This window comes from Pristiophorus japonicus, chromosome 5, assembly GCF_044704955.1.
Source record: "Pristiophorus japonicus isolate sPriJap1 chromosome 5, sPriJap1.hap1, whole genome shotgun sequence".
Classification (NCBI taxonomy): Eukaryota; Metazoa; Chordata; class Chondrichthyes; family Pristiophoridae; genus Pristiophorus; species Pristiophorus japonicus.
In genome coordinates this window covers 108,473,078-108,586,664 of record NC_091981.1, presented here as the reverse complement: position 1 = coordinate 108,586,664, position 113,587 = coordinate 108,473,078, and the positions used below count along the sequence as shown (strand labels likewise).

Genomic DNA, 113,587 nt, shown 5'->3' with positions numbered 1-113,587 from the left:
GGCGCAGGGGTTTAGGAAAGGAATTCCAGAGCATGGGGCCAAGGCACGACCATTAATTGAGGCAAAAGGGTTCCACAAGAGGCCAGTCAGAGGAATGGACAGTTCCAGAAGGATGGTGAAGGGGGATGGGGAGGGGGTGTAGTGCTGAATGCGGTTAGAGAAATAGAAAAGGGGCAAGGCCATAAAGGGATTTAAATGCAAGGTTGAATATTTTGCAATGGAGTGGTTATGATCTGAAATGTATAGCTTGAAAGTGTGGTGCAAGCAGATGCAATAATAACTTTCAAAAGTGAATTGGAGAAATATTTGAAGGGGAAAAATTTGCAAGGCTTTGGGTAAAGAGCAGGGGATTTGGACGAATTTTAAGGAAGTAGTGGTAGGACATTTGGAAAATAATAATGCAATTAAGCAGAGTCAGCATGGTTTTATGAAAGACACATCACAGGCATGATGGACCAAATCATCTCTTTCTGTGCTGTATCATTCTGATTCTAAGATTTTAGATATGAGGTGTTGGAGGACCAGGAGCCAATGTATGTCAGTGAGGTGAAGAGCAAGTAGGACTTGATGCGGGATAGGATACAGGCACAGTTGTGGATGAATTGAAGATTCCTGAGGCTGGCAGGAAAGTATTGAAATAGTCGATTCTGGAGGTGACAATGGTACAATGAAAGTTTCATTGGCAGGTGGGCTGAGATGAGCAATGTTACAGAGGGGAAAGTAGGCAGTCTTTGTAATAGCGTGGATATGGGGTCAGAAGTTCAGCTCGGGGTCGTATAGAATAAAGGTTGCAAACAATCTGGTTCAACCGGAGACAGTGGTCAAGGAGGGGGATGGAATCGGTGGTGAAGGTTAAGAGTTTGTGGCAGGGCTGAAGGTGATGACTTCGGGATTTCTAATGTTCAAGTAGAGCAAATTATAGCTCATCCAAAACTGGATGACAAGCAGTCTGACAGCACAGAAAACAGGTTGAGAGGGGTGGTGGAGACAGATCTGTGTCGCATGCAGGAGCTAGCCTCATAGCTATAGCTGATGTTGCAATGAGGCAGCATGTAGATGAGGAGTTAGGATTAGGGACTCAAGTTGATAATGAGTGGGTGGGAAGAGAATCGACTGCTTGAGATGTGGCTGTGCCTAGATAGGTAAGAATGGAACCATGCAAGGACAAGAGAGATGGACAAGAGAGGTGTTGGAGGAGGATGATGTGGTTGACATAGAAAATAGGTGCAGGAGTAGGCCATTCGGCCCTTCGAGCCTGCACCACCATTCAATAAGATTATGGCTGACCATTGGAAAGACTGCAAAAATATCGAGGAGCAAGAGGCAAGGTGATGTATCATGGGCACAATCAGAGAACGTCGTTTGTGACTTTGATTAGAGCCATTTTGATGCTGTGGAGCGGGAAAACCGGATTGGAGTTATTCAAATGAGAAGATGCATGAGAGATGGGCATGGATCTGGAAAGTGAGAAAAGGTTCAGTGTCTTTGAAGAGAAAAGGGAGGTTGGAAAAGGGGCAGTAGTTCACAAGAACAGATGGGTTGATGGTAGGTTTTTTTTTTGAGGAGAGGCTAATGATGGCTATTTTAAAAAGGGAGGGTGTCAGTCCAAGAGGGATCCATTTACAATGTCATCTAGTATGGGGATCAAGAATGGAAGTTGGGCGGCAGCTGTTTAGTAGAATTTCTAGACAATAAAAGATCACGGTCCATCTAGTTTGCCTTCAATCAACCTGGTAGTCACATGATACAATGATAATGGAGTTGTTGGCTAATCATGGTAATCAATCTATATCAATTAGTCCACAGCAGACCCAGACATGAGGCGAGGATACCTCCAGTGATGGAGAGCTTTGGAACTCGAGGTCCAATGTCACCTATTCCTCCCAAACATGCTACACCTGACAGTTTTCATGTCTCAAGTCACTCAAATACTGTGTCGGAAAATACTTTCTCAAATAAATCTATCCAATTTGCATTTGAATGAATTAACGCTATCTGTTTTCATTATCTCCCTAGGGAGTCTGTTCCATAGATTTATCGCTGGCTTACTGAAATAATGGGGGAACTTCTAGCCCTTCAAAACGGGTGGGTTTGAGTCGGGTTGGAAGTAAACATATAAAAAATCTCAAACCCGAACCCACCCACCTCTGGTTTTAACGGAGGCAAGATGGGCAACCCACCAGCTCCCAGGAGGCGGGTCACCATTTAAATATTTTAGTGAGACTGCGCTCCTCGGATTTTTTTTTCCTGTTCCAGCTTTAACGCTCAGGAAACTCGGCAACTAAAGGAAGGTTAGGGCTGCTGTATGGAACAGGCAAGTGCCTTTCCAGCACTGCTGGTGAGTCAGGAGGAGCAGGAGTGCTTACCTCCAGCCCATCAAGTAAACCTGTCAACTTGTCCAGCGATCAAACCCCACCGCAGCCCCCACGATCCGATAGGTTCCCAATTTCCTCCCGCCCGCATGATCTTTTCCTCAACGATCCCATCGATGACACCCCCCCCGGATTTCTCCCTCCTCTGAGCTCCCCGGCTGTGGTCGGAAGCCAGCCAGCTTCTCAATCAAGCCAGGCAACAGATTACAAAAATGGTAATCAGGTCCTGCCGTTAAGTTTGGTAGGACCCGAGGGAAACCTGTACTTGCATGTGTCCCGGCCGCAAAACTGTTCTGCCCCTCCCTTCTATTTCTACATATTTTTTAATTAACCACTCGATGTGCTGTCCGTGTCCTCTGGTTCTCTAGCTATTATACCTTGTCCAGAATAGTAATCATGGCCTACATTATCTAGTCCTTTTAGAATCCTAAAAACAGCAATCATATTACCTCTCAACCCTTTCCCAGTATGGCAAATAAAAATTAAAAAAATAGGTCCTCATAATCCAATCGCACCATCCCCGCAATCATTCTGATCTCTCTCTGCTGTGTTCTTTCAACAGCTGCAATTTGAACTCTTCACATTTGTTATTAGAGGTGACAATAAAGGAGGCAGTGAAAGAGTGATTGGTAGCAGTGAAAGAAGCCCTTCAAGATGATCCTAGAGTAGTGGGTGGTTTTAGAAAAGGAGAGTGAAGCCCAGTAGAACTTAATGTGGTCCAGCCAGATATGGTAATGAATGGTTAAGATAGTTGAGCTTAAGTCTGCACCCTTTGGACTTGAGTGAGCAAAGATGGGAATCGTAACAGGGGCAACAACCACCATGGGAGATAATGAAGGTTTTTCTAGTGAAAAGGACAAAAAAAGGGAATGACCGAAAACCTTAACAGCTGCAGAGATATTGTAATTGAAGAGCTAAGCGCTAGTAAGTCGTGTTTTTGGAACTGTACATGGGGATAGGAGGAGGGGGGGGGGGGGGTGGTTGCGGGGGGTGAGAAGAGGTAGTTGTTTTACTAAAAGCAGATGCAGAATGAAACAGGGTTGGAATAGAGATAGGGGGATATGGGTGGCGAGGGAGACAAGCAAGTAATGAAAGATGGCCTTGCATTTGGTCCAGATCACAAGAACATAAAAGCCACAAAAGATGCGAGGACAATGAATAAGGTTTGGAGAATTTATATGGAAAGATGTTGGGGGAAGTCCAGAACCAGGGGACACAGTCTAAAGCTAAAGGGTAAGCCATATAGGACCAAAATGAGGAGAAACTTTTTCACCCAAAGAGTGTAGAAGGAATAGAAGGCCACAATGCCATTGCAGCCGTTAGGACAGGGCATGTGGTAGAAAGTATAACCAAGTGGGGAATCTTCATAACAAGCAAGGTGCCGCCAGCTGTTTGCTAGGTTTCAGTCAAATCCAGGATGTCAATACAATCATTCACAATAATGTTATGGTGCCAAGGTCCTTATTCATGAGGGAACGGACATTGAAGAAATGCAGAGAGGTGTGGTGTTTGAATTACAAACAATGTCCAAGGGGCAGTCGTGGGTGGGCTGAGTGGGAAGGGATGGAGGTTGGCGAGGTTAATCCCAGCAGGTGTGCTGGATTTAAAGGTCTGAGAGAGAAAATGGGGCAGTTGGAATTGCTGTTCTTAAGGAGCAACAAAAGGTGCCTTGATGCACCATAGGAGTATGTGAGGAGAGGGTTTATTTCAAGGGGATTCAGGTTTGAGATAACAGCAGGAGTCGGAAGGCAGAGAAGTAGTGATGGATTGGGTGGGGGGTGGGGGGTGGGGCTGTGGTGGCCTCAAAGTACTTGAGGAGAGAAATGAAAGGTAGCATTGCTGAAATACAAAAACCATCTTTTGCTTCCATTAGAGCATAACCCAAAAATGACTGACCTTTTGTTTCGGCCCTTCCCAGGCATCAGTTTGTACCATCAGAACAGCATGGCACCATTCCAATTTTCTGGCTCGCTATTGAGGCGAGTGCTTCTGATTGACTCCTAGAGCGCAGGCCTCTGGCCTCGATTAAGTTCATGTCCGTACCCTGCAATTTTGGATTGGGTCTAGATTGGCAGAGTGTATCTCCTGGGATTTCAGGTCAGTCACTTTATCCCATTCTTAAGATGAAATTGTATATAAAATTTCAAATTTGTTTTTTCTTACACTTGTTATTTCATTCTGAATTGGAATTTCCTTACAGCCTAGCCATTTTATGACAACTACCAAATATTCCTATGAACAATTCCAACTGCATCAAACATAATAAAAGTGCAATTTTTTATTAAATAAGTACAAAATATATCATATATATATATATATATACACACACCGTGCATTTCTCAGGTTAAATAAATTCTAATGGCTATAATTGCACATTAAGTACACTGTCCATTTAATGCATTATAGAAAGACGTCTAAAAACTAGACTAAATTAGTTAGCTCAGTCACCCCTTGTAATGGCAATACATTAGCCAAAATAGTGCTGGCAACTTCTCAACATTGAGCAATTATTTTAAAATGTTCATGTCAGCTTCCTCTATGACATCCCTTTATAGCCCAGGCCTCTTTCCTGAATGTGGTTTGGATGAGAGATCATCGACCCAGTGCCCTAGTCAGTGGTCTGCAGAAGCCTGTGCATTCAGTTTGCACGAGAAATGGATTATTTTGGCATATACTTGACTGATATTTCTTTTGTCCCTTTACTTAATGAGGTACAATACTGCTTTTAGCTTGTGATCACTTCACTCCAGAAACACTTTTGGTCTCTATGGACTGGAACAGGTAAAATAGGCAAATGTAATTAAATAGTTGAATGGATTAGTATGTATAGACCAGGCCAAAACAAATCTGCAGCTTAAAGCACCATAAAAAGGTCAGAGGTGTTCCGCTGTAACATCCTCAAAAGTTGCTTTCATCCTAAATAAAGTTCAGTGGAACTCTCAATAAATCAGATTTAAAACATAATTGCATTATAGCTGTGTATAAGGTTATGGAGTGGATTAAAAAAGTGTGTCCTTTGCCTTAATCAACATAAACTCCTTTATCACATCATAAACCATAATAAATCCATACATTATTAGATGGTTTGCACTGACTGGAGCTGCTTTCAGGCAAGTCCTTTATGAATATATGAAGGGCTGCACTGATTTATTGGATACTGGCCAGCTGTTTAAGCACCTTGTTCTTTCGCACGAATCTCAACAATTTAAAATGTGCCAAAAACTAACAGATTCTGAGCTGAGAGGAGAAGTCTTTTTACGTAGCTCAGTCACTTGAGCAGATTTTATGCATTCATAAATTTAAACAAAATAGAATACAATGCAATTATTTTCAGGAGTAACTTACAATGATACCTATTATAAACAGTGATTAGTGGTTCAAATTGCTTGGGATTCATTTTTTAATATTTGAGGCGTTGTTGGCCATTTTGGTTGGGGAATATGGTCACACATTTGGGCTCAAAGATGCTTGGATTTAAAAAACCCTATAAATATGTCACTATCGTTATACAAATGTTTTAAATTATGTAGTAGTCCAATGTACAGAAATGTACATCCAATGTTCATTTGTTCAGTACACACGTATTCAATTTTTGGAATTCAACAGAATGTAGTTCAAATGAAAGCAATGGGCTTGACTGAAACGGACAAACCAACGTGTTGCTGCACATTTCACTTGTGATCTCAGAGGCCCCAAAAAGGTAAAATTTCTTCCTTTTCAGTCGACATTGAGGAACACTGATTTATCGTTATACCACTTCATCAGATTCTAAGTTATATTCTTCATACAAAGCATCCAAGATCTCGATTTGCTTCCCCATGGCTGGAAGATACTGGTTTAAATCTCTCTGCATTCCTTCATAGAACGTCTCCTTCTGTTCATCTCCTTCATTTACAGCAAGTGCTGCCATAAAACCTTCATAAAATGGAGCTGCTCTTAATGCCAACTGTGAATGTGAGAAAAAGTCAATCACACTTACTTCATTGTTTTTTAAATAAATGCACAAAACAAGTGCACTAGATGTATATATATTTTTTAAACTTACTGCGAAGACACCTCGAACAACCCAACCATGGTACTGTCGCAGCGTTCTACCATACGAAGTATCTAAACAAGAGAACAAAAACAACAATTTTGTGCAAAGATAATAAAAATCCAGAATATTTAAAAACGATATATAATTGTAGGAAACAATACCCAATTCAATCTACATCAATAATTTGCCAAACAGGCTGGATAACTATAATTCACAAATATTCTCTCTCTCTTCACACCGAAGAGTTCCAGGAAATTGATCAGAAATGAACAATGCCATTCTCTTTCTAAATCAACAGGAATTCACCACTGCTGGGTTAAGATCAGCACAATGGAAACACAAAACAAATTACAACAAAAAATGCAGAAGCTACCGCTATTCAAAGATAGGCCTAAATTTACCTACAGGGTTAGGGGTCAAAAAGTTCATCTTTATGCAAAGGTCAGGACCTTCAAGAAAATAGACACGTGCGTGTGTGAAGGGGTGCAAACGGCAAAATGCACCTAGAATGCACTATACACGGCACCAGTTTTGTCTAGGTGAAATAAGGCTGAAGTTTCCACGCAAACTCATTAGCAAAAAGCTAGACGTAAAATCTCCAGTTAATTATTGCAATCGTAATCAATTCGTGACTGGAAAATGGCATCCTCCAGAATCAAAGAGGATTGGGATTGCCAGGAAATGAGCCATTCTTCCAATTTTTGAACTAAATTGATCTGCAGGAGAGCAGAGTAGATTAACTGACTGATTTAATGCTCTTGGTCTTGCTCTTTAATTGATTGCTTGTGACGTGGCAGAATTATACTAAGTAGTCATTTGTATATAAAGATCCTAGCTCCTTTTTAAAAATAACATTCTCTGGATGTGGGTAATATTGGTATGGCCACATTTATTGTCCATCCCTAGCTGCCCCAAGGTGGTGATGCGCCTTATCCTTGCACTACTTCAGTCATTGTCCTGATGGTGTCTCCATTCAAGGATAGTGATCCAGTGATGGTGAAGGAAAGGTAATACATGACTCTAGGCATGATAGTGGAAGATTTGGATAGGAACTTGGAGGTGTTGCAAATAAATTACTTCTCTTGTCCAGATGAATGGTTGAGCTTGCAGAGGAGGGAGCTACTGTTGCAGTAACCTTGGTGAGTTGCTGCAGTGCATTCTGTAGATCATACATACTAACGCTATAGTATGCTGGTGATGGAGGGGATTGTATATTGAGTTAAATATCATGGGTGCGAATCAAGCACACTACTCTATCTTGGATGGTGTCAAGCTACTTAGTAACATAGGGCTCAACATTGCCCAACCCCTTTTTTTGGCGCACTGACCTGAAGCACGCCAACTGTGCACGCTGGAAAGGGCACCAGAAAAAAGGGGCCCCATCTTGGCCGCTCTTCGGAGTCCCCGGAGTCATGGCGTGGCGTGGAGGCTGAAGGAGGGGGCGGAGCAACAAGCCAGCGCAGAAAGCACTGCCGGCACCTGCGCGCACGCTCAGTGAGAGCTGCGCACACGCTCCTGCCCTCCCAGTGTGTCATGTGGGCTGTGAGCAGGACCAGATGGTCACAGCCCCTATCCCAGGCCGAAGGGATGCCTGATCTCACCGCACCCTGTCCCCCGGCTAAGTGGACTCCTGCACCAGCCGGCCGGCCTGCCGAGTTCCTGGGCAGGTAAGGACTTTGCTTTTATTTTTTACTTAGTGGCTGTGCTTGAAACTTTTGATTGGCGGGGGGGGTGGGAGGGAGGAGGAGAGTTTTTTTTTGGGGGGGGGGGGGGGGGGGGGGTGGGGGAAGGAGAAAATGAGACTTCCAGACCCACGAGCTGCAATTCCTCAGGTCGCTCGGCGGCATTCCCTCCCCCCCCCGCCCCACAGCTGTGACTTCTCCGGTGCACATCTTCCCTCCCCTATCCCAGGCCAACTGGCCTCACGCACAGACCAGCCCGCTGCCTTTCCTGGGCAGACTTTAAAGATAAGGTAGGATTTACTTCTTTTTTTATTGTATTTTAATGGTTTGAGCTTTTCCTTAATGTTTGCTGCTTGGTTGTTGAGGTCCTCTCCAGTTCCCTTCCCTCCCCTATCCCTGCCCTAATGTCTGCCGAATATGCGCTGCGTTTTCTTAACTGGCTGCAAGGTTTTTCAGAGCTGGCCACATAAGCTGACCTAAGTGGATTTGGAGTATGTTTTGCTAGCCAAAGTGGCATAAATGGCCAAAACTGTCCTAAGTGTCTGGGAACGCCCCCTTTTGAAAAAAAAACTGACCTAAAAAAAAAATCATACCTAACTGACTTTCTCTGGAGCAAATTTTTTGGGGAAAATGACATTTTCTAACTTATGCCAGAAAAACTTACTCCAAAAAAATTGATGCAAGTATGGCCAATATTGGGCCCATAGGAACAGGAGTAGGTCATTCAGCCCCTGGAGCCTGTACCATCATTCAATTAGATCATGGCTGATCTGTATCTCAACTCCATCTACTCATGGTTCTGTAACTCATAATACGCTTGTCTAACAAAATCTATCAATCTCAATTTATAAATTTTATATTGACCTAACCTCAACAGCATTTTGGGTAAAGAGTTTACTAGATTTTTACTACCCTGTGTGTAAAGAAGCGCTTTCTGACATCACCCCTGAATGGCCTAGCTCTAATTTTAAGGTTACACCTCCTTGGTCTGGACTTCCCCACTAAAGGAAATAGTTTTGTTCTATCTTCTCTATAAATTCTTTTAATCACTTTAAACACCTCAATTAGATAACCCCTTAATCTTCTATATTCAAGGGAATACAAGCCTAGTCTATGCAATCTAGCCTCGTAATTTAACCCTTTTAGCCCCGGTACCATTTTGATGAATCTGCGTTACACCCCCTCCAAAGCCACTATGTCCTTCCTGAGGATTACTTACTTGAGTGTTGCTGCATGTGCACTCATCAAGGCGAGTGGGGGGTATTCCATCACACTCCTGACTAGATAGTGGAGAGACATTGAGGAGTCAGAAGGCGAGTTGTACAGTACTCAGCTTCTGTCTTGCTCTTGTCGTCATGTTATTGATATGGCTGTTCCAATTAAGCTTCTGATCGATGCTGACGCCCTAAAATGTCAATACTGGGAGACTTAGCAATGGTGGCAAGAGAATTTAGCTTTTTCTTGTTGGAGGTGGTCATTATTTGGCACTTTTGTGACATGACTGTTATGTGGCACTTTTCTAACCTGGATGTTGTCCCACTGCATAGGCTACTTCATTATCAGAGGATTTGTTTAATGGAGTTGTGCACTGTGGAATCATCAGCGAACAGCCCCATTCCTGACTTTATAACAGAGGGAAGGTACCTCATCAGATCTTCATCAAAATATTGCTAAGTTTTCTTTGGTATTGCCAAATTTCAAATGGCAGTCCCAATATACTGCAAACAATGCAACTGTCCTGGCAATCCAGCTCATTCAACTGTTCCACCCAAACCGGTGTTTAACATATATTTTTGGCTGTAAGGTGTTGTGCAGTTACCAGCAAATCAGTGGAACAAAAACATCACAATTGTGCAAGACAAAGCAGGCCAAGTGTATTGGAGCAAAAACTCACGGCTGCAGCACACCGACAAACACAAAACAAGAACAAGGACAATACTTTATTTCCACTCATCAGATTTTCAAACTTTTCCTCACCCAATGCCTTAGCCTCCAATTCCATGTCATCCTTACTCAGCACTTAAATATTCTGAAGTAGGAGGACTGCTGTTTCACAGCACCAGAGGACTGGAATAGTGCACTTTCTAATTAGTGTTTTGTTACACCCCTTATTGAAGAATGAAGGAACTGTGCCGATCAAAGGGGGGGGAAGGCAACCAGAGGGAAAGATTAAACAGGATAGAAGTGAATTGAAACAGTGAAAAGTTATTTGAATAATTATGCTGGTCATCATTTAGCAATGCCAGAAGAATAGGATCGCTAACAAAAAAAAGTCTTAAAACCCATTTTGAATTTTGTTGACCCTCAAGGGGTTCTCATTTTTCCTGCTTAAATGGGAATTCTTGATTTGACCAGTGTGTCTAAATAATGTGGAAAATAGTAACGCAATTTTTACTCCAAACTATAAATAGTATCTTAGAAGCCAGGAGCTGGTCCATCAGCATAATACACAAATTGCTAAAGTGAGTGTTTGGAATGGAAACAAATCTAGCCAGCTGTAATTATGAACACCAAACCATCACATTAAGTTGGGATCACCTTGATTTGAACAGAGGAAGATTTCGTTTGGGAATTTACAAATCCAGTTTTCTGCAAAAGTTCAGCGTTCTCAGAATATCTGGAAACCCATATGAACCAGTGGGACTGAACCGGATTAGCAGTTTAATGCTGTTTCAATTTAACGGCAGGACCTCATTAGCAATTTTTTACTCTCCCACCTGGCAGCTAGCCAGATTAACTGGAAGCTGCAACTAAGGACCTGTGGGGATGGGTGAAAGAGGTCAGACTGGAAATTGGGAAGGGGGGTGGTCTGAATCGAGGAGGGAAGCTGGGGACTGGGATCACTAGTTTGGGGGGGGGGGGGGGGTCAGCCGATTGCAGAAGGTTTGAGGGGCCACGTGGAGCACTCCTGCTGTACCTCAACCCTCTCCTGCCCTTGGGGGCTTAAAATTTGCCCCAATACGTTGCTACCTGACCTGGCTCTGGTCAATGAATCGGAGCAAGTCGGCACCCTTACTGTAGGCCAACATTTAGGAAACAATCACCACAGTATAATTAGATTCAGTGTAATAAAAGAAAAAATGTCAAGGACAAGGGCACTTGACTAGAAAATAAGCAAACTATAGAGAAATGAAAAGGGACCTTGTCGAGATTATTTCATTTCCGAGTACAGGCAATACAGGTGCAATGTCCCGAATCTGGAACTCCGAAAACCGTAATTGTCCGAAAACTGGACATTTTGCGCATAGCTGATGGAGTCATCTGAAATACGGACATTTTTGAGGCAAAACCCAAAATCCAGAACGGATTTGGTCGGGGATTACGAATTTCAGACAAGAAAATCAAGTCTGAAATCCAGAATCCTTGACCAAATCCGTGCTGGATTTCGAGTTTTGCCGGATTTCGGGCCTCGCTGCTCAAAACCCGGCACGGATTCGGTTGGGGATTCCGGATTTCAGACTATTGATTTTCTTGTCTGAAATCCAGAAAAAAGCTAAAACAGGAACTGACTCAATCCCAAGGATTACGGATTTCGGGCGTTGTACCTATATTAATAAAAATGGCTAGCTAACTCTCTTTGGTTATGTGAAGTGATTTAGTGACTTATATCTCCCTTATCGCAAAGGCAATAGGATTCCTTTAAAGATACAGCTGGTCAAAAGCAGATATCTAAATAGCAAATACAGAACTTCCCCCAAACTGTTAACACATCATACAACAACACATCCTGTGGAATGCTCACTCACTCTATCCAATTTTCGGATGAGCCATTAAACCAAGGCCCCACCTGCCTGCTCAGGTGAACATAAACAATCCCATTGGAACTATTAAAAAAACAGGGGGTTCTCTTGGCCAACATTTATCTCAATACACCACCACTGGTCACTTATCTCATTGTTGTTTGTGGGACCTTGCTGAGGAAAGTTGGTTGCCATGTTTGCTTACATTACAACACTCACACTTCAAAAAGTAGTTAATTGGCTGTAAACTGTTTTAGGGTGTTTCAAGAATGTGAACAGTGCAAGTTCTTTCTTTTTGATCAACCTTTTCCTCTCCCCCTCCCACTATGTTGACTAAGTGCAGAGTATCAGGAAAGCAACTCCATAAAATAGTTAACTCAGACTTACTTAGTGCTTTTTGGATGTCCTTTTCTCCATTGTTCACTTCTTCCAGAAATCCCTTCAGAAATTTCAATCCTCTGTCACATAAGATTTAAGGGGGGAAAAAATGGTGATTTTTACATTGATTAGCAATTATTTCTTGATTTAGTTACAGTAAAGTTTTACAATGCGGTTTTACTTAAATACTTGGGGAGAAAAATGGTTTTGGAGTCTGTTGATAAGGGCAATACTTCAAGTTACTACTAGATGGAATATATATATAAAAAATTATTTTGTATTATATATATCACCTCAACCTACAAAAATGGAAATACTTACAGCTTCAAAAAAAGCTGACATCGTCTCTGAAAGGCCAACAACTCAAATCAATGCATAACTGTAAAATAAGTCTAAGGGCTTACAACCAGGCCACTGCTTTAAGGTAATTGATTAAGTTAAATTTCTTATGGCAATTGGCAAAAGAACCAGAAGCAACATGAGGATTTTTTTAGGCAGCGAGTTACGTTGATCTGACAGGGTGGTGGAAGCAGATTCAATTATAATGTTCAAAAGGCAATTGGATCAATACTCGAAGGGAAAAATTTTGGAGGGCTATTGCGAAAGAGCATGGGAGTGGGACTAATTGGATAGCTCTTTCAAAGAGCCGGCACAAGCACAATGGGTCGAATGGCCACCTGTGCTATATATCTTTTAGTACCTGGGATCCTAGTCCACGATTAAGTTTCCTGTGAAAAATTAACCTCCTGATCGTCATGTACGACATACGAAAGGGGGGGGGATTAAAGGCTTACGGAACCAAGTTATACACCATTATAAGTTAATACAGGTACAACGTCCTGAATCCGGAAACCGGAATTGTCCGAAAACCGGAGGCGGCCAAGATGGCAACACTGGCAGCGAGGGACGAGGAAACCGGTAAAAAAACGCAGCGCCTGGGGGCCGTGAGAATCGGCAGGCGGTGAGGAACGCCAACAGCGATATCCAAAATCCGGCAAAACCCAAAAACTGGCACGGACTCAGTCCTGAGGTTGCCGGATTTCAGACGTTGTACCTGTACTTTCAGGTAAGGAGCTGATGGTGGTGGGGGGGCGGGTGGTGGTTTGGGAGAGCAAAGATAAAAGCTATACAAGTTTCTAAATGACTGCAACACAAGGGATGTGGCATGATCCTGTCTTACAATACACACACCACCACTAGAGGGTGGAATTGGATAAATACTGAACTCAATCTGATTTTCTTTGGGTGTTACAACTAAAAGTTTCACAACTGAAAGTCTTTTTTGCATACATTCACAAAATGTAATTAATTCAAAAATGGAAGATCATTTAAAGTTTGCAGATGTGTGCCCCTTGACTAGAACCAAATCATACATATTATAAAATATATAGGGGTAGAAAATTGGTTTTGGGCGGTAGTGCAAATGGACCACCTGTTCTATAGAACCCAATGGAACTGAATATCGAGCGGATTGTATAACAGGCAGTCGATGCGATGCCGCATGTGTCGCACTACCAGCCAAAACAAATTTCTACCCCAGTGTGTATATAACGTAAGTTTTAAATTCGTCCGAGTGGGATCAGTAGCTAATTAAGGCTACACCTAACCAGTGATATTTGTAGTGCTCCTTTGCCTCCATTATATTGACTAATTAATTATAACCACGATAAACTGTCCAGATTTCTATAAGCTGGCAAATTTTATCATCTAAAACATTTTGTAAATTTTAAAGACACTTTCATTCCCTTGTTGAAAAGGCTTAGGAAAGAAGGAACAAAACAACCTCAAGCTACCAAATGTGGTGGGTCAAAGTGGCACTGAGCTGTGAAGAGCTAAATCCTAAACTCGGTCTCTAACCCAGGCTGAGTTTTCTGATTTGGGGCACCAAATTCCACTCCCAATTACTGTTCAACCTTTGCTAGAGAATACGATTGGACACAGGGTGGGGCAGAAACTGGCTCAGCTCTGATGCCCCTTATGGTCAAAATACTCATGGCCTAGCCTCACTTGGGTGAGATATCGGACGGCAGTCAATGTCTATAGAGCCCAAGCAGGAGGCCTTTCAAAGGAAGAAAATTGGGTGGGTGGAAATGAAGAGGAAATCAACTATTAGCAACTTCTTCAGTGTTAGTTAACATCCTTACCAGCTTTAGAACATTTACATCCTGACCCCTCTTAATCTCAAATTACAGTCAGCTATGGGAGAAACGTAATCTGACAACACACACCAAGACTTCAATAGAAGAAGTAGCTGCAGGCGCATAACCTCGCCCACCCCTATCAGGGCATGTGGTTTTGGAGTGACAAGCTATGATGAGGGTCAGCTCTGGATGGTGTGATTTGTTACAATCAGAAACTTTAAACAAAAAAAAGAATCGAGAGTCCAGTTACTAATTTATATATGCACACACCCCACTGTAGGAAATACAAGCAAAACGATGCACCATACTCCTATTAGCATGTCTTTGCGGCCAATTTACGACATATTACTCAGCCACACAGACCAGAAAGTTCTTTATTTCCAATGTTGTTCTCGGTGGAGTTAACTGATCTTAGCTCAGATATTAACAAGTGGCTGCAGCGTCCTCTAGTGGGGTGGGGAGGAAAAACGAGAGAGTGGAGATAACAGCTACTGTCCAGTGGCCTTAGTTGTAAAATGTGTGCATGTTGAGTTCCAGTGACCGGGCTTACTTGTGATGTCCCCTCAGTCAATTAGACTCGCACTCCCTGACTATGGGGTACGCATAAAGAATGGTCCCTTGGATAAGCTCTAGGAACCACACTCCCAACATGAACCAATGCCTTCAGGAGAGGACTGGTCAGGAAAGAAACTTTGGAAAGAAAAAAAACACATACATACCTCTTCAACCAAAGGAGTGCCTCAGTTGCTGAGTTTCTAACTGTAGCCACATCAGTTTCCAATTCATACAGCACTATCTTCTGAAGGGTAGTAAACCTTATGGAATCAGTGATGTATTTTTGATTTATTTTCTGAAATGAGAATACTTATTTGCAACCATGATCGAAAGAATTGAACTTAAAGCACATAAATCCTAAATATCCAGTTTTATTACAAGTAATCATAGACCAACAGTAAATTAGCGACATCTAGAGCAACAGAATAATGAACCACTTACCTTAATATTACCCACAAAATCTAATTTAACAGGAGCAAAGACTGTTGGACCAAGTTTATCTGTGAGGGGAAAAATGACATAAGTTCAAGATAGAATATTGAAACTGATTAATTTCTATAATCCATCACAATTTGAGATAAAAAGAAAATTTGCGCAATTCATAAGACTCTCGAAGCAGCCCTTCTAACCTGGGTACAATGAGAATTGGAAGATCAAGGGGGTCCCAACGCACACCTGCAAAGGAACATGCCCGAAATGCCTCCTTGGATATAAACGGAGGAAATTTGGACCGACTCCTTTGCAGGTGTAGGTTCCAAACCAGCCATTTCTCGTTTCCCATTGTGCTTAGGCGATCCGGCATGCCTGGCCACAGACACAGGGATCAATGTCAAGATTTTGCTTTGTTCCCTCACAGTACCACCAATCAAACCATCCTCCACCTTAGAGAAAATGAAAAATTCAACACATTGAACATCTGGTCAGCAGAATATATGCTCCTGTGGTTTGACAGATAGCCATTATGCCCCAAGGTAGAAAAAGATATCATGAAGCAGTGAAGCTCATTAGTATAGGATGGTAATCAGGTGGGAGGGCTGGTTCACTGCCTAGCTACAATAGTAGGTCACTCCATGCAATACTTAGTTTCTCAAAAATAAAACATAGTAGTTGTTCTAATAGAAAGAGAAATAATATCCATTACCCAAGCATGCCTTTTGTGAGAATGTGTGGTAATCAGCAGACAGGAAAAAAAACTTCCAACTTCCAATTATTTGTGCAAAAATAAAAAGATGGAGTTGTGGGTTAGCACAACATCCATTCATCTCTGGAACTTGGATTAGAATTAAACCCAGATTGATAGGAGGAATGTCATCTCTCTGCCAGCTACTTGGGGGTTTCAACAGTCTCAATCCAGTTCTCAGTGGGGCCAGAGCCCAAAATAAAACAGAGACATTCAGAGTTGGGGATACAACCCATCGGGAATTTTCCTTTGTTTCATTTCCCACTACAAACTATTTAATAGAATTACATAGATAGAATTACAACTCAAGTCCTTTCTGTCAGTTGACTCAACCTACATGATTCAACGTGTTGCCACATTTTGAGCACTTATATCTACATGGAAACATAGAAACATAGAAAATAGGTGCAGGAGTAGGCCATTTGGCCCTTCGAGCCTGCACCACTATTCAATAAGATCATGGCTGATCATTCACCTCAGTACCCCTTTCCTGCTTTCTCTCCATACCCCTTGATCCCTTTAGCCATAAGGGCCATATCTAACTCCCTCTTGAATATATCCAATGAACTGGCATCAACAACTCTCTGCGGTAGGAAATTCCACAGGTTAACAACTCTCTGAGTGATAAAGTTTCTCATCACAGTTGTAAATGGCTTACCCCTCATCCTTGGACTTTGTCTCCTGGTTCTGGACTTCCCCAACATCGGGAACATTCTTCCTGCATCTAATCTGTCCAGTCCCATCAGAATTTTATGTTTCTATGAGATCCCCTCTCATCCTTGTAAACTCCAGTGAATACAGGCCCAGTCGATTCAGTCTCTCCTCATATGTCAGTCCTACCATCCCGGGAATCAGTTTGGTAAGCCTTTGCTGCACTCCCTCAATAGCAAGAACGTCCTACCTCAGATTAAGAGACCAAAACTGAACACAATATTCCAGGTGAGGCGTCACTAAGGCCCTGTACAACTGCAGTAAGACCTCCCTGCTCCTATTCTCAAATCCCCTAGCTATGAAGGCTAATATACCATTTGCCGCCTTCACCGCCTGCTGTACCTGCATGCCAACTTTCAATGACTGATGTACCATGACACCCAGGTCTCGTTGCACCTCCCCTTTTCCTAATCTGCCGCCATTCAGATAATATTCTGCCTTCATGTTTTTGCCCCCAAAGTGGATAATCTCACATTTATCCACATTATACTGCATCTGCCATGCATTTGCCCACTCACCTAACCTGTCCAAGTCACCCTGCAGCCTCTTAGCATCCTCCTCACAGCTCACACCGCCACCCAGCTTAGTGTCATCTGCAAACTTGGAGATATTACACTCAATTCCTTCATCTAACTCATTGATGTATATTGTAAAGAGCTGGGGTCCCAGCACTGAGCCCTGCGGCATTCCACTAGTCACTGCCTGCCATTCTGAAAAGGACCAGTTTATCTCGACTCTCTGCTTCCTGTCTGCCAACCAGTTCTCTATCCACGTCAATACATGTGCAATGTCTTGTGTGGGACCTTGTCAAAAGCTTTTTGAAAGTCCAAATATACCACATCCACTGGTTCTCCCTTGTCCACTCTACTAGTTACATCCTCAAAAAATTCTGGAAGATTTGTCAAGCATGATTTCCCTTTCATAAATCCATGCTGACTTGGACCAATCATGTCACTGCTTTCCAAATGCGCTGCTATTTCATCTTTAATAATTGATTCCAACATCTTCCCCATTACCGATGTCAGGGTAACCGGTCTATAATTCCCCGTTTTCTCTCTCCCTCCTTTTTTAAAAAGTGGTGTTACATTAGCTACCCTTCAGTCCATAGGAACTGATCCAGAATCGTTACACCATTGGAAAATGATCACCAATGCATCCAATATTTTGAGGGCCACTTCCTAAGTACTCTGGGATGCAGACTATCAGGCCCTAGGGATTTATTGGCCTTCAATCCCATCAATTTCCCTAACACAATTTCCTGACTAAAGGATTTCCTTCAGTTCCTCCTTCTCGCGAGATCCTCTGTCCCCTAGTATTTCCAGCAGGTTATTTATGTCTTCCTTCCTGAAGACAAAATCAAGTATTTGTTCAATTGGTCTGCCATTTCTCTGTTCCCCATTATAAATTCACCTGATTCAGACTGTAAGGGACCTGTTTGGCTTCAGTAATCTCTTTCTCTTCACATATCTATAGAAGCTTTTGCAGTCAGTGTTTATGTTCCCAGCAAGCTTCCTCTCGTACTCTATTTTCCCTCTCCTAATTAAACACTTTGTCCTCCTCTGCTGGATTCTAAATTTCTCCCAGTCCTCAGGTTTGCTGCTTTTTCTGGCCAATTTATATGCCTCTTCCTTGGATTTAACACCATCCCTAATTTCCTTTGTTAGCCACGCTTGAGCCACCTTTCCCGTTTTATTTTTACTCTAGACAGGGATGTACAATTGTTGAATTTTATCCATGTGATACTTAAATGTCTGCCATTGCCTATCCACCGTCAACCCTTTAAGTATCATTCGCCAGTCTATTCTAGCCAATTCACGTATCATATCATCGAAGTTACCTTTCCCCAAGTTCAGGACCCTAGTCTCTGAATTAACTGTGTCACTCTCCATCTTAATAAAGAATTCTACCATATTATGGTCATTCTTCCCCAAGGGGCCTCACACAACAAGATTGTTAATTAGTCCTTTCTCATTACACATCACCCAGTCTCGGATGGCCAGCCTTCTAATTGGTTCCTACACATATTGGCCTAGAAAACCATCCCTAATACACTCCAAGAAATCCTCCTCCATCGTACTGCTACCAGTTTGGTTAGCCCAATCTATATGTAGATAAAAGTTGCCCATGATAACTGCTGTACCTTTATTGCACACATCCCTAATTTCTTGTTTGATGCTGTCCCCAACCTCACTACTACTGTTTGGTGGTCTGTACACAACTCCCACTAGCATTTTCTGCCCTTTGGTATTCCTCAGCTCTACCCATACAGATTCTACATCATCCAAGCTAATGTCCTTCCTTACTATTGTGTTAATTTCCTCTTTAACCAGCAGCACCATCCCACCTCCTTTTCCTTTCTGAATGGTGAATACCCTGGATGTTGAGTTCCCAGCCTTGGTCACCCTGGAGACATGTCTCCATAATCCCAATATCTTATTCGTTAATAGCTGCCTGCGCAGTTAATTCGTCCACCTTATTACAAATACTCCTCGCATTGAGGCACAGAGCCTTCAGGCTTGTCTTTTTAACACACTTTGTCCCTTTAGAATTTTGCTGTAATGTGGCCCTTTTTGATTTTTGCCTTGGTTTTCTCTGCCCTCCACTTTTGCTTTTCTTCTTTCTATCTTTTGCTTCTGCCCCCATTTTACTTCCCTCTGCCTCCCTGCATAGGTTCCCATCCCCCTGCCATATTAGTTTAACCCCTCCCCAACAGCACTAGCAAACACTCCCCCGAGGACATTGGTTCCGGTCCTGCAAAGGTGCAGACCGTCCGGTTTGTACTGGTCCCACCTCCCCCAGAACTGGTTCCAATGTCCCAGGAATTTGAATCCCTCCCTCCTGCACCACTCCTCAAGCCTCATATTCATCTTAGCTATCCTGCTATTTCTACTCTGACTAGCACGTGGCACTGTTAGCAATCCTGAGATTACTACTTTTGAGGTCCTGCTTTTTAATTTAACTCCTAGCTCCCTAAATTCAGCTTGTAGGACCTCATCCCGTTTTTATCTATATCGTTGGTACCTATATGCACCACGACAACTGGCTATTCACCCTCCCCCTCCAAAATGTCCTGCAGTCGCTCAGAGACATCCTTGACCCTTGCACCAGGGAGGCAACATACCATCCTGGAGTCTCGATTGCGACCGCAGAAACGCCCATGTATTCCCCTTACAATAGAATCCCCTATAGCTCTCCCACTCTTTTTCCTGCCCTCCTATGCAGCAGAGCCACCCATGGTGCCATGAACTTAGCTGCTGCTGCCCTCCGCTGATGAGTCATTTCCCCCCCCTCCCCAAAACTGTCCCCAAAACGGTGCATCTGTCTTGCAGGGGGATGACCACAGGGGATCGCTGCACTACCTTCCTTCCACTGCTCTTCCTGCTGGTCACTCATTCTCTCTCTGCCTTTGTAACCTTTGCCTGCGGTGTGACCAACACACTAAATGTGCTATTCACGACATCCTCAGCATCGTGGATGCTCCAGAGTGAAGCCATGTGCAGCTCCAGTGCCGCAATGCGGTCTGTCAGGAGCTGCAGCAGGACACACTTCCTGCACATGTAGTTGTCAAGGACACTGGTAGTGTCCCTTATTTCCCACATAGTACAGGAGGAGCATGGCACAGCGCTGTGCTCAACTGGCATGACTTAACCCTTAAATTACTTAATTTGGCAACAATGACAAAGGTTTCCTACTGATGAGAAAAAGAAAAAAGATAAAGAAAAGAGAAAAGCTACTCCCCAATCAGCCAGCCAATCACTTACTCTCTTGGCTGTGACGTCACACCTTGATTACTTTTTAACCTTTGTTTACTACCCCCTCTGCTGCAGCTGCAGCTAGCTGCTCCCTTTCAGCTGCCACCCTTTGTAGTCCCGCTCACCCGCCGGCCTCCTCTCGCAATGCTGCTCCCTCTCTGCCCTTGGGTGTTTAATAAGTAATACCTGCCAGCACTTGGGTAGACTGAAAAGTGCTGACTCTTAGTATCACATGTTCCTTTCCATTCAAGGCAATATTTCTTAAAAATAACTGACTCGGAGTGGGACTTCCTGCGCACGGCGCGGAAGTCCCACCCAGGTGCGAAATTGCAGTTACCGCCCATCACAGGAAGCGGCGCACAATCTCTCGCGCTCCACTTCCTGTTGGGGAAGGTTCTGGGGGACTACTGGGGCGCGTTGGTCAGCTGCTCCGCGTAGCGCTGACGTGTTTCAACGCCGTTCCCCTTCGGTTAAAGGGGAGGGTCGCTGCTCACTGCTACCAGCACTTCCGCTAACTCCCAAGCAATTTTGTGGGAGCCGATAGCAGCCCCCCCCCGCCGAAAACTGTTTTGTGCCCCGCACCCCTCCCCGGAGGCGCCAATGGGCGTCACTAAACAGGGCAATTTCAATTCCAATGTGTCAACTTAAGTGATGCTATGTTTTTAATGCAGCATATAAGATGCAAATGATGAGATATTATACAACACATTTCTCACCATCTGTGCTTTAGTAACTCAAAGGAGCTTGGTGTAGAGCATAAACACCATCATAGACCAGTTGGGCTGAATGGCTTGTTTCTGTGCTTTAAATTCTATGTAATTCTAGCATCCAGCCTTTTCTTTTTATTCATTCATTGAATGTGGGATTTGCTGCCAAGGCCAACATTTATTGCCTATCTCTAATTGCCCTTGAAAAGGTGCTGCTGAGCTGCCTTCTTGAACCGTTACTGAAGGAACTCCCTCAGTGCTCTTAGGGAGGTAGTTCCAGGATTTTGACCCAAGACGATGAAGGAATGGCGATATATTTCCAAGTCAGGATGGTATGTGTCAGGATGAGAACATGGTGGTGATGGTGTTCCCATGCACCTGCTGCCCTTGTCCTTCTAGGTGGTAGAGGTCGCAGGTTTGGGAGATGCTGCCGAAGAAGCCGTGGCGAGTTGGTGCAGTGCATCTTATAGATGGTACACTCTGCTGCCACAGTGCACCAGTGGTGGAGGGAGTGAATGTTTAAGGTGGTGGATGGGGTGCCATCAAACGGGCTGCTTTATCCTGGATGGTGCCGAGCATAGTGACTGGAGCTGCATTCATCCAAGCATGTGGCAAGTATTCCATCATACTCTTGACTTGTGCCTTGTAGATGGAGGAAAGGCATTGGGGAGTCAGGTGGTGAGTCACTTGCCACATAATACACAGCCTCCGACCACAGTATTTATGTCGCTGGTCCAGTTAAGTTTCTGGCCAATGGTGACCAATAGTGGGGGATTCAGCGATCATAATCTCATTGAACATCAAGGGCAGGTGGTTAGAATCCTTCTTGTTGCCTGGCTAAAGACCACAGGTGGTGGAGTAAAATTTGAAATGGACGTTTTGACTTGAGCAATGGACTGTATTAGTTAAATCTGAGATTGTTAGATTTTTGTTAACCAAAGATATAAAGGGATATGGGGCAAAGCCAGGTATATGGAGTTAGGTCGCAGATCAGCCATGATCTCACTGAATGGCAGAACAGACTCGATAGGCTAAATGGTCTATTCCTGTTCGTACGTTAAAGCAGCAAACTTACAAATTCCAACTTGAGAATTTTGTTCTTGTCTTCAACTCAGACCGCTCGGCATGGAAGGTGCTGCAGCAATTTCCCTCCCCGACCCATCAGAGATGAGCCGCTTAGAGACGTCATAAATAGCCCTGGGACCTCTCTAATTATTTAGATGACCTTGGTTGCAAGAAATGGGGTGGGGTCAGAAGTCCAGAAAAGGAAAGACCTGCCACCAAAAATTTACTGCCATTGCGGCACAATGGAAAATTGGACCTAAAAGTCTCTCTGCTATCAAAATTTGCAAACAGAGCTGTAATTCCTTTTCCATCCTTATTTTAGGCTATTTTTGAATTCCTTGAGCTGCTACATACAATAGCATCCCAAATAAGTAAATAATATCTTATTTCGCATTAACTTTACAATGACATTGGGCACTATACAGCACAAAAAAAGTACACTACGCATTGTGGTCCATGAGAGGTCTATAAAGAGTTCAGGAGGTCTAAGCCCATGTGTCCTATTGGCAGGAAAAAGTGGTGAAATGGCAAGAATCACAAAACATACTTTTCAGCTTCTGGCATAATGTTACTAGGATGCCAAAGGCAACTTTCAGACAGCAGGAGCTACTCCTTATTTTGTTAAGAAATTAACTTAACCAAAGGCATTAAGAATTATAGCAACAATGCTCAACTATTCGACAAGGTCTTTGTTTTGTGTACCTCATATGCACTGCTTTTTAAGAATTCTCAGTAATATAATTCTGCACACTCTTGCTTTGGTGCCAAATTTAAAATGTCAAATCTGATTTGATGGAAACTTTTGAAATCCATACAATCACTTATTGATTCCTTACAATGTAATAGTTTCAATAGGAACATTCTAAAGGGCCTGTTTCTGCACTTCCTTTCACATCAATAGAACCATTGCAAGTATCAATCATCAATTATAACAGTTTTTATTCAGTTTTCTGTAGAATGTATTATTTAACACAATCAAATTAAATTTGCTTTCAAGTGTAGCTTAACATTTAAATACTGAACATTTCTTAAAATTAAGCAAAAGATCAAATTAATTTCTGAAACAAATGCAATAGCCAAATGCTAATTTCACTGACATGTACAAAACAGAATTCCTCAATTAAAATTTGTCCTTTGAAAATTTGTTAAACAAAAAAAATTAAGTGCATGAAAGTACTTTTGCACCAGAGAAATCCAATGTTAGCGGCACATTTCAGTGTATCCATGCACTTGTATCATAACTCGCAGGTACTTGGTAGGGGGACTAAGTTGTAATCTGGTTATAGAGCAACAATATTTTGTTTTCCAAAAAAAGGACACAAATCAAAAAAGGTTAATGATCCACACAAAATATTATTAGCACAATTAGGAGATAAAAATGTATTTGCTGGCAACAGAAAACAAATTCAAAATTAAAAGGTAGGTTAGAATGATTTGCTTGAAACTGTCCAAGTTCCTCCATGACAGAATGTGCAGTGTTAGCTTAAAAATAATAATCTACAAGAATATTACAGGAATGTGCAATTTCCTACCTAATACTGGAACTATTGCATAACAAGATTCCAGAAATGGCAGAGTAGGGATACCATTGTCTTCTTCAAATTCAATATCATTAAATCTGAAAATGAAAATAGACTTACACTGTTGGAAAGTCTCAAAAGATTAGGAAAATAAAATACATGACACATTTTGTATCCAAAGGGAAACTCAAATAAAATCAACAATAAATAGGTGGATATGCTATTTTGGAGAACAGGTGGCAAAATGGATGATTAAACAAAGGAACTTCAATCTTTTAGCCTCAGTTTGGAAAGTCTTTACACAAGCCTGCAATGACATATTCAATTGCACCTTCAAATAGCATTGGAGGAAATATGTGGATGTCAGACAAGCACAGTGTGACAAATCAGAGACTGTTGCAGGCTCAAAAGAGAGGGAGAGGCAGAGGGAGAGACAGAGACAGAGGGGTGGTGGTGCGGTAGTGCGGTAGGGCTGGGTGTCATCAGGTACATGTGGAATCGGACATATTTTCAGATGATATCGCTGAGGGGCAGCATGTAGATGAGATATAGATGGGGTCCAAGGATCGATCCTTCGTGGAGTCCAGAGGTAACGCTGTGGGAGAGGGAAGAGAAGCCATTGCAGGTGATTCTCTGGCTACGATTAGATAGATAAGAATGGAACCAGGTGAAGTCTGTCCCATCTAACTGGACGACGGAGGAGAGACATTGGAGGAGGATGGTGTGGTCAACTGTGTAGAAGGCTGCAGACAGGTCGAGGAGGAATAGTTTACTATGGTCACAGGATGTCATTTGTGACTGTTTTAGGCTACTGATCACTGTGGGCATTTCAATCCATTACAAGGTCACAATATTTTGAAATCACAAAAGGTGAATACAACTACAGTATATGCAAATGAAAACTCAAACTACCCATCAGTAGGTGGAACTTTTAACAGGTTTATTAAATAGAATTCAAATGGTGGACTAGCTGAATTACCACTTATGGAAATAATTAGTTATTAGTTAGGTGCACAGCACTAGTGTCAGAAATAACAGACTAATCCCACCTTCTTCAAAATGAACAGTGCACCTGAATGTCTCCCTACAAACACCACTTTGTTAGGGGATAGAAAAGAAATAAAGAATGAGTAATTATTTACAATTTTTGTTCAAGTTGTTTGTACAACTGATGCCAAAATGATCTGGTTATAAATCAACTGCATGTACTTCTAGCTTATTCAGCTGGATACCCATCAATCTTTAAACAAATCACGCATTAGCGTGACAACAAGCATACCCACGATGGGCTCAATTATGGCAGAGCCCGTTTTTCGGCGCACTTACCGGAGTTAGGCCACTTATATAGGTTCCTAGATGCACCGAAAAAAAATGTTGGAACATTGGTCTCTTCACTGCAGTCGCGCAGCGTGGCCAGTCGTTCTGTGCTGGAAAATGTGCCGGGACATCTGTACATGCGCAGTGGTGATTCGTGATGTCCGCACATGCGCAGTAGCGCTGCAAGTCTGCAACAACAGTCCCAATTGATGTAGGTCTCTGTCAGTTTGAGAGCGTGGCGATGTTCTTCCTCCCTGTGTTGCTGGGCTACTTTAAGTAAAATTCTGCCTCCTTTGTTGGGCTAGGGGCGGGCAGAAGAACTAATAAGTTCTCCTGCCCGCCTCTCGGTGCATTGTCCCGCCCCTAGCCAGGCTGAGTGGCTTCCCGCACCGGCCTGCTGCCTTCCCGGGCCCAGTTTGAAGATGAAGGTAGTACTTAAATTTTTTATTTCGTATTGAATTGTTAGTACTTTTTGTTTGCAAACATTGCTAAGGGTAAGGCTTGGTTGGTTTAAGTGCAGGCTCTCTCTGCTTTCCGCCCCTATCCCAGGCCGAATGGCCTCCGATGTACTTACCTGCGCCGATTTCTTTAACTTTCCACAAGGGTTTTCTGAAGTGGCCACATACGCTGGCCTAAGTAGAAATGGAGTAACTATTAGCTGGCCAAAGTTGCCTAAATGGGCAGAACTGGCGTAGGTGGCTGGTAACGCCCCCTTTTGAGAAAAAAAAACTAACCTAAAAAAAGTCGGAACTAACTGAGTTACACTGGTGCAAATTGATTTGGGAAACTGGGGATTTTTAAAGTCACGCCAGAAAAACAAGGTTACTCCAAAAAAAACGGAGCAACTCCTGGCCAAAATTGAGCCCTTTGTTTTGCACATGACTGTACTCAAGGTACAAGCCCGATTTTTACTTCCTATTATTGGTCAACAATGCCAGAGGAACAATCTTAATCAATCCAACACAGGTAATTAAGCACAGTTATCAGAGCAGGGGGAGGAAAAGTTACTTCCCAGTAACTGAAAGGGCAACTGGAAAGCAAGTTTTATCTTTGGGATTTCTCAAATTGACTTTAAGTGGTTTATTCCTTATGATTTTGAAATACAGTCAAATCCAGTTAGACTGATCAATTTGCCTAAATAGTCACTTGTCACTTACATTTGATTGGTCACCAATTAACTCATCTTACAGGAAAGAAAGACATTGTCATATGTAATTGGTAAAATCAAAATAAATCAAATCCAAGGAGATATCAATGCTACCTGACTGGCTATCTATTTAAAAAGAATCATTTGTATAAGTAAATTGCACTATATAGCAAAATCTAGAATGAGCTTACTTCTGTAGAGATCTCTACGAGCACTCGATTGAAGTTCTGATTAGCTGAAACATGTAGTCATCGTCTGATTGTAACATTTGGTTATTAGAGGCTAACTTTGTTGACAAAAAATTAGATTTTTTTTTCAATGTTTAGTTTGTGGCTATACAACCATAATTTCAGGTCACAACTCTATATGTCAACCTACATCACCACCAGTAATTTCCACAGTGGTTCTCCCAATCCCCTGCAGAAACTGTGTAATCGGCCATCTATGCTGTTTCTCTGGGAATTCCGCTGAAGTTATGGAGAGATTGGGAAAAACCCCACAGATATTCTACTCTTATTTCTACCAAACAAAAGCATGCTATCACTATTTGGACTTTCAGAAAACACTTCAGCGATCGCTTAAGATCGCCAAAGGAAAATAGTTGTGAATCTACAATACCATCATCATAGGCGGTCCCTCGAACGAGGATGCCTTGCTTCCACGAGTTCACAGGTGTTTCGATGAAGGACCCGATGTTCCAGTCCTGAACTCCAATTGAGGGTGTGGAAGATGCCTGTGCGTGAATTTTTTTAACGTGTGGTGACCGTTGCACACCAGCCACCACACGGGCTTGGCAGAGCTAGGTCTTGGTCCAGTGGCAAGGATTAACCAAGACGACTGGAGACCTGCTCTGCTGCACAGACCTAGCGCCACACATATCGTAGTGTGGGCTGACCAGGTACATGTGAGTCACAACACTTCATCATATCCAGATGATTTCAAGCTCTGGTAACAGTTTGTCCCTGTATTCCAAATCACCACTAAATTGTCCCTTACTTAAAAAGCATAACTGGATATAGCACAAATAGGCTAAAGCTCAGTCTTTTGTTTTAAAAAAAGACAAGCATATTGATTACAAAAAAAAACTAACTGATTGAAATCTTATTTTCACAGAAGGAAACATTACTTTAGTAATGTATGGGGATTTTCATACCTTTGATCCATTGCACTGAAGAATGTCTGAATCTCTTCCTTTTCTGCATGAGGTATTGTACTTGTACCACCCAGTTCCTCACTGCCCTCACCGATCTCATCTTCAGCTGCAGAAGACTGAAGTTCAATATTCACACCAGTCTTCTCAGCAGCCGCATCTACTAATTCAGAGTTGTCCATCATCTCTGATTACATAACGAGGAGGGGAGAAAAAAAAACACAGAATTAGACGAGACTTTGTAGACGTCAATTTTTTTTTTTTAAAACTCATTTGGATTAGGCAACATATAAACTACACAGACTCAGCTGAATTAGGTACCAATGTACATTTTTTTAAAGAATATTCTTATAACAAACTTCAGCATGTTTCCCGCAGCAATCACAATTTACCCCAAAACAATCAGAGATCATTTACTTAATTGCTGTACTGTCTTGTAAATGACTGCTTTTAACATACTTGAAAAGAGGTTCAGTGGATATCTTGACGAGACCAAGTTTTGCTTGCAAGTGAAACGTTACTGTTCCAAGGAATGGACTTTATAAACTCTCGGAAGCTGGGAAGGTTATTAAAAAACTGAGCTACAACAGTCTCCGTTCAGATTTAACCCAGTGCATTTGCAGAAAACAGGGACCTGCATTCATGGCAGAAACAGAGCCTGTACTGCAAGGGCAGTTTCAGGGGTGTACAGTGCTGCTAAGTTGCACCAGGCTCGGCATAAGAATTTGCATATTGTGATGGTATGAAGTACAATGCTTGTATTCTTCAATCACACCCGTTGGGAACAAAAAATAATGGAAAAGAATAGAGAATGCAATTGTTTAGAAGGACAGATTACTTAGGTTGGACAGTGTTTCTTTTGTTGGGTTGCTTTGAAATGCATTTTAACACTTTTTGAAAGCTCACTGAGCTTTAAATATTGGTATGGATAATAGTTACTATTTCCATGAAGAGTACTATAAATCCACTTCCCTATAAATGTATGAGCCATTATGTAATAGGTACTGAGCAACAACATAAAAAAATACCATGTACTTGGAGGGGGTGGGGAAAGGTTCTTATGCAAACTACACTGTAAATCTGGATTAACTTTACAAGATGGCACCAGATCACTGCAAGAATGACATCCACAGCAGCTTCTCTGCAAGGGAGTAATTTTAATTTTCAAAAAATTCCAAAACTTAATGCAGTATTACAATCACTTCATAACCAAGTAGCTCAATGAAAGGACACTGGTATGGTGGGGTTCCGTTTCGGGACTCATTCGGCAATGATTATCCACCCGTTCACTTTAATAGGTGAAAAATCGCAGGGTGCTTTCAAGGAAAACCCTGGCTTATTTTTTTTTTAATTTTACAAATCTAAAACAATACCAGCTCTTGATTTTCTTGTCTAGACTAATGCAATAAAACTCTTAATTTTTTGGGAGGATGGGCAAAATAAAACAACTCTATTGACATATTTAGCATCTCTGCAACAACATACCCGTACGCAAGTGACTTCTTACAGCCAAGTATGTTGTTATCGTGTACTCCCTTCCTTAGATTCTTCAGTTGTGGACACACCATTCCAATCAAGACCATACCCAAGTAAACCTACTCCAAAGGTTGTGCCAATATTGGTCTCTAACAACTTTAAGTGCTACTTTTTATTTAAAAACTTACCCTCGGCATTTTCTGTGCCTCCCCTTCTTGAATTCATTTGATGCTGATCGTCATTTTCTGACTGTGACCTTTTCTGAGTCTTAAAGTTGGCCTCTTCTATCGTTGATCCATTCTGGCAGTTATTCAGCTCATTTCTGCCATAAACAGGTTTTATTTTAAAAAATTTTAAAATATCTTATTTCATTGCTTGTACTGGTGCAACATCCCATATCTGGACTTCCGAAAACCGTAATTGTCTGAAAACCGGACATTTCGGCGAGCGGCGAGGAGCGGAGGATCGGCGGGTGGCGAGGTCCAAAATCTGGCAAAACCCGAAATCCGGCACGGATTCGGACCGCCGCGAGGTCCGAAATCCAGCAAAACCCAAAATCCAGTATGGATTCGGTCCCGAGGATTCCAGATTTCAGACTATTCATTTTCTTGTCTGAAATCCGGCAAAACCCAAAAACTGGCATGGACTCTATCCTGAGGATTCAGGATTTCAGATGTCGTACCTGTATAATGATGCTTTCCAGGTTCTGGCAGCAAATTAGGGCGTTGCTGTAACAGTGCCGTTATTCACTAACACCATAATTTCCTGGGACTTTAGTGGTGATGGTAATGGCGTTCGCTGTTATTTCACCATTATTGTGGCGTTACAACCCAGCAAATTCTGGACTGTGCATTGTCAAGCAAGTAGTGACATTTAAATACATCTTAACTTTTGTATTTTTTTTTAAAGTTTTTTTTATGTAAAAGATTCTTCCCCAGAACTTAAGGTAACTGCACCATATGACATTCCCAAGTGAGGAGAGGTAAATAGGTAAATAACCTGTTTCCTAAACCTTATCATTCCAAAAATTAACTTTCGGAAATATTTGAAGGGGAGAAATTATCCCTCCCTATTGGGGAAGAGGAAATTAAAATAAAAGGAAATTACTAGCTTTTACTCAGCAATGCACCACTAACCTGACCAAATCCCTCAGCACATACTTTCCCATTCTTGGTCAATGTATGATGAATACGCCAGCAAATCTAATTTCTTTTAAAATAAATATTCACCATACCACAGTGCCACACATTTCACTTTGTTCCTCTAATAAGGGCAGCAAGATAGTTTGATAGCAGCAACTCGATCAATAACATTTAAAAAACATCTTGGTCATTCATTTTATTGCTGTGAAACATTGCTGGCATAGAAAGCCTGCCACATTTGCTCACATACGTCACTGAAAAAGTAATTCATTACATGGAACTCGGAATGTCACTTAAGGGTGGGGTTTGAACTGAAAGACTGCAAGTCTAACATTGAACATCAGCTGCTACTGATCTATGGCTTACATTGTCCATGGAACCATCCCCGTTAAATTCTTACCTTTCTGTGCAATTGTAACTGGATCGACGATGGTGTTTAATCTACAAAATTTATAAAACAACACAAATTACAATAAAATGTCAACATCTCCAAGTTCATTAAATCAGCAAATGACAAAATATTGCTGATGTGTTTTACAATAACTAGCTTCCTGACCTCAACGTTTCAATTGTTTCTTTCATTGATATGTTACCAATTATCATTTGGGTTTCAACCCAAGTTCGAGTACATCTGGTACAGCAACATTTCGATACTTGAATTTCCCACACTGGGCATCTTTGTAGCCTGATGGAGGCTGCCAAATTTGTGACAATTTCTGCTTTTTGGGGGGGGGAAGGAGGAGGGGATTGGGGGATTTGCGTTAAGATTGTCCAACTCTTCAACTAAGGTCTAAACAGCAGAACATTTCTTCTTAAATAGTTTTCAAAACTATGTGCCTCGGCCTTTTTTTTTAAAATATATATTTTATATTAAAAAAATTTATTTTTATGTAATTTAGGGGAAAAGAAGCTTTCCTATAGAGCCGCTGGGCAACTGCATGACATTCAAACATCTGCACAATGAGAGGCAGTCACCAAAGCTCACTGAAGATTGAAAATGAAAGAATAAATGACTTTCAGGTAATTTTATGAACTGGAGTTACACATTTCAACCTTGGAAATAGCACATGCTGCATTTATTTAAAATACTGCTTCTTTGGAAGTGCAGGTTTGATTTGTGCGAGGGACTAGCCAAGAGCTGTAATGTGAAGCAGGTAAGACTTCAAACAGATGCAAGCTATGCCAATTTAATGCTGCTGCCTTAGTGGATGCCCCACCTCCACTTATATTCTCTCCTACTAACTGGAAGGAATTGACCTCCTGCTGAGATACACTCAATTTTCACCCAGGGACATGGAGGCCAACTGTAGGATATCCATCACTGCCCCCGAGACCAGCCAACAAGCCCAGATTATGAATTGAACCTGGGTAAATTCTATAATAAATATGCACATTGACACAAAATTATATATAAAACAGTTGCCATGCAAATATATTATGTCTCCTAAACTAACAGAGCCTATCCAATGCACATAAAAAAAGCATTACTGTTTATACATATTTTGATAATTCTCTTAAATATTACTACAACTGCTCCTTGTGTTAATGCTGATCAGACTCTTTTCATTGCTGTTGGCTAGGATAGAAACTGAGTAAAGTATTAGTTTGTTGAAACATCTTTCTCAGTAACAAAGGCTCCTTAGTGCAGGGTATGGTAATTTGCACTATCAGCATTTGGGTCTAAGACAATACGGCAAAATGAAAAAAATGTCTTTGCAACACAGAAGCCAATTTTACTTTATGATGGACTGAAGTTTGTATGCACATGTACTGGGCTCGGTATGATTTATTCTAAATATAAATAGTGTTAGAACATCACAACTCCTTAATGTTAACTTGCATACAAGGTCACCTGAGAAAGCTGTATAAACTACTCAAAAACAAATTGAACAGTCTGGCTGGTCTGCTGGAGCCATTATTTTTTTGTATATTTTCTGTGGTTCAAGATTGCACTGCAGAAATAGGTCACATTAGTGAGCCTCAACTTGTAGCTCTCCCTGTACATCATTGCTTGCAACAAGTAGCCAAAGGAGAGGACATGCTGGATGTTTCAGTGCCATTGCCTCTGAATTTCTGAAGACTGCCTTATTACAAGACAAGTTTAAAAAAAAATACACTCATGACTAAGAAAAACTTATCAAACATGAGCCCATTATAGGGATTTCTCTTGGGGGATTCTTTTCGTAGGGCTCAAACACCACTTATGGTTGGTTGGAAACCTCTCCCACTGAACAACCAGGGAGCATTAAATCAGGGATAGAAGTGGGCTCACTTTTTCTCCCTCTGGGTTATTAGCTTTTTCTTTTCAGTTTGTCTGTTTCTATCCCTTCAGTAGCATCCAGGTAGCAAATTAATGCAACAGAAATAAATATATTAAATCATATGTAACTTTAATAAATAAGATGCCCATGCAATACTAAAGTAAATTATCTGTCTAACAAATTGCCATGTGATTTATTAATAAATTGCTCATGATTCCTGCACTCCATCTGAACTTGGCAGAGTAAGTTAAGGTAAACACATATATTTGGCTTGTAGCATCAATTGATTGGATCCCATTACATGTGTCAAAATCACAATAGAATGTAAAAAAAATCTATTTGCTTAAAAATAAACATACTCTGTTTGGTTTTATGACAGCCACATGCGGGGAACCTGGAGGTGTAGGCTGCAATAGTTCAGGCCTAAATGTCGCATTTGCAATTTCCATGCATTCTTCCAATGTCTTCATAAAGGTGTTGCAAGTTGATCTTAGAAGAGTTGCCATATCAATCTTCGTCAAGCGTGCACATGAATAGGAACAAGAAACAGACAGAAGATAAAATTTTGTATTAGCTGGTCCAATGATTGAAAGGGGATGGTCATAGTTGATAAAGCATTGGCTCAGCTTGCCAATTGTGTCTAGCGACCCATGATATAATGACATTAATGGGTTCCTCAAACTCAGTCCCAAAAAACGGAACTGCATGGTACCACACTAAGTGATTCTGGGTTCCTTCCCTCCTCAAAACAGTGACAAGCCCCCTTGAAAATCAGTGCATAAATACATACACAGCAGATTAATTGGTCGATTTTTTGAAATAATTCAGTATGCATTTGATATTATACCACTCCTTTATTTTTGAAATGGTGCATCACCATCAATACAAACTGCCAGGAAACAACTCTTTGCACAGGATTGATTTGATTATATCAGTCAGGGCTTATGTAGACTCAAAAAAATATGGTGAATAGAAGACCAAAGACCAGCCAGCACTATTGTTGTTTTACAATCAACAGGCAAACTGTAAAATTGCTTTTGGGTGGGGGGAGGAGCAGAAGATAAAATAGGAAATAGACCAAAGACAGTGACCTTTGTTCTCCCTGGTTCCACATTTGGAATTTTAAAACTGTTGGTGAGCAGCAACATTTTGTGTAGAATTTCCTCCAGTGAGATTATGAAGTTTTATTCCAACAACACTGTAAATGTGGATGTAGAACTGTGGAAAGCACAAAACATAGGAAAAAGGGAGCACTGAGAGGCACCAGAAATCCTAACATTTAGATTGTGTAGTAAAGCAGGAAAATGCAATTCCCTTTAGAGGGACAGTAACCAATGTAATAAGATGGGATGTGAAAGGTTGCATTTTAAATTGTTCAACAGCAATGATTCTCATTGCCTGCCCCTCATTCAGCAATCTTATGGTGCACGCACCATACAACGTAACTGGGGAAGCAGAGAGAGCCATCTCAAGAGATGGTTTGGCTTGGTGCCTCCAAATGCAATGTTGTGAGGACAGCAATGCTGCTTGCTATTTTTGTCTCATCAGGCTGAGCACTCAGCAATGCAGTTTTCACCACTGCAGGTCTATACATGACTTCCCCATCAATCATGCAGCTAAATATGTCTGCACCATTAGTGTGTCGCCAGTGCTTTAATTCTGTACCCGAGTTCCACAACACTGGAGTCAGGATATTAAAGAACCCCTTCAAGAGACAACGGGGCAGAAATTTACCTCCGCCCGAAACGGGTCGCACCTTCCGCTTTTGAACTGTTTTTCCACCGTGTCAGATGAGGTCTCCTCTTTCGGTAAATTCAGCTTTTTGTCATTTTCTTTTCTCGGCGGACCGAAAGTCGATTATAATGGGGGCGCAAGTGGGGCGGTAAGTACTCTGGTGGGGCGGAAGTGGAGGTTGGACGGAGACTCCGCTGCTGACCGATATCATTATATGTGTGTCACCACGCTCTCCCCTTCACTTAAAGGGGAGAGCCTTCGGCACTTTAAAACTTCGGTCCACTGGGACACCAGGGAGGGTTTCAGCCGGGCCAGCACCCAAGAGGGGGTGCCAGGCTGCCCGTTACAAGCCCGGCCGAACCTGGGGGGACATAATTGCCAGCCCGACCTGGCAGTCGGCCGACAAAAAATAAACGTCGGCCACGGCAGTGCGCCCTCCCCTTGAAAGGCCATCACACTGCCATGGCTCACACAGTGAAAGCAAGGTGAACCGACAAAAAAAGCTATCTGGGGCACCGTGTGGCAGATTAAAGATTTTTGCAGCTAAATTTCGCAGTAGGTGCGATGGACATGCGGGAGATTGGCCTTTGATGACGCATTTAGGATGGTCAGCAGCAGCGGGGCGGAAGTGGGGTCCACCAGAAAAATCAGAGCTAAATTTCGTTGGCGGCGGCCTTTGGACCAGAAATCGGCGGCCACTCAACTCCGCTGCCTTGCTGCCGCTTTCTGGTGGTAAGTGGCCTTTTTGGGGAGCTGAATTTTGGCCCCAATAATTCTGGAACATAAACACAGCTTAAGGCAAGTACAATCTGTGCCTGTATTTCTCTCAAAAGCTACCTCACTATCTTGCAAACGTGTTCAGAATTATATTGGTGCCTTCAGGGCATTAAGTGAAAGGACATACTGTAATAAAATGTTGGGTTGCTGTGCATTTCCAGTATTTTCTGATTTTGTTTCAATATTAAGTCATTACTATGCTTCCTCTCTCTCCAAACTATGGCTTGCTAAGTAACCAATTCTGATTAAGTTACAGGTTGGCCAAATAGGTCACAACGCCAGTTTGCATCAAAACTTCACTCTCGCCCTGCAAACAGGAGCACTATTCTCATTATCAAGAGGTATTGTTAAGCTGGTAGAACCATGTGAGGTTATTGTAGTCACAGTTCTAAAAAATTTAAAATGACGACTTAATGGCTCTGCTCATTCAATTAAATGTTTCTTTCAAACAGGTCACATTTTCTCATTAATGCAAGTGAAGGGGAGGATGCTGTAGGAGGATAAGCAGCTGCAGTTATTAAAGCACCAGACCAAGAAGGAGGAGAAGTAGTGAGGCACTCAAATCTGCCTTGGTTATATTGTGGGGTTGATTCCAAAGCACCAGCAATAGGCAATCCAGTATGGGGAGGAGGAAAATCTGAGGTAGAAGATGCTAAGGAAAATTCAAGGATCCAAGCGAAAGAGCACAAGTCAGTCACAAATAAAGGCAGTAGTTTTATGGTGATTGGATGGATTGGAAAAACCAACAATCCATCAAGATAGTGGCAGTGCATAAAGACAAGAGGGAAATACACATCAGCAATAGCAAGGAAACAAATGAGTATGAAAAATGTGGAGATAGCCAGTTCCTCAGGACCCAATTAGTTAATGGGTAAATGCACCTCATGGTGTAGCACTGATAATCAATAACAGAAAAGTCTCGATTTTGATCTTTTACCTCTGTAGTTAAGAGACCTCAGCCAGTCAGCAGAGGGGCTGGGTTGCATTTGACCTCAGCACCCCTGGCTAAGAAAAAATAAATCAGCTAGAGTTCCTCCTCTTGATTGTTATCCAGTGACTTCTGCTGAAAGTGAACATATGGATGCAACTGAGCAATGGTTCAGTTCTTGACCGCTTGCACAATTCCCCTGCACATGCACAAGTGCACACGATAGAACAGCGTGCCAGCATTCACTGTCTGGACTGACAAATATAGAATGGCCACTTGAGTGATGTACCACTCACAGAATTTTATCCTAATATGGGCTATCATCGTTAGATGAAAAGTGGAAGGAGAAGGAAGAGTTAGTGATGCAAGTATTTAGCCGCTTTGTATCTACAAGCATCCAAAACGTTTAATCATAGGGCCCGAAAACCCACTGACCTTTGATCCCAGCGCAAATGCTTGGAAACAGTGATCTCTAGTGGTAATCCTGCCAAAGATTTTATCATGGACAGGTCACCTCATTATCATAAACTGGGTAGGCATCTGTGCCACTTGGGGACGCATCTCAGGCACCTACTATGGTAGAGAGGTTTCAAAATGTGACTTTGGGTGTCTGCTCAGGGGGAAAGCGGGATGCCAAAGTGCTGTCTGCTACTGGAATCATCAGACAAGGACCTCTAGCCCCCTGAATAAAGCAGCTAGGAAAAACTCTGCACTCACCCTATATCTCCAGGCATCCAGGCTACATCCCAGTCCTGAACGTCAAAGATGAACCCCACTTCCACCTGATCCCGCATAGCATACAGTTCACTGCTCTTCAACTAGTCTGGGGACATCCATGCAAAAAAAAAAACTGAAGCACCATATCAAGTTCGCAGTATTTTGAATTCATGTGACAAATGACTGCTTACGTTTCAGAGACAATTTATACAACCTTGTAATATGAAAGAACATCAGGATTATTATGCAAACATGTGGTTTAACAAAAAGAAACGAGCAGAGAACAGACTGTAAACAGCTCTCATTCCCTTAACCTTCTCCAGAATTGTAGGAAAAACCTGATCTACCCCGTCATTTTCAACAGTATCACCCCAATTTTTTAATTCTCTTTAAATTAATTTGCTTTTTAAAAAGCGTTTCACTGTGAATTTTCCTTAATGCCATGTGTGATCTAGCAACGGATTTTTTTTTTATTTTTTTAAATGAACACACCTACAATAAAATATTTATTCTGCTGTGGAAGTTGGGTTAGTTCCCTCAGCAGTCCACCATTCCACGGAGCAGAAACTGTCCTTTTTTTTTTTAAAAAAAAGATAAATATGTAAATCCTGGCCATCTAAACCTCAAATTCAGCATCACTTGCCAGAAATCAGTATGAATGCCTTCCTTTACAAGTGAAACAAACAAACAACTGTAACTTTTATTGTCTATTGTGCGGAAATGTAAACTGCCCTATTCATAAAGCTCCCATTGTTGACTTAGGCATTCTTCTGCAGTGGTATACACACACACACACATTTTCTTACCCCATAGCCAATGACTTCGTACCAGTCACTTTTAGTTTCTGCCCCTCTGTGGCATGACTACCACTTCAGTTGATGTGCCTGGTGCTTCCACTGACTTCTAGGCTATAAATAACTTCTCACTGTCCTTCAATGTTAGTTTCGGGTACCATGCAAGTACTTTATTTGCCCCTCAGTGACCCACTAGTCATTTCTGGTTGCTCTTATAAGGCCTCCGTAAGTGTTCAACTGTGCAATCTTGGAAGTTCTGACTGTCACTAAAGAACCAAAATGACATTACTTAAACAAAACACACACATTTCCACTTGATCCTCGAGATCTGACCCAGCCTCCACTGAATGAAAGAAAAGATACATGAGTTTCACTCAGTCTACATTTGTAGCAACTATATTGTAAATTGCTAACTAGTTTACTTTATTTCAAAACAATGGTTCAAAATTTCCATTTTCACAAGATTTTACTATTAGTTTACTGGAAATTGTTATATTTTAATAGCCATCTTCAAAACATTTTGTAATTCAGTAACTTCCTGTTCCCAAATAGACTCTTCATTCCCTGAACCATTCAACTATACTGCTAATCACCGGTTTAATGTTGGCCCGGCAACTAAAGCTTCATATTGTCTCATTAACTAATTGGTGTTCAGAGTGATCTTAAATGGAGTGCTTCTAAACTGAGTGTTAAAGTTGGGAATTTGGAGAGTGGGATTTCAGAAAGAGGTTGCGGCCTTTTCCTCCAATACTTGTAGTGCTTTGTGTTACAGGTAAATATTTAATTTAAGTTACCTAGAATTTAAACTAGATCTAGTAATTAATTAAAACTAAAACTACAAAGAAAGTTAAATAAATAAATACATTTTAATGAACTAAATAAATAAAACAAGGTTATAAAGGGATGGTGGTGCAGGTGTGCCGCAACTGCAGCATGTGACAGTTTGTGGAGAACATCGCGATCCCGGACGAACATGTCTACAGTGAGAGAGTATTAATCGACAAATAATCGGAGCGTGTAACAAAGGTAATACAATAATCACGGGGGACTTTAATCTTAATATAGATTGGGCAAATCAAATTGGCAAAGATAGTAAGTGGACAAGTTCATGGAATGCATTCGAGACAATTTCCTAGAACAATACGTCATGGAATCAACTAGAAACAGGCTATTTTAGATCTTGTATTGTGTAATGAGACAGGGTTAACTAGTAATCCCGTAGTAAAGGATCCTCTGGAGAAGAGTGATCATAATATGATACAATTTCACTTTGAGCAAAATAATTCAGTCAGAAACGAGAGTCTTACTTAAATAAAGCCAATTACATAGGTATGAGAGCAAGGTAGATTGGGAAATTAGATTAAAAGGTATGATGATAGCGAAGCAATGGGAAACATTTAAAGAAATATTCCAAAATTCTCAATGAATATACATTCCATTGAGAATTAAAAACTCCACAAGAAAAGTGATCCATCCGTGGCTAACTAAAGAAGTTAATGATAGTAATTAGATTAAGGAGAGACTTATAATCTTGCGAATGGTAGTAAGCCTGAGGATTGGGAGAGCTTTACACCAGCAAAGGATGACCGAAAATATTGATAAAAAGGGAGAAAATAGAGTGAGTGCAAACTAGCAAGAAATATAAAATCAGATTGGAAGAGCTACTACAAGTATGTAAAAAGGAAGAGTGTAGCAAATGTAAGTGTTGGTTCCTTAGAGGCGGAGACAGGTGATATTATAATAGCAAAAATGGAAATGACAGAGATTTTAAATATTTTGTATCTGTCTTCACAGTAGAAGACACAAAAGCATATCAAAAATAGTGGGGAACCAAGGAGCTAATGAAAATGAGAAAAAGTACTTGAGAAACTAATGGGACTAAAAGCCGACAAACCCTCTGGACTGATGGCCTACATCTTAGGGTTCTAAAAGAGGTGGCTGCAGAGATAGTGGATGCATTGGTTGTGATCGTCCAAAATTCCCTAGATTTTACAACGGTCCCAGCAGATTGGAAGGTAGCAAATGTAACCTCACTATTCAATAAGAGAGAGAAAACAGGGAACTACAGGTCAGTTTGCCTGACATCAGTAGTCGGGAAAATGCTGAAATTCATTATTAAGGAGGTGGTAATAGGGCACTTAGAAAATCATACTATGAGTGGGTAGAGTCAACGTGGTTTTATGAAAGGAAAATCATGTTTAACAAATTTATTAGAATTTTTTTGAGGATGTAACTAGCAGGGTAGTTAAGGGGAACCAGTATAGTATATTTGGATTTCCAAAAGGCATTTGATAAGGTGCCACATAAAAGATTTCTATGCAAGATGGGGGTGATAAATTAGTATGGATAGAGGATTGGTTAACAGACAGAAAACAGAGTATGGATATACGGGTCATTTTTGAGTTGGTAGGCTGTAACTAGTGAGGTGCCGCACGGATCAGTGCTTGGGCCTCAACTGTTTACAATCTATATTAATAACTTAAATGAAGGGATTGCGTGCAATATATCCAAGTTTGCTGACAATACAAAGCTAGCTGGGAATGTAAGCTGTGAGAATAGAAAAACAGAATATTTTTTAAATGGTGAGAAACTGTTAAATGTTGGTGTTGAGAGAAATTTCGGTGTCCTCGTACAGGAAACACAAAAAGTTAGTACGCAGGTACAGCAAGCAATTAGGAAGGGAAATGGCATGGTGGCCATTATTGCAAGGGGGTTAGAGTAAAAGAGTAAGGAAGTCTTACAACAATAGTACAGGGCTTTGGTGAGACCACAGCTAGGATACTGTGCACAGTTTTGGTCTCCTTATCGGAGAAAGGACATACATGCCTTAGAGGCAGTACAATGACTGGGATGAGAGGGTTGTCCTATGAGGAGAGATTGAGCCTATACTCTCTGGCATTTAGAAGAATGAGAGGTGATCACATTGAAACATAGAAGATTCTGAGGAGGAATTGACAGGGTAGATGCTAAGAGGTTGTTTCCCCTGGCTGGAGAGTCTAGAACTAGGGGGCATAGTCTCAGGGTAAGGGGTCGGCCATTTAAAACTGAGATGAGGAGGAATTTCTTCACCCAGAGGGCTGTGAATCTTTGGAATTCTCTGCCCCAAAGGGCTGTGCATGCTGATTCGTTGAGCATATTCAAGGCAGAGACAGATAGATTTTTGGACTTTAGGGAAATCGAGGGATATTGAGATCGGTCAGAAAACTGGAGTTGAGGTCGAACATCAGCCATGATCTCAATGAATAATGCTGCAGGCTCGAAGGGCCGTATGGCCTACTCCGGTTCCTAATTCTTAATTCTTTCCATTTCAAGGAGGAATTTTCAAATGGCACTTTGTGCTCTTCTGCAGAAAAGTGAAGCGAGACCCATCCAGTAATTAAACATTGGGCTGGATTTTTGGCTTTTAGCATTTCAGGGCGCAAATTGCGGCGGTGCGCAAAAGTATGTACCTGGAAATAGTTTGCGCCCTCGTCATGTATTTTCGGCTAAAAAGTCACCTGTAGGAGCGCTGGCGTTAAGTGAGCCAATGTACGACTGACTTTGTGCGCCGGAGCCGAAATCTTCGGGATTGAAGGAGGCGGCCATTTTGCGCATGAGCATAGAATTTTTTTTCCCTCCTCTTGTTTTCTTTTCCAGTCGCAAACACAAATGCTGGACACGCCAATTTCCTGCGCGTATACGCATTTAAACCAGCCCACTTCAGCTGAGATGGAGGAGCAGGAGGGAAGACAGCGTGCCAGGCGATTCAACCAGGAGGCTAGTGAGGCCTTAGTCAGTGCAATGGAGAGGAAGTAGGCCTCACTCCATCTTACAGGGGGAGCCAGACCACTCCCTCCTGTCTTCAAGAGAATATGGAGGGACATCGCAGAGGTAGTATCTGCTGCAGACACTGTGCCCAGGATTGGCACGCAGTGACGAAAAAAATTCAATGACCTCACGAGGATCATTAGGATGAGTAGCATTTGTATCAATGCATGCCTCCATTATTTGTAACGTTAATCTCTCAAACTATGTTAAGTGCTTCTTATATCTGGTCCCTCTCAACAGGTAGTGGCGTGCCTTTCACAATGCATAACAAAGATGAACGCTTACATCGGCAACCATTGGCTTTTAATGATCTATGCACATAATTTGTATCATTAACATCGTCCCGCACAATGCACTCCAACTGGTCCTATCACTTTCTGAAAGATCACTTACATCCCCCATGGTAGATGCCTCTACCAGTGAATACATACTGATGAAGCACGTGCAAGATCAAAACACATTGAACGGAGGCCTCTACAACATTCACATAGTGTCACCTATTCCACTGTGGTAGGCATATGTGGCATAGAAGCATAGAGCTTCTTTTTGAACCCTTCCTATTTTTCTATTTGCAGTCAAAGCACGCCCATAAGAGGGAGCAGCTGTGGACAGGCAGGGGTCTGCCTCAAACAATCTGATGTTGTGGTGAGGGTCTCTGTCCTCATCGGAGTCCCAGGTCGGACAGTTGCCAGGGGCGATGCTGAGCCCCCTTCGGGTAGTGAGGGTATGTAAATGGAACGCACGACTAAATACACTGCAAGATATTATGGAGTTGCGGCAGCCCTCAAATGAACCTGTGCTTTGTCACCTTGCCCCCGCTGCTAACCACTCATCTACTGTTTTCTATTTCCAGATGACCTACCGGAGGTGCCCCATCCCTTCAGGCCATGCAGCCGACGATGAGGCACTGGAGGACACTGCTCTGGCGGTGCATCCGAGCCCACGTGCTGCACCCTCTGGATTAAGTACTTCTAGGGATGACACGGACTTCCCAGGCTTTGAGGATTCAGAGGCTCCTGGCCCCAGTGGCGTACAGCAACCCAGTGCCGGGGTGGAATTCCGCAGGCCATCTCTCCAGAGGGTGAATCAGCAAAATAGGTCTGCTCACAGACAGGCAGACCTTGAAGTGGACCTGGTGGAAATGTCCAGGGAGAGTGCAGTGATGAACCGTGACCTTATTGATGCACTGGGACGGATCCCAGCGAGCATTGACAAGCTCACTGCGACTGTTGTGGAGACAGCGTCGCAGATTGTCATTGCGGGTCATGAGTCCAGCGAGGCCATCATTGGCCACACACACAGGCTGGTGGCCTCTAGTCATTGGAGTTCGAGTGTGTGGCACGTGTATTTGATCACACCGCAGACTGGGGCACATCACAGGCATAAGCTTTGCTTGAGCTTGGGCAGGTGATGCAGTATTTCTGCTTCCATACTCGCTGCATTCCCTATTGTCCCAAAGCAGGCCAGCAAGTTGTTCCTCGACATTGTGTTCCGGTTGCTGAGGCCCAGCCCTGTCGGAGAGTGAGTGGCTCCAGGGAAATGGGAGGTGGTTTCATTCCTCAGGATAACAGCATTCTGGATCCCACCACTCAATCGCCAACCATGTATCATAGACGGTTGACACCCATCCACCTGTGACTGGCAACACTGAGGAAGAGGTGCCCTAGTTGAAAGCCAGGCCTTCCAGGCCAGGAGCTGGTTCAGAGCGTCTTCAGACGCTGTCTCCATTGTCTGGCCCTCCAACACAGCAGCCCTCTAACAGCCTTGCTGTATACCCTGAGGCCTCACCGAGGAGGAACAGCAGGCATGGGAGGACGTTGAAGGGGAGGGGGAGGGGTGGCGGGGGTGGGGGTGGGTGGAGTCTGTCCAAGACCCAATAATGGCTGGCAAGTCATTGTGCCTTTAAATTTTGTGCACTGCAGGAAGCAGTTTTTCTTTCCTTTGCATGTTGTGCACTGCAGGATGCAGTCATTTTTATACTTCAGATATTGTTGATTGCTGGGATCAGTTATGTGACCATAAGTGTTTAAGCATTGTGTTATGTAAGGTTTTGTGTGCGTGTGTGTGTGTGTGTGTGTGTGTGTGTGTGTGTGGAGTCGGGGGGGGGGGGGGGGGGGGTATTGAGTGTTCAATGTTGTTATAAAATTATTCTTTGACATTGCTGTCTTGTGTCTCATTTGCGCTGTCTTGTGTCTCATTTGCGCAATCACTTGTAGAATAGCCAGCATGGTGGCATAGTGACAAGGCAATGCTCAAACCTCCCGTTCCCCGCTCAAACAAACCAGTCAATGATGAGCTGGCGACGCAAGGCTCTTGCAGTGGCCACATCTCCATGCTGCCACCCCTGTGGTTCTGGTGGTTGCGGTTTGGGTACCTTGCCAGGCTCCTCTTCCTCGTCCTCCTCCTCCTGCGGTGGTCCTGCAATTCCCATTGGCAATGCCTGTTCCCTCATGATGGCTAAGTTGTGTGAGATGCAGCACACGACAATGAACTCTGAGACCTGCTGAGGAGAGTATTGAAGGCTGCCTCCAGAGAGTGGTCCAGGCATCGGAAGCGCTGCTTCAGTACCCCAATTGTCTGTTCAATGATGTTGCGGGTGGCTGCATGGCTCTCATTATAGCGCTGTTCGGCTTCTGTGGCAGGGTTCCGGAGTGGGGGGGGGGGGGGGGGGGGGGGTCATGAGCCAGGTGGCCAGCCTGTATCCCTTGTCCCCGATCAGCCAACTCTGACCTTATATTTGTCACTAAAATATGTGAGAGACACTGCTCTCACGCAAGATGAAAGGATCATGTGTGCTCACTGAATATCAAGCACTGACTGTGAGGATGCGCTGAGTCGGGTCACAGACCGGCTGAACCTTTAGGGAGTGGTATCCCTTTCGGTTTCGGAAGACCTCTGCATTGTGTGTTGGTGCTCGTAGGGCGACGTGTGTACTATCAATGGCACCCTGAACCTTGGGGAAACCTGCAGATCGTCCAAACCCCACAGCCCTCTCCTTCTGGCTGTCTCTGCTCATTGGGAACCTTATGAAGTCCATTCTGCATGTGTACAGTGTCCTTGTCACTGGCGACGCAGCAATGTGTAGCGTGATGCGAGATGCAGCACATGTCTCCTGGTGCTGCCTGGAAGGAGCTGGAGGCATAGAAGGCCATTGCCACAGTCACCTTCACCTCGATGGGCAGCGCAGTCCTGTTGGCACTGGTAGGCTGTAGGTCTGCATGTAGGAGTTGGCATATTTCTGTCAGCATTTCTTTTCTGAAGCTAATCAGAAACGTGGAGGTATGAGCGATGTTCCCTGTAAACCCATTGGGGGGGGGGGGGGGGGGTAAAGCCTCCTCCACAAACGTCTGCGACCTTTTTAATTACGTTGCAAGCCATGGACAGTAAGCCTCCTTCCAGCTTGAAGCCGTCTGCCAATAGCAACCAGCATAATTTTCTGCTGAACTTGCATGGTCACCAATGAACACTCTTACTGACCTTGAAAGCAAAGGGTTAACTCATATAAAAGTGCCGCTTTAAAAAGTGTACACTAACGCAGCATTCTGCGCGCAACCGTGGCAGTCACTGACAACTGCGATACAAGATTCTCCAGCCCTCCTTTAAATATGGCGCCAATTGCGCCTGCTGCACCCTGGGACCATCTGGTTTTTTTGGTCGGGTCCAGGGGCAGCCGCAAAAATCAGGCATTATGCTCGAAAGTTCCGCTAGCACAGCCTTGCATGACAATTGACGTCATCGTGACGGTCAAAATGGAGGGCGGGACGATAAGTTTGTGCGCCGCTGAAAAACCATTGGTGAACGTTCCGGCTGGGCGCTAAATCCTGGACGTCCCGTTTGAAACCCAAAAACACCATTTACCGCCCCGAGGCACAAATGGACACAAATTAGCAGAAAATCCAGCCCTATGGACTCACTTAAAACATAAATGTATAAAAATGCAGCCCCTAGACCTAGCCAGGCACTTCACCACAGCGAAATAACCTGAAGGCCAACCACCCTGGGTGCTTTTGAACTCCTATTGGCTAACTATAAACACACCGATGGAAGACTCCGCTTACTCTCAAATCACAAAACAGAACAGGTTTCACTCACTAATTTGCTGCTTGTGATTTAGAATTGATGCCAGGAGAAATGTCTTTACACAGTTGTGAGGCTGTGAAATTCATTTCCAGGGTTAATGGTTGAGGCAGAAACGATGTCAGCATTCAAGAATGCTACACGACACCAAGGTGTTTCCCAAAAAATTGCAGCCCACAGGTTAATCATTTTGCTGCGGAATTTATATTAAAATGATAGTAATCCAGAATGGAGCTATTTTATTTACTCTAGAAAGTGTTCTCGAAAAATACTCATGCAATTAATTCTGTAGCTTCATCTTCAATAAATTCAATTTATTAAGGCTATATAAATTGAAAACACCCGAGTCAGAAGGTCATGGATTCAAGTCCCACTCCAGAGACTTGAGCACATAAATCTAGGCTGACCCAGCAATGCAGTACCAAGTGGGTGCTGCACCGTCGGAGGTGCCGTCTTTTGAATGAAACATTAAACTGCCTTCTCAAGAAGATGTGATAGATCCCATGGTACTATTCGAAGAAGAGCAAGCGAGCTCTCCCTGGTATCCTGGCCAATATTAATCTCCAACTAACATCACTAAAACAAGTCATTTGATTCATTGCTGTTTGTGCGACCTGGCTGTGCACAAATTGGCTGCTGCATTTCCTTATATTACAATATTGACTACACTTCAAAAGTACTTCTTTGGCTGTGAAGCGCTTTGGGATGTCCCAAAGTCATGAAAGACACGATATCAATGCAAGTTCTTTCTTTATCAGCTTAAGTGGACAAGGGGAAAAGGGGTCAAAGTGATATGGGAACAGGGTGGGCAAACGTGATTAGAACTATTTGATCACATGGAGGGTAAATGTCAACACGTACCGGTTTGCCCAAATAGCCTGCTACCAATATTCCCACTAAAGTGTAAGCGTGTGGTCGCGCAATAATCTGAAAGGTCCAATGCAGGCTGCTCACCGGCTATTATAGTGTAAATACCGCGCATGTGCAGAAAGTTAAAGGGGCAGCGCATTAAAAGAAACAAGCCATGCAGAACAAAGCGCAGCTTACAGGGAACATTGCCTGCTACCATATTGTAACTTCTGTTTATTTCCAAGGTCTAGGATTAATTTGAGCACCTTTTTCCGTTGTCCAGAATGGCCAGTAGCTCCAATTTATGTTTTATTTTATTCAATCAAGTTCTACTGCTGTGTTTTATTTCCACAGATTTATAGGGCATCTCATCATGCCAATCTGGCAAATTGCCAAGAATAAGTCGCCTTCAATGTACTACACATATTAGAAAGGGATTAGGAGCAGAGAGCACATCTGGTGAGCAATATATACAATGCAATGGCACATAATTAATATATACCTCTAAATCAGTTGGTTTGGACTGATCAGATTGTGTATTCTCTTTTAGGTTATTCACTTGGTGGAGGAGAAGATCACAATATAATCTCAGTTCGGAGACCTTCTTTTTGAGGGATTCAGTGTTTTCGCTTATTTCTTTAAAAAAAAGAAAATTAAAATCAGTTGCTTTCCCTTCAACTTCCTATAAGACATTTAATTTGCATTCTGAAAGCCATAAACATACCCTCATTTTAATTTTTGCAAGAAAAATAGTTTAAACATAAATATAAAATATTGCAGAGATCAATTTAACTTCAATTTTTCTCTGCACCAAAAGATCACAAATCCTGGTACAGTATGGTTTCACAATCATAGCAGTCTTCCAAGTCTTTGCTCAGAAGTGGCTATCCTTTATACAGGAGCCCACGTAGTATTGGCAAATTATTCATCCACAGGGGGATATCAGACCTCAGCTCAGTCCTCTTCTCGCTCACTGTCTATATATGCAAGCTTCATTTGTGTGCAAATAGGAGCATGGTGGTGGTTACTTATGGAGACCAACTGCCTGCTGCCTGGTCTTTTCAAAGACCAGAACTGAACATAGATCTTCTCAATCTAAAACAGCTCAATACCATCATACACTGTGCATTTATCTGCTAAGCCCAGATACAATTGGCAGAACAAATAAAACTTATTGAATGAATCTTCCACTACTGAATAACCAGGGCTCATAATATGTCTAGTACAGATGCTTTTAAAATACGATAAATATCTCCATTTTACAGCAACTAATTTTGAAAAATCCATAATGGGAATGCAAGGGGATATTTTTCACCCCAGTAAAGCTAGATGTTGTTGGGGAGAAAAGAGTCTTGTAATCAGTTTTAAAATATTTATCTCTTTTTGAAAGTTTTTTTTTAAAAACAGCCTTGGTTAGTGTTTTCTCGTTGTGGATGAGTGCCAACTTATTATGAGTCAGTTACCAGAAAAAAAAGCTTTTCTCCAGAGCACAATTTTATTCAAATATCAGCAAAAGTTGTAATATGCTAAGGTGAAGGCCTCATTATAGTGAATGCTCCAAAAATTGTTGTGAAAGAGTTCCTACAAATGAGTGTAATGCAGAGCATGAATTTTGTATGTGAAAATATTGAAAAGTATTTAAATTTCTGTTCTTATCTTCTACATTGAGATAACGTTTGTGAGGTGGTGCAAGTGGAGTGGGGATAAAAGAGCAAGTTGGACATACAGGTAGCACAGTACTTTAGTAGAGTGGAACTCCAAATGAATGTGGCAGGAACTTAGAGAGCAGAATCCCAAAATAGTATTGGCACTAATGTATCAAATAATATTTAGCTGCATTACCCAAAGTTTAAAGGTGTGGGGAGAGAGTGGAGAAAGGGAATAAAATTAAAAACAAACATATCATACTTATAGATGCTCCAGCACTATAGTAGCGCACCAAATATCCAATTTTCCTTACTGTTCAAGCACAATAAAAGTGCAGCTTCTGTGCAAGAAAGTCATTGAATAAACTAAATTGTGTAACTAAAGTTTCGATTCACAAACAAATAAAAGTGTACAAATCCCTCAACAATCTTCTCACCAGCACGACTTGCTGCCAAGAGTGCAGGCAAGGAACCTCCACCAATGTTATTGTTTTCAGTGTTCAGCAGCTTACTTTTCCTTTAAGTTTTTCTCCTCTCACCTTCATGGTGAAGTGCTTGACCTCTGTTCAACAACTTCTCACAGCCATACTGGGGGCAGGGAGCAGGAATTATAAATTGCACCACTAGTGCCAACCCATTTCAGAAAACATCCCTTCAAATTGTTTTGGTGCAAATTACACTTAAGAAATACAAATATGGTAGTGCTGTACTAAGATGCAAAACAACACTTACCCTTCTCTTTCTTAGTCCTGCTGTCTGTCAGGCAAGCCTTGGATGACCCCAAGGCAACAAGCCACCTCTGTCTCTCAGCAGCATTGACGGCTTTCAGGTAGAAGTGTTGTTCCCCTGGGATGATCAGCTCCATTCTTGTGCTGTCACCAGTATGTACTGCAAGTGAAAGAACTGATTATAATACCAGTGAGGGAAGTGAGGGGGGGGGGGGGGGGGGGAGGGCATGGAGAAAAAAGTAAAGCTATAAAAAGGTCACTCGCAGAAGAAATAATTAACAGAAAATCTGCCACTCATACATCAAAGAAAAGGCGAAACCAAACATTTCACTTTGCTTATTATTTCTGCTTCTACAAAGAAAAATCATCCATCTACACAAGGTCTTCTATTTCTGATACACTTCAGTTTGAAAACGCTGTCTCTATATTTCATCTTATTCTTATAGCCAGATCACCTTCCCTGGCATTGTGTGAGATACAGAAGGCTCATTATCAGCCTGGCCACTGTACTTGACCCTGAATAACTTCATATCAATCTGGAAACTAAACAAAAAAAGTACAATACTCTTGTCCTCCGTGAAGCCAATGGTGCTGGACTTCAGCAGCAGTGCTGTACATGAGCTGGCCCTGCTGTCTCTTGCGATACAGAGAACTAGCTAAAGGAGGCTTCTGTCAATGAAGAGAAGTAGACCATTTCAGCAACTTCTGGAATTCATTGCCACAACATAGGAATAGATCCAAAGATGTCGAGCCCAGGTTGTGGGGTCTCCCAATGGGGAAACCATAAAACAATAGAGAGAGAGTCATAGATGAACAATCTCTTTTGCTCCCTGGTAGCTGACTTTAAGAATATTGGCAACAACTTAAATGCAGGGTATGTGCCTAGATTCGGAGATGCAATGGTGCCAGGCCAGGCTAACAGACATGCACAGAGATCAGTGGTGCATTTGCTGACCTATATAGACCTCCTCAGCCGAAGAGATGGATTCAGCAGCAAGAAATACTCACAAAATTCAACTTTCAAACGATTGGAGATATCCTAATGTATGTATTGCTCTGGTGTTTGGAAAGGATCCTGCAATATAAGCAAGATGGATTCCATAAAACCAGTCAGATTGGATGTCGCTATTGAAACAGCTTAGAAATAGAGGTCATAAAGGAGAACTTAAATGTGAGTGAAGACACATAGAAACATAGGAAATAGGTGCAGGAGCTCGACCCTTCGAGCCTGCACCGCCATTCAATATGATCATGGCTGATCATGCAACTTCAGTACCTCACTCCCGTCTTCTCTCCATTCCCCCTAATCCCCTTAGCCATAAGGGCCACATCTAACTCCCTCTTGAATATATCCAACGAACTGGACTCAACAACTTTCTGTAGTTGAGAATTCCACAGGTTCACCACTCTCGATGAAAAAATTTCTCCTCATCTCGGTCCTATATGGCTCACCCCTTATCCTTAGACTGTGACCCCTGGTTCTGGACTTCCCCAACATCAACAACATTCTTCCTGCATCTAACCTGTCCAGTCCCATCATAATTTTATATGTTTCTATGAGATCCCCTCTCATTCTTCTAAATTCCAGTGAGTATAAGCCTAGCCGATCCAGTCTTTCTTCATATGTCAGTCCTGACATCCCGGGAATTAGTCTGGTGAACCTTTACTGCACTCCCTCAACAGCAAGCATGTCCTTCCTCAGATTAGACGACCAAAACTGCACACAATATTCAAGGTGTGGTCTCACCAAGGCCCTGTACAACTGCAGTAAGACCTACCTGCTCCTATACTCAAATCCTCTCACTATGAAGGCCAGCATGCCATTTGCTTTCTTTCCTGCCTGCTGTACCTGCATGCCTATCTTCAATGACTGATGTACCATGGCACCTAGGTCTCGTTGCACCTCCCCTTTTACTAATCTGTCACCATTCAGATAATAATCTGCCTTCCTGTTGTTGCCACCAAACTTTTATCCACATTAAACTGCATCTGCCATGCATTTGCCCATTCACCTAACCTGTCCAAGTCACCCTGCAGCCTCTTAGCATCCTCCTCACAGCTCACATCACCACCCAGCTTAATGACATCTGCAAACTTGGAGATACTCAATTCCTTCGTTATATATAAAAATATATATATTATATAGTGTTTCAACCCATGATTCAGCTGGTGTGTGTTTCAGAAGAAAAATTAGCTTCTTTCACTAGGAGTGAAGGTCAAATACATGAACCACTCAGTCCAGTTGGAAGGCAGGACTGAACAGCATTACAACCAATTACACATTGACTCTCCAACTATTTATGCACGATTTGACACAGAAAAATTTTAAGATGCATTAATGGCTTCTAAGTCATAATTACAGATTTGTTTATTTTGCATCTTCCTGAAAGTAGTTAAATAAAAGGTTGCTAAAATTTAACTTCTAAAAATGGCTTATGTAAAAGTTTTTTCTTTCAAAAAAATGTTGCTGGTGCTTAAAAAAAAATTAGGAGAATGTTCCCTGGCTTTATTTGAACATTATTGTCACTGTACTTGTGGAATTTACATGGTTTGTAAATTAAGTAAAGGAGCAGGACTCAAGTAATGATGAGTTTCAATGGGCTCAAAATTGGCCAGGTGTTGCTCTGTTTTTTTGGAAGCAACTTGATTTTTCTGGAGTATCTTAAAAATCCCCATTTTGCATATTCAATTTGCACCAGTATAAGTGAGCTAGTTAGGATTTTTTTTAGTTTAGTTTTTTTTTCCCCAAAAGAGGGCGTTACCAGTCACCTATGCCCGTTTTGGCCATTTAGGCCACTTTGTACAGCTAATAGTTGCTCCAAACTAACTTAGGCCAGCGTATGTGGCCACTTGTGGCCGCACAGAAAACGCTTGGAGAGTTAAGAAATCAGCGCAGGTAGTTACATCTGAGACCGTCTGGCCAGAAATAAGGGCGGGAAGGGAAGCGGTGAATTCCTTGCAAAGCACTAAACAAACCACAACAACATTCAAAAAGCATAAAAACATTCAAGAAGAAATAATAAAACTAAATCCTACCTTCCTATGAAAACTCGGCCCGGGAAGTCAGCAGGACAGACAGACAGTTCCAGCAAACGTAGTTCTAGCCCGGCGCACGTTGTGAGGCCACTCAGCCTGGGATAGGGGCGGGACGCATCAGGTCCCACGCTGTAGCACGGCTGGGGGCAGGAGCTACTGCGCATGCGCGAAACCTCCAGTGCGCATGCAGAGAGCTGCTGGCACCGTTTTTCGCACAGGGCCCTAGCTCCTCCCCCTAAATCGACAGACACTCTGCGCCAAGCCATGGGAGAGGCCACAGAATGGCCAGGATCCGGAGACAGCTTTTCGGTGCCGTTTTCAGGCCACAAAGTCGGCGCATCTTTGGTGAATGCGGCGAAAAAAAATGGGTGGGTCAATTTTGAGGCCCATGAATTTAATATGGGCAGTGCCTCAAAAAAGCTAACGGTTGGGCTTGAGCCATGACCCTCCACAACTGTAGGGTATACAGGGGTCCCAGGACAACCCTAAGGAAAGATGAAAAAAGTATTAATATATCCCCCTCCCCCCCTCCACAACCCCCAAGGATGATCTTGGGTCTTGGAATTTTGCGCCTATTGTATCCAGGCAAGGGTCGAGAAACTTCCTTGAAATGAAGGGTGGAAATGGATTGAAAATTTTGGGGTCGAGGGGATTTAGGAGGTGGTGAATCATGCCCAATCCCGCAATGCATTCCAGATCTGACTGTAATCTATTTCTCTACTGACACCCACACATATCTTTGTAATCCCATAAACCTACAGACAGTTCCTCCAACGCCAGCAACGATTAGTAATAAAGCTGTCGAAGTGCGACAGCCCTAACACTGATCCCCGCAGGACTCTACTAGTATCGGGTCTCCGCACAAAAACAACATTAAGAACAGTCAGTCTACGAAAATGCAATAAATTCCTTATCCAACCCAAATCTGCCCAGTAATTCCACTGGACTCAATCTTATTAAGTAGCTTATTGTGTGACACCTTGTCAAAGGTTTTTTAAAAATCAAAGTGGTCAATGTCAACTAGTCTACCTACATTCACCAACCTAATTACTTCCTCGGAAAATTCGATCAGGTTGGTAAGATATGATCTCCTTTACCGGAAGTCATGTTGAGAATCTCTAATAACCCCTTCTGTCAAGATCATCTCTGTGATCCCTTCCAGCAACTTGCCTAAAATTATAGTCAAGTTAATTTTCAGGTTCTGCCCAGTTACCCTTTTTAAATATTAGCACCAGATGGGTCTCTCTCCAGTCCATGGAAACAATCCCAGACCCCAGCAAGCTGTTAAATGTATGAGCAAGGGACTCAAAGATCAAAGGTCTCATTTCTTTGAGCACCCTAGGATGAATGCCATCAGTCCAATTTGTTTGGAGATCTCTTGTTCTAGCCATGACTATTTTTGCATTTACTTTGACACTTTCAATTTTAGTATCTGCCCTATGATGTATTATTGGTACTCAACATCGTCTTCTATATTGAAGACTGACAAAAAGTAGCTATTTAAAACTTCTGCTGTATCCTGAGATTCCACTCCAAGGAATCCTTGAATATTCCTATACAATCCTTAATGGCTCGCTGATTCACAAGATCATTGAAAAATACCTTGGTTATCTTCCTGTCCAATAGCCTTTTGGCTGCTCCAAGAGCAGCTTTCATTGGAGAGTAGGATATAATTAACCCAAGGGATGCAGATATAATTAAGCCCATTTTAAGTCACATATTCTGTCCTTATTTTACATTTGCACTATAAATGCCTAAGCTCACATTTGTAATGATAACTGCCTATGTAAACTGATCATACTGTAATTGCACCTTCCTGGGAGTTTTGACATTGCAATGCCTCCATTGACAGGAGAGTGAAATTACAGCATGACGAAAAGAACATAAGAAATAGGAACAGGAGTAGGCCGTACGGCCCCTTGAGCCTGCTCCGCCATTCAATATCATGGCTGATCTGATCATGGACTCAGCTCCACTTCCCCGCCTGCTGCCCATAACCCCTCATCACCTTATCGTTTAAGAAACTGTCTATTTCTGTCTTAAATTTATTAAATATTCCAGCTTCCACAGCTCTCTGAGGCAGTGAATTCCACAGATTTGCAACCCTCTGAGAGAAGAAATTTCTCCTCATCTCAGTTTTAAATAGGTGACCCCATATTCTAAGATCATGCCCTCAAGTTCTAGTCTCCCCCATCAGTGGAAACATCCTCTCTGCATCCACCTTGTCAAGCCCCCTCATAATCTTACACGTTTCGATAAGATCACCTCTCATTCTTCCGAATTCCAATGAGTAGAGGCCCAACCTACTCAACCTTTCCTCATAAGTCAACCCACTCATTCCCGGAATCAACCTAGTGAACCTTCTCTGAACTGCCTCCAAAGCAAGTGTATCATTTCGTAAATATGGAAACCAAAACTGCATGCAGTATTCCAGGTGGGGCCTCACCAAAACCTTGTATAGCTGTAGATAGACTTCCCTGCTTTTATACTCCATCCCCTTTGCAATAAAGACCAAGATACCATTGGCCTTCCTGATCACTTGCTGTACCTGCATACTATCCTTTCGTGTTTCATGCATAAGTACCCCCAGGTCCCACTGTACTGCAGCACTTTGCAATCTTTCTCCATTTAAATAATAACTTGCTCTTTGATTTGATTCTGCCAAAGTGCATGACCTCACACTTTCCAACATTATACTCCATCTGCCAAATTTTTGCACACTCACTTAGCCTGTCTATGTGCTTTTGCAGGTTTTTTTGTGTCCTCCTCACACATTGCTTTTCTTCCCATCTTTGTATCATCAGCAAACTTGGCTAGGCCTCACTCAATCCCTTCTTCCAAGTCATTACTATAGATTGTAAATATTTGGGGTCCCAGCACTGATCCCTGCGGCACACCACTAATTACTACCAGAGAATGAACTATTTGTCCCGACTCTCTGTTAGCCAATCCTCTATCCATACTAATATATTACCCCCAACCCCGTGAACTTTTATCTTGTGCAGTAACCTTTAATGTGGCACCTTGTCAAATGCCTTCTGGTTCCCCTTTATCCACCCTGTTCGTTACATCCTCAAAGAACTCCAGCAAATTTATCAAACATGACTTCCCCTTCATAAATCCATGCTGACTCTGCCTGACCAAATTTTGCTTTTCCAAATGTCCTGCTACTGCTTTGTTAATAATGGACTCCAAAATTTTCCCAACCACAGATAGAGAGTTTGCATTTTAATGATGGGACGTCAGAATTTAGAATTGAGAAAATGGACAGCCTCTGCATTTGGACACAAGTTTTTTTTTAAGTCAATATTCCATGGCATTGCACACAAGAAGCTGCAGGATGTGTTGTTTTAGAAGATTAGGAGAATCATGTGGTGCAATGTGTAATTTAGAGTCAAATAGAAATGATAACAAAATAAATGTAAGCAATTGGGGTATAATTGTACATTAGCTTTTTAAAGAATTGTAGTTGCTTGGGAAATCGATAAAGCAAATGAATGTGAAATATACTGGGCCAGATTTTGCTGTCAAAATAATGGCGACAAAGTAAAGCCGCACTAATAAAAATACAAACACCTGGGCTGACACGAAGAGTGGAACTGAAAATAAACAGGAGAGTGGTACTTAAAGATTGAAACAGGAAACAACAGAGTTATATTTAGAAACAGAAACAGTGGGAGTAACACTAAAAAAAAGTATATAAATATCAAGACTTAAAAACGGAAAGATCAGGAGCCCCTCTTCTCCCTCATCTAAGCAACACTCCTCCCAGCTTTATTTTCCTATTCCTCCTATCCCATTAACCATCATCACAAGTAAACGACTTACGACACCTACCTGGTCCCAATTCCTCCCCCAGCCTGACAACCCTCACTATGCTCCCCATTCCTCTCTCACTGATTGCCCCCATTCGCTAACTCTCTCCTTCTTTGGCTGCTCCCCCCCCCACCTCAAATCACCCCTCTCTGTGACTGTGCTGCAACTAACTCAGCTGCCCCCACCTACCCTACTTGTTCATGGCTATCCCTCACGATGCCCCTTCTGTGCCCACTCGGTTCTTCAAAACCATTCTTTCTTTATGACTAGTCTAACCACTTGCACATCCATTTCCCATCCCCTTGTGTGACTTGACATCCAAAGGACAACACAAATTTTGGGCTCAAGTTTCGGATGAAGTTGCTCCTACTTTTTTGGAGCAACTAGTTTAGAATGGAGCATCTTAGCATCTCGGCATTTAGTTTGCTCCATTTCCAGTGAATTAGAATAGTTCAATTTTAGAACAGATTTTTTTTCCAAAATCCAGCCACTTACGCCTGTTTTGCAAGTTTAGGCAGCGAAAACATACTCCAAATTAACTTAGAATGGAGTGAGTGTAGATTTTTGTACACTTAGAAATCAGGCGTAGGGATCGAGAGATGGGGGGGGAAAGAGGGGGGTTTACAAACATTAAACACTTCACTTTTACAAATAAAGAGCTATCATCAATAATAAATAAATAAATAAATAAATCAACCAATAAAATCAATCCAAAAAAAATTTTTTTTTTTTTAAATTAAAAATCACTCAATAAATAAAAAATTATTTCTACTCACCTACTGCAGCACCGGGAAGAAAGAGAAAGAAAGAGAAAAAAAGAGAAAAAAAAAGAGAGAAAGAGAAAGAGAAAGAGAAAGAGAAAGAGAAAGAGAAAGAGAAAGAGAAAGAGAAAGAGAAAGAGAAAGAGAAAGAGAAAGAGAAAGAGAAAGAGAAAGAGAAAGAAGGGGGTGTGGGAGAGAGAGAGAGAGAGAGAGAGAGGAGAGGGTGTGGAGAGAGAGAGAGAAGAGGGGTGAGGAAGATGAACGGGAACATAGAAACATAGAAACATAGAAAATAGGTGCAGGAGTAGGCCATTCGGCCCTTCGAGCCTGCACCGCCATTCATGAGTTCATGGCTGAACATGCAACTTCAGTACCCAATTCCTGCTTTCTCGCCATACCCCTTGATCCCCCCCGAGTAATAAGGACTACATCTAACCCCTTTTTGAATATATTTAGTGAATTGGCCTCAACAACTTTCTGTGGTAGAGAATTCCACAGGTTCACCACACTCTGGGTGAAGAAGTTTCTTCTCATCTCGGTCCTAAATGGCTTACCCTTATCCTTAGACTGTGACCCCTGGTTCTGGACTTCCCCAACATTGGGAACATTCTTCCTGCATCTAACCTGTCTAAACCCGTCAGAATTTTAAACGTTTCTATGAGATCCCCTCTCATTCTTCTGAACTCCAGTGAATACAAGCCCAGTTGATCCAGTCTTTCTTGATATGTCAGTCCCGCCATCCCAGGAATCAGTCTGGTGAACCTTCATTGTACGTACTCAATAACAAGAATGTCCTTCCTCAAGTTAGGAGACCAAAACTGTACACAATACTCCAGGTGTGGCCTCACCAAGGCCCTAAGAAATAGTGGTATTTCTGAGCTTGCTCCTGCTATTCTATTGCCACAAGTTAATTAAGTCAATTGATCCATCAGATGCCCCAAGGAAGAGAGTCATGTGACAAGCTAATTCAGCTTGCTCTCAATCAATTTCCAGTCGACAATTCTAGCAGAGGTGGGGGAATAGGCCACCGCATATCGCTAAGCAACAGAAAATTATAAACACTTGGCTCCTGTAAGTCAGACTTACAGTTTGAGACTTGGTGTTTGTCATGCAGTGACTGTTGTGTAAGCCTCCAAACCAAGTAATTCAGTGTACATGAGCACTTGGTGAAATCTGAGAGATGTGATAAAGTGCTAGGCTTTGTTTTTAAACCCTTTGAATGGATGAGGATAGAAGCAATTTAGAGTAGTAATGAGGAGGAGCAGTGTCCATGTAAACACTAACCAATACAGTACACAGACTCGTGCCATTGAGGAAAAGGTGAAAGGTTTTTCTTGAAATTGAACACATTTGATATAACAACCCTACTGGACATTTTATAAACAGTCTTTCTGAACTAATTTATATAATTGTCTGCATTACATGCATTAATATTACAAGCTCATTTTTTCCTTCCATATAAAATGGACTTCCTAGCCTGGTGTTGTATTACAACCCAATTCGACAAGAGATCCCAGGTTAGATTTTGCTGTATCAGTTTCTCAGCAGTTGAGTAGTTACAGTTCATCTTGCAGCTGATGTGAGTGGGTTAAATCAGCACTGGTTCCTATTTCTGATTGTTTACTGCTACTGAAAAATAAGTGGTTAAGAACATAACATAAAAAATAGGAGGAGTCGGCCATTCGGCCCCTCAAGGTGCTCCACGATTCAATAAGATCATGGCTGATCTTTTACCTCAACTCCACTTTCCTGCACTATCCCTATATCTGTTGATTCCCTTAATATCAAAAAATTAGGTTATGTGAGAATAGTATCAAGATCATTGCCAAATAGCCTGATGCTCACTGTTCATGCCTACATTTGAGGAATGGCCACCTGCGTGAATAACTAAAGAGCCGGAGGGGGGGGGGAAAGATGAACGGGGGAGGGAGGGGGAGGAGATGATGATGAACAGGGGGCGCGGGAGATGAAGATGAACGGGCCCCACTGAGGACTTCAGGCGGGGCCCGCACGCAGCAGATGCCGGGCTGCCAACACCGACAACTCTTCGGGCGAGGCCCGCCCCCAGCGAGAGGCCGGGCAGCCCCGCTGACGAAGTAAGATGCGTCAGGCCACTTGGCCTGGGATAGGGGCGACGTCCCTTTGGCTTGGGATAGGGTCGTCGCCCGGAGACAGGACGCGCTGGGAAGGCCAGGAGCTACTGCGCACGCAGCTGCCGGCACTGTTTTTGGTGCAGGGCTGTAGCTCCGCCCCCAGCAGCACCTGCTGTGCCGCGCCGACCTGGAAATGGGCCTACAGCTATCGGAGAATCGTGAGGTAAGTGTTCGGCACAATTTTTGGTCTACAAATTAGGCGGGCCTCTCCGATGTGTGCTGTTCTGGTGGGAGTCCGAAACTTGAGCCCAAAGTGCCTGGCAGAAGATGGTTGAGTACGTAAATGCTCAAAGTATCACACGCTCTTGCACAATACTTTGAATGTTTACCATACCTGCAGATTAAACAGCAGGACACACTTAGCATCATGTCATTATTTGACAGGTTTACAGAGTTTTACTCCGAAACACTTCCTCCATGTCAATGTGGTTACAGGGGCCTGTACCTACATCCAAGTACATCCACTCAAGGCTGCACTTAGCCATCATTGTCTGTGCTTCGGAGAATCAGAACGTCACATCTTATTCTCCGCTTGTACTGCAAGGCAATGCTCAACAGTTGTAACCAAACGGACAGCTGGAGGCACCTGGAACTTCTGGGCACTGACCAAGTTTGAGAAGATTAATCTTCAGATGGTAGGCCACCAAGGCTTTGAGGGGGAAAGAGAGAAAAGTAGAAGGCTTTTCCCATACACAAAGTAACATCCTTTTCATGTTCGTCTTACTCAACTCACTCACTCCCTCCCTCCCAGCACCAAAGCATGCAATGAAGCTCATTACCACGTGGCACACTGTCATATAAACTACAACTGAAGGGCTTTAATGATGGCACCATTCAAATACATGTTGCTCTTATACTCCGAATGACTGAGCATCCACAGCTCTCTGGGGTAGAGAATTCCAAAGATTCATAGCCCTCCTCATCTCAGTCTTAAATAGCCGACCTCTTATCCTGAGACAATGACCCCTCGTTCTAGATTCTCCAGTCAGAAGAAAGATCCTCCCAGCATCTACCCAGTCAAACCCCTTGAGAATTTTATGTTTCAATAAGATCACCTTGCATTCTTCTAAACTCTGGGGAACATTGCCCTAGTCTATTGAATCTCTCCTCATAGGACAATCCCCTCATCTCTGTAATCAGTCTGGTAATCCTATGTTGCACTCTCTCTAAGCAGGTATATATATCCTTCCTTAGGTAGAGACCATGGGGCCGAAATTGCCCTGCGCCCCATTTGGGGGCGGTAATCTTCCGGACCCTAGACTTTTACCACCCCCAGCGTACAATTGGACTTCGCGCTCCTCAAACGAGGCAGAGCACTGCCTCAGGTGCTCCGCCTCATTGGAGAGGTGCTCCTAAGGCACCAGCGCGGCGCTGAGTTCAGCGCCCGCTGTAGAGGTCAGCGCTACGCGAAAGCGCTAACACGCTACAACACCCCTCCCTTTCATTAAAGGGGAGGGCCACTGCGCACTCTGCAGGCCCTTTGGTGGCTACCACTGGGCTACCAGGGACGCACTCAACCAGGCCAGCGGCTCGGCACCCAACAGGGAGTGTCGGGCTGCATGATGGCGGCCCGGTCAAGGTGAGGGCCGCCATTGTCGGGCGGACCGAAGAGTTGGCCGACAAAAGAAAATGGTGGCACGAGCGCATATGGTCTCCCCTTTAAGGGTCGCCCCGGGCGAATATCAACGCCCCGCGAAGCTGGTGCGGACATTGGCCGGTGCCAGCCTCGCGACCCGCAGGGCAATTTCCCCTGTGGCCTGCAAAGGGGCCGACGCACATGGCGATGATGTCATCGCCTGTTGCGCCTCGGCCCAGGGCAAAATTTCAGGGGTAATTTCACCCAAGGCTCTACTGCCTCCCGCCCCTGGGCAAAAAGGGCATTGTGCCCTGTTAGCGCCTCCTAGAGGTGCTAATGGGGCGCACAAAAGGGTTAATTTCGGCCCCCAAAACTGTACACAGTATTCCAGGTGTGGTCTCACCAAGGCCTTATATAATTGCAGCAAAACTTCTTTATTCTTATGTTCTAATCCCTTTGTAATAATGGCTAACATACCATTTGCTTTCCTAATTGATTGTTGTACCTGCATGTTAACTTTCTATGATTTGTGTACAGGACACTCAGGTCCCTCTGAACATTAACATTTTCCAGTCTCTCTTCATTTAAAAAATATTCTGCTTTTCTATTTTTCCTACCAGAGTGGAGAACTTCTCAACTTGTCCTGCCACCTTTAAATGATTTGTGGACATACACCCCCAGGTCTCTCTGTTCCTGCACCCAGTTTAAAATTGTACCATTTAGTTTATATTGCCTCTCCTCATTCTTGCTACCAAAATGTATCACTTCACTCTTCTCTGCCTTAAATTTCATCTGCCATGTGTCTGCTCATTTCATTAGTGTGTTACTACCTTTAAGTTTATGTTTACCACATTTCCAAGTTTCAAGTCATCTACAAACTTTGAAATTATGCCCTGTATACCCAAGTCTAGGTCATTAATATATATCAAAAAGAGCAGTGGTCCCAGTATCAACCCCTGGGGAACACCACTATAAAGTTCCTTCCTGTCTGAAAAACAACCATTCACTGCTACTCTCCGTTTTCTGTCCCTTAGTCAATTCCATATCCATGCTGCCACTGTATCTCTAATGCCTTGCGCTTTAATTTTGCTAAAAAGTTTATTACGTGGTAAAAAATCGTATATCGCCATTCTTTCATCAAGTCAGTATGCTGCAATTCCCTACCTAATACTACTGTTGAGGCACCATTGCACAAGGCTGCAGCAGGCCAAGAAGAAAGCCCACCACCACCTTTTCAGGCAATGAATGATGGGAAATAAATGCAGCCTTGCCAACATTTCCCACATCCTGAGAACAATCTTTTAAAAAAAAAAAGAAGAGGTCCAACCCATTCTCAAGAGGCTTTTGCAAACACACAGTAGAGGGCCATTTCACTTACTCCTCCCACAAGGAGCACCAGATTAGGTTAATCCGCCTGCTCCACGACGACATGCAAGCCGTGATCCTTACCAACGGATCCATTACAGACCCAATCCATGACCGGACCGGGGTCAAGCAGGGCTGTGTCATCACGCCAACTCTCCTCAATCTTCCTCGCTGCCATGCTCAACAAGCTCCCCGCTGGAGTGGAACTTATCTACAGAACCAGTCGGAGCCTGTTCAACCTTCGCCGTCTCCAGGCCAGATCGAAGATCTTCCCAACATCTGTCGTCGAGCTACAGTACACGGACGACGCTTGCGTCTGCGCACATTGAAACTGAACACTAAGTCATAGTCAATGTCTTCACTGAGGCGTACAAAAGTATGGGCCTTACACTAAACATCTGTAAGACAAAAGGTCCTCCACCAGCCTGTCCATGCCACACAGCACTACCCCTCAGTCATCAGGATCCATGGCCCTGGACAACGTGGACCACTTCCCATACTTCGGGAGCCTCTTAACAAGGGCAGACATTGACGACAAGATTCAGCACTGCCTTCAGTTGCACCAGTGCAGCCTTCAGCCGCCTGAGGAAAAGTGTGTCTAAAGATCAGGCCCTCAAATCTGCCAGCAAGCTCATGGTCTACAGAGCTGTAGTGATACCTGCCCTCCTGTATAGCTCAGATACGTGGACCATGTACAGTAGACACCTCAAATCGCTGGAAAAATACCACCAACGATATCTTCGCAAGATCCCAAAAATCCTCTGGGAGGACAGACCATCCAAGCATTAACCACACTCGACCAGCTCTGCTGGGTGGGCCATATTGTTCGCATGCCTGACACAAGACTCCCAAAGCAAGCGCTCTACTCAGAACTCTTTCACAGCAAATGAGCGCCAGGTGGGCAGAGGAAACGTTTCAAGGACACCCTCAAAGCCTCATTGATAAAATGCAACAGCCCCACCAACACCTGGGTGTGCCTGGCCAAAGACCACCCTAAGTGGAGGAAGTGCATCCGGGAGGGCAATGAGCACCTTGAGTCTTGTCGCCGACAGCATGCAGAAACCAAGCGCAGGCAGTGGCAGGAGCGTGCAGCCAACCAGTCCCACCCATCCTTTCCTTCAACAACTGTCTCTCCCACCTGCGACAGGGACTGTGGTTCTTGTATGGAACTGTTCAGTCACCTAAGAACTCATTTTTAGAGTGGAAGCAAATCTTCCTCGATTCCGATGGACTGCCTATGATGATAATCACAAAAATCATGCACTGGGATTAAAGCAACTCACATACTTCAAGTTTAGGGAAATAAAATTTGGTTTCACTGGTATCCTACTGTTCTTGTTATGGTGTTGCATAATGTAGCAACAAGTGATAGGAATGGGATCCTTGGTAGTTTATTTGTAACTAAAACTTATGTAGGCAATGGTGTGAAAATGTGGAAATGACTGTTGAATTGTTGAGTGGTTTGAGTACTTAGATCTATGACAGCCTGAAAAGTTGCTTCTGCAGCAGGTTTTTCTGGTTCCTCCTGCAAGTTTTGTTGTTGCAGTTGTTTCTCTTCCTCCGGGTACTCTGTAGTTATGTCTCATTGGACAGTAAAGTTGTTGCAGCGTGTAGTAGTCTCCAATGATCCTGGAGTCTCTGATAAGACTATACTGTAGGACAACACCGATAGGTTGAGGCTTCTTAAGTGCTGCTGCAAGATGCCCGTTGTGGATGATAATGATTCCTGTAGCTGATGTACAGCGAACTGTTCGTAGCCGTCAGAGGTGACATGAGATGCGGCGCAACAGGGCGGCCTCGTTTTCCTGATTGCCATCTTCGAGCTCCTTGTGGCTCAAATAATGGGGGCGTTATAGTTTGCCTTTAAATGTTTGCCTAACTTGCAACATATTTAGATTTTCAAAAGGTCTTCAATAAGGTACCACATAATAGACTCATGACTAAAATCTGAGCATATGAAGTCAGGGGACAGGTAGCAGACTGGATAGCAAGCTGGTTACAAAAAAAAGAGAGTTGGGGCTAAGGGTAGCTACTCAGACTGGCAAATGGTGGGTAGTGGTGTTCCACAAAGATCGGTGCTGTGACCACTGTTGTTCACAATTTACATTAATGATTTGAATTCGGGAATCACGAGTACAATTACAAAATTTGCGGACAACACCAAATTGGAGGGTGTAGTTAATATAAAAAGGAAGAATGCAACAAAATACAAGATACGTAAACCTGCAGAATGGGCATGTAATTGGCAAATGAATTTCAATGTAGGTACGTCTGAGGTGGTGAATTTTGTTAGGAAGAATAAGGCGGCAACATAATGCTTGGATAATAAGTGTCTAAATGGAGTAGGGGAACAGGGAGACCTGGAGGTACAGATACACAAATCAAAGTAACAAGGCAGGTTAATAGAGCCATTAAAAAAGCAAACCATTTATATAGAGGGATGGAATTGAAAAAATACAGAGAAGAAATGTTAAACTTGGATTGAACCTTGGTTAGACAACATTTGGAGTATGTGCACAGTTCTGGTCTCCATATAACGAAAAGGATATAGACCCATTCTAAGAAGGTGCAAAAGAGATTTACAAGGGTGATAGCAGAACTCAGGAAAGACGGGGGCTCTTTTCGCTCTAAAGGAAGAAAGGAGAAGGCTAGGAGTGGGGGGGGGGGGGGGATCTAATAGAGGTCTTTGAGAGGTCTTTGATAGGGTAGAAGTGGAGAAAATGTTTCCAGTAGTGGGGGAGACCAAACTAAAAGGTCACAGATAAAAGATAGGCACTAATAAATCAGGAGAAATTTCTTTACCCAAATGTGCAACTCTCTACCACAAGGAGTAGTTCAAGCAAATAGCATAGATGCATTTAAGGGTAAGCTAGATAAGCACATGAGGGAGAAAGGAATAGAAGGGTATGCTACAACAACACAAAAGCAAAATACTGCGGCTGCTAGAATCTGAAATAAAAACAGAAAATTCTGGCAATCTTAGCGGGTCAAGCAGCATCTGTGGAGAGAGAAACAGAGTTAACGTTTCAGGTCAATGATCCTTCGTCAGTCTGACAAAGGGTCAGCGACTGAAACGTTAACTCTGTTTCTCTCTCCACAGATGCTACCTGACTCGCTGAGATTTCCAGCATTACAAGGCTATGCTGATAGGATTACAGAAAGAAGGGTGGGAGGATGTTGATGTGATGCATAAATCAGTTGGGTCGAATGGATGTTTCTGTGCTGTAGACTCGATGAAACATGGTGTAAATAAACAAGGGATTGTGGATATCAGGCATTGACTTGCATGGTCCTGGGCTGATGGTCACAGATGAGCTGAACGTTGAATGGTAGAACTGTCCTTCATGAATGCATAACTTTTATTACACAAGAACACACATGGTTACCACCAATGGCAACTCTGCCTTTTAGTTAATTAGTCCATTTGGGAAAAATTGCAGTGCCTTCTTATGCTGTTGTCAGTTGTTCGTGGAATATGTAATGTAACAATTTTCTCAAACAAGATCTAGTCCCCTGCTTAATAAATCTGTGGACGTCTGATTGACTGATGTTATTCATGTCACTTGTGGCACTCCATAATGAACCTGCAGTGTAAAAGTTAAGCGCTTGTGACAGCCACTGGCAGTACTGTGTTTGTGATGGAATTTGATTAGATGTTAGATTCTAGTGCAACTCTGCTGGTCTCTCTCATAATCAAAGTCTATGAAGATGGAATTCCTAGGACAAATCCAGTAAGTGCATCTCTATCTGGTTCTCGGCTAATGGCAGATGTGGGTTGTCCATCACTGATGCACCCTTCCCTACCAGGCTTCCCACCTTTGCTTTTTTCTTATTCCTCCAAATAGCAAATATAGAAGTAATCCAAGCAGATTATCCTGGATCCAAATTTGCATTACACCAGCTACAACTGCAGTGTCGACATTGTTACCACTATAACAATTAAGTGGGGCCAAATAAACAACACACACACAGCCAACTCCCCTTTTGGAACATAGGAACAGGAGTAGACCATTCAGCCCCTCCAGCCTGTTCCGCCATTCAATTAGATCATGGCTGATCTGGATCTTAACTCCATCTACATGCAATAACTCTGTAACCCTTAATACCTTTGCCTAACAAAAATCTATTAATCTCAGTTTTCAATTGATCTAGCTTCAACGGCTGAGGGGGGGGGCCAAGAGAAAGAGTTCCCGATTTCCACCATCCTTTGACTTCGTCAGCACACAATTGAACATGGACCGCATATTACAGTAATAAACACAAGCACACAATTGAACATGGAACACATGTTACAGTAATAAACACATTACTACAGTGACCCTACATGTCAAAAGTACTTTATTGTCTTCACAAGTTTGATACTTCAGGTGGCATGAACAATCAGAAAAATCACAACTTATAACTTCAAAGAGAGAAAGAGAGAAGAGAAAGAGAGAAAGAGAGAAAGAGAGAAAGAGAGAAAGAGAGAAAGAGAGAAAGAGAGAGAGAAAGAGAGAAAGAGAGAAAGAGAGAAAGAGAGAAAGAGAGAGAGAAAGAGAGAAAGAGAGAAAGAGAGAAAGAGAGAAGAGAAAGAGAGAAAGAGAGAAAGAGAGAAGAGAAAGAGAGAAAGAGAGAAAGAGAGAAAGAGAGAAAGAGAGAAGAGAAAGAGAGAAAGAGAGAAAGAGAGAAAGAGAGAAAGAGAGAAAGAGAGAGAGAGAAAGAGAGAAAGAGAGAGAGAAAGAAAGAGAGAAAGAAAGAGAGAGAGAGAGAGAGAGAAAGAGAAAGAGAGAGAAAGAGAGAGAAAGGGGGAGAAAGGGGGAGAAAGAGAGAGAGAAAGAGAAAAAAAAGAGAGAAAGAGAAAAAAGAGAGAAAGAGAAAAAAAAGAGAAAAAAAAGAGAGAAAGAGAAAAAAAAGAGAGAAAGAGAAAAAAAAAAAGAGAAAAAGAGAGAGAAAGAGAAAAAAGAGAGAAAGAGAAAAAAGAGAGAGAGAAAGAGAAAAAAAAAGAGAGAGAGAGAGAGAGAGAGAGAGAGGGTCTAGTCAGAAGGAGGAACTGAAGGAAATCCTTATTAGGCAGGAAACTGTGTTAGGGAAATTGATGGGATTGAAGGCCGATAAGTCTCCAGGGCCTGATAGTCTGCATCCCAGAGTACTTAAGGAAGTAGCCCTAGAAATAGTGGATGCATTGGTGATCATTTTCCAACAGTCTATCGACTCTGGATCGGTTCCTATAAACTGGAGGGTAGCTAATGTAACACTACTTTTTAAGAAAGGATGGAGAGAGAAAACAGGTAACTATGGACCGGTTAGCCTGACATCAGTAGTGGGGAAAATTTTGGAATAAATTATTAAAGATGAAATAGCAGCACATTTGGAAAGCAATGACGGGATCGGTCCAAGTCAGCATGGATTTATAAAAGGGAAATCCTGCTCGACAAATCTTCTGGAATTTTGTGAGGATGTAACTGATAGAGTGGACAAGGCAGAACCAGTGAGTGTGGTGTATTTGGACTTTCAAAAGGCTTTTGACAAGGTCCCACACAAAAGAGATTGGTGTGCAAAATTAAAGCACATGGCATTGGGAGTAATGTACGGACGTGGATAGAGAACTGGTTGGCAGACAGGAAGCAGAGAGTCGGAATAAACGGGTCCTTTTCAGAATGGCAGGCAGTGACTACTGGGGTACCGGCAGGGCTCAGTGTTGGGACCCCAGTTATTTACAATATACATTAATGATTTGGATGAGGGAATTGAGTGTAATATCTCCAAGTTTGCAGATGACACTAAGCTGGGTGGCAGTGTGAGGTGTGAGGAGGACACTAAAAGGCTACAGGGTGACTTGGACAGGTTAGGTGAATGGGCAAACGAATGGCAGATGCAGTATAATGTGGATAGATGTGAGGTTATCCACTTTGGTGGCAAAAACAGGAAGGCAGAATATTATCTGAATGGTGGCAGATTAGGAAAAGGGGAGGTGCAGCGAGACCTGGGTGTCATGGTACATCAGTCATTGAAAGTTGGCATGCAGGTTCAGCAGACGGTGAAGGCAGCAAATAGTATGTTGGCCTTCATAGCTAGGGGATTTGAGTATCGGAGCAGGGAGGTCTTACTGCAGTTGTACAGGGCCTTAGTGAGGCCTCACCTGGAATATTGTGTTCAGTTTTGGTCTCCTAATCTGAGGAAGGACGTTCTTGCTATTGAGGGAGTGCAGCGAGGTTCACCAGACTGATTCCCGGGATGGCCGGACTGACATATGAGGAGACTGGATCGACCAGGCCTGTATTCACTGGAGTTTAGAAGGATGAGAGGGGATCTCATAGAAACAGAAAATTCTGACGGGACTGGACAGGTTAGATGCAGGTAGAATGTTCCCAATGTTGGGGAAGTCCAGAACCGGGGGACAAAGTCTAAGGATAAGGGGTAAGTCATTTCGACTGAGATGAGGAGAAACTTCTTCACTCAGGGAGTTGTTAATCTGTGGAATTCCCTACCGCAGAGAGTGGTTGATGCCAATTCATTGGATATATTCATGAGGGAGTTAGATATGGCTCTTATAGCTAAAGGGATCAAGGGGTATGGAGAGAGAGCAAGAAAGGAGTACTGAGGTGAATGATCAGCCATATCTTATTGAATGGTGGTGCAGGCTCGAATGGCCTACTCCTGCACCTATTTTCTATGTTTCTATGTAAGAGAGCGAGAGAGAGCGAGAGAGAGCGAGAGAGAGAGAGAGAAAAAAAGAGGAGAGAGAGAAAGAGAGAGAGAAAGGAGAGTAAGAAAGAAAAGAATAATTATGCCCCCGGGTTCAGCCGGGCCGTCAACAGGCAGCCTGGCACCTACTCTTGGGTGCCAGGCCACTGGCTCAACTGAAACCCTCCCTGGTGGCCCAGTCAACCGAACTGAAAAATATGCAGAGCTTGCAGCGGCCCTCCCCTTTAACTGAAGGGGAGAGACATCGTTATGCGTCAGTGCGACACGCTGACATCATCAGCGTGGCACTGATGACTGATCGGGGCAGGTGACCCGCTGAGGGGCACTTCCGCCCCTCAGCCGCCACGACCAAAAAACACTTCAAAGGACTGAATGTGTTGAAGCAGAGAAAAAAAAATTCAAAAAACGAAAGCTGGGCCCCATTGCGAGCGGTGGGCAATTCCAGCCTATTTTAATTTTAATAAGTGCTAAAGTAACATTTTAATCAGATTGACATAATTAAACCACATGTGGGTACCCTCACAGCTGCTTGTTCGTCACATTTAAACATTTTTACATTCTTTCCTTGCTGCAGGGCAACTTTCTTCCCTTGATTTATCCTTGCATCTTCTCCCACCAGTGATAGGAGTGTTGTTGCAGTATTTAGATTTTCTAATTTTGTCTTAACTACATTTAAATTGCATTGTGGTAATTACTTTGTATTGTGACAAGTATCCATTTTCCCAAAATATTAAATACACACTTCAGCAACAACCCAAAATAAAGTTTACATTAATTTTTGATTTCTACTTTTTAAAATCAGATAAGTATACATCACTCAGATCCATTGCAAACTTACTACTGATTGCTGCTCAAGCTTACAGAAAATGCATCATGGAATAGGGCACCAAAACAAAAGCAAACCACATTTACTATAGCTGTTGTTAAATTATTCAGCACGAATGGAGTATTTATAGAAATAAAGGATCATGCACCTCAAAAAACAAAACTGTAAATGCACAGCTGATGAAACAGCATCAGGAAGAGAAAGCTAAACCATTCTGGTGTAATCCTCTTTATCCTTCAGATGTCAGGGGCTGGATTTACGGTTGGAGGCTTCATAGGGCGCTAATGATGGCGTGTCGGTAAATTTTGTGCTGGAAAATGGTTTGCGACGGCAGCCAGAAAATTTGGTTGCTGCGTCCTGAAAGTGGAGTGGAGCGCTAAAGACGGCCTTCCACACCTCCCTTAGGGCGCTAGGCCGGGTGAGCAATTGAAAATCCGTTGCTAAAGAGCCAGCTTCGGAGCGCCCCGAGAGAGGCCTCCCTGCAAAAAAAAGAAAATCGGTACCAAAAAAAAACCCAGAGAAATATCAATTTCACTTACTTTTTTCAATTATTTCTTCCCTTAGCGCCCTGGGAGCTGGCCGCCCGGGCGCCAAGCATATTGCGACCCATTACTGCCCCTCCCGGGCGCTAACAGGGACGCAATCCAAACTACAATCCAGCCCCTAGTGACCTACTGTGCATTTCCAAAAATGTTAAGCTTTCTCTGTCAAAGAATGATCCCTCTGCTGACAAAGTAACATACTTCCCAGTCAATAGAAAAGTCCTTGGAAATTCGTGTGAAGAGAATTCCCTACTTGTTACATTTCATATCAAACTTGTGAAAAGAACATTAAGAAAATGTTTTCTCTCAGAGACAGCAGTCAATATAATTAAAATAAAAATATCTCCGCCATAACTTTATCAGAAACTATTATTTACGCAAATATGTGTAGGTGCGACGTCCGAAATCCGGAAACCTCGGGGGGCATCGGTCGGGTCGCCGGAGTCAGTCAGGCTGAGGCCAGTAAGGGGGTGTTGGTCGGCCGCCAGAGCGGGGCTCAGTCAGGCCGCCAAAGGTGGGGGAGGGGGGGGCTCAGTCAGGCCACCAGAGATCCGGGGGGGGGCGGGGGAAGCTGAGGGGTGGGGGGGGGAGGCCAGGCGAGGTCAGATTTTGGAACATTTTCCGGTTTCCGGATAACCCCGTCAAGGATCAGCCGTGTCTGGATGCCGGAACATTCCGGATATTGGATGTCGCACTATAATAGCCACTTCAAAATAGCTTTCTTGATCAAAGCTAATGCTCCTTCATTCTGCACAATCCATTCATAGAAACATAGTAAATGGGTGCAAGAGCCCACTCACCTAACCTGTCCAAGTCACCCTGCAGCCTCTCAGCATCCTCCTCACAGCTCACACCACCACCCAGCTTAGTGTCATCTGCAAACTTGGAGATATTACACTCAATTCCTCCATCGAAAATCATTAATATAGATTGTAAATAGCTGGGGTCCCAGCACTGAACCTTGCGGTACCCCACTAGTTACTGCCTGCCATTCTGAAAAGGACCCGTTTATTCTCACTCTGCTTTCTGTCTGCCAACCAGTTCTCTATCCACATCAATACATTACCTCCAATACCATGTGCCTTAATTTTGCACACTAATCTCGTGTGGGACCTTGTCAAAAGTCTTTTGAAAGTCCAAATATACCATATTCACTGGGTTCTTCCTTATCCACTCCACTGGTTACATCCTCACAAAATTCTAGAAGATTTGTCAAGCATGATTTCCCTTTCATAAATCTATGCTGACTTGGACCGATCCTGTCACTGCTTTCCAAATGCGCTGCTATTACATCTTTAATAATTGATTCCAGCATTTTCCCCACCACCGATGTCAGGCTAACCAGTCTATAATTCACTGTTTTCTCTCCCTCCTTTTTTAAAAAAGTGGGGTTACATTAGCTACCCTCCAATCCATTGGAACTGGTCCAGAGTCCATGGAATGTTGGAAAATGACCACCAATGCATCCACTATTTCTAGGGCCATTTCCTTGAGTACTCTGGGATGCAGACTATCAGGCCCTGGGGATTTATCGGCCTTCAATCCCATCAATTTCCCTAACACAATTTCCTGACTAATAAAGGATTTCCCTCAGTTCCTCCTTCTCGCTAGACCCTTGGTCCCTAGTACTTTCGGGAGGTTATTCGCTGCTACACACATTCAATCCAGTGTTGTCACTAGACTTAAATATGATACTTTTATTTCATAATTTCTTAACATTACCATCAAGCGAGATCAGTATCACTAGAACTGACCTCAAATGTTACAGCCCAATATGCTCTTTGCAGGCATAACCCACATTTGGAAATACAAACTCCAGAAATGTACTGGTTTCATTGTTCAACTACATATAAAAACTTCACATATCTGCTGTTAAACCTTACTGAAAGCTAAGAGATGACACCAAATATGTTATAGATTATAAAAATATTCCAGAGCTCTTTTCAAGGGAAGTATAATTTATACTTAACATGTTCCAATGCAAAACCCAAGGGTTGATTATTGAGAGAGTAGGCAATGAGTTATTAAAAATACTGTAAAGGTCATATTCTAAAGCTGGGTGTTGAAAGCTCTTGAACATTAACTAGGAGTGGAAGAAATGCATTGAGGTAAATTGTTCATTTAAAAAAATGATTGCCTTATCTTTACCAGTATTCACATTGTTTATGTTATTTTAAAATTTGGCAAGATGTCACATTTAATATCTACACCAGATTTTCTAATGACTCTAAACCAGCATCTAGAAAATGAAAGTTAAAGGGCAGAGATGTTAAGCTCCACCTTATTTTACCTTGTATTTCACACACTGCCATCTTAATGCTGCCTTTGCAGCCCTTCCAGGTGTCTTCTTCTGAATCATAATAGGACAAAATTCCACCAGCAAGAACAAACCAGCGTGGCTGCCATCCTGTGCACAAACATTAATATCAAGTTATTGCACAAATCTGTAAAATTTTTTTCTGCAAAGAAAAATTGGGAGTATTTGGCCAATACCTTTGGAGGTACCCAAACATATTAAATCAGTGTCACAGATTCCTTCTACAATCAATCACCAAAGAATTTCAATCCAGGACTTGCACCTGCATTTTCTGGCCTGGAATATAAAAATGTATACAAAAAATAGGAATAGCATTTGTAACTCTGATAAGGACCCAACTCCCCGTTTCTTCATACTATTCTAACAATAGTTTCAAGTATCTTGTCAATCAAGAATTGGCTTGAGGATATTCCTCAACATACAGAATGCAGAATAAAATAATGGCCCAGATTTTGCTCTCAGGGGCGAAGGAACAGTTTCCGCCGTTCACCTCGTGTACCGTTGCCTGGAGACTTTTCGCAGGCTTGGCAGCGGGGATTCCCACTAATCGGGTGTCTGATCCAGTGTGGCGCCCTCTACAGGGGGATCTGTGAGCAGAGAAAGCAACAGTGGGGCTCTCTTTACCGAGACTGCAAACCAGGAAGTAAAAAACAGGAAATATAAATTACATTTAAATCATGCACAGGTAGCTAAATAAAGATTGGGAAAGACCGATGGGATTAAGGAAGAGAAAAAAAAGATTTTAGAAAATCTGCAACATTAATTTTCTTCTGAAGGAATAAGACTCCACACCTAAAATTAATTTTTAAGGCCAGATGGGTTATTCAGCAGTAATTATGAATGCACTAAGCCATTCTTAGTATGGAACTAGTGGGTAAATACCACAAGTTCATGCCATTACAATGATTTCAATGCCGAGTCTATCAGCAAGGAGGAGCAGAGTATCTGACAGCAACTTCTGGATTTCTGCATTTAACTGCACATACTGGGAATGGTAGTATGGCAGTTATGTTACTGGACTAGTAATCCAGAGGCCTGGACTAATGATCTAGGACAGGAGTTCAAATCCCTACATGGCAGTTGGGGAATTTAAATTCAATTAATTAAATAAATCTGGAATAAAAAGCTAGCATCAGGAATGGTGACCATGAAACTACCGGATTGTTGTAAAACCCATCTGGTTCACTACTGACCTTCCTTTAGGGAAGTGAATCTGCTGTCCTCACCCGATGACACCAGACCGACAACAATATGGTCAACTCTTAACAGCCCTCTGAAATGGCCTAGCAAGCCACTGTTAAGGTCAATTACACATGAGAAATAAATGCTGGCCTTGCCAGCGACACCCAGATCCTGCAAATGAATAAAGAAAAAAAAAGTGCATGGTTGCCAGAAGTTGCTGTCAAAACGGCGAGTGCCTTTAGCCTTTCCATTATTATTACAACTAAAGATAGGCCAATGCTTTTGCCTTGCACCATCACTCAGTTTGTCATTTAATCTCTCCTGCCATCCACGCCATCACAGACCTTCCCTTTTGTTGTTTCCTCCCCCTCCCTGCACTTACTTAAACTTGTTATATCTCTAATTTTTTCCAGCTCCGACGAAAGGTCATCAACCCGAAACGTTAACTCTGTTTCTCTTTCCACAGATGCTGCCTGACCTGCTGAGTATTTCCAGTATTTCTGTTTTTATTAATAATCAGGGCTGCTTGTTGAAGAAGCCAGCAGATCAGCAATTAAAGCAGCAAGCTCAAACTAAGCTTCTCTCCACAAGGGAAAAATGGTGGAAGATGAAGGCTGAGGTTTTGCAATTAGCTGCTGACCAAAAGGACATGAAGTGCTTCTTCAATGAGCTATAGGTTGTGTCTGGACCGAAAACAAGTGGCACTGTCCCCATCTTAGAGTGAAGTGGCACTAAGTTGCTAACTGACCAAACTGGAATCATGGAACCTTGGGCCAGCTATTTCAACCAAGTCTTCAACTAGTCCCTCTGCAGTGTCTTCAGACACGCTAAACGAGATACAGCAATAACTTTTGCAAGACCAACCTGCCATCCCACCTGACATTGCTGAAGTCCAATTAGCGATCAAGCAAATATCGGGTGGAAAGTTAGTCCCGATAGTATCCTTGCAGAGGTTAGAAGACTCCTTTTGCCCTCCACAATAAAATCTGGGAACACAAAACTGTGCTGCAAGATTTCAAAGACGTCAGTATAGTGCACCTCTGCAAGCGCAAAGTTGATCGCTCTTGGTGCGACAGGCACAGAGGAATTTCACTTCTAATCAGTAGCAAGTAGAATTCTCACCCGCATCATGTACTGCCGACAAACAACTAGCAGAAAACATTCTCCCAGAAAGCTAATGCAACTTTCAGGCTGGTCACGGAACATCTGAAGTGATTTTCTCAGCCCCTCAAATCCAGCAAAACTGTAGAGGAGGGTACCAGAATCTTGCACCGGTTTCTGTTGAGATTTAATTTTGTGAATTGTAATGCACTGCAGTAGATTCTTCTAAAGTTCGGATGCTCTTACATGTTGGCATGATGTCCCGAGTAACAGACCAGTGTCAATTGTCATCACCATTGCAGTCACTAAAAGTGTCAAACACGGTTGTGTTCTTGCTCCAATGCTGTTGAGCATACTGTTTATTGTGGTACAGCTCGATGTGTTCCAAAAGAGTGACAGGGCAATCTATATTCGATACTGCACTGGTGGCAGTATCTTCAACCTTCATTGGCTGCATGCAAAAATGAAGGTAATGCAGATATAATCATTTGTGACTTGTTTTTGCATTACTCATCCACACAACTTGGATTTATATAGCATCTTTAACATAGCAAAACATCCCAAGATGATTTACAGGAGCATAATCAAACAAAATTTAACACCAAGCCACATATAGAGATATTCAGAAAGGTGACCAAGAGCTTGGTTTTGAGGAGCAACTTAGGAAGGATGGAGGGTAGAGGTGGAGATATTAAGGGAGGAAATTCCAAAGCTTAGGGCCTAGGTAGCTGAAGCCATGAGCGCCAATGGTGGAGCAATGAAAACCGGGGATGTGGAATAGGCCAGAATTGGAGGAGCGCAGAGATCTCGGAGAGTTGTAGGACTGGAGGAAGTTACAGACATGGGGAGGGGCAAGGCCATGGAGGAATTTGAACACAAGGATGAGAATTTTAAAGTCGAGACACTGCCAAGTATATTCAGCTGCTTTCTGATGCTTTGCTCAGACGACACAGCGGTTTGGTCTTACAATCAACTTAAAAAAGACTGAAATCATAGTCCAGCCCATACCTGGTCACTTAATCACACCCCGTGATTACAATCAGTTACGAACCACTTAAATCACAGACAAATTCTGCTACCTCAGTAACGTTCTCTCACAGAACACTCAACAGCACCACTCACTAGACTGATTTTGTGAAACCTGAACAGTGACTCTGGCAGGAATGAGGGGTTACTCTGCCAAAATAAGTCTCTATGTAACCTAACTGTCCCCTCCACTCTACTATATTGATCAGAGCTGTGGATCTGCTTCCGTTGTCACATCAAGAAATTTGACCATTTCCACTTGCGATGTCTACAATGTATCATTGGCATAGAGTGGCAGGACAAAGTGCCGAACACTGATATCCTCAAGAGTTGAAATATAACTGGAATGGAGACCATGGTCAAATTGGTCTAGTTACGTTGGTATTGTTCACATGCCTGATTATAGAATTTCTAAAGTCGTCTTCTATGGTGAGCTGCAGTCTGGATATCACAACACACACTAAGGACCACCATAAAATCTAGCAGTATTAACCCCAGCATCCTCGAAAAGACAGCTACCGAGGGACCATGATGGCAGCATGTCTGCCGAGCAGGCTTGAACGATGCGGCTGCAAAGCACATGGAACACAACGCATTTACCCGCCTCATATAACTTTCAGTGTGGCCAGGAACGGGCTCTTCTCCCATCAGCACAGAACTGCGATTCATCAGTTATTTCGATGGGAGACTCCATAAAATAAATGTCTCCAAAGCAATACAGCCCACCTACCAAAGTCCAGAGAGTTTAGATGTGGGTTGGCAGGAGCCAAGGCTTAGGACTCACGCATGTGCAGAGGCAAACTGCTGGATGTTAAACAGCTGAAACCATGTAGACAACCAGCACAAAGCACTGGTACCTTCCTGGTGCTTTTCCAACCAATAGGGCATTAGTTTGCAGGGCTATCCGGACCCAAGTGGGAACAATTCCAGCCCCAGCGATGGGTCTACTTCTTCACGTCCCAATAGTAAGCCAGGCTATTGAATCAACACAGCACTGGGCTATTGTTGACCTGCTTGGGATAAGTATCGGATTATTGAGACCATCACAGAGGGTTGACTTGTTTCCAAGCTTCCATAATCAAATATGTTAGTAGGGAGCCATCTGACCCCAGACACCTCCTCCCACCCACCTTGATATCCTTGTTGCTTAAATGCAGTGGCACATAGCAGGCTTAGCTTTGGCTAAGTGTCACTTAGTGTGACTAAGTGCCCACTGTCACTTTGATTCCTCCTGAAGGGTCATCATCGTCATAGGCAGTCCCTCGGAATCGAGGAAGACTTGCTTCTACTCCTGAAGCGAGTTCTTTGGTGGCTGAACAGTCCAATACGAGAGCCACAGATTGTCACAGGTGGGACAGAAAGTCGTTCAGGGAGGGACTGGTTTGTCGCATGCTCTTTCCGTTGCCTGCGCTTGATTTCTGCATGCTCTCGGCGATGAGACTCGAGGTGCTCAGCGACCTCTCGGATGCACTTCCTCCACTTAGGGCGGTTTTGGGCCAGGGACTCCCAGGTGTCAGTGGGGATGTCGCACTTTATCAGGGAGACTTTGAGGGTGTCCTTGTAGCGTTTTCGCTGCCCACCTTTGGCTCGTCTGCCATGAGAGAGCTCAGAGTAGAGCACTTGCTTTGGGAGTCTTGTGTCTGGCATGCGGATTATGTGGCCTGCCCAGCGGAGCAGATCGAGTGGGGTCAGTGCTTCAATGCTGGGGATGTTAGCCTGAATGAGAACGCTGATGTTGGTGCGCCTGTCCTCCCAGGGCATTTGTAGGATCTTGCGGAGACATAGTTGGTGATATTTCTCCAGCAACTTGGTGTCTACTGTACATGGTCCATGTCTCAGGTATTACTACAGCCCTGTAGACTATGAGCTTGGTGGCAGTTGAGAGTCTGGTTTTCAAACACTCTTTTCCTCAGGCGGCCGAAGGCTGCACTGGCGCAGGTGTTAGATCTCATCATCGATGCCTGCTCTTGTTGATAGGAGGCTCCTGAGATATGGGAAATGGTCCACGTTGTCCAGGGCCGCGCCGTGGATCTTGATGACTGGGGGGCAGTGCTGGGCGCTGAGGACAGGCTGGTGGAGGACCTTTGTCTTACGGATGTTTAGCGTGAGGCCCATGCTTTCGTATGCCTCAGTAAATACGTCGACTATGTCCTGGAGTGCAGCCTTTGTATGTGCGCAGACGCAGGCGTCGTCCATGTTCTGTAGCTCGATGGCAGAGGTTGTCTTGGATCTGGCCTGGAGACGGCGCAGGTTGAAGAGGTTCCCACTGGTTCTGTAGTTTAGTTCCACTCCAGCGGGGAGCTTGTTGATGGTGAGGTGGAGTATGGCAGCGAGAAAGAATGAGAAGAGGATTGGTGCAATGACCCCGGTCCGGACGTGGATTGGGTCTGTGATGGATCCGTTGGTCAGGATCACGACCTGCATGTCATCATGGAGCAGGCGGAGGATAGTGATGAACTTTTGGGGGCATCCGAAACATAGGAGGACGCACCATAGTTCCTCGCGGTTGACAGTGTCAAAGGCCTCTCTCAAAAAGGAGGGAGGAGAGCATGCCGGGGGAATCTGAGATGCAGTAATTGTGACCATCTTTATAAAAAGGGACACGTCCGACTGCGGCAACTACAGAGGAATCTCCCTGCTATCAGCCACTGGGAAAGTCGTCGCTAGAGTCCTCCTGAACCATCTACTTCCCGTGGCCGAGGAGCTCCTTCCGGAGTCACAGTGTGGATTTCGTCCCCCTACGGGGCACAACAGACATGATTTTTGCAGCGCGACAGCTACAGGAAAAATGCAGGGAACAGCATCAGCCCTTCTACATGGCCTTCTTTGACCTTACAAAGGCCTTTGACACCCCTGCAGGGTACACGGCAACAAACACACCAAGCTGGAGCCTTGAAAAATTATCTTCTTTTTGCAACAAATCCACCTCACAGCTTGGTCCTGAATCTCTCCTGTGGGCCAGAGAAACTGAAATGTGGAATAGTTGGGTAAAAACAAAAAGCCAGAAATAGCAAGAGCAGAGTAAGATTGCAGTTACACTACAACTCCAGCATTGTTATGAAGCAGTTTCACACCAAAACTACATTTGTAGTGTAAATGCAGTCAGGAAATAACATGGAGCAGGGAGTTTCATACCATTCCTAATTCATTCATGCAGACTGTAAATGCAGTACAGTGTAAAGCCAGGTCTAAAAAATACTGAGGATGCCCTAGAACTCCTTACCTACAACTAACTGAATTTTTTAGACAGTGCAGATTGTTTAACCTATACTTTTAAAACATTGAAGTTTAACTGCTGGGAGAGGAGCTATGTGTGCATGCAAGCACATGTGCACCAAACTCTTTCCTGGGCAGTAGAATTCAAGTCTCACCTAGGCAGTGTAAATTGAATGCTGTCAGACTGTATCTCTAAATATTCAGATGAGTAGCTGCAATGAGTACATGCTAAGTTCATCCATTTACAAAACAAAATATGCTTCAGTAAAAAGTAATTATTAATTTGATTTCAAACTACGGTATAAATAAATGGAAACACATTTAAACCCTATTGCTTGATCTATCAATGGGCAGTCTTCAAATATGAATTTACAAATCAATCTCATCCTATTGAAACATAATATAAAAAAAACATGCAGCACAATTAATGCTTAATAGTGTGTGGGGAGGGGGTTAACAATGCTGGAGAAATGAGGCAATGGAGAATTTCTTCAATACTTTCCCTTCACTTCAGTTTTTGGATAAAAATCATCCACCAAAACATGTTGTACTATCAAGTGCAAGAATGTCTGACATGCTCGATCATAATTTCTATGAAATGTAAAAGGACCCAGGAACTAAGGCACAAGCAGTTGGGCATAGTGAAATGCAGTCTTTATTTTAAAAAAAAGGGGGGGGGGCCGGGACAAACTAGTAAGTCTTCTTAATGACTTTTAATATCAAATGAATGCCAACCAGATTAGGACTAACCCGACAATAACAGTTTTACATGTTGCCGTGCGACCCAGATACCTCACTTACTCGACGGAGTTTACATTCTTATTTGCATCGCGTTCATGTTCAAAACACAAATTGCCGAAACTCCTAAGAAACACATCTTAAAAAATACAATCCCATAATTTCCGATTGTTGCTCCAGAGGCCCTGCCACTACTTTCGCCGAATCTTATCTTAGGCGCTCTGTCAACTAGAGACATTAATGCCCTCTGATCACAAGAATGCACCGATTTACATTACATGACAGCAACGTTGACCACCCAGCCCCAACCCGTTTTAAAGCCAAAGTTGAACACGAAATCACATCTCACGCTTGAAATAAAAAAAAGTGCAAATTACCACTGAGATAATTGGTCCATTTATAAAACATTCCTTCCATGATAACTGCAGAGACACCCTGCCATTCACGCGCTCGCATCCTCCGTCTCACGCCACTGAAATGTAACAATTCGCACAACCGGGCGGAATCAGGAACAGCAGGAGGGGCGTGACGCTCGCTGATTGACAAGCCAACAAGCCATTGGTCAGAAGCTATTGCTTTCAGGTACGAGCGTCATACTTTCCGTGGCAGAGACGGGTGATTTTGTCTCGCTCTTCCTGCCCTCTCTGACGCCTTGGCTAAAAGCGCCAATCAGCGTTTACGTTGAGAGAAAATCTGCCACTTTGGAAGGGTGGAGCGTTTGTTGCGTCACGACGTTGGGTGGAATCGCGCTGCAGAATAATTCGCGAGTGTGCGTGCGTGCGTGCGTGCGTATTCTTTTGTGACGGAGCCCAGCAAGCTCGGAGAGGGCGGGGCAGGAACGGCGTGACGTTGGTTTAAGAACTCAGCGCTGAAGCCCGCAGAAGAAAGTTGTAGGTGCCACGTATGCGCGTGTTTGGTAGTGAGTGTTAGAGGGACACAATAAAAGAAAGGGATAAACTCCCAAAAAGTGAGGCTAAAAAGACATTTTGCATATTATGTTGGTCAAGTGTTTCAACGTTTTCCAAGCACTCGTTTTCACCTTTGTGCTGGATTATGCCAGCAGTGCTCTGATACCAGAGCCTGAAGTGAAAATCGACGTGTTGCAAAAGCCTTTCCTCTGTCACCGAAAGACCAAAGTGGGTGACCGGTTACGAATACATTACTCTGGATTCTTTGAGAATGGCACCATGTTTCATTCCAGGTAAGTCCTTCAGGTTCAAAACTTGATAGATATTTTTGAGTTTTAAAATGTGGGACATGTATCCGAGATGCATTGTGAAGGAAAGATGAGTAAATTGAGCTAGTAATCCATGAGTGAATCAAATCATAACTGGGCGAAGAAGCAATAATGTAGCCCCTTTCACTAACTCAGGACCTCCCAAAGCGTTCAGTCGTTGTTGTAATGTAAGAAACGTGCAGCCAATTTGTGCACCGCAAGGTCCCTCAAGCAGCAATGAAATAAATGACCAGATAATCTGTTTTTTAGGTGTTGATTGAGAGATAACTGTTGGCCAAAACACTGGAAGAGATCCCCTGCTCTTCTTTGAATTGTGGCTGGGGGGGCTCTCTTGCATCCAGAGGGCCTTAGTTTATCATATACGAAGACATCTCCAATGGTGCAGCACTCCATCAATATTGCACTGAAGTGCCAGCCTAGATTATATGCTAAAATCTCTGGGGTGACACGGAAATCTCTGGTTGTTTTTCAGACTGGAGGAAGTCGTATTCCCCAGGTTCTAAGACCATTGCTTTTCTTGATCTATATTAATGACTTGGATTTACAGGGCACAATTTCAAAATTTGCAGATGACCCAGAACTTGGAAGTATATGAACAGTGAGGAGGAGAATGATACAGGCTGGTGAAATGGATGGACATGTGGCAAATGAAATTTAATGCAGAAAAGTGTGAAGTGATACATTTTGGTAGAAAGAATGAGGAGAGGACATATAAACTAAATGGTACAATCATAAAAGGGGGGCACGAACAGAGGGACCTGGTGGTATGTGTGTATAAATTGTTGAAGGTGGCAGGGCAGGGGTTAAAAGGCTTACTGGATCCTCGGCTTCACAAATAGATGTATAGAGTACAGAAGTGTGGAAATTATGATGAACCCATATAAAACACTGGTTTGGTCCCAACTGGAGTATTGTGTCCAATTTTGGGCACCACACTTTAGGAAGGATGTGAAGGCCTTAGAGAAGGTGCAGACAAGATTTAGACAATAATTCTAGGAATGAGGGACTTCAGTTACGTTGATAGACTGGAGAAGCTGGGGTTGTTCTCCTTGGAGCAGACAAGATTGAAAGTAGATTTGATAGAGGTGTTCAAAATCATGAGTGGTCTGGACAGCGTAGATAGAGGAAAACTGTTCCCAATGGCAGAAGAGTCAAGAACCAGAGGACACAGATTTAAGGTGATTGACAAAAGAATCAAAGGCGACTTAAGAAAAACCTTTTGTACGCAGCGAGTGGTTACGATCTGGAATACACTGCCTGAAAGGGTGGTGGAGGCAGACTCAATTTTATCTTTCAAAAGGGGGTTGGATAAGTATCTGAAGGAAAAATATTTGGAGGGCAATGGTGAAAGGGTGGGAAGTGGGACTAGCTCAATTGGCATGAGCTTGACTATTCTATGACACCAAGGATATTTGCTATAATGAATGGTATGTAATCTTGCAGTTGGGATTAATATTCACATCGCAGTGGTGCGCTTAACATTCATATCGCAGTGGTTCCATGTGCAAATTGATACATAATGTGGTGCCATGAATTAGGTGTCAGTTTTCCCTCTGGCGCCTGACTGCACTGAAGCCAAGCAGTGTGAAAACCACTCTAGAAGTCATCTTGCATAACTTGGAGTTTACACTGGCCACAGTATAACTTCAAACTGCTGCAGAGCCACATTTTAAAAGTGCCCAGGCAGCCCATTTGTAAGTAGTCAAAGAAATGTGCAGAGAAGTGTTCCGGTTCAAAGTCCCTTTGTGAACTTTGGTGAAAATCCATCTACAACATGACAGACAAATGATTGATGGTATGTGCCCATTACCAGATTCATTGTTGGGTTGAAAGTTACGGTGTAATTACACCCCTAGGATCTTCATGGGATATATTATAAATGATTTTCATGGCAAAGCTGGCATTTATTGCCCATCCCTTATTCTCCAGAAAAGGTAGTGGTGGCCCAGCTTTGTGACCCACTGCAGTCCGAGTGTTGAAGGTGCTGAAAGGTAACAGTTTGATGCAGCTGAGTGGCTTGCTCGGCCACTTCAGAAGGCAGTTAAGAATCAACCATATTGGTGTGGGACAAGAGTCACATTTGGATTTGTTTCCCTGCAGGGCGTTAGTGAGCGAGTTGGGTTTTTGCAACAATCCAATTTTTACTGATGCCAACTATTTATTTCCAGATATTTTAAACTGAATCCAAATTCTCAAACTCTCATGGTGGGATTTGAGTTTGTATTCTGGATTACTAGTCCAGTAACATAACTATCTTATACTACCGTATCCCTCTTTGTGCCATGGTGAGGGAATGATGCAGTGTTGTAAGCTTAGGCGAGAGCAACAAGGTTGTGGCGAGGGGATGGTAGAATGAGGTTAGAGGGTGGGGGAAAACAGTGAGATAGAAAAAAGTAGAGCAGTGTTTGAGATTACTGGCAAGGGAAAAGGTAGAATATAGTTATAGGCTGGAGGGAATCTTGGGAGGGAAGGTTCTGCTTAATGTGCTTTTCTCACTCTGGTTGAACTGTCACTTTCTGTCACCCCACTGTGTCTGTGGCATATGTTGTACATTGTACCTTTCTGATGATATCTCGAGTTTTTCCAAACCTCAAGTCATTTAAAACTAGTAGACAGGCAGGTATAAAAATCAGTCAAAAAGGCAAAGTCAATATTGGCTTTTATCTCAAGGGGCTGGATTACAAAAGCCTTGGTCAGACCCAGTTTTAGGCAGCGCACCTCAAAGGATATATTGGACTTGATGGGGGTGCAGCGCAGATTCATCAGAATGATACCGGGGCTTAGAGGGTTGAATTATGATGACGGGTTGTATAACCTTGGCTTGAGTATAGAAGATTGATGAGGTGTGATCTGATAGAGCTGTTTAAAATGTTAAAAGGATTTGATACGGTAGATACAGAGAAACTATTTCCTCTGATGGAGCATCAAGTACAAGGGGACGTATCTTAAAATTGGAGCTAGGCCATTTTGGAGGGAAGTTGGGAAGCACTTGTTCCCACAAAGGGTAGTATACATCTGGAATTCTCTCCCCAAAAAGCCTGTGGATGCTTTCAAGACTGAGATCGATTGATTTTTGATAGATGAGGATGTCAAGATATAACAGCAATAACTTGCATTTCATAGAATCATAGAAATTTACAGGACGGAAGGAGGCCATTTGGCCGATCGTGTCCGCGCCGGCTGACCAAGAGCTATCCAGCCTAATCCTACTTTCCAGCTCTTGGTTCGTAGCCCTGTTGGTTACAGCACTTTAAGTGCACATCCAAGTATTTTTAAAATATAGTGAGGGTTTGTGCCTCTACTATCCTTTCAGGCAGTGAGTTCTAGCCCCCACTAGCCTCTGGGTGAAGAAATTTCCCCTCATCTCCCCTAAACCTCCCCCCAGTTACTTTAAATCTATTCCCCCTGGTTGTTGACCTCTCTGCCAAGGGAAACGGGTCCTTTCTATCCAGGCCCCTCATAATTTTATACACCTCAATCAGGTCTCCCTCAGCTTCCTCTGTTCCAAAGAAAACAGATCCAGCATCTCAAATCGTTCCTCATAGCCAGAATTCTCCAGTCCAGGCAACATTCTTGTAAATCTGCTCTGCACCCTTTCCTGTGCAATCACATCTTTCCTGTAATGTGGTGACCAGAACTGCACACAGTACTCTAGCTGCGGCCTAAACAATTTTTTATACAGTTCAAGCATAACCTCCTTGCTCTTGTATTCCATACATCAACTAATAAAGGCAAGTATTCCATATGCCTTCTTAACCACCTTATCTACCTGGCCTGCTACCTTTAGTGATCTGTGGACCTGCACTCCAATGTCCCTTTGTTGCTCAACACTTTTCAGTGTCGTACCATTTAATGTATATCCCTTTGCCTTGTTAGACCTCCCCAAATGCATTACCTCACGCTTATCCGGATTGAATTCCATTTGCCACTGTTCTATCCACCTGACCAGTACATTGATATCTTCCTGCAATCCGCAGCATTTGTCTTCATTATCAACCACAGTGCCATCTGCAAACTTCTTAATCATACCCCCAACATTCAAGTCCAAGTCATTAATATATACCACAAAAAGCAAGGGACCCAGTACTGAGCCCTGCGGAACTCCACTGGATACAGCCTTCCAGTCACAAAAACACCCATCAAGCATTACCCTTTGCTTCCTGCCTCAGCCAATTTTGGAGCCTACTTGCCATTTACCCTGGACTTTTACTTTCGTGATCAGTCTGCCATATCAAAAGCTTTGCTAAAATCCGTATACATTTCATCATATGCACTGCCCTCATCGACCCTCCTGGTTACCTCCTTGAAAAATTCAATCAAGTTAGTCAGACTCGACCTTCCCATAACAAATCCATGCTGACTGTCCTTGATTCATCCTGTCCCTCAGGATTTTTTCCAATCATTTTCCCACCACTGAGGTTAGGCTGACTGGCCTTTAATTACTCGGTCTATCCCTTTCTCCCTTTTTAAACAAAGGTACAACATTAGCAGTCTTCCAGTCTTCCGGCACCACACCTCTGGCCAGAGAGGACTGGAAAATGATGGTCACAGCCTCTGCTATTTCCTCTTTTGCTTCTCTTAACAGCCTGGGATACATTTCATCTGGGCCTGGGGATTTATCCACTTTCAAAGCTGCTAAGCCCCTGAATACTTCCCCTCCCACCATTTATCTCGTCTAATATTTCACAGTCCTCCTCCCTCATTACAAAGTCTGCATCACCCCTCTCTTTTGTGAAAACAGATGCAAAGTATTCATTTAAGAATCATACCCACATCTTCTGTCTCCACACACACAGATTTCCATTGTGGTAGCTAATAGGTCCCACTCTTTCTCTAGTTATCCTCTTGCTCGTAATGTATTTACAAAACATCTTTGGGTTTTCCCTGATTTTACTTACCAACATTCTTTCAGCTATTTCTTTGCTTTCCTGATATATTTTTTAATTGCACTCCTGCACTTCTTTATACTCCTCTAGAGCCTCTGCAGTATTGAGTTCTTGGAATCGGTCATAAGCTTCCCTTTTTTTCTTTATCTTCCCCGATATGTCCCTTGACATCCAGGGTGCTCTAGATTTGTTAGCCCCACCCTTTTTTTTTTAAAAGGGAACATACTTGCTCTGTACCCTCAGAATCTCCTCCTTGAATGCCTCCCACTGCTCTGACCATCAAGTAGCTGTTTCTAGTCCACCTTGGCCAAATCCCATCTCAGCTCAGCAAAATTGGCTTTACTCCAATTGAGAACTTTTTTTCCTGGTCCACCTTTGTCCTTTTCCTTAACTACCCTAAATCTTACTGAATTATGATCACTACCACCAAAATGCTCTCCCACTGATACCCCTTCCACCTGCCCCTCTTCATTCCCCAAAACCTAGTCCCTTCCCTTGTTGGGCTTGTTACATACTGACTAAAGAAGTTCTCCTGAATGCATTTTAGAAATTCCGCACCCTCTGTACCATTCACACTGCTTTTTTCCCAGTTAATATTAGGGTAGTTGAAATCCCTCGCTATTACAGCTCTCTAGTTTTTGCACTTCACAGCAATTTGCCCACATATTTGTTCTTCTATCTCCCTCTGACTGTTTGGCGGTCTACAGAACACTCCCAGTAGTGTGATCACCCCTTTTTTGTTCTTCAATTCAACCCATATAGCCTTGTTTGATGACCCCCCTCTAACATATCATCCCTTCTCACATCTGTAATTGTTTCTTTTAATACTGTGACACCCCCCCTCTTTTTTAACCCCCCCTCCACCTCTATCCTGTCTGAAAACCCTTTAACCAGGAATGTTGAGCTGCCATACCTGTCTTTCTTTCAGCCATGTCTCAGTAATAGCTATAATATGGTACTGCCAAATGTCTATCTGTGCTCTTGGCTCATCTGCCTTATTCCCTAAAGTCCTTGCATTGAAGTATATACACCATATGCCAAACTCCCTTGTTGTCTATTTTCCAGCCCTTGTTTCCTCTGTCTTCCAAATTAACTTTCTACTTTTCTGCTGCCCAATTCCAGCTTTGCTTCTTTCCCCACTGAATCTATTCTCTGGTTCCTATCCCCCTGCCAAGCTAGTTTAAACCCTCCCCAATAGCACTAGCAAACCCTCCCGCGAGGATACTTGTCCTGGCTCTGTTGAGGTGCAACACATCCAGCTTGCACAGGTCCAACCTCCCCCAGAAACGGTCCTAATGCCTCAGGAATCTAAAGCCCTCCCGCCTGCATCATCTCTCCAGCCACGCATTCATCTTTTCTATCCTCCTATTTCTGTACTCACAAGCACTTAGCACTGGCAGTAACCCAGAAATTACTACCTTTTGAGGTCCTGCTTTTTAATCTCTCTCGTAGCTCCCTAAACTTTGCCTGCAGGACCCCATCCCTCTTTCTACCTATGTCATTGGTACCGATATGGACCACAACCTCTGGCTGTTCGCCCTCTTTCCCTCCCCCCCCGCCCCGGAATGTCTTGCAGCCACTCGGTGACATCCTTGACCCTGTCACCAAGGAGGCAACATGCCATCCTGGAGTCACGTCTGCTGCCGCAGAAACGCCTGTCAGCTTCCCTGACTCTTAAATCCCCTACCACCATTGCTCTGCCATTCTTCTTCCTCTCACCACCCCCCCCGATGCAGCTGAGCCACCCGTGGTGCCGTGGACTTGGCTCTGGTTGCACTCCCCAGAGACACCATTGCCCTCACCAGTACTTAGAACAAAATACTGGTTGGAGAGCAAGATGCACTCGAGTGACTCCTACCCTACCTGCCTAGTCCTCCTCTTCTCTCTGGTGGTCACCCACTTCCTCCCTGCCTGCACACTCTTTAGCTGCGGGGTGACCACCTCTAGAAACGTGCTATCCACGAAATTCTCTCTCGCGGATGCACCGGTGACTCCAGCCGCCAACAAGCTCCGAAATGCGGAGCTCAATTTGCTGCAGCTGGACACACCACCTGCACACATGGAGACTACGCAAAGCGTCCAGGACTTCTCACATGCCACACCATGGGCACTCCATGGGACTGAGCTACCTTGCCATGCCTCTAGTTAATTGAAACTGAAATAAACTTAACACAGGAAGACAAAAAAAACTCACTGACAACTCACAATCAGCTCTTTCCCTTATGCCGACGTCACTTTTGGTTTCTGACGTCACTCATGTGTTGAATTGCTATCGATTCTCCACCTGCTCATCATCGCTGCTACTGCTGCTCCGGGAGTCTGCGCTGTCTCTGGGCCTCCCGCTCAATTTATACTCTGCTCACTGCTGTCACAGCTGCTCCAGTCTGCGGCTCTTTCTTCCCTGAATTCCCACCCTTTCCAAATTCCCAAATAAACCACTCTGTTTAAGTCCACTCCTGTGTTCTGAAAAACTGTTGACTCTTATACTCTTAAGAGCTGCACCCACTTTACAAGTGTTGACTCAGCTCCCCTATTCTGTGATTAGCACCTATTCAAGACAAACGCTTACAGCTGACTGACAGTTACCTGCCACTGGCAGGCAACTTCTGTTAACTACAGTTTTAAAGTTCTAGGTTTAAATCAAAATATTAAACTAGATTTCACTATGTACAGCTTCTACTTACCCAATACTTATCAGAAATTCCCACTCTTTCCAAATTCCAAAATATACCATCCTGTTTAAGTCCACTCCCTTTAAGACCGCTCTTTGTAGACCACCATTTATATAGCACCTTTAACATAGTAAAATGTCCCAAGGCCCTTCACAGAAGCGTTATTAAAAAAAAAAAAAAAAATTGACACCAAGCCACATAAAGAGATGACCAAAAGCTTGGTCGAAGAGATAGGTTTTACGGAGCATCTTAAAAGAGGAAAGCGAGATCGAGAGGCAGAGAAGTTTAGGGAGGGAATTCGAGCTCAAGTCCTCAGCAGCTGAAAGCAATGGTGGAGAGATTTAAAATCAGGGATGTGCAAGAGGCCAGAATGGACAAGGGCAGATATCTGAGGGTTATAGGGCTGGAGGAGGTTACAGAGATAGGGAGAGACGACGTCATGATTTGAAAACAAGGAGACTCAACATCAATCCTTGCAGCAATCAGTCAATAATGGCGACTATAATACCCACAATCCATTGTGCTCCATAAACTGTTGAGTCCATTGTGTGATTTTTACCAGTTGGAGCATGCGTGCCTCTTAACTTTTGGCTGGCTTACTAACAGGAATGACTGGGACATTAATCTTTAATTCAGGGAGATTGCAGGAGGCTTGGCAACCTTTGGATCTTTGTTCCATTTTCCAATCCCTATTTTCTGATTGCTGTTGTTCTCATCACTCTTGCTGACTTTTGGTACATAGGATGTTTGCATGCTGGTCATTCAGACAGCAACCTCTAGTGTTTTTAACACAAAATTGGCAATCAGAATTTGTGAGAGTCCCCCAGATATTGAGGAAGATGTTTGTCATGGTGGAGAATAGTTCCTTTTGGTCTGGAGGACTGGCATGGCAATATGTCCGAGGTTGAGTTGGATAATTAATATTCTAGGAGGTGGCAAGGGATACACGGTAGCAGGTTGGGTGATTTGTTTTTGAAGCAAGTGGGGCCAAGCTTGGAGGGGTCCAAATGGCCCGTTAGGTGTTGAAAGTCTTTTTTTTTTTAATTACCTTGAGTTTAAAACATGTAATTAAAGCACAATTGTAAAAAAGGAATCTGGGCAACTCCAAGCCATCAGTGATGGGAGGCCTGCAATTTCTGTCTGAAGATTCAGAGAAGTCCAATATGGGTACTCTGCAGGACACTCACTGAAACAATGGGCATTGGGTGACCTGGAAGGTGTGACTGTACAGCGCATCCTAAGGTGCAATAAGTAATTGAAAGACAATGGAGATTTTTTTATTGTGAAAAATCCCACAATAGATTAACACACATTCCATGCATGGAATTTAACATGTTATGGATTTTTAAAAACGCCCTACAACTTTTAAGTTTTGGTTTGGTTGGAAGCAGTGCAGGTGGTAATGACTTTCCATTTAAAGAGACTGTTCACATCTGTAAACCCAAATGTATATTTGTGTGATGTTGGTTCAGGTTTAGTACATTTGTATTACAGTATCCACATTCTCCAAACAAAGTCTGAAAGATATATATATATATAGTTCTATTAATTATGAAGTTGTATCAACTCCATGAAATATAAAAAAGTATCATATAAATCACAAGATCATGTATGATACAAAACGTAAATCGCTAGAAGAAATTGGGTGAAGTAATAAAAACATAGAAACATGGGGGTCAAGTTTCGGCCGCATGCTAGAACGGCGCACATCGGAGAGGCCCACCTAATTTATAGAACAAAAATTGCGCCGACTACTTACCTCGCGATTCTCAGATAGCTGAAGGCCCATTTCCACCTCGGCGCTGCACAGCAGGAGCTGCTGGGGGTGGAGCTACAGCCCTGCGCCAAACACAGTGCCGGCAGCTGCACGTGTGCACAGTAGCTGCCGGCGTCCTGTCTCCAGGGCGACGACCCTATCCCCAGCCGAGTGGCATGCGCACCTTACCTCGGCGGCGGGGCCCGCCAGCTCGCATCTCGCTGGGGGGCGGGTCCTGCCCAAAGAGTTGGCGGTGGCGGCATCGGCTGCGTGCGAGGCTTCTTCGTCGTCTTCGCTCCCCCGCACCCCCCCCCTTCTTCCCCTCTCCATTCCCCTCCCCCCCCCCCATCTTCCTCTCTCCATCCCCCGCCCCCCCATCTTCCCCTCTCCATCCCCCGTCCCCCCCCATCTTCCCCTCTCCATTCCCCCCCCCCCCCTTCTTCCCCTCTCCATCCCCTGTCCCCCCATCTTCCCCTCTCCATCCCCCGCCCCCCCCCCCATCTTCCCCTCTCCATCCCCCGCCCCCCCCCCCATCTTCCCCTCTCCATCCCCCCCCCCCCCCATCTTCCCCTCTCCATCCCCCGCCCCCCCCCATCTTCCCCTCTCCATCCCCCGCCCCCCCTTTTTCCCCTCTCCATTCTCCCCCCCCCCCCCATCTTCCCCTCTCCATCCCCCGCCCCCCCCCCTTTTTCCCCTCTCCATTCTCCCCCCCCATCTTCCCCTCTCCATCCCCCGCCCCCCCCTTCTTCCCCTCTCCATTCTCCCCCCCCCCCCCCATCTTCCTCTCTCCATCCCCCGCCCCCCCCATCTTCCTCTCTCCATCCCCCGCCCCCCCATCTTCCTCTCTCCATCCCCCGCCCCTCCATCTTCCTCTCTGCATCCCCCGCCCCTCCATCTTCCTCTCTGCATCCCCCGCCCCCCCATCTTCCTCTCTGCATCCCCCGCCCCCCCATCTTCCTCTCTGCATCCCCCGCCCCCCCATCTTCCTCTCTGCATCCCCCGCCCCCCCATCTTCCTCTCTCCATCCCCCCCCCCATCTTCCTCTTTCCACCCCCCCCCCCATCTTCCTCTTTCCACCCCCCCCCCATCTTCCTCTTTCCACCCCCCCCCCCCCATCTTCCTCTTTCCACCCCCCCCCCCATCTTCCTCTTTCCACCCCCCCCCCCATCTTCCTCTTTCCACCCCCCCCCCATCTTCCTCTTTCCATCACCCCCCCATCTTCCTCTTTCCATCACCCCCCCATCTTCCTCTTTCCATCCCCCCCCCCATCTTCCTCTCTCCATCCCCCCCCATCTTCCTCTTTCCATCCCCCCCCCCCATCTTCCTCTTTCCATCCCCCCCATCTTCCTCTTTCCATCCCCCCCCCATCTTCCTCTTTCCATCCCCCCCCCATCTTCCTCTTTCCATCCCCCCCCCATCTTCCTCTTTCCATCCCCCCCCCATCTTCCTCTTTCCATCCCCCCCCATCTTCCTCTCTCCATCCCCCCCCCCCATCTTCCTCTCTCCATCCCCCCCCCCATCTTCCTCTTTCCATCCCCCCCCCCATCTTCCTCTTTCCATCCCCCCCCCCATCTTCCTCTTTCCATTTCCCCCCCATCTTCCTCTCTCCATCCCCCCCCCCATCTTCCTCTCTCCATCCCCCCCCCCATCTTCCTCTCTCCATCCCCCCCCCATCTTCCTCTCTCCATCCCCCCCCCCATCTTCCTCTCTCCATTCCCCCACCCATCTTCCTCTCTCCATCCCCCCCCCCATCTTCCTCTCTCCACCCCCCCCATCTTCCCCTCTCCATCCCCCCCCCATCTTCCTCTCTCCATCCCCCCCCCATCTTCCTCTCTCCATCCCCCCCCCCCATCTTCCTCTCTCCACCCCCCCCCCATCTTCCTCTCTCCACCCCCCCCCCCCATCTTCCTCTCTCCACCCCCCCCCCCCATCTTCCTCTCTCCATCACCCCCCCATCTTCCTCTCTCCATCACCCCCCCATCTTCCTCTCTCCATCACCCCCCCATCTTCCTCTCTCCATCACCCCCCCATCTTCCTCTCTCCATCACCCCCCCATCTTCCTCTCTCCCTCTCCATCCCCCCATCATCTTCCTCTCTCCCTCTCCGTCCCCCCCATCTTCCTCTCTCCCTCTCCATCCCCCCCCCCCATCTTCCCCTCTCCATCCCCCCCCCCCATCTTCCCCTCTCCATCCCCCCCCCATCTTCCCCTCTCCATCCCCCCCCCCCATCTTCCCCTCTCCATCCCCCCCCCCCCCCATCTTCCCCTCTCCATCCCCCCCCCCCCATCTTCCCCTCTCCATCCCCCCCCCCATCTTCCCCTCTCCATCCCCCCCCCCCATCTTCCCCTCTCCATCCCCCCCCCCCATCTTCCCCTCTCCATCCCCCCCCCCCATCTTCCCCTCTCCATCCCCCCCCCCCATCTTCCCCTCTCCATCCCCCCCCCCATCTTCCCCTCTCCATCCCCCCCCCCATCTTCCCCTCTCCATCCCCCCCCCCCATCTTCCCCTCTCCATCCCCCCCCCCCATCTTCCCCTCTCCATCCCCCCCCCCCATCTTCCTCTCTCCATCCCCCCCCCCCATCTTCCTCTCTCCATCCCCCCCCCCCATCTTCCTCTCTCCATCACCCCCCCCATCTTCCTCTCTCCATCACCCCCCCATCTTCCTCTCTCCCTCTCCATCCCCCCCATCTTCCTCTCTCCCTCTCCATCCCCCCCCATCTTCCTCTCTCCATCCCCCACCCCCCCCATCTTCCTCTCTGCATCCCCCGCCCCCCCATCTTCCTCTCTGCATCCCCCGCCCCCCCATCTTCCTCTCTGCATCCCCCGCCCCCCCATCTTCCTCTCTGCATCCCCCGCCCCCCCATCTTCCTCTCTGCATCCCCCGCCCCCCCATCTTCCTCTCTGCATCCCCCGCCCCCCCATCTTCCTCTCTGCATCCCCCGCCCCCCCATCTTCCTCTCTCCATCCCCCGCCCCCCCATCTTCCTCTCTGCATCCCCCGCCCCCCATCTTCCTCTCTGCATCCCCCGCCCCCCCATCTTCCTCTCTGCATCCCCCGCCCCCCCATCTTCCTCTCTCCATCCCCCCCCCATCTTCCTCTCTCCCTCTCCATCCCCCCCCATCTTCCTCTCTCCCTCTCCATCCCCCCCATCTTCCTCTCTCCTTCCCCCCCCCCATCTTCCTCTCTCCTTCCCCCCCCCCATCTTCCTCTCTTCTCTTCCCCCCACCCCCCTCTTCTCCCTGATGAGTAGAAATATTTTTTTATTTATTGAGTGATTTTTTATTTTTTTTTAATATTTATTTATTTGGATTGATTTATTGGTTTATTTATTGATTTATTTATCATTTATTATTGTTGGCTCTTGATTTGTAAAAGTGAAGTGTTTGTAAACCCCCCCCTCCTTCACCCCCCCCCCCCCCCCCCAACGCCCCATCTTTCGTTCCATACGCCTGATTTCCAAGTGTAGACAAGGTTTTTTCTGAGCGTACAAAAATCTACACTTACTCCAAACTAACTTAGAATGGAGTAAGTTTTCACTGCCTAAACTTGCAAAACAGGTGTAAATGGCCAGACACGCCCCCTTTTTGGGAAAAAAAAATCTGTTCTGCTCTAACTGAATAGAACTGGAGCAAACTAAAGGCCGAGAATTGCAATTTCTAAGATACTCCATTCTAAACTAGTTGCTCCAAAAAAATAGGAGCAACTCGGGCTGAAACGTGACCCCTTGGGGCTTAATTTTGGCCAGGAGTTGCTCTCTTTTTTTGGAGTAACTTGATTTTTCTGGCATATTTTAAAAATCCTCATTTTGCACATTCAATTTGCACCAGTGTAAATGAGTTAGTTACGATTTTTTTAGTTTAGTTTTGTTTTTCTCAAAAGGGGGCGTTACCAGCCACCTACGCCACTTTTGACCATTTAGGCCACTTTAGCCAGCTAATAGTTACTCCAAATCTAATTAGGCCAGCATATGTGGCCACTTCAGACAACCCTTGCGGAGAGTTAAGAAATCAGCGCAGGTAGGGACGGGACGGGAAGGGAAGTGGAGAGGACCTGCACCTAAAGCACCAAGACTTACTTTTTGTGCTTTGTAATAAGCATTCAATAACAAATAAAAAATAGAACTAAGTCCTACCTTCATCTGAAAACTCAGCCCGGGAAGGCAGCGGGCTGGCCGGTGCAGGAGGCCACTCGGCCAGGGATAGGGGCAGGAGCAATTGAACTGCTGACATTGGAACACACACATGCTGCAGGAAGCAAACTCACCGAACAGGCTGCAGCAAGGGCAAAACACAAGCAGCTACTTCAACAGCGAGCCAGCCGGTGCAGGAGGCCACTCGGCCAGGGATAGGGGCGGGACGACCGGGTGACCACTCGACCAGGGATAGGGTCGGGACGACCGGGAGATCACTCGGCCAGGGATAGGGTCGGGACGACCGGGTGACCACCGGCCAGGGATAGGGGCGGGACGACCGGGTGACCACTCGGCCAGGGATAGGGGCGGGACGACCAGGAGATCACTCAGCCAGGGACAGGGGCGGGACCACCGGGAGATCACTCGGCCAGGGATAGGGGTGGGACGACCGGGAGATCACTCGGCCAGGGATAGGGTCGGGATGACCGGGAGATCACTCGGCCAGGGATAGGGTCGGGACGACCGGGAGATCACTCGGCCAGGGATAGGGGCGGGACGACCGGGTGACCACTCGGCCAGGGATAGGGGCGTTACGACCGGGAGATCACTCGGCCAGGGATAGGGGCGGGACGACCAGGAGATCACTCGGCCAGGGACAGGGGCGGGACGACCAGGAGATCACTCAGCCAGGGACAGGGGCGGGACCACCGGGAGATCACTCGGCCAGGGATAGGGGTGGGACGACCGGGAGATCACTCGGCCAGGGATAGGGTCGGGATGACCGGGAGATCACTCGGCCAGGGATAGGGGCGGGATGACCGGGAGATCACTCGGCCAGGGATAGGGGCGGGATGACCGGGAGATCACTCGGCCAGGGATAGGGGCGGGACGACCAGGAGATCACTCAGCCAGGGACAGGGGCGGGACCACCGGGAGATCACTCGGCCAGGGATAGGGGCGGGACCACCGGGAGATCACTCGGCCAGGGATAGGGGCGGGACCACCGGGAGATCACTCGGCCAGGGATAGGGTCGGGATGACCGGGAGATCACTCGGCCAGGGATAGGGGCGGGATGACCGGGAGACCACTCGGCCAGGGATAGGGGCGGGATGACCAGGCGACCACTCGGCCAGGGATAGGGGCGGGAACTGCCGACATCGGAGCGCACACAGGCTGCAGGAAGCAAACTCACTGGACAGCAAAACACAAGCAGCTACGATTTCTTTTAAAAATGACCGATTGCCAAATTTCGGGGCTACTGCGCATGCGCAGACATCGCGGACCCGACTCCAAGGCGCATGTGCAGATGTCCCGGCACTGTTTTCAGGGCAGGACGCTGGCTCCACACCCGACTCGATTAGCCATGCTGCATGACAACCGGGGAGAGGCCGGACAGCGGCCAAAATGGGGAGGAAATTTTTCGCCACACTTCTGAACAGAGAAAAGGGGCACATTTCTGTAAGGGCGCCAAAATTGAGCCCATAGAAACATAGAAATTTACAGCGCAGAAGGAGGCCATTTCAGCCCATCGTGCCCATGCCGGCTGACAAAGAGCCACACGGCTCTTGGTCAGCAGCCCTGAAGGTTACATATAAACCTATGAACAGTGACAGAAAGGCAAAGAGCACCCAGCCCAACCAGTCCACCTCACACAACTGCGACACCCCTTGTACTGGAAACATTCTGCACTCCACCCCAACCGAAGCCATGTGATCTCCTGGGAGAGGCAAAATCCAGATTAAAAATCCAGGCCAATTTAGGGAGAAAAAAAATCTGGGAAAATTCCTCTCTGACCCATTTAGGTGATCGAAACTAGTCCAGGAGATCACCCTTGCTGTATTCGATTCCCTGCAGTACTTACCATTATATCTGTGCTGGCCACAAAAGGTCATCCAGTCTAATCCCAATTACCAGCTCTGAGTTTGTAACCCTGCAGATTACTGCACTGCAAGTGCCCATCCAACCATCTCTTAAAAGTGGTGAGGGTTTCTGCATCCACCACTCTTCCAGGCGGCGAGCTCTAGATCCCCACAATCCTCTGTGTAAAGAAGACCCCCTCAAATCCCCTCTAAACCTTCCACCATCCACCTTAAAACTATGCTCCCTCGTAATAGACCCCTCCACCAATGGAAATAGGCCCTTACTATCCACTGTGTCCAGGCCCCTCAATATTTTGTACACCTCAATAAGGTCTCCTCTCAACCTCCTCTGTTCCAATGAGAACAAACCCAGCCTATCCAATCTGTCCTCATAACTAAGATTCTCCATTCCAGGCAGCATCCTAGTAAATCTCCTCTGCACCCTCTCTAGTGCAATCACATCCTTCCTATAATACGGCGACCAGAACTGCATGCAGTACTCCAGCTGTGGCCTAACCAAAGTATTATACAATTTAAGCATAACCTCCCTGCTCTTATATTCTATGCCTCAACCAATAAAGGCAAGCATTCCGCATGCCGCCTTAACCACCTTATCCACCTGGCCTGCTACTTTCAGGGATCTGTGGACAAGCACTCCAAGGTCCCTTTGTTCATCTACACTATTAAGTGACCTATCGCTTAATGTGTATACCCTTTCCTTATTAGCCCTCCTAAAGTGCATCACCTCACACTTCTCTAAATTAAATTCCATTTGCCACTGCTCTACCCACCTGACCAGTAGATCGATATCCTCCTGCAGCCCATGACTTTCTTCTTCATTATCAACCACACAGCCAATTTTAGTGTCGTCTGCAAACTTCTTAATCATACTCCCTATATTCAAATCTAAATCGTTGATATATACCACGTGATGGAATAAAGTCTTGAGATTCAGATTGAATTGAAGAATTGACAGTGCTTTTAACTTTAGAAGTGTGCAGCCAACAGCAGGCCCATGGTTCTCCCTTTCGAATGCAATGCTAAGTATAAACAACCCAATCTGTAGGAAACGGGCAGTATCATAGATCCACGTAAATGTGAATCTAAAACAGCTGTTGGATTGAGGCTTCCTGTTGCAGTAAACTAAAAGTAAAAGTTGCTCACGGGCATTAGCACACTCCAGCAATAGGGTTCCTGTGGAGCCGAGCTGGCACTAGGGGATGGGCACCCAACATCAAATATAAAAGAGTGAGCATGGCATGCAGTGGTTTCTCACCAGAGTGTTGTTGATTAGACTAAGTGAATCTGATCATAATTGTTGTGCTGTTTATTCACTTGCTGTGAAACAAACCTTGCCTCAGTGTTATCATCTTCATCTCTGGGGAGATTGAAGAAGTACATGTGTGAAAGATACAAATATCTGGTTCAGGTCATGAGGGGGTATAATTACACCCCAGAGGTATACAAGTGTCAGCTGTGGCTCAGTTGGTAGCCTCTGAGCCTCTGTGGGTTTGAGCCTTGAGCACAAAATCTATGCTGACACTGCAGTATTGGAGGTGGCAAATTTTGGATGAGACATTAAACCAAGCCTGCCATCTTGGGTGGACTTAAAAGATCCTATGACACTACTTTGAAGAAGAGTTAGGGAGTTCTCCACAGTGTTCTGGCCAATGTTTATCCCTCAATCAATATCACTAAAAGCAGATTATCAGGTCATTATCTCGTCACTGTGGGACCTTGCTGTGTGCAAATTGGCTGCTACTTTTCCTACATTACTACAATACTTCTAAAGGTACTTGATTGTCTGGACAGCACTTTGGGACATTCTGAAGTCGTAGAAGGTGCTATATAAAAACAAATCTGTCTTTATTTAAAATTCTCATTCTTGTGTTCAAATTCCTTCATGGCCTCACCTCTTCCTATCTCTATACCCTCCAAGAGCTTTGTGTTATTCCTTTCACGATATACATTTGTCGTGTTTGCAACAGAACTATATGGAAGGATCTACTTATGCTCTCAACTTTGGGTACTATTGCAAACTATTTTATTGTATTTCAGTCTTGAGAACAACAATGGCCAGACAGTTTGGTTCACACTCGGGATTAAAGAATCCCTCATAGGCTGGGACAAAGGATTACGTGAGATGTGCACAGGGGAGAAGAGGAAATTAATCATTCCCCCAGCCCTTGCATATGGAAAAGAAGGAAGAGGTATTGTACCCAGAGTTAGCTACACAGATGAGGAATATGATTGTTATTATGCTTATCCAAAAAATATAATATGGCATTATTTATCCATTATTTCTGCTGTACTGTTACTGCTTTTTCTATATACTTAACTACCAGCTCATGAAGTATTTTACAAATGAGATATACTGTATGAGACCAGATGAGATATAGGCCTGAAAATTGCGGACGGAGGCTTCCTGCGGGCAGATGCCACCAACCAAATTATTTTTTGCCCAAAGTACCTGGTGGTCCCGGAGAAATGTAGACTTGCGGTCCGAGGCCTAGATGCGCAGCCCAGCATATAGGTTCACCCATCCTGGGATCACTTGGGTCTGGACCACCAATCACAGTGTAATATTCTCTTGATAATGGGCGTTCGGTTTGTACGAGCTGCCATTGCTATCAATGAGAATACCGGCTAAAGCACAGAAACACAACACAATAAAAAAAACACCTCACATATTTAAAATTAATTGAAATATCAGGCCCGAATTTGGTGGACCGCCCAATTCTCGGCGGTCTCGCAGTGGTCGGTCAATCTTCACCACCCGGTACTGCTGGGGCGGAGTGCTGGCAATATTGGTCCGGGCGGTCCTGAGCGGTGCGTCCAGTGGAGTGTGACGGAACTATATGGAACTTATGATATCTGTGCGCACAACTTTGGGTACTATTGGAAACTATTTTATTGTATTTCAGTCTTGAGAACAACAATGGCACAATTGTTTTGTGCATTGTTTTTGATTGATTTATTATACTTTTTATTTTTGCATTTTCTGGGGGCGGGGGGGGGGGGGGAAGAATAGATCTCGGGGGACTAGATCTCTAGGGGGGAGGACAAGATCTTTCTTGAGGGAGAAATAGATTTCTCTGGGGGGTAGATCTCTCTGTGGGGGGAATTAAATCTCGAGGGAGGGATTGATTAGATGGCTGATGGGGGGGGGTTAGATCACTGGGGGAGGGGTGGGGGGGAGTGGATCGCTGGGGGGGGGAGGGGATCGCTGGGGGAGGGGGGGGGAGGGGATCGCTGGGGGAGGGGGGGAGGGGATCGCTGGGGGAGGGGATCGCTGGGGGAGGGGATCGCTGGGGGAGTGGATCACTGGGGGAGGAGCTGGGGCAGTGGATCGCTGGGGCAGTGGATCGCTGTGGGAGTGGGGTGGAGCGGATCGCTGGGAGAGTGGGGGGGAGTGGATCGCTGGGGAGGGGGGTCTAAATCGCTGGGGGGGGGGGGAGGGTTCAGTCTCTGGGGTGGGGTAGTAGAGTGCCGGGGGTGCGGGGGGAGTAGATCGCCGGGGGGTGCGGATGGGGAGAGAGGGAGGAGTAGATCGCCGGGGCGGGGGGGAGGGGGGGAAAGAGAGGGAGGAGTGGATCGCTGGGGGGTGGGGGAAGAGGAGTCTATCTCTGGGGGTGGAAAGACTTGATTGCTGGGGGACCCGATCTCTCTTCGGAGGGATGGGGGGTTAATTCTATCTCTTTGCGGGGGAGGGGGGGGGGGTTGAGATCTCTTGGGGGGCGGATTTAGATTGGTGGGGGAGGGGGATTAAATCTCTCTGGGGATGGATTGATTAGATCTCTCTTGGGGGGGGGGGATTAGATCTCTGAGGGTGGGAAGACTAAGCGGGAATTGCCTCTCTCTTGGTGCAGGGGGGGGATTAGATCTTTTTTGGGGGGAGGACTAGATCGCTGGTGGGGGGGGGATTAGATCTTTTTTGGGGAGTAGGATTAGATCGCTTGGGGTGAGGGGGCGGTGCGGGGGTGGGGCAGAGGAACATTGTAGTTACATACTGCCGACATACCATTGGCATAAAATCACCTTTTTTCGGACGGTGTGCAGCTCCGGTGGTATGCTACTGATATTGACTTTTGGGCGATCTGCAGGGTGCTCAGTGGGCCGGAGGGTATGCCTACTCCCCGGCGGTATGTCGCTGATGAATTTCCCGTTGGGTAGTATGTACTTATTTTTTGATCAATTTCGCGATTTTGGGCCGTATATTGGCGGTCCGCAGGCGGTACGTCCACCAATTTCGGCCCCTAAATGTTTTAGAAAAAAATCATTTTTGAAATGTTTTAAAATCTGTTTTAATAGGGTTAAAAATAAACTTGCCTTAATGGACAGGGTTTTTAATATAAAAATTAGTGTTAAAATTTAATTTTTCCATGTTTTAAAATTCTTACGCTGGTAAAAATAGGCGTAAGAGTTTGAAGGACATTCGTTGGGCAAATAGCCCAAATCTCTATCCCGCGAATGTCCTTCTCCCGGGGATGCGTGCATTCTGTCAAAAGTCATTTTGACAGATCACAAAAGCCGATTCTTGGCGCATGCGCATTGCGCGCCGTGAACCGGCATTTGCGAGGCCTCTTCGGGTGCATGCGTACATCGTACGCACCTAGCGAGGCCGCAATTTTCAGGCCATACTGTATGATGCCAGATGTTTTGCAATAATTGCACAAGATGATCATAGTGTTATATTACTGAAATAGTAAATTTTGAAAAATATTCTGATTGCCCAGTGGAACCTTTTGTTTTTAATAATCTTTCAACATACATATGAACTTTACTGCACCTAAAACTAAATTTGTGCATTTTAGTGCTTTGTAATTAATTTTCTACTGATTGAGCACAGTCTCATGTCAGACCCAGTTGATTTTAGTTGCCATTCAGTAAACTGATAAAAGCACACAAGTTGGGGTCAGGGTGCTACGTTGGTGTGTACAAGAAATGAGAACGTATGGCACTCCCTACAGTCCCAGTTAAATGTCAAGTATGCAAAGGCAAGTATCAGCCTACTCGGGACTCCAACAACTGTTTTGATATAACCGTGATGACACAGTTACACATACCTTCTCAGGAAAGTCATCCTGGAGTTGAGTTCTCATTCCTTTCAACACAGATTGGGATAGAAATTCAGTCGCTTAGTGCCCCTAGAAAGGGTGTAAGTGGTTTTGCCCTTGGTGGTTTCAAATCACTCCCCTTCCAACAGTTCTGGACACTGAAATTATAGTAGTGAACAGAAATATACAGTTATAGCCAGATCTTTCGGTCTCAACCATCACAATGCTTTTATTCAAGTTAAAGCACACACCTGCACCCAGTAAAACACATCCTGGTGGTGTAAAACATATAAACACAGTACAACACACAACCCTGGCCCATCTGAACAGGCGCCTAACGCGAAGTACCCACGACTAAAACACCCCTGCTTGGATTCAAAAGTGCACCACTGAATCCATCTAACAGAATTGTGTGTACGCTTATGTTCCGTGCAAAAACCTCCCCATTAAACCTCTACGGCTTGGTTGGGACACACAAAACCCCTTCACGCTATGCGGTGGTCTTAAAAATGTGTGTGCTGGGATAAATGCTCACCAGTTACCCCTCTGGCTTACGCGCTACTTCTCCCGATGAGGCGTATCTTCTGGTTCTGTACCAATCTGTGGTATTCAAGTCCAGTCTCAAGGTCAGCTTCCCAGTCGAAATATTGAGGCTCTCTTTGCTCGTAGATTGTGGTTCTTCTCTCCATCCCAGACGGAGTGCTCAGTCCTTGTGCGTTGAACGAAGCGAGTAAGCGGGGAGAGCACGAGAGAGCAAGAGAAGGCCCAAAACCTGCCACTCTTATACTTGCAAAATACTTCTTCTCGCGCCAAAAGTTCAACTGTCCTTTGCCTGAGGCAGTACAACTAAAAGAGCAAAAAAAAATGTTTTTGGCCTGTTCCTTTGTTACTCGGCTATTTCCTCGATAGGACTCCAACAGGTCTGGGTGGTCGAAAAGCTTTCTGTGTCTTGAGCACCGACCAATCTTCTTAATCTCCCACTGATTACATGACAAAGGGCCCGTCCATCAACCATCTTCCTGCCATTTCAGCCATCGATTCTTGCCCACCTGATGTGTATTCCTGTGGGACATGTTTGGACCTGTCTCACATCATTCTGTCTGCTTCTCTGCAGTAACAGCAAAGTCTGAAACTTTAAGTCCAAAAGTTTATGCTTTTGCTGTCGATGATTTCGCTGAATCTTACAAGGGTTGGAACAGGTGCGCTGAAGGGGTTGGAGCCGCGAGCACTGGTATTCGCACCGCTCGGCACATTCAGTGTGCCGGTGCTGGCGGCGCTGACCAGTACCGCCCCGGAAGGGTCGAATCTGCGTGCAACGCCCCCGGTTTCAACAGCTCAATGATTTTTGTTTCCCGCTGACCCTGTACCGCCTGGGAAAGCGGGCGGTCCGAGCTGCTCTGGCGGCAGTGAGGGAAAGAATGACTACATGAGCTAAGAGTGACTGTTTGTTTTTATTTTTATTTTTGCAATTTATCTTTGTGAAGCGAGCAAGGTATTGGGAATGTTTTTTGTGGCGATTGTTTTTTCCAAGAAGCCTCCCTTCGGGCACTCCGAGGCCAGCTCTTTAGCAATGGGTTTTCAGTTGCTTAGCCAGCCTAATGCCCTAAGACAGGTGTAGGACACCTCCCTTAGTGCTCCGCTGCACACTCGAGGCCCAACTGCTGAATTTTGTGGCTGGAGACGCAAACCATTTCTCGGCGCAAAATTTACCATCCCGCTGTCATTAGTGCCCTAATTAGTCTCCAACCGAATTTCCACCCCATAATATCTACAAGGAACAAAACCTAGTGTTGGATTTGTGTAGGAAAATGCATTTAATATTGCAACGAAAATATCCTGCATCTAGCTTTTTCATCTTTTTCAACTAATGTACTAAACAATTGCTTACATGAAAATTGTTAATGTTTTTACAATTAAATTACTAACCATTCCATACTCTCTTTGTTTGGTTAACAGCTAGCATGGCCATGCATACTCAATGCATGTCTTTGAATTGAAACCTCCATTACCCAGTGACCTTTGCATGCTGATTTTGGCTGTTGTGATTTTTACGTTCCGGTAAGGTTGACTACAAGTGAGTGAAAGTAGGGACAATGTAATGGAATAATTTCACCCATCACCATCATAGATAATGATCGCATGTCAAAGTAATAAAGCAGGCAAGTTCTTGCCCCCAGATTACACATGTGGGCATAATCCTACTCTGAATCCTTAGAGGGACTGAAACTCCCGTTTATCTCTTTATCCTGGACAGCTGAGAGCCACATAATCTCTAGATGTCATTGTTATATATAATGAATACAAAGGGTGTTGAGAAAAGCTAAAGTTTGAATATTTGATGAGGAAAAGATTAAGCTTAGCTCCGATGCCTCCTGAGGTCCAGTAGCTTGCCAACACTCACTGTCAAGGTTCACATATCAAATAGCCATTTGAAAGAGGTACACCAAACCTCAGCAAGGAGTGAAAATATATTGGAGCGACATCCCAGCACTGAGCTCGGGGAGGTCGGAAATTATATCACTGGCAGATGCCCATGTCACTAGGACAGATCTTGACCACCCGCAAGTCGGGAGTCTGCAAAATGCGGCAGAAGCTGACTTCTCTGGGGGTACAGCTACCAGGTACTCCCTGGGTACTACGTTCAAATCCAGCCAGGATTGATGGAATGCAAATCTCAACTTTCTGCTGTCTAAGTATTAGTCATTAAATAAGTCTGACTATCTTTAATCTACTTACCAATGGGTATGGCTCGACAATAGCAAAGCACCCCTAATTTAGCAATAAATTGGCAATCTCACTCAGGATGGCTGATGAGAGAAATGGGAAAGTGATACAGTAGGTGCTCTCATGAGATTTGGGCTTAAGGCACAGTATTGGGGCAGAGTAGAGGAAGCTTTACTCCATACCTAATCATGCCTTATCTAATGGGAGTGCTTAGAACTAATTACTGGGAGTCCAAAATCTGGTGTGTTTCATTTCCCACAAAATTCACAACAGTTAAAAAGAAAATAAATAGTAATTTATTTATGTATAGTGTAACAGTTGACATCAAGATTTATCTCCACATTTTATCTTGTTTCCAAGTATATCTTGACATTCATGTTAATCGCATGAATAGTAAACCATTGTTGTAAAACAGTAAATTAATATATCTGACCAACTGAAGCTCTTATTTGGCAGAAATATTAAGTGTAAGTGATAATTTCTCAAGAGAATTCTATAAAAGTCATGATGTAAGATTTGGATCACCGGCCACACACACATTACCCAAAGAGTCTTGGGAGTTATAAGGCATTTTATTAAGGAGCTGAAGTTTTAAATATAATCAGATACAATACGCAATTAGAGATACGCAAAACAATTAAAGATATCCAATCCGTAACAGATGAGAATGATTTACTGGCCCCGGAACGGAGTGGACAGACATTGAGGCAGAATGGTGGTCTCGGCACGGATCCCGAGCTGGCGAGTGTTAGGCCGAAGCCAGTTTGAGGTCCACCCCAGAGGAATCTCCCTCCCTCTCTGCCTGTTTCTGGCTTTCGGCTGCCCATTTATATACCTTATTTCGGTGGGCTGGTGGATACCTCGTGTCAATCATTTTTACCCATTCAATTGTCCAATTATAGAGGAGTAGGTACCTATGGCCACCCACTCCCAGCCTGATGAAGTCATTTTCTTCCTTATCTCTGTCTGAATGTCTTGTCCTTTCAAAAGACGGCCTGTTTATATTTAAGGCTCCTTATTAAATCTCTTATCAGGCCTGTTTTTGTGTTCTGACCTCGTAATGACATTAGCTCTCTGTGCAATATTATATCTGATGTGGCTAGAATTCTATTATGCCATAAGCTATTTACTGAGTTGGCATACTTATTATTTTTATAAATTCATTATTTCTTTCCGATGCATGATTTCTTACAATGACATGGTTTAATTTTGAACACAAGTACTCAGTTTCACAACTAATATAAGTATGTTGTACAGGAAAAATTCCACCTGAAAGCACTTTGATATTTGAAATTGAGCTTTTTGAGATCAAAAGTGGACCACGGACTCATGATTCATTCCAAGAAATGGACCTTAATGATGACTGGAGATTGTCCAGACAGGAGGTAAGTCTGTTTTTATTATTTATATCTAAATACTCTCTACTCTTTCCCAATAATGTGCCTTAGCCCTAATCTCTCAAGAGCAGCCACTGCATCATTTTACCATTTCTCTCACCAGCCACCCTGAGATGGCCAATTTATTGTTAAATTAGGGGTGATTTTGTATTGTTGAGCCATACCCATTGGTATCTGGATTAAAATTGGTTAGACTCATTTAATGACCAATACTTATAGGTAGCAAAAAATTGAGATTTGCATTCAGTCGTCCCTGGCTGGATTTGAATGTAGTAACCCTGGAGAAGTCAGCCTCTGTTGTATACAAGCACACAGACAGAGTAATGTTAGTCAACATTACCAATGAATACAAATCATAGAACCTTACCACACATCAGTGGCCACTAAGGTCCACTGTACCTGTGTCGGCTGTCTGAAAGAACTATTCACTTAGTCCATTCCACCGGTACTTCCCTATAATTTTTCAAAAAAATATTCATCTGCTTCCCTTTTCAATGCTATTATCAATTCTACTTCCATTATTGTTTATGGTGGGGCATCCCATGTCCTAACAATCCGCCATGTTCAAAAAATACTAATAACCTCTCCCTTTGTTCTTTCAGTGATTATCCTAAATTTATGTCCTCTAGTTATTGACTCACTGACCATTGGAAATAATTTATGCTAGATTCATAATTAAAACCTCTCATCCCTGCTGACATCCTAATAAATCTCTTCTGCCCCCTCTATCCATGGACTTGACATTCTTCCTAAAGTAAAGCACCCAAAGCTAGACGTGGTATTCTAACTGCAATCTAACCAATGATTTGTGAAGGTTTGCTTTTGCACTCTACACCACTATTTATGAAATCTAGAATCCTGCATGCTTTTCTTAACCGCTTTTATAAACTTGTTCTAACTTTGTGTTTCTGCTTCACCTACATTTCATTTGACATCTGTTTGCCTCAACGTATCTGTGTCCTCCTTGAGTTGCTAACAGCCCCATTAACACAGCGATTCTCCTTAATTTTCAATTTTTACTATTTGTACCCCCTACACCCAAGTCCAGATCAGCGAGAGAAGAGAAATGTTTCCAACACTGACCATTGTGATACATCATTGTTTACATCTCTTGGAAGATTCCATTACCCACTGCACTTTGTTTCCTATCCATGTTACCACACTCCCTTTAAATGCGCCACTTTATATCAAGTTCCTTTTATACACCATATAGACAATGTCCACTGCATCTCCTTCATCAATACACTCTGTTATATCCTTAAAGAACTTGATTAAGTTTGTTAGCCACAACTTTCCTTTTAAAAATCCATACGGATTGGCTTTAAGTAACCCATGTCTGTCGAGGTGAATTTTAATTTTGAATCCTGTATTATGGCCTCTCGAAGCTTACTGACTACCAACATTAGGCTGACTGCTCTGTCATCGACTGGTCTATAGTCACTTGGTTTATCCTTTTCTTCCTTTTTGTACAGCGATTATTACATTGGCAATCATCCAGTCATCTGGCACAACTTCCACATCCAAGAAAATTTGAAAAATTCTGGTCAGAGCCTCTCTTTCGTCTCTCGCTTCCCTGAGCATTCTAGGATGCATGTTTTCTGCACTGAGTTCTACCATTTTTTTTCAGTACTATTTCTTTATTTATGGTTATGCTATCTAAACGCTTCATAGTCTTCTCTTTATCCTTTCACTCCATATTTTGTGAAAACTAAGGCAAAATATTAATTTATTATCTCTGCATTCTTTCATAAGATTTCCTTTTTCATCTCTAGTCAGTCCTCCCCTTAACATTTATTTTACTTTTTATAAAATCTTCTACTATTGCCCATGTCCCGAATTTCGCGATCAGCGGTCGAAGGAACGGCGTTCGCTGTTCATTATGCTTACAGTTGCCCACAGAAAGTTTTTGGGTTTTTGAGCGCCAACTTATGGTATTTAGGAACCCTGTTCAGTGAGCGCCCTCTACAGGGGATCTGTGGCATGTGTGAGCAAGACGAGCAGAAATGTGTCTTCAGCCAATCAGATTCAAGAATCCTCACTGAAACATGCAGGGCTTAAAATTTGGTTGCGTAGCACCCGTTGTTTGGGCACTACGGGTGCCGATTTGGCTCTCAAATGGCATCTGAGTAGCATGCGCACAGTTCTGGTGCGGGTCACACTAGTGTGTGAGGGCGAGAGGGAGCGTATGAATGTGAGATTTGAGTCATGACTGTTGGTCGGAGGGTAATGGGGATGTGGTGAATTGAGCAGTGTGTGATGCTTGTGGTGCACTTTGTGGGATAAGACATTTGATGATGCATTCATTGACCTTGACCACTCGTGTGAGGTCATTGAACTTCTTCGAACACAGGCCCTCGGGACAACACTCTTGACATTGACCTCCATGGCTATCTGCTCCCACTGCCTTTGTAATGTTTGTCTGGAGAGCCTTCAGTTCCCTTGTTGAAGCAGGGCCTCTCTCCACCTCTTGTGCTGTGTTGGAGAACCTTGGAGCCCGTTCTCTGGCCTATTGTGCCAGTGCTGAATGCCAGTTGAAACTGCTTTCTGGAATGGTCTCATCAAACTGCACCTCCTCTTTAAAAGCTGGAGGCTAGCTTTAATTGGTGCTAGCTTCACATGAACTTGAGCTCCCTGTTGAGTGTGCAGCCACTTGTCATTATGTTTAGCATTGGGCTGCAAGCCACTATCATTTAATTTAGCAGGCTACACCAAGTTTGTGTGCTGCCTGCATTACTTTAAACAGGCGCAGGGTAATCACTCATCATGAACCCCGCGCCTGTTTTCAGGGGCTATCGAACTTTTAACCCACAGAGACTAAACCAGGAAGTATAAATTAGAATATTTAATTAAATGTAAAATCATGTACAAAAAGCGAAATAAAGAGAAATAGAGGATTAAGAAAGAGATAAGAGACAAAGAAAAAGTAAAAAGAAAATTATTTAAATTTTTAATTTAAAAAAAAAAATCTCCAATAATTAAATTCTGAAGGAATGAGACTCCACACTTGTAAAACAAAATTTTCAGGGCCAGAGAGGTTGCTTGCCAGTAATTAAGACCTATCACGTCATTAAAAATTCACTTACACCTAAATACACTAACCCCAATTTTTTCTGATGTATTTAGTGGTTAACTGGCGGGTAAGTATCTCAACTTCTCACCCTTCATGTATTTTAATGCTGAATCTATCGGCAAGGTATCGTGTAGTGAAGCTTTTGGAGGAGCATGAAAAATTGGACAACAACTTTCAGATTTCCACCTTTAATTACACGTGTGGATGCCAGAAGTTGTTGTCCGATATGCTCCTTAATAACGGTGAAAGCTGATAGCCTCACCATCATTTCTATCGCAAAATCCGGGACATTATATTGCTTGCCAGTCTCTTCATACCTGCACTTAGCCTTTCTAATCTCTGTTGCCCCTCAATATTTTCTATGTTCAGCTTGACTTTCTTTTGTCTTATTAGCTTTAGATTGGTCATATGCCTTGTTTATACGTCTCATTTTAATTTTAATTTCTGTACTCATCGAAGGAATTCTACGTTTTGATGTATTACTGGTTCTTCTTGTGGCAATTTATCTCTATCTGTGTCCTAACCATTTCCTGTTTGAGCATTTCCCATTGTTTCTGCACTCATCTGCTAACTTTTTTTTCCAGTTTATCCGGGCTATTTCCCCTTTTTTATCTCTGTGAAGGTGGCATATTTCCAATCAATTACTTTTATCTTTGTCATCAGTCCTTTTCAATTTTTATGTCGAAACTAATTATGTTGTGGTCATTGTGAGATACTCCTCTGCCCTTGAATTAACTATTTGTCTCCTATCATTCGAAGAAGAGCAGAGGGGTTATCCCCGGTGTCCTGGCCAATATTTATCCCTCAATCAACATCATAAAAAAACAGATTATCTAGTTAGTATCACATTGCTGTTTGTGGGAGCTTGCTTATGCACAAATTGGCTGCCGCGTTTCCTGCATTACAACAGTGACTACACTTCAAGAGTACTTTACTGGCTGTAAAGCGCTTTGTGACATCCGGTGGTTGTGAAAGGTGTTATATAAATGCAAGTCTGTCTTTTCTTTTTGTCATTCCTAGAACTAGATCCAGTGCTTGCTCTTGGACTAAAAACATATTGTTCGTGCAGCAATTTTATTGTAAATGAGCAATGTTTATACTTTTGAGATGAATTATTTAAATTCTACAAACTTTTTTAGGTGGGCATAGTCTAGCCATTTTTGAATGAAGTTTGCCTGTGAAATTGTCCATATCAATGATTTTTTTTTGAGAGTATAAAATGCCTCTGTCTCCAGAGTCACCCACAATAACAACTAGAAAATATTGTCTGGTCCAAGTTTTCAGTCAAGCTTTATATTGAGAAGAAGGTTCAAATGGAAATAAAGACACTTGTGTTACAGGAGCATTGCTGAGGGGAAATAGTAGGTCTCCCTATATCGCCTGAATTCCGCGCTCACAGAACTGACATCACATGGGCCATCAGATTAAGGGAGCCGGTTTCAGTAAAGTAGGGTGTCAGTCCTCTGGGTTCCATTGATTGAACAACTGGGTCTCTGTATTTTACAACACAGCCAGGACTCGGTATGAAAGTAAGAGAAAGGGTGATACACGGATGTCCCTCTCCCAAGACAGAAGGAAAACTGCTAGGCAATAAAAAAAAAAACACCTTGGCCCTGAAAATCGTCCACCCTTCCAGCATACTCCCACCTTAACTTAAGTAGGACTTCAAAGTAGGCCAAGACCCAGATACATCAGGTCCTGGCTTTGTGCTGCGGTTTCCTGAAGGCTGTTAAGAGGCAGAGTCTCTGCTCCACCCAGATAAGGCTGTTGACATGGAGGAGGGGGAGAAGTGAGATATAGCAGGAGCTCCCTACATCAGGGGAGTTACCCTCCTCCGAGGAGTCACGCAGTGCATGGTCGATGGTGGTACCCCCGGTGAGACTAGGCGAACTGGTAAACCAATGGTGGAAGTGGAACCCACCTGGGGCTCCAGGCCAGGATTGAGGGCTCGACCCCTGAGGTGGAATGTTTTTTTAAAAACCTCTTTAAAGTGACCCCATTACCTATGTTTTCTTGGAAGAAGAGGCAGACCTGACATATATCCTCCGTCTTCCTCCCTTTCCCCCCCCCCCCCGCCCCCAAACCCAGCCAGGTCACTCTTCTCTTGCACCATGCTGCCTCTATGGCAGGTCTGTACCATTAATGTGCACCTGGTTGCAAAGGTGCCCACTTGCATTACAAAACTGGGGGCCTCCCCCGATCCACAAACTTACACAGTCTCAATAGTGTCAGTCCCCAGCAGGCACACCAGGATCACTCGTGCTCACACAGACACTCTAGTTTACCTAATTTAAAAGTAATTTGAAAACATCTGCCTAATGGGTAAGACCTTCCAACAAATAAACTACTGTGAGTATGCCTAACAGTTTGCATTAGGTAAAAGTATTTTGAATTGAAATCGAAGAATTAAAAATGTATTTTTTTTTGTTTTAATTCGGTTCCCTTCTCCCCAGTATTGCAATATCAGAATATTTTTTATCCATCAACTTTTTTTACTTTGGATTGCATGACTTTGAATGTTCGTTTCTGCTAAATTAATCCTGGGCTATCTGCAAATTAGGTGAAAGAGTATCTCCGCAGCGAATTTGAAAAATATGGAGTTGCACAAAATGACACGCAACAGGAGACTATGGTGAATGACATCTTTAAAAATGAAGATGAAGATGAAGACGGTTATATTTCGGCCAGAGAATTTACATATAAACATGATGAACTGTAAATTAATTTATGGTTCTGTTCCTCAGCAGCATATTTGGACGTTGCATTTGTGATAACGGCTTATTTCTCAAGAAGAAAACAAATTATCACTCCATTACAAAGTAAGCCAGATATATTAAGTTCCTTTTTAAAGGATTAAAAAAAATGTGATATGTTCTAAAAGATGATGGGGTGAATAGTTCAGTGGCTGGCATGTTGACCTCCCATTTTTGTAATATTTCACCTGGTGGTATTGGCATCCACTAAGTAAGTTAATCTATCTGTCTGTGGGCATTAAGATCAATCATAATTGTGTGACAGTCATCAGGAGAGGCAGGGCTGTGGAATTGCATGCCCACTGCCAAATTGCTCATATTCATTTTTTTTAAATGGGCACTGCCCGTTTCAATTGTATACAACTAAAATCGCCTACTCCGCACCCAGCTGCGTGTTTATATGGCATTACAGAGCGGGTTGGGTACCAGTGAGTCACACACTCCTGCTTTTACCTTCTTTGTCACTGGCAGTATTTTTTTGTATTAAAAAAAATTCTAGTGTATATTTAAATATGTATAAAGAGGGCTTTTTGACAGACAATATCTATGGCAAATAACCTCCTTTCCACTTGTGCTTTACCTCTCCCTCTCTCCCCCCCGCTCCCCGGGCACCCCATCCCCACCACACTCAATAACAAAATTCAGTTAGACATCGGCAATCAGAATTCCTTTTTTGTCTGTCTTGCTTACGGAATGTTATTTTGCCTCTCCACTACTCTGGATGTCCATTCCATGTGTTGCTCGTTTATGTAAAGAAGAATTTCCTGTAACTGTCCTAAATTTACCTTTTATTAATTTGCATCCATGTCCCCTTGTCTCACAATTTAAAGTAATATCTATTTTGTATACCTCATAAGATCATCTATGACTCCTCATTTCCAGGTTGCAAACCCCAGGTTTCGCCAATATAAAAACCAAGTGCTGAAAATACTCAGCTGGTCAGGCAGCATCTGTGGAGAGAAACAGTTAATGTTTCAGGTTATTGATCTTTCGTCAGAACTCCGTTAACTCTGCTTCTCTCGCCACAAATGCTGCCTGACCACCTGAGTATTTCCAGCACTTTTGTTTTTATTTCAGATTTCCAGCATCTGCAGTAGTTTGCTTTTGTCAATTTTCTCTAGTGTTTCCACATAACTCTCACCTTTTACTTCAGCTTTGTGACTATTTTCTGCACTGCCTCCAGCACTTGATTGTCCCTGTTGTGTCTCAGCGACCAGATTTGGACAGTCAAGGTATGGTCTGACCAAAGTCCTGTACAGTTTGATCATAATTTCCTCTGGCTTGCATTGTCTATGCAGTTCAAACTTCTATTGGCGTTGCTGATTCATGCTCTGCATCGGTTGGATATGTTACATGTCAAGTCTATAAACTGCATCCGTAGCTATTTTAAAACATTCATGGATTACATATGATGCCTACTTTTCCCTTCCTATATGCAACAAGATTTGCTACTGCTGTAAAAGCCAAAAGTTCTACATTTACTTTGATTGTGAGAATAAATTAGAAGAGCATTTAGTATGAAATTGTACCCACTGATCTTTGATAAAACAGATTCCCATACGTTCAATATGACAGATTAAAGAATAGAAGAAACTGTGTTAACTTTATAATAATTAATTGATGTGATGTATATCCCTTTTCCCCTCTTGACCCTTTCTCTCCTGTCTTCACCCCTTCCTGTCACCCAACCATGCCAACTTTCCTTTTCCCTCTCGCATACTTTGCTCCTGCCAATCACTGCCCCAACCCATCATGACTCCCCTGTCTTCTTACTCTCCTGATACCATACCAGGTTTGAATCTCCCTTGAATAAACCTATGGTTACTTTCTGCGTCCTCTTACCATTCTCTGAAGGGCATATCACTGCCTCTTATTTTGAATAGAAATCCTAACTGCCTCCTTCTCCTCTGACCTCGCTGACCTTCCAAACCAGCATGACTGCTGAGGGTTAACCTCACTAACGTTCTTCCAATCACTATTGTGCTCTTGAACTCCAGCAGTGTATCAGCCATGGCTCAGTTGGTAACACACTCGCCTGAGTCAGAAGGTTGAGAATCTAGGCTGACACTCCAGTGTAGTAATGAGGGAGTGCTGCACTATTGGAGATGCCATCTTTCAAACGAGACGTTATAACCAAGGCCTCGTCTACTCAGGTGGATATAAAAGATTTCGAAGAAGAGCAGGGGAGTTATCCCTGATGGCCAATATTTATCCCTCAATCAACATCACTGAAACAGATAATGGTCATTATCACATTGCTGTTTGTAGGAGCTTACTGTGCACAAGTTGGCTGCAGTATTTCCTACATTACAACAATTACTGCACTTCTAAAGTACTTTGTTAGCTGTGAAGCTCTTTGGGACGTCCTGTGGTCGTGAAAGGTACTATATCAATGCAAGTTATTTAACAGTCATCATCCCGCTCCATATTTCCCTCAGCATTTCCGTTCATTTGCAAAAAAGGCCCTGCCCATTTTCAACAAGGTTCTGGATTATTGGATTGACATTCTGACTTTGACTGGAACTTGACTTGCAGTCAGTGACACCTTGCTCCTTACCAAAGATTCCCTATCTGCCAATATATTCTGCTTCACTAAAACCACAGTGGCCCTTTTTCACCATCTGTTCCCCCTAATAAACTGGCACCTTAACCTTCAAGCTCTTCAGCCTGTTCCACCTTTTTAAAATCTTCATTGTCTACTGCCTCCCAGCTCCACCAGCATAAGATATCCTCCTTCATGTCCTAGAAACATAGAAAATAGGTGCAGGAGCAGGCCATTCAGCCCTTCTAGCCTGCACTGCCATTCAATGAGTTCATGGCTGAACATGAAACTTCAGTACCCCCTTCCCGCTTTCTCGCCATAACCCTTGATCCCCTGAGTAGTAAGGACTTCATCTAACTCCCTTTTGAATATATTTAGTGAATTGGCCTCAACTACTTTCTGTGGTAGAGAATTCCACAGGTTCACCACTCTTTGGGTGAAGAAGTTTCTCCTCATCTCGGTCCTGCTTCCGCCTTTGCACTAAGCTACTCCCCATCCTTGGTGATACCAATCTCTCTCTGTTCCCCTGTCCCCTCCTGAATTTACATTCCTCCATGAAGCTTTCCTTCCATTTATTTAAATTCATTTTCAGGATATGTACCCAGCTAGCAAGGCCAGCATTTATTGCTGATCCCTTGTTGCCCTTGAGAAGGTGGCCATAATCCTTCTTAAACTGCTGCAGTCCATGTGGTGAAGGTGCACCCACAGTGCTGTTAGGAAGGGAGTTGCAGGATTTTGACCCAGCAATGATGAAGGAACGGCAATGTACGTCCA

General features: G+C 44.0%; 2 protein-coding genes across 2 annotated transcripts; one reads left to right on the top strand and one right to left on the bottom strand.

Moving 5' to 3' along the window:
* Nucleotides 1–4,647: 4,647 nt before the first annotated feature.
* Nucleotides 4,648–79,199, bottom strand: plekha8 (pleckstrin homology domain containing, family A (phosphoinositide binding specific) member 8). Its single transcript, XM_070880843.1, has 14 exons — nt 79,106–79,199; nt 71,439–71,555; nt 48,394–48,549; nt 46,518–46,651; nt 32,692–32,844; nt 30,472–30,512; nt 29,118–29,251; nt 27,457–27,640; nt 23,852–23,937; nt 15,346–15,404; nt 15,069–15,199; nt 12,218–12,288; nt 6,418–6,479; nt 4,648–6,318 (listed from the first exon to the last, which is right to left on the bottom strand). The coding sequence occupies exons 1-14, from the start codon at nt 79,182–79,184 to the stop codon at nt 6,121–6,123; spliced, it is 1,605 nt and encodes a 534-aa protein (XP_070736944.1). The 5' UTR covers nt 79,185–79,199; the 3' UTR covers nt 4,648–6,120.
* Nucleotides 79,200–79,537: 338 nt separating this feature from the next.
* Nucleotides 79,538–111,794, top strand: fkbp14 (FKBP prolyl isomerase 14). Its single transcript, XM_070880842.1, has 4 exons — nt 79,538–79,929; nt 97,329–97,480; nt 104,309–104,436; nt 110,079–111,794. The coding sequence occupies exons 1-4, from the start codon at nt 79,724–79,726 to the stop codon at nt 110,235–110,237; spliced, it is 645 nt and encodes a 214-aa protein (XP_070736943.1). The 5' UTR covers nt 79,538–79,723; the 3' UTR covers nt 110,238–111,794.
* The last annotated feature ends 1,793 nt before the right edge of the window (nt 111,795–113,587 follow it).

Excerpts from the sequence above, each read along its gene's own strand:
- fkbp14 (XM_070880842.1), top strand. The coding sequence starts at position 79,724 with ATGTTGGTCAAGTGTTTCAACGTTTTCCAAGCACTCGTTTTCACCTTT. Across the intron at positions 97,481-104,308 it reads ATATGGAAAAGAAGGAAGAG|GAAAAATTCCACCTGAAAGC; the intron begins GTATTGTACCCA and ends TATGTTGTACAG. Across the intron at positions 104,437-110,078 it reads GGAGATTGTCCAGACAGGAG|GTGAAAGAGTATCTCCGCAG; the intron begins GTAAGTCTGTTT and ends TCTGCAAATTAG.
- plekha8 (XM_070880843.1), bottom strand. The coding sequence starts at position 79,184 with ATGCGAGCGCGTGAATGGCAGGGTGTCTCTGCAGTTATCATGGAAGGA. Across the intron at positions 15,405-23,851 it reads TGCAATAGTTCCAGTATTAG|ATAAACTTGGTCCAACAGTC; the intron begins GTAGGAAATTGC and ends TTCCCCTCACAG. Across the intron at positions 12,289-15,068 it reads GCACTCCTTTGGTTGAAGAG|AGGATTGAAATTTCTGAAGG; the intron begins GTATGTATGTGT and ends CTTATGTGACAG.